At 39.2% G+C, this 143,324-nt stretch overlaps 10 protein-coding genes, 1 long non-coding RNA gene and 3 pseudogenes across 30 annotated transcripts in view; 12 read left to right on the plus strand and 2 right to left on the minus strand.

Annotated features, from left to right (window-relative positions):
- Positions 1–2,749, minus strand: part of LOC121982436 (serine/arginine-rich splicing factor RSZ21-like) — a 5,236-nt gene extending 2,487 nt beyond the window's left edge. For 4 of the 5 annotated variants that reach the window (XR_006112098.1, XR_006112097.1, XM_042535487.1 and 1 more), the window contains exons 1-3: positions 2,624–2,749; positions 1,641–1,750; positions 681–769 (exon numbers count right to left, since the gene is read on the minus strand). Coding sequence is in view for 3 of the 5 variants with exons in the window: in XM_042535487.1 (XP_042391421.1) it covers positions 681–769; positions 1,641–1,729 (178 nt within the window). In the remaining 2 variants the exon portion in view is untranslated. Of the gene's footprint in view, positions 1–680; positions 770–1,315; positions 1,614–1,640; positions 1,751–2,623 lie in introns of those variants that run through there. The other variant, XM_042535488.1, reaches the window with a different exon arrangement.
- Positions 2,750–11,694: 8,945 nt separating this feature from the next.
- On the plus strand, positions 11,695–15,816 carry LOC121982438 (potassium transporter 6-like). Its single transcript, XM_042535489.1, has 9 exons — positions 11,695–12,470; positions 12,554–13,058; positions 13,135–13,188; positions 13,363–13,623; positions 13,710–13,762; positions 13,836–13,959; positions 14,040–14,294; positions 14,461–14,867; positions 15,029–15,816. Exons 1-9 carry the CDS (start codon positions 12,423–12,425, stop codon positions 15,656–15,658), a joined length of 2,337 nt encoding a protein of 778 aa, XP_042391423.1. The 5' UTR covers positions 11,695–12,422; the 3' UTR covers positions 15,659–15,816.
- Positions 15,817–16,422: 606 nt separating this feature from the next.
- On the plus strand, positions 16,423–19,599 carry LOC121982439 (serine/threonine-protein kinase D6PK-like). Of its 2 annotated transcripts, XM_042535490.1 has the most exons (4): positions 16,423–16,609; positions 16,703–17,099; positions 17,264–18,272; positions 18,599–19,599. In XM_042535490.1, exons 3-4 carry the CDS (start codon positions 17,374–17,376, stop codon positions 19,440–19,442), a joined length of 1,743 nt encoding a protein of 580 aa, XP_042391424.1. In that variant the 5' UTR covers positions 16,423–16,609; positions 16,703–17,099; positions 17,264–17,373; the 3' UTR covers positions 19,443–19,599. The 2 variants fall into 2 exon arrangements, with proteins under 2 accessions (XP_042391424.1, XP_042391425.1); XM_042535491.1 differs by lacking the exon at positions 16,703–17,099.
- A 229-nt stretch (positions 19,600–19,828) lies between these two features.
- On the minus strand, positions 19,829–22,023 carry LOC121982440 (protein NOI4-like). 12 transcript variants are annotated; one of them, XR_006112102.1, is made up of 5 exons: positions 21,825–22,023; positions 20,600–20,668; positions 20,464–20,491; positions 20,172–20,360; positions 19,829–20,094 (listed from the first exon to the last, which is right to left on the minus strand). XR_006112102.1 is itself a non-coding variant. In XM_042535494.1 (4 exons), exons 2-4 carry the CDS (start codon positions 20,473–20,475, stop codon positions 20,056–20,058), a joined length of 240 nt encoding a protein of 79 aa, XP_042391428.1. In that variant the 5' UTR covers positions 20,476–20,491; positions 21,825–22,023; the 3' UTR covers positions 19,829–20,055. The 12 variants fall into 12 exon arrangements, 6 of the variants coding, with proteins under 6 accessions (XP_042391428.1, XP_042391429.1, XP_042391427.1 ...); XR_006112104.1 differs by having other exon boundaries at positions 20,172–20,363; XR_006112105.1 differs by having other exon boundaries at positions 20,460–20,491.
- Positions 22,024–31,159: 9,136 nt separating this feature from the next.
- Positions 31,160–36,737, plus strand: LOC121982442 (glucose-1-phosphate adenylyltransferase small subunit 1, chloroplastic-like). The gene is made up of 9 exons (XM_042535498.1): positions 31,160–31,530; positions 32,462–32,758; positions 32,992–33,261; positions 33,411–33,590; positions 34,097–34,200; positions 34,320–34,431; positions 35,060–35,158; positions 35,254–35,373; positions 36,485–36,737. Exons 1-9 carry the CDS (start codon positions 31,249–31,251, stop codon positions 36,599–36,601), a joined length of 1,581 nt encoding a protein of 526 aa, XP_042391432.1. The 5' UTR covers positions 31,160–31,248; the 3' UTR covers positions 36,602–36,737.
- Positions 36,738–47,235: 10,498 nt separating this feature from the next.
- Positions 47,236–54,855, plus strand: LOC121980180 (annotated as a pseudogene).
- On the plus strand, positions 54,181–54,698 carry LOC121983390. The gene is made up of 2 exons (XR_006112475.1): positions 54,181–54,299; positions 54,376–54,698. It is a non-coding gene; the product is annotated as an uncharacterized LOC121983390 (long non-coding RNA).
- A 2,207-nt stretch (positions 54,856–57,062) lies between the features above and the next one.
- On the plus strand, positions 57,063–58,896 carry LOC121980181 (protein FAR1-RELATED SEQUENCE 5-like). Its single transcript, XM_042532139.1, has 5 exons — positions 57,063–57,147; positions 57,445–57,499; positions 57,816–57,997; positions 58,142–58,516; positions 58,580–58,896. Exons 1-5 carry the CDS (start codon positions 57,063–57,065, stop codon positions 58,894–58,896), a joined length of 1,014 nt encoding a protein of 337 aa, XP_042388073.1.
- Positions 58,897–59,598: 702 nt separating this feature from the next.
- LOC121980182 lies at positions 59,599–60,407 on the plus strand. The gene is made up of 3 exons (XM_042532140.1): positions 59,599–60,051; positions 60,146–60,250; positions 60,366–60,407. Exons 1-3 carry the CDS (start codon positions 59,599–59,601, stop codon positions 60,405–60,407), a joined length of 600 nt encoding a protein of 199 aa, XP_042388074.1.
- Positions 60,408–62,022: 1,615 nt separating this feature from the next.
- LOC121980183 (protein LATERAL ORGAN BOUNDARIES-like) lies at positions 62,023–62,667 on the plus strand. Its single transcript, XM_042532141.1, has one exon. The coding sequence runs from the start codon at positions 62,023–62,025 to the stop codon at positions 62,665–62,667; it is 645 nt and encodes a 214-aa protein (XP_042388075.1).
- Positions 62,668–100,977: 38,310 nt separating this feature from the next.
- On the plus strand, positions 100,978–107,293 carry LOC121980184 (annotated as a pseudogene).
- Positions 107,294–112,208: 4,915 nt separating this feature from the next.
- LOC121980185 lies at positions 112,209–113,800 on the plus strand (annotated as a pseudogene).
- Positions 113,801–124,329: 10,529 nt separating this feature from the next.
- Positions 124,330–126,193, plus strand: LOC121983391 (aspartyl protease family protein At5g10770-like). Of its 2 annotated transcripts, none has more exons than XM_042536325.1 (2): positions 124,330–124,502; positions 124,852–126,193. In XM_042536325.1, the coding sequence occupies exons 1-2, from the start codon at positions 124,343–124,345 to the stop codon at positions 126,099–126,101; spliced, it is 1,410 nt and encodes a 469-aa protein (XP_042392259.1). In that variant the 5' UTR covers positions 124,330–124,342; the 3' UTR covers positions 126,102–126,193. The 2 variants fall into 2 exon arrangements, with proteins under 2 accessions (XP_042392259.1, XP_042392260.1); XM_042536326.1 differs by having other exon boundaries at positions 124,858–126,193.
- A 9,750-nt stretch (positions 126,194–135,943) lies between these two features.
- LOC121983392 (aspartyl protease family protein At5g10770-like) lies at positions 135,944–138,126 on the plus strand. Of its 3 annotated transcripts, none has more exons than XM_042536328.1 (2): positions 135,944–136,105; positions 136,785–138,126. In XM_042536328.1, exons 1-2 carry the CDS (start codon positions 135,946–135,948, stop codon positions 138,038–138,040), a joined length of 1,416 nt encoding a protein of 471 aa, XP_042392262.1. In that variant the 5' UTR covers positions 135,944–135,945; the 3' UTR covers positions 138,041–138,126. The 3 variants fall into 3 exon arrangements, with proteins under 3 accessions (XP_042392262.1, XP_042392263.1, XP_042392264.1); XM_042536329.1 differs by having other exon boundaries at positions 136,797–138,126; XM_042536330.1 differs by having other exon boundaries at positions 136,800–138,126.
- Positions 138,127–143,324: the final 5,198 nt, after the last annotated feature.

Below are 143,324 nucleotides of genomic sequence, written 5' to 3' on the forward strand. Positions count from 1 at the left end.
ATACAATTGGCACAAAGGAGTACATCCATAAAAGTTCTTTATGAAAGGTAACCACATTAAAAACAATCAAAATTTAAAAACAGAAAAAAAAAAAAAAAAAAGACAAGCACTATCAACCTCTTCCCAATTGAACTCTAACAACACTGAAAAGATGTGTTCTATGCATCACTAATGACATCTTATGTACATATATAGATACATAAAGACCAACATTTGACTCCTCTTATAGTATTCCTGCTTAATTGCCCACGGAATTGCCACAGAAAGACAGGTGAAAGAGAGACTTTGAAAGAAGAATACTTCAATGACTCACAATAACTGGTGTATATGTAGGCTTTGCATTGAAAATTTAATAAATAAAATAATAAAAAAAATTGAATTACTGTCAATAAGGGAGAGCCATCACCAAAATAACCAATTTCATCTCTACTAAAAATAGTACAAAAATACTAGAGCATGATTCATGACAGAATTAAGAACTCAACAAGTTTACATATTGAAACAGCATTTTCATCATTGTGACTGAAAGTTAAATCATTTACTTTTTTATAATTCTCAAAAAGGGAGAAGATAAACTTACATGAGAGCAATATGTAATAAAAAAAAACAAGCATTCAATTCTTGTGTAAATCTACTCAGACGAGTTAACAAATTCATTAAGTTAAAAAGACAAATTTTACCATCTAAATCATGAATGGCATCTAATGCATCTCTTCGATCATCAAATTCAACAAAGCCATAACCAGGTGGCCTTCGAGCAACCCAAACACTGCACAGGTTCAAACAATAGTTTTTCGAATATAACATTACATTTTGAACCCAGTAAGAGAGAATGACAACCCATCCTATGCACTTCAAGGACATGCGCATGGGGAATAAACTGACAGTTCCAGATAAATTCTACTACTGACTAGATAAACATAATCCACATACTAAGTCCATGACATTTACATCCACATTATCTGGAGCAGTGAATACATAAGACAGCAACAAAGACAAGAACATCAAATTCAGACATTAGCATTGATAAACATAAATAAATTTGAAAGCAGTTTTTTATATAGTCAATAAAGGGAGAAATATTTATGCATTTTTAAGAATATGAGAAAATGATGTTTTAATTTCACAGCTTAAAGAAAATGCAAAAGATAACTGACAACTATAGTCATCATTTACTTGAGTTTGTTCAGTTTCATACAATATCTCTGTTGAATTTGTTTTGTGGTTTCACATTGCAATGGAATGTTTAAGAGATAACTGACAACATGAACATGATGCAGAATAACACCATCAACAGGTTCTGATATTGAATTACCGCGGCCCCATGAGCATAGTTGAGGTGGTAAGTGGATGGAGGTTTGCCACTTGAGGTCAAGGGGTCGAATCTCAGGGTTGGCGGGGCATAAATCTCTACACCCCATGTAACTCACCCCTGCATCCACTTGCCTCCTCAGTCCCCGTGATTTACCTCCTCCGTGTTAGTCCGGGGGCGAGCTGGCGGGGATGCTGGGGGCGAGCGCTTCGCCTTTTGCCACTTGATATTGTATTACCGCATACCAATGAAAAACCCCAACTATCGCATATAAATTTCAAAAGGCACTATCAGGCAAAAAACAATGTCCATTTCAACGGTAGTATACCTTCGAAGAACACCAAATGTTCTGAATTCATCTTCCAGATCTTTTTCTGTGGTTCGTGAGTCCAAATTTCCAACATAAACCCGAGACATTTTGTATCAGAATTTGTCAACCTGATTAACATAAGTTTAAGTGAGACAGACATGTTGCTATCCAAATATACAGACTCAAATTTACAAGCACACACATTGGCTTAAGCCCAAAACTTGACCAATTGGGCATCAGAAGATCCTAATTGATAACAAATTTGAAATGGCAATAGGATGGAAGGTTACTGAACAATATGCAGTTGCCGAGTGAAATTTAGTAAAATCCACACTCCAGGTTACATTCTTAGCTTTTTCTTTTTGGAAAACAAGGACCATTTTAAGAAAACCTACCTAAATACCACAGCTACCTGGATTTTCTAGAACATGAAAAACTGAAAAAAAAAATTCAAAATCAAGTAAACATTTTAAGAAGGCAAATTCTAACGTAATCTTGCCAAAACTTATGATAATGCATCCTAGTAAAATTTCCACCCATGAATTAGCTCCAGTCCAACTATTTCATAGCATATTTCCTTTAGATGAAATACTATATCCTCGAAATCCCTATTAATGGTATGTTGCCTTTAGAGAAGCAACTCCTCTCGACAAACAATTATGAGATATCACAATATTTCCATTATAGATAAACGAATAGGATCTCCCATTCGCAAAAAACAGAAGAACAAAGACTATAAACCATTAATTTATCTCGTACTTTTGGCAAATTTCTCTTACAGAGAACTTTCGACATAACGATTGTGTGGATCAGTGCCGAAGAAAAGTCACTCCTTTGAAGCCCCAGTCAATCAACTTTTACATCGCACAAACAAAAACCAAAACTTTATCTCGGCGTTACTAATTACCAGTTCAAAGCAAACGAATTTCAAGGCCAACAAAAAGAGACGGGGGAGAGGGAAAAAACGAAGGTGAAAGCCTAGACAAAGAAATCGAATTTACCTCGTTCGCCTTCGGAGCCGATTCGAACGATCTCGGCTGCCGCAGCGCAGCGGGTTTAGGGTTTGGTCGAGATCGATCGATAGAGAGAAAACGTGGATATCCCAATCGGCTCCTAATATGGGCTTCAAACGAAATGGGCCTCCGGCCCATCTCATTTTGCTCATGTTACGTGGCAGCCCTTTGAAGGCGATTTCCCAAATTTTGAACCTTATGGGACTACTTCGAAAAATTAAGCCAGCGGGATTAGCACGAGTCTAATCAAGGTTGCGTCATCATCACTAACATGTAAACTTATTCTAAAATAATACTAATTTAAATTTAAAAGAGTCCTCTGTGTTTTTGAGAGTCTTCCAGCTCCCACTCTAACGTGGCTCCACTTTTTTATTTTTTATTTTTTATTTTTTTATTATTAAAATAAATTTATTTTATAATATTTGTAAGGAAAAAAATATAATGTAAGCCCTTGCACAATGGCAAACAAATTAGTCATTGTGCAACAATTTTCATATTATTTTTTTTTTATTTAAAAAATAATTTATAAATTTAATACATCTTCAATTCTTATTTTTTTTCATTTATTATATCATTCTCTTACTCTCTATTTTTTTTTCTTTCTCTATTTGTATTCAAAATGAATAAAAATTTCAATACTTCATTTATAAATGAGTTAAATTTTTAAAATATGAAAGAAAATAAATCTTCTCAAAATACTTTTATTCCTCTAAATATCCAATATCCTCATTTTTTCTCTCATACATAATACTATCTAAATTTTTAAAATATTTCATATGTTCTACAATATCCTTGTTTTCAAAAAAATTAGATGAATCCAAGTAACGTCGCCCCAGCTTCATTTAGTATGTATCCATCCTAAGATTGGTTAGCTATGGACAGTCAATTTCGAATACTTTCTTTGTCTCACGTATTTTCTCTTTCTCAACCATCCGCCATTCTTTTGAATGAATCAAGAAGGGTATCTATCAACAACAAAGAACATATGTTCTAGCAACTCAGTGACCACCACACTCATCACAAGAAAAACGTGAAGTTGAACCAAGGAAAGATAGATTCGAAATGAAGATTTTGAATACATGCTCCTTGCAAAGTCATGCCAACTATTAGCACCAACGCAGTCATTAGTAATGACTAGAATGATCAAGCGTTTTGGAAACATATTGCTAATCACTATAATAAATATCGGCCTACTGAAACATTAACAAGAAGCTATTAGCGGCTAAAATCACATTAGCGTCGATGGTAAATGAATTTTTTACAACTTATAATAATTTTTATACTCATCGTAAAAACAGTTGGAGTAACAAGAATATGTTAAAGAACACACTGAATATGTGAAAAACCAATAACAATAATGACTTCAAGTATATATATATGCGGAGGATTCTCAGATTGTATGAAAAATATGCTCTACAATCAATTGCTCATTACTCTAGCAAGAAGGCAGGGACATCCGAATCAGGTGGAACACTTCAACATCAAATCTAAATACGAGTATTGATATGGATGACTCTGAAGTCCATATTCGTCTGATAGGACAAAAGACAATGAAGAGAAAGGACAAATTCAAAGTTAGAGAGGGTGACACAATACATAAAGAATAACAAGATATTAAAGAATATCAAATATAAAAAATGATTTTATGGAAAGTTAAGATCTTTGATAAAAATTATGAAATTTTTATAAATGATATAGAGGACACTATAACAACATTTTATATATATATATATTATTAATATTAGTAATTTATGAATTTAAATTTTATAAAAATTTAATTATATATAAGGTAAAATAAGGGATTGTTGAGAGGATTTTTTTTATAATAAAAATATATAAAATTCTTTACTTTTGATATGACATGTATGTAAGGGCATCCATAACGACGTTAATGCTGTTAAAAGTTAATTTGTATTTCCAATTAAGATAACTCTTGTCTTTTCAGTTTTCTATGAGTCTAGATAATAGTGTTAATCAGTCATTGGAATTGTATTAAGCAATTAAGATAGGGTCTAGAACAATCTGATGATTAGTATAAAGATATGTGCTTTGTACTGACTGAAGTGTTGGAAAAAAAGGCATCCTAAATAAATCAAAGATCTGTTTCCCCTCTAGCCTTCATTTTCGTATACTACTCTTCATTATCTCCAACAAATTTGGTATCAGAGCCAATGGCCTCTTCAAATCCTTTAACCTTCTTCACTTATTCTCCTAGTCAAATACCCATATTCGAAGGAGAACATTACGAGTATTGGAGCTCCCAAATGGAGACCATCTTCATTTCCCAAGATTTGTGGGATGTGGTGAAACAAGAATTCGAAACACTCGCGGAAGAAGAAACCGAGAAGCAGTTGAAGGAGAATATAAAGAAGAATGCTACAGCCTTGCGAATTATTCAACAGGGGGTAAGTAAATCAATTTACCCTAGAATTTTCGGCATGAAGAGCGCCCAAGAAGCATGGGACGTTCTGAAGAAGGAATTCAAAGGGGCTGATAAAGTGATCTCAATTAAGTTGCAAAATTATTGGAGAAATTTTGACAACTTATCGATGAAAGAAAATGAATCTGTTAAAGATTTTTCTTCGAGGGTGGCTGAGATTGTCAACCAAATCAAGGGCTGCGGTGATACAATATCCGAGAAGAAAGTAGTGGAAAGAATTCTCAGATCATTACCGCAAAAATTCGAGCATATCGTTGCCGTGATCGAGGAGACGAAGGATAAATCCCAGCTATCTCGGTACGAGTTGTTCAGCTCTTTGGAGGCACATGAAGGCAGAGTCAATGACTATACGAATCAGCCACTCGAGCAAGTTTTTCAAGTAAAGGCCAACCTCGGGGAAAAGAAATCTGATCCGAGACAAGAAGAAAGAGGGTTTTCATCTTCCTACAGAGGATCATCAAGTAGAAGACGAGGAGGCTCAGGTCAAAATCATGGCCGAGGATATGGAAGGAAGCCATCATTGGATGTGCAGAGATCTGGGACAGAGTGCCAGATCTGCAAAAAGCCATGGCATGAATCAAAAAGTTGTTGGCATCGCTGTACTAGGTGCAAAATTTCCAATCATTCGAAGCGGGATTGTTGGTTTAAGGAGAAAGCTGAAGCCGCAGATGCTAAGGCGAATTTTGCGAAGGAAAATGATGTTGAAAAATTATTTGATTCATCTATGGATTCCGAGCACAGTTACAAGGAAACGTGGTTTCTTGACAGCGGGTGCAGCCACCACATAACCGGAAATCATGATTCTTTCGCTATGCTGGATGATAAATTTTTCACGCAAGTGGAGCTTGGTGACAGCAAGCGTGTAAGCATCGAAGGGCAAGGAGTTGTTGCTGTCTTCACAGAAGGAGGTAATAAAAAACATATTCATGATGTCTATTATTCTTCAAAGATCACCCATAACTTGTTGAGTGTTGGGCAAATAATGAAGGATGGTTATAAGTTGATTTTTGATAATGATCGTTGTGATATCATCAATAAGAAGAACAATTTGAGAGTAGCTGCTGTGAAAATGAATGCAAATGGTTTATTTCCATTCGAGACATGGAAGTTGCAGACATATGCTCTCAAATGTAGAGACCTTGATGAATCCTATCTTTGGCATTTAAGGTATGGACACTTAAACTTTAAGAGCTTGCAGCTTTTGGAGCAAAAGGGAATGGTCACTGGTCTTCCTACAATCCATTCAAAAGATCGAGTTTGTGAAGGCTGTATATATGGAAAGATGCATCGATTTCCATTTCCAAAGACAGCATGGAGAGCTCGAAGTCCATTAGAGCTTGTCCATGCTGATATATGCGGCCCAATTCGAAGTGCTTCACTCGGTAACAAGCAGTACTTTCTTTTTGTTGACGATTTTACAAGAATGATATGGACTTATTTTCTCGATAGAAAGTCTGATGCTTTCAGCACCTTCTTACATTTCAAAGCCCTTGTTGAGAATCAAAGTGGATGCTCGATTAAGGCTCTTTGAATAGATCGTGGAGGAGAGTTTATATACAAACCTTTTCTCAAATATTGCAAGGAGAACGGGATTCTACGACAACTTACTGTGCGGCACACTCCTCAGCAAAACGGAGTCGCGGAGAGGAAAAATCGAACGATTGAAGAAATGGCTCGCAGCATGCTCAAGGGAAAAGGACTTCCTAACAAATTTTGGGCTGAGGCTGTGAATACGACAGTGTATATTCTAAATCGTTCTCCAACAAAGGCTGTTCAGAATAGGACTCCGTTCGAGGCATGGTATAATTGAAAGCCAGTTGTAAATCAGCTCAAGGTTTTTGGGTGCGTCGCCTATGCTCGTATGTTGCCACAGAACAGGGAGAAGTTTGATGAAAAAGGAGAAAATTGATTTTTATTGGCTATAGTGATGAGTCCAAGGGGTATCGTCTTTATAACCCAAAAACTAATCAGTTAGTTCTCTCAAGAGATGTAATTTTTGACGAATTAGCTGTGTGGAATTGGGACGATAATGATTCACAAGTGCCTGTATTATCGGATGGAGCTGGAACAATTCCATTTGTTGATGTTGCTGGACCAACTGTGGGGACACAAAGCAGGATGGAAGGTGAAAGTTTGAGCACAGAAGGAGAAAGTTCCAGTACTACTGCGCTAACTGATGACTCAGAATCAGATTCCCCTCAAAGGTATTGCTCTTTATCTGACATATATTCAGAAACTAATTTGGCTTTGTTTGCTGGAGAACCACAGAATTATGTTGAAGCTACAGATCAAGAAGTGTGGAGAAAAGCCATGAATGAAGAGATTAAAAGCATTGAGAAAAATCAAACTTGGGATTTGGTTGATTTGCCAGCAGGAAAGGATGCAATCGGATTGAAATGGATATTCAAGACGAAGTATAATGAAGATGGAAGCATTCAGAAGCACAAGGCCAGAGTAGTCGCAAAAGGCTACTCACAGCAGCCGGGGATTGACTTCAATGAGACCTTCGCACCGGTCGCTCGCATGGAGACGATAAGAATTGTTCTCGCTTTGGCAGCTCAGTTGGAGATGAAAGTTTACCAACTTGACATCAAGTCGGCCTTCTTGAATGGAGAATTAGAAGAAGAAGTTTATGTATTCCAGCCTGAAGGATATGTCGTGAAAGGGAAGGAAGAAAAAGTGTACCGGCTTCGAAAGGCTCTTTATGGGTTAAAACAAGCCCCTCGAGCTTGGTACAGCAAGATTGATTCCCATTTTTAGCATTTCAGTCTTCAGCCCAGCCCAAACGAGCCCTCCCTCTATGTGAAAGTCGGAGAAAAAGGGAATTTTTTAATCGTTTGTCTTTACGTCGATGATGTGATTTATGCAGGAACCGATATAAAGATGGTTGAAGATTTTAAATTGGCCATGATGAAAAAGTTCGAGATGTCTGATCTTGGACTTATGAGGTACTTTCTTGGTTTTCAAGTCAAGCAATCAAGCGGCGAGATTTTCATTTCACAAGAAAAGTATGTGGAGGATCTCTTGAAGAAGTTTCAGATGTTGTCTTGCAAACCCGTGCCCACGCCAATGGCACTTAATGAGAAGTTACAGCAAGAAGATGACAGCGAAATGGCAGATGAGAAGCTTTATCGAAGCTTAGTGGGATCCTTGATTTATCTCACAAACACAAGGCCCGATATTGTTCAGCCTGTAAGTGTACTCTCGAGGTTTATGAGCAAGCCAAGCAAGGTTCATTATGCTGCTGCAAAGAGAGTGCTCAGATTCTTGCAAGGAACAATGAAACATGGGTTGAGATATGTAAAAGAATTGAACAATGATTTGGTCGGTTTTACGGATAGTGATTGGGCCGGCTCCCTCGAAGATAGGAGGAGTACCTCAGCATATCTTTTCTGTCTCGGATCAAAGGTGATTTCATGGAGCTCAAGGAAGCAAAATACAGTAGCTTTATCATCTGCAGAGGCTGAATATTCTGCAACAACAAGTGCAGCTTGTGAAGCAGTTTGGCTTAGGCGAATTATGGTTGATCTGCAACAGAAACATACGTGCTCGACTACTATTTTCTGTGACAACATGTCCGCAATTGCAATGACAAAGAATCCAGTTTTTCACGCCCGAAGTAAGCATATTGAGTTGCGTCATCATTTCATTCGAGATTTGGTGAACAAAAGGGAAATTCACTTGGAGTTCATCGGGACTAATGAGCAGCCTGCAGATGTTCTTACAAAGCCCGTGTCATTGGAAAAGCTTGAGAAGTTTAAAGACAAAATGAAAATCACAAATTAAGGGGGAGTGTTAAAAGTTAATTTGTATTTCCAATTAAGATAACTCTTGTCTTTTCAGTTTTCTATGAGTCTAGATAATAGTGTTAATCAGTCATTGGAATTGTATTAAGGAATTAAGATAGGGTCTAGAACAATCTGATGATTAGTATAAAGATATGTGCTTTGTACTGACTGAAGTGTTGGAAAAAAAGGCATCCTAAATAAATCAAAGATCCGTTTCCCCTCTAGCCTTCATTTTCGTATACTAGTCTTCATTATTTCCAACAAATGCATGATGCATTAACATCGACGTAGACATTTTTTTTGTACTGTAGCATTATATTTGAACGTGTTAATGCTACATATTAAAAAAAATAAAAAATAAGTATTAACGTATTTCACGTTAAAAGCATTGCAGATGCTCTAATAATGGTGTTTATAAAAAGTGTTGTTTCATTTATTATAAAAGAACATTTCGACTTAGTGACGGATCCAGACAAAAAAGAAATAGAATGCTTAAAGAAGAGAGCTGGAGCTTGTTTTACTTCTCGCTGCCCCTCAACATACTGATGAAATTTTCCGAGAGTACTAAGGGGGTGCTCAAATACACCCTCGCTTTCCCCTAGATCCGTCACTGTTTCGACTCACGTCACTCACCCACCAAAGTATATTTTACTTTCTAAAAATATATTTATTTTTTATATTGTCACAATAACTATAAAGATGCTAACTATTGTACAATTATAACAATTGTAAATGCTATATAATCATGCAGATCTTGTAATTGATATATAATTGTAGCATCTCTGCTAACTATATATTATAAAAGCTACGGGATTGATGGATGTTTATTAAAATAAAATATTAATAAAGTATTAGATATGATTTATAATTATTATAATATAATTTTTATCAATCTTAACTTAGTTAAATAATTATTAATTATGATATTATGAAAATTTTCCATCGACTATGATAAATTAGAAATTATTTGATATCCTGTAATTACACGATTGTCCATCGATATAAATATTATTAGTATGGATAAAAATTAAAATATTACTATAATATAATATTGAAATGTTTATATTGTAATTACTATGTATTATAATTATTAAAATATAATATTATTAGTATTTATCAGACTAATAAACTATAACTGCCAAAAAGTAAAAATAGTTTTGAATTGTGTGGAATAGGATGCTTTTCTCATAATAAATGAAAGGGGATATTTTCTTTTCGCCCAATTAATTATTCATTAAATTGCATTGGCAAATCATCCCTTTATTGATACTTTCTAATTCTTTTATTTTTATTTTAAAAAAAGAAGAGATTAAATTTATAAAACAATGCGTGATGATGCTACATCCACATCAAACCTAATCTTATCGGCTATATCTAATTAGTCCTAATTTAAAATTAGATTAAATTTATGCATGAAAATTGGAGGAACAAGCTAATTAATTAATCACTTAGATTATATTAATTTATTACAATTAATTTAATAAATTGAACTAATGCTCGATATAAATAATAAAATTAAATATTGTGCTAGATTTGTAGGCGTTGAGTTGGAGTGATGCGAGTGGTCGGTTGTGGGCACCACAAAAACATGTCCTTTGCCGCTTTGCAAATCGAATATTTAAAAACGAGGCCAATTGGTAAAGTTAAGGGTGAAATGAAAAATGTAGAAGTTCTTTGAGGCCATTTTGCCAATTTTCAAAGCCTAGCTAAGGATATTTCCATTTGTAAAGAAAACTGTAGGGGTTAGGATGGAAATTTCTTGAATTTAGAGTCTCGATGAGTAATTATTATCTCTTGGCTTCGACAATTTTTTAATGGGATGAAGACAAGTTTGACATATGCTCAACGTATAATTCTAAATATAATAAAATTTATTAATTTCAGGTCAAACATTATACAAAATAATCCCTTTTTACTAAAATTTATCTTTTGATTTTTTTCCTGATTGGAACAATGAAATAAACGAAAATAATTTCATGAAAAAGAATAATTCTATAAAAAATCAATGTGCCATATTATTTTGCATTTTAAAAAATATTTTTATTCCAATATAATTGTAAAATTTTTGATTAAAACTACTACAATGTGGAATAAAATTGCTCTAATTTAATCAAAATTTCTACCCATAAAGTATTATTATATCAAAAAAAAAATTCCAACTTAGCCAAAAGTATTATAACATGATCAAAATCACTCCAATAATGTTATAGTAATTTTAATTAAAATTATTATAATATGAAATAATTTGATCATAGTAGTTCTAATCAAAACTACTACAATAATTTGATATATATTTTTTTAATATGGAGTGTCCTTTCACAACAAGGGAAATAAAAAAGTAACCTTTCATTATTTTTTTTTTGGCCCCAAACAATTACCAATCTCATGAAAACTTCATGAAATTTGAGCACATTAATGAGACCAATCAATCACTAGACCCCTCCCATTTTTGCTCTTCAAGTTGTTGCCCCATTGAGAATTTGGACCACTGAGATTATTTGGGTAGCTTTGAATGTGATATTTCATCCACATTATTGCACTCCAATTCACTCACAAAGACAAATGTGTGTTTCTATGTGTTCTACACTTGTAAAAGTCACCATAAGTACAATACATATTTTAGCATTGTGCTTTTACAAATATACTACAATAGTAAAATATTGAGAGAATTAAATTTTCAATTTTAAATGGGATGGATATGGTGCTTTTAGATAGCTGATTAATTTTAAAGATGAACAATTGGATGCTGTAAAATTTTTTCATCAGCCATCTCAGTAAATCCAACAAGTACAGATAGGTTTTGATGGACTATCAGATGAATTGAACCCCACGCATATCGAACCTTGATCTTGCCATCTAGATCTCTATAGAACTTTAGTTCCACCACCTTATCAACTTGATGCTCCATCAAAGCTACAAGCTTTTAAAGGACAGCACCTTCCTGCTCGCTTTCTTCCTCCTCTAAACTGCAATTTGCTTCCTCCCATGGCCACCTTTTTGAGCTCCTTTTCTTCTCCGACTCTTGCAGTGCTGCTTTTTCGCATCCTCATACAGCTCAACCGCCCTCAGCCCAAAAAGAACAAAAGCAAGGGGAAGGAGAGAGAGAGAGATGGTACCACCACCACAACACAAGCATGACACTATGACAGTGTGACACACCAACCCCACCTTCTAAATATCTTCCAATGGCTATCTGCTTCTTCTCTCTCGGTCTGTAACTGAAACCACAGCTTCTGCTCCTTCTCCCATCGACCTCACCTACTCTGTTTAATTAAGCTCCATCGCACTCGCTCGCAATATTCTAATGTTGGCCTTTTCCGCTGTTTGGCCTAACTCTCTTCTCCATATCGAGCTTCCCTAGGTGCTCGCTCTCCTACTCGTTTGACCTCTTCGCTAGAGAAGAAGCAGACGAGTTCCTCGTCTTCCGACTCGAGTATTGACGAGCTAAAAATGCAATCTTGGGAGTGAGTTTGTGAGTTCTTCGCTTGCTTTTCCTCTCTACTGAAGCTAAAGTTGTTGCCTTTGTAATGAGCTCGGTGTGTGCTTGACCTCTTCGAACATGGATCTCGAACGCGGCGGCGGTGAGGGTTTCCCTAGTGCGGAGAAGGTATTCTTGTATGGTTTTACTTGGAGGGAAGGTAAAAAGATTCAATTTTTTTGGCGTCTTGTTTGATGAATCTGGTGTGGCAGAAGAAGGATTCATGGCGGGCGGTGGTTACATTGGCGTACCAGAGTCTGGGAGTGGTCTACGGCGACCTGAGCACGTCGCCGCTGTACGTGTACAAGAACACCTTCGCGGAGGACATCGAGCACTCGGAGACGAACGAGGAGATCTACGGCGTGCTTTCCTTCGTCTTCTGGACCCTCACGCTCGTCCCCCTCCTCAAGTACGTCTTCATCGTGCTCCGCGCTGACGACAATGGCGAAGGCGGCACCTTTGCGCTCTACTCCCTCCTCTGCCGCCACGCCCGCGTCGGATTCCTGCCCAACGGCCAGCTCGCCGACGAGGAGCTCTCCACGTACAAGAAGACGGACGGCGGGGACGCCGCCCCGCCCTCGGGCGGCGCCGCGGCGGCCTCTAGAGTAAAGAGGCTGCTCGAGAAGCACCAGGTACTGCAGCTCTTGCTGCTGATCCTTGCTCTGATCGGGACTTGCATGGTAATTGGCGACGGCGTGCTTACACCGGCAATTTCTGGTAAATTTCCTGGGCACTCTTCCCCAATTTTTAGGGTTCTTCGCCAATCTCTGACTGGAAAGTGGCATCTTTGCAGTCTTCTCTGCTATTTCAGGTCTTGAGCTGTCCATGTCCAGGGAACAACACAAGTGTAAGCCAAATCTCACCATTATTATGAACCCTAAATCTTCTTTGTCTTGTGCAATTACTTCGCATCCTGATTAGCAGAACACATTTGGAAATAATTGCATAAGATTCTACAATTAACTTCAATTCTACATAAGAACTCCTTTGTGATCATTTCATATCACTCATCAATCTGCAGATGTTGAAGTTCCCATTGCTTGTGCCATATTAGTTGCTTTGTTTGCTCTGCAACATTACGGCACACATCGGGTTGCCTTCCTATTTGCGCCGATCGTGGTTACTTGGCTCGTTTGCATCAGTGCGATCGGTGTTTACAACATTTTTCATTGGAACCCACATGTGTATCAAGCACTTTCTCCCTATTACATGTACAAATTCCTGAAGAAAACTCAAAGAGGCGGTTGGATGTCTTTGGGTGGAATACTATTGTGCATAACAGGTTTGTAAACTAATTACAAATCTTCCGATACGCTTTATCATCGTATTACATGGATCACATTCAATTTTTTTCCATTGCTCTTGCAGGTTCTGAAGCTATGTATGCTGATTTGGGACATTTTTCTCAGCTATCGATACAGGTGAGGATCAAATGAATGATGGATAGATATATTCACTGGTTCTCTCTAATGAGTATAATACTGGTTTTTGCAGATTGCTTTTACTTCCATGATTTATCCCTCCTTGATCCTTGCATACATGGGACAAGCTGCTTATCTATCGAAACATCATTTTATAGAAAGTGACTACCGTATCGGGTTCTATGTATCCGTTCCAGGTACTGATAATATGCCCGAATGAATTATCTGCTAATGTTGTTGATGTTGGTACTCTGAACTTGACAAACTATTTTGTTAGAGAAAATAAGGTGGCCAGTTCTGGCAATCGCCATATTGGCGGCTGTTGTCGGAAGCCAAGCTGTTATCACTGGCACTTTCTCGATCGTCAAGCAGTGCTCAGCATTGAGCTGTTTCCCTAGGGTGAAGATCGTTCATACTTCATCGAAAGTACATGGACAAATATACATTCCTGAAATAAATTGGATGTTGATGACATTGTGCCTCGCTGTTACTGTCGGTTTCAGAGATACAAAGCGCATGGGCAATGCATCAGGTATGCTACGAGATCAGGATTTCTCGAGTTCCATCTCGTGCTTGAACTTTCACTAATCCATTTGTGTAGACGATGTGTATCGGTTTCGAGTTCAAGTGCATTTTTGTGACCAGAGATAACTTCTTTTGGTCTTTGGTGTTTCTGATGACTTATGCTTTCTTGACAGGGTTGGCTGTTATTACTGTCATGTTGGTTACGACCTGTTTGATGTCGCTTGTGATAGTTCTATGTTGGCATAAGAGCATCTTCTTCGCGGTATGTTTCATCCTCTTCTTTGGATCGATTGAGGCATTATACTTCTCTGCGTCCCTCATCAAGTTCTTGGAAGGAGCTTGGGTGCCAATTGCCCTCTCATTCATCTTCATGATAATTATGTATGTATGGCACTACGGCACACTCAAAAAGTACGAATTCGACATCCAAAATAAGGTCTCGATCGACTGGCTCATCGGTCTCAGCCCTAACCTCGGAATTGTTCGTGTGAGAGGCATTGGCCTCATCCACACTGAACTTGTGTCGGGAATTCCAGCCATCTTTTCTCACTTTGTCACCAACCTCCCTGCATTTCACCAGGTGAGCTATGCTTTGTATGGTATAACAACTACTTTTTTCTACTGAATTGTTCATTTGAAGTGAAAGTTTACAATGTGTTTTAACTTGCCATGCTTGTGTAACCTATTGCAAACTTGTTCTTAGCTCGTTGGTATTCTCATCTTACACTTGTGATACCGCAGGTCCTCGTGTTCCTATGCATCAAGTCTGTCCCAGTGCCGTATGTTCGACCAGAGGAACGGTTCCTCGTGGGAAGAATTGGCCCAAAAGAATACAGGGTGTACCGATGCATCGCGCGGTATGGCTACCGTGATGTGCACAAGGATGACATCGAGTTCGAGAAGGATTTAGTGTGCAGCATTGCTGAGTTCATCCGGTCCAGTGTTTCTCATGCCGGTGGAACACAAGAACAACCCGAAAAGGACAACGATAGAATGGCAGTGGTTGGAGCAGGACTAGGACTATGCGAAGAAGAGGTGGACCTAGACGACGCGGCTGGCCCTTCAAGCTCAAGGGAGATACAATCACCGGTCGCGAGAAAGAAGAAGGTGAGGTTTGTTTTACCCGAGAGCCCGCATTTGGACTCCGACGAAAGGGAAGAACTGCAGGAGCTGATGGAAGCAAGGGAAGCCGGGATGGCATTCATTCTGGGGCATGCCGAGGTGAAGGCAAAGAGCGGGTCGGGTTTGATCAAGAGATTTGTGATCGATATCGGGTATGATTTCTTGAGGAGGAATTGTAGGGGACCTGCCTACGCAGTGAGCATTCCTCATGCATCGACTTTGGAAGTGGGGATGGTTTACAGTGTTTGAATTCTCGACGACAATGTACATCGATCTCGTTAGTGTAAATTAGCATAGGTATTCAGTTCCCTTTTCGTGTTGTTACTTTCGATAGATTTTTTGGTATTACAGTGACAATTTCAAGAAGTTATGAACCCGAAATGAAGTCTAAACATTTATTGTGACGATGATCTACTTAGGACATGATCAATTTCGAACGAAGTATGGCTTGCTAATTGATGGCAATAGGTGAAACCGTCACTGTAACGAACAACTTCATACACTCTGGAAGAGATAAATTAAATCTTAATTGAGCGGCCTTTCTAGATAAAGTGGTTAGAAGATACAAAGTATGTTTCTTGAAGGTGCAAAGGCCCCATCACATTTGGTGCTCTTATAGTTTGTTTGGTAATGAAGGAATCCACTCCTAAAGGCTTGAGACCAGGAGACATGAATCACTATTGCTCAAGGCCTATAAATAGTATGCTTAATCTAACCACTAGATTCTATGGTAAAAATTATAAAACTTTGCTACAATGTATATATCAAAAACTATTTATTAATATGAATAGATTTATTAAACTGGATTAAAATCATTTAAATATGTTTGAAATCATCTTAAAAATTATTGTAAGAACTATTTAGTTGTTGTCACACTTTCTTGTAATAGTTATAACTGCTACAATAATTTTATGATGATTTTAACTTTTTATAAATGATGTCAAAAAACCAAAATATTTATATGTTTTTTTTTTGTGTTTTAAAAAATATAAATTGCCAAATAAATAACTCGATCATTAAATTCACAGTAGCGAGGCAAAAAAGGTTGGAGAAGTTCTCCGTGTTTTGTTCTAATGAATGATTACTGAAGAGGAGCGAGGCAGCGAGAGGCGATCCTTGGACGACGACGTTGTAGTTGGAAGCAAGCGGCGCCCGTGATCCATCGGAAGATGGCCTAAATCTGCGATCTTTGGATGCGAGGTAACGCTTTACCCACTTCCGCTAACTCCATCAGTTTGTTTCCCCAATTATTCTTGTCCTTACTCTTGCGTATGGCGCTTGGATCTGCGCTAGGTCGAGGGATGGGAGATCTCCGGGAAATTAGCTTCGATCTGGCCCAGGGAAGTGACACTAAGGACTGAATTTTGGATTTTATTGTTGTCGCTTCTGAAAAAAAAGGGGTTTTTTTTTGGGGGGATAGGATTTTTAATTTGCTCCCCGGACTTAAATCGTGATTTATTCCTTTTGGAGTTGTAAAAACTGCTTCCCTGCGAAGTAATCGCCTCGTTATCTTTGCGATTCTTGATGAATTGCCTGCTTAATTAGTTCCTTTCGAATATCTATTTTACTATGATGTGAAGCATCTCCCACAGCATTTGATTTGAGATTTAACTACCCATGAGAAAGAAAACAGAAAATGTGGAATCCTAATTCAAGTATATTATACTTTCAGTTGCTTCCTGGTGATTTGGTATGTTCTTATTTATCAGTTCCTCTATTTGCTTTTGAAGTTGGTCATCTTTTATTTGTTCATATCATTATATGGTTCATATACTTGTTCTTCTGTTTGGTTTTCATATTGATGCAAATGTCTTTAGCGCCTCTTACATTGATGTTTCTTTTATTATCTGGCAGAGTTCCCTCTAGATTATCTACTAATGGGTGAAGCTGAAGAGACTAATGGGATATAAACAGCAGATAAGGCAACAAATTTTACTACATTGAGAATTCAGGTGTTTCTATTGATGGATTCAAAAGCAGCGTCGAAGCCCTTTTTGAAACAACAAAGCAATCAAATCAGTGGCCAAGTTGTTGAAAAATCTTCCTTGCAGTTGCCTGCTCCAAGCAGGTTCGTATTTGATACATCAAGATTGTCACAATTATCTGTGACACAGAGCATTCCGGAGCACAAACTTGCGGAATTTATCGAGCATGAAAGTTTGAGTCAGCAAGAGAAAGTGCCTGCTAACTTTTCAATCCAGCAGGGTGATAGTGTTGAGCTGCTTCAGCCAAATGGGGCAGTGAAGTTGGAGATTATGGAATGCGATGGAAAGATCTCGGAGCAGGACAGTGAGAAAGGTTGTTCATCTTGTGCTAAAGTTAGTGATGGCACTGGTGGTCCAGCAAAGACCAGTGGCAGTGCAAAAATAAGTGACCGAACCGATAGCGGCAAAAGTAGTATGTGCAGAGCTAGTACAAGCAGTGAAGTTAGCGATGATAGCACTTGTAACAGCATAAGCAGAAGCATTAGCAAGCCTCACAAAGCAAATGATTTGAGATGGGAAGCAATTCAGTCTATTAGGGCTAAAGATGGGGTTGTTGGTTTGAACCATTTCAGGCTACTGAAGAAGTTGGGTTGTGGGGACATAGGCAGTGTTTATTTGTCGAAGTTGAGTGGAATCAAGTGTTATTTCGCAATGAAGGTCATGGATAAAGTATCTTTAGCAAGTCGTAAGAAGTTGCTCCGAGCCCAGACTGAAAGGGAGATATTGCAATGCCTAGATCACCCATTCCTTCCGACGCTGTATACTCATTTTGAGACCGACAAGTTCTCCTGTTTGGTAATGGAGTTTTGTCCCGGAGGGGATCTGCACACTCTTCGACAGAAGCAACCTGGAAAGTATTTCTCAGAGGAAGCAGCCAAGTAGGTATCTAGTCCTTAATCTCAAGTTATTCATGCTTCTAGGCACCATTTGCATGAGTTAGTAATAGTTTTTTCGTATGCTTTTTTACTACTTGGCTTAGAAGTTTGTCTGATAGCTAGTTTATCCTATCATTGACAATTGAAGTCTTGAAATCCTCTGCAATTGTAGTTAAACTTGCTTCTGGATTAACTTTTCTAAATCCTCATTTTCAACTCCATTCAGATATATCGAATTGGATTCATTACATTTATCAAGTATATTCTGGTATGTTCATGTTAAACCTAAGCAAGTTTCTTATGATTTTTGTGGGATTCTACAAACACAGATTTTATGTGTCTGAGGTCCTCCTTGCTCTAGAATACATGCACATGTTGGGTATTATCTACCGGGATCTGAAGCCAGAGAATGTCCTTGTACGAGAAGACGGCCACATCATGCTCTCGGACTTTGACCTTTCTCTTCATTGTGCTGTTAGCCCCACCCTTATCAAGCCGTCCAACATCTCTGAGTCCTCCAGACATAACAACCCTGTCTACTGTGCTCAACCTGCTTGTATCGAGCCATCCTGTGTCCAGCCTTCGTGTGTTGCTCTCTCCCCTCGACTATTTTCCTCAAAGTCCAAGAAGGTGCAGAAGCAGAAACTTGAGATCGGAAACCAATCAAACACACTCCCTGAGCTCCTTGCGGAGCCTACAGATGCCAAATCCATGTCATTTGTCGGTACCCATGAGTACTTGGCTCCGGAGATCATTAAGGGCGAAGGGCATGGCAGCGCTGTAGATTGGTGGACATTGGGCATATTCCTCTATGAACTTTTGTTTGGCCGGACACCCTTCAAGGGGTCAGGCAACCGAGCCACATTGTTTAACGTGGTCGGGCAACCACTGCGGTTCACTGAGTACCCAATTGTTAGCTTTGCTGCAAGAGACCTTATTAGGGGATTGCTCGTCAAGGAACCACAACACCGTCTTGCTTACAAACGCGGTGCTACGGAGATAAAGCAGCATCCCTTCTTCGAGGGCATCAACTGGGCCTTGATAAGGTGTGCAAGCCCTCCGGAGATACCGAAAACCTTTGAGATTGGTCAGACACTCCAAGATTCTGTATCGTCGGCGAGCCAAAAGGACATTCCGACATCCAATAAGTACCTGGAGTTTGATGTATTCTAATGGATTTCCTGTTTGAAGCAAAATGTAGAGTCTCCGATGGCCTTGTTGATCTTAGCATTGTCTTTGCATTGCTAGTGTTGTTTCAAATTTAAGTATAATGCGGTATCGAAATGTATCTTTGGGTGGTTTCTAATGATCAAGTGGAGCAATTTTCAAATTCCTTAGATTTTCCGTGGGAAGACAACAAATTTTCTTATGACAGTTTTAGAGATAAACATATTCTTCATTCTAAGGAAAAGGATGAGAAGAGGTATCCTTCACCAAGAAAACTTCACCGTGCAACAATACTTTGACTCAGTTGAAGAAGTTTATGTAATATCAACAAAGAAATTGGATGCAATATAACTAAAGACATTATCATAAATGGATTAAAACAAGACATCAAGAGCCCATGAAATGTATAATCTTACTGAAACCAAAATCAAATACAATTACTAACGAGTTTTAGTAGATGTTCCTACACATCGAAAAGAAACCATAACACCGATCTTACTTCATCGTCTCAAGCTTTCCTCCGTTCATGTGCACTCGGGTGCAATGGCTAACTCTTCCTGTCATCTGAAAATGTGGCAAGCCAATCTGTAAACTTTGAGATCATCAGCACCCATGTTTCCTAATGGGCTGATGTATGCATGCAACAGAACCATTTCTTCTGTGGTAGCAAAGAAAGAATGGTATTAACACAAGGGATTCAATTCATATAGGAGCAGAGTATGAGCATGCACATACAGGAGGTTTGGAAGCAGAAATTCCTGGTTTTAGAGCTTCTTCCTCCTTCCCAGGAGAGTCGGTTTCGCGTATGTTGCCACCCATTTTCTTCTCGTCGCGGGCTTTGTTGAAGATCACAGTGAAACCTTCAGCCGAGGCAGGGTCATTGACATCCCACTCACCAAACTTTGGCAAAGGGCAGCCTTTTTCCTGCTAGAATTTAGGGCATGTTTGTAAGTAGTGAAGCAAGTTGAAGTTCTTAGCATCCAGTCAAATTTAAAAAGGTTGATATCTAAATCTCTCACATACTTACAGTATGGTTCATTTCTTCATGATGGAAACTGTCATACACAATAGAGGGATGTGAAGTTTGAATTTCAGCAAAATAGGGTGGGCAATAGAAATCAATTAAGTGTCAGACAAACTCAAAATCTTATCTAAAAATACACCTATTTTCAGATAAAAAGGATGATATGTGCAGGCCACTTGCATAACAGTTATTTTGAAGGCATAGTCCTCTGCATGTCGACTCAAATAACATAAGGTCAGATACTTGATAGCTAATCATGCAATAGATAAAAAGGGTTAAGATACAGATACATGATCAGGAATTAGCAACAATCTAACACATGTATTTCATAGGACAATGAAAATCTTCCCAACCCATAGTCCATCAATTTGAAGAAAAATAATTTACAGGCAATTCACTAGAAGATTTTAATTCTATCAACTAACCTTGCAAGTTTACCTGCATAGAAAAAAATTAACAATCCATGGCGAAATTAAGGAATAAAAGTTAAATATGCAAAATATTTATGAGAATGTAACTATATGGTGATCATAGTCTCGAGACAAAACAAGACATAATTAAAGTACTCAAAGAGTATGAGGTTATAACAAGAAGTTTGGCCAACCAACTTCTAATCCAGAACATTATAAGAGTATTGGAAGTCAAGGGACCAAAGTACTAGATAATATTGAAGAATGATTCTGATAATTTGACACTGCCAACGTGCCACATATATGAATTGACTCTAATGCAGTGATAAGGAAATATGTTGATTAACATAATCACAGAAGCTTGAATTCTAGCAATTTTCATCTAAAGCAAAATGGGAAATCAAAGACTCCATGGAAGTACAAACAGCTTAAGAACCATACTGACCTACTAGATATCGTAGATATGCCTTAGTTGATTAAATGGCATTTGAGAGACATGAAAAAGAGTAAGGCCCTAGAAGAACAGCGAAAAAGAAGCACTTTTTACAAATTTTACACTTGATTGATCGATAAAACGCAGATTAATAGTTTCAAAAAGGAAAAAGGTCCTGCATTTTGTACCATCCAAGCATACAGAAAACCTCTGAGCTCCAGTGGACTAATCCATACCCATACCCATTTCCACACAAGAAGTCAAAGAAGCAATAAAGTTAGAACTGAGCGTGCCCTAGATCACCAAAAAAAACTAGCAAATAATCAGGAAACAAGAAAGCAGACATGAGCAGGGGAGCTAAACAGATCAACACACATCTACTCCACTTGCTCATTCTCAAATGTAAACCACAGCCAGCCCCAACAAGATCAACCCCATCCCAGCACAACCAAATCGAATCAAAAATTCCTCAAACAAAAACCCGGGGAGTAAAAGGGCCGAGGTAAGGGATTGCGACTCACCGACATCATCAACTCCTCGTTCAGAGAGGGAGAGAGGGAGAGGGGAGAGGGTAGGGCTTGTAAGCAGGGTTTGGAAGGGACTGGCGAAGAGGAGCTCCCTATATACGTAGAAGACGAAGTACATGTGAGTTGTCTGCCGCCGGCCCGCCGTCAATTTGAACCGGAGTACCGGACCAGACCGGTTCCGTCTTGCTGTGTGCTTCGGGGGAAAGGAAGAGAAACGGAGGGAGATTGTGCATTGCCTAATTATTTTTAGGCAGATTTTCCAATGGCACCCCTGATTTTTATTTTATTTTTTATTTCACTTTCTACATTTTTTGTTTTTGCCTGATTATTTTTTATAGGCAAAATAAATTCCAAATAAAAAAATTATAAATTGAATTGTGTAAATTACAATTTCCAAATGAAGTTTATCTTAATTTATTATTGGGTGAAAATATCATTTATTTTCATTATCGTTAAAAGGATATCTACGTTGAAAACATAATAAAAGAGTGTCCAAATTATCATTTTCTACCTTATTGATTCAAGACAAGACTAATATAATATAAAGAAATTTTAATCAAAATTATTATAATATGAAATAGTTTTAGCTAAAAATATTATAATATAGGACAATTTTAATTACAATTATTCTAAATAATTTTTGTAATCAAAATTACTCTAATAATATTATAACTATTTTACCGTGTTAAAATAACTGATCAAAATATTTTTTTTAAATTAATGTTAAAGTATTTTTTTTAACTAACTTTAGAATAATTTTAAATAAAATTATTGCAAATCAATATGCCCTTTCTTATTTGCACTCTGTTTGTACTATAATTATAGTGAGTCGATCATCACTTAACAATTGTTTAATAATTATTATAATCATTTATGATTTATGTGTATGTATTTTCTGAGGAGATTGATGATACAAAACAACTTAAGATAAATGATATCAATTTTTACTGCAATAATTATTATAATCATGGTTAAGAGTCGATCACGGTTGGGACTTTCGAATCGTAAAAGTCACTTTTTACGTTGCGGAAATCTCGAAGTCTTGTCACATATTCGTGCGAAAATATATAAAATAAATCATGTACATGTTTCTAATATAGATCTACCTTAGATCTATATGAATAAGAAGCGTTACCCTTGTTGCGAAACCCTTCGCTTATCTCGCTCGTGTTGGAACCCCAAGGTTATTTTGGTGTGATCAACAAGTTAAATTAGGTCATGTGTGTTTCTAACCTTGTGTCTAAGTGTGCAGGAGCTTAGGAACACAGGTAGTCGAGCGGAAGACGCAGCTAGCGAGAAGGACGACAGTCCGAGGGACGAGGTGCTGCGGAAGAGTACCCCAGTGGACGAGAAGGAAGCGTGCGGTGGTTCCGAGGGACGAAAGCCGGAGCGGAAGATTGCTCGGGGAGCAAGAGACGCAGCTAGCGAGAAAGACGGCACGCGGTGCGTCTGAGGGACGAGAAAGAAACACGCGGCGATTCCGAGGGACGAGAAGCCGGAGGGAAGCCCGCTCGAGAAGACCGGAAGTTGGGTTCGGGTGAGCCCTTTTCCGGATGGCAGAAATACCCAAGTGAGCGGATCCGGAGGAGAAGAACCGGACCGAGGCGGGACTGAACCAGAGAAGAGGTCCCGGACGAAAAAGTCAACGACTGTTGACTTTGGGCTCCGGGGCGCCCGGACCCAGTATTTTCACCAGATCGAGTCAAAACTCGATCTGAACGTTGGGGGATAAAATTTATCCCCCCCAGGGCGCCCGGAACCCTTCCAGGCGCCCCGACCAAGGCTATAAATATAGCCTTGGTCCAGAAGCTTTTCATGAATTCAGAACTCACGCATTTCTTTCAAACACTTGTACGCTTTCTGTAGTTAGCTTCTGTTGTGCGCTTCAACTTTGTAAGAGGCTTCTCCGCCTGAAGGAGAAATTCTAGTGCGATCATCTTTCTTGGATCAACAACTTCCCCGGTTGTAACCAAGTCAAAACCTGGTGCCTCGTTTTCTGTTCTGATCTTAGTTTATTGCTTTGATTATTCTACAAGTGTCAGTTTAAGAGTTCGAGGAGGGTTGGTTTGTGTTTTGATTTTTGCAGGGCTATTCAACCCCCCCCCCCTTCTAGCCGGCCTAACGGTCCTACAAGTGGTATAAGAGCCGAGGCGCTTCAGGAGGACTAACCGTCGAACGAAGCAACGTCATGGCCGGACCAAGCATCCATCCACCGAAATACGAAGGGGACTTCTCTACGTGGAAAAAACTAATGCAGGTATTTCTTACAACAGATATTGAACTATTTTTAACAATGAAATTTGGCTTTGAAGCTCCAGAGGACAAGGAAATAGATAAATGGACAAAAAAGGAGCAGGCTGACTTCGTGGCGAACGGCAAAGCAGAGTACCATCTGCTAAGCGTTCTTCCGCCTCAAGAAGTCAACATGATCGGTAAATACAACTCCGCAAAGGAACTTTGGAAGAAGTTCCTCGAGCTGCACGAAGGTACGTCCGAAGCCAAACTCGCTAGATGAGATCTGCTTCGCAATCAGCTCACTAGCCTGTGACTTGGGGAAGACGAGACAGTCGCACATCTGCACTCCAGAATAAAAGAAATCATCACCGGACTCACGAATCTCGGAGAAAAGGTAAGTAACCGAGATTCGCTCAGGTACACCTTAAATTCATTTCCAAGAAATTCAAAATGGGCATCACTAGTAGATGCTTTTTACATTTCGAAGGACTTAGAAAAAATTTCATTAGAAGATTTTTTTTCAACATTTGAAGTGCATGAGACAAGATGTGCAGGAATGAAGGAGCCCAAGAACAACGTCGCCCTCAAAGCTTCGAGAGACGAACCTGAGTCGGAATCTTCTCTCGACGACGAGGAAATGGTAATGATGGTAAGAAGATTCAAAAAACTTTGTAAATCCAGATCTACTAACCATCCGCAGGGGAAGAAGAAAAGGACGATCCGCTGCTACCATTGCGACAAAGAAGGGCACGTCAAGGACAATTGCCCCAAGCTGAAGAGCAAGAACAAGGAAAAGGGTAAGAAGCCTATCCAAAAGCGAAAAGCCCTAAAGGCGACGTGGGATGATACGTCGTCGGAGTCGGAAGTCGAGGCATTCTCCGGACTTGCTCTAATGGCAAGTCATCAAGACGACGACTGTGAGTCAAGCTCTTCCGAAATGAGCATCGAGAGCATCGATGAAGGGGGAGCTTCGTCAGAAGAAAGCAGCAGTTCAGGGGGAGACACGGAAAACGAACTCGATAAGGTAAGTCAGGTACGTTCTCTTCCTCCCGATAAACTTTATAAATTTGTTAAGTTATTAACTAAAGACTACTGTAAATTAGAAAAAGAAATAAAAAATTTAAAAATAATTTTAGCTAAGTCTTGCCCTCTAGAAGAATTAGATAAATCAAAATTGGAAAATGAAAAATTGAAACTTGAAAATAATGATTTGAAAATTCAAGTAGATAATTTGAAAAACCATGCATGTTCATCTAAAACCAATGTTAGAAGATTTAATAATTTAAATTGGTACTTTAAATATCATCCTGGACAAATTAGGAACATTTCAAGAAAATATATTCCTAAAAATGTTTTAGTTAATCCAGTAGGTTGGAACCTATATTGGGTTCCTAAATCATGCTTAAACTAAATTTTAAAATTAAAATTAGCGCTTTAAGTGAGAAAATTAAACAAAGAATTTCTTTATGAGGCTTTGTCAAGGAAGTGGTTGTTGCTCCAATAACCAAGAAGGCCTAGTGCCTCGCCACGACCTGGAAGCCAAAATATTGAAATTAATGTTTAATTAACTTACTAATGAAATATTAATACAAGAATTAATTAGTGCTTTAAAAAGGGTTATTCAAAATATTTTATTTCAATTTAGAAATTTACTTATTTAGAAATTTTTAATTGACTAAGTCATTTATGTGCTTAAAAATTCTCAAAAATTATTCTTTCTTAAGTTAAAAGATTTTCTGAAATTAGAAATTTATGCTCAAATTTCTTAGAAATTTTTTTCCAAAGTCAGATTTTTTTTTTTTAAAAAAAAAAACTTTACTTAGAATTTTTTTTTAAGTTAGAAATATTTCTCAAAATAATTCTTGCAAAAACTTAAATTTGTTTTTATGAATTTCGTCTAAATATTTTTTCAAACTTAGATTGTTTCTCTTGGAACCCCATTTTTTTTGTGATCAAAGGGGGAGAAGGGAAAGTATAAGTCTAGGGGGAGGTAGATAGATTGAATTTTTTTGTCTATCTTTTTTACTGAGGTAGATAGAGTTATTTTTTTTCTATCTTTTTGTACTTAAATTGCAAATTAAGTTAAGTTACTTAATTTTATTTAAAGTCTATTTTACCCTAGCTTAACTTGGGTTGATCACACCAAAAAGGGGGAGATTGTTGGAATCTCAAGGTTGTTTTGGTGTGATCAACAAGTTAAGTTAGGTCCTGTGTGTTTCTAACATTGTGTCTAAGTGTGCAGGAGCTTAGGAACACAGGTAGTCGAGCGGAAGACGCAGCTAGCGAGAAGGACGACAGTCCGAGGGACGAGGTGCTACGGAAGAGTACCCCAGTGGACGAGAAGGAAGCGTGCGGTGGTTCCGAGGGACGAAAGCCGGAGCGGAAGATTGCTCGGGGAGCAAGAGACGCAGGTAGCGAGAAGGACGGCACGCGGTGCGTTTGAGGGACGAAGACTGCGGATGAGTACGCCGGCGGACGAGAAGGAAACACGCGGCGATTCTGAGGGACGAGAAGCCGGAGGGAAGCCCGCTCGAGAAGACCGGAAGTTGGGTTCGGGTGAGCCCTTTTCCGGATGGCAGAGATCACCCAAGTGAGCGGATCCGGAGGAGAAGAACCGGACCGAGGCGGGACTGAACCAGAGAAGAGGTCCCGGACGAAAAAGTCAACGGCTGTTGACTTTGGGCTCCGGGGCGCCCGGAGCAGCCCGGGGCGCCCGGAACCCTTCCGGGCGCCCGAACCCAGTATTTTCACCAGATCGAGTCAAAACTCGATCTGAACGTTGGGGGATAAAATTTATCCCCCCAGGGCGCCCGGAACCCTTCCAGGCGCCCCGACCAAGGCTATAAATATAGCCTTGGTCCAGAAGCTTTTCATGAATTCAGAACTCACGCATTTCTTTCAAACACTTGTACGCTTTCTGTAGTTAGCTTCTGTTGTGCGCTTCAACTTTGTAAGAGGCTTCTCCGCCTGAAGGAGAAATTCTAGTGCGATCATCTTTCTTGGATTAACAACCTCCCCGGTTGTAACCAAGTCAAAACCTGGTGCCTTGTTTTCTGTTTTGATCTTAGTTTATTGCTTTGATTATTCTACAAGTGACAGTTTAAGAGTTCGAGGAGGGTTGGTTTGTGTTTTGATTTTTGCAGGGCTATTCAATCCCCCCTTCTAGCCGGCCTAACGATCCTACAGCTCGTCCAAAAGGTTGCCAGATCTCGAGAGTGTCAAGCGCACACTCCTCTATACGTATCCACACGGACAATAGGTGGAGAAAAACCACTTAGAGTGTGCTAGCACTCTTGGATGGCTCGGCAATGAAGGAGAGGGAGAGAACTAAAGAAAGAAAGAATAATGATGATACATTAATTATGAAAAATCATAATAAAATTAGCTTAAGTATTTTCATCTAATGAAAATACTTAATGCTCAATAACTCCATTAATGAGCCTCATTAATGAGTCTTAATGAGTATTTAATAAATATTCATTCTTCATTAAATGATCGTTTAAAAACTCCTCTTCTCTTCATAATTTGAATCGAAATCTGAATCTAATATTCAAATTGAATTCATAATTCAATGAATGTTATCATTTATCATTGAATTCATAATTCAATGAATGTTATCATTTATCATTGAATTCAAAATTCAATGAATATCATCATTAATCCTCACTTGAGTCTAACTCAAGTCTAACTCAATCGAGTCTTACTCAATTAATCTAATTTGGATTACTCTTAATCCAATTTGGTCCATCACATGAACCTAATCCTCTTGGTCCATCATATGAACCTATACTCCATCTAACTGCCCTTTGTGTGTGACCCTATAGGTTCTTGTAATGTTGGCAATGCTCCTATATCCATTTAGAAACATAAGCAATGATCGGTATCTAGCAACACATCATTACTACCCAAGTTACAAGAATGTTGAGATCCAACATCACCATTGTGACTACTAATTGTGACTCTCACAATATGTGACAATGTCCTTCTATCCTTGACATCTAGATTGATCAATTGAGACATAGACCATGTCATTCTCTAATCAATCTATGTCTTGAACTCCATGTAGACTCACTCTAAACAAATGAGCTCAATATCTCATATTGACTCATTTGGACATGACCATGCACTTAGTGGTTTCACTCTATCAAGAATCATGATGTCACTCTCGTCATATAGGAGGGATAGATCTCATCTACATCACTCACATCCCTCTGCATAATTTGTTATATACCCAGTAATCGCCTTTATAGTCCACCCAGTTACGGGTGACGTTTGACAAAGCCAAAGTATACAACTCCTTATGTAAGGAACCATGGTGACTTCATCTCCAAGGACTGATAGTTATACTAATAGTCACATGAGAAAATATATGATATTCATATAACGATCCATGATACTTTCTCATGGCGGGTCATTCAGTATACATTCTCCAATGCATACAATGTGCCAACTTGATATTTCTATATCCATGACTTGTGAGATCAAGTCATCGAGTTGACCTACATGCTAGTCTCATCGCATTAATATTGTCCCTGAATGTTAATACTTGACTAGGAATGATTAAGAGTAGTATTCTCTATATTATCTCACTATCAATTCAACCAATTGATTGATATAGATAATAACATTCTACTCAAGGACGTTATTATACTTAGTTATTTGACACCAATACAAGTAAGTATAATAACCATAAAGAAATACCTTTATTAATATATAAGAATATGATACATCGAGTCCATACAACAATTATCATATGATTGACTCTAGGACTCTAACTAACAATCACTACTTAGTCCTTATTTAATTATGATGAGTTAATGCTTTCTGGGTAAGGGTACAGTAGCAAGACACATTTTTCATTTTTAATTTTTCAGACATCTAAAATCATCTATAGCGAAAAATATTTAGAAGGGATATTTGTTTACATATACATCATCTCAAATCAGACATAGAGTTATGCTCGATGATTTCCCTTTCTTTATTTTTTAACAAAAAAAAATAAAAGAATATATTTAATGGTGAAATTTAGTCTATTTGAGAGTGGAATATTTAATAGATGAGCTCATACATATTTGGTTTTGTGGGATATTTGATTGTGGGATTTGAGATCTTTAAGTAATGAGATATTTGATTGATAATGTGAATGTGAGGACCATAAATATTTAGGAGAAATATTGAATATTAGTGTGGATGCTCTAAGGATCAAAAATTTCGATGAATTAACTAATGACTTTTTCTTAATGGGCAGATGACCTAAGAACGTTAAGCTTGCTATGAACGATTCTTATCCTGGTGGTAGGTGAAAAATTTATGTGGAACTATATTAGTTGCTCTAGGATTAGTTGGTGTAAGTTGGATGCCTGATTCCAACAAAATTTTTTTTAATGATAAATTAGTTAGCCCTTATAGGTTGACGCAGTTGATGCTTGCATGAGTAGTTGCTCTAATAAATATTGAGGTCAATGATCAACTAGTGTAAAATATCTTGTTGGGTGTTTGATCTCCCCCATGCAAAGGGTTGCCATGCTAGAGCAAATGTTTCCCGTAATTTACCCTCTTCTATAGTGTGGGCAACTCTAGAGGGACTGCTAAGGTGACGACTTCACTTTTTGCTCAAACTATGATCAATTAGTTGCCCCAGGCTAAAGTATAGTGGTTAGACCTTTTAAATGATTAACGAGACATCTAAGAGTCGAATTATAGTTATGATACACTATAGGAATTTTTTTTCCAGTGGGATGATAACTCTAAGAACGTTAATTGCTTGGATGAGCCTCTACTAGCATTTCTCGATTTATTTTAATGACGTATGGAAAAAATTTCATAAGGCTAAGTTAGTCATCGATAAAATTAATTGGTTCAGGATGAACGCTGATGACATACTTAACACATGCAAGTTGGATGGAAAGTGGTGTTTCCGATGGCGAATGGATGAGTAACGCGTAAGAACCTGCTCTCGGGAGGGGAACAATAACTAGAAATGGTTGCTAATACCTTGTAGGCTAAGGAGCAAAAGGAGGAATCCACCTGGGGAGGGACTTACGTTTGATTAATTAGTTGGTGAGGTAATAGCTTACCAAGGCGATGACAGTAGTTGAACTACTCCGAGAGAATGATCAACTAAATATTTAGATTACAAAAAAAATTATGATAAATGAGTTGCCTCGGACTACAATACAACGACAAAGAGTTTCTTGCCTACGGATTAACTTTTTCCAGTGGGAAGATAATTTTGAGATGCTAGCTGTGGAGCGACACATTATTTACACTTTGATTTATTTTGTTAGTAACCTTATGACAAGTTAGTTTATATTGGCAACTGCAAACACCCAGAGGTACATTTGGCAGAAAATAAATATTATTTTTTTAAAATAAATTCTTCTGCATATATTAATAATTAAGTTTTTTTTAATAAAAGGAATAGAAATATAAGTCAAAGAAGAACTTGAGCCTGCCTTTTGCTCTATTTTGAGAACCAGCATGACAGAATCCATAACATATTACAGAAGAGAGAATGAAATTCATTTTAAACTAAAATGATATAAATATATGATTTTAATATAATAGACTGATTTTAATGATTTTGTTTAATATTTTTTAAAAAATAATTATGTAATTTTAAAAAATAAAACTGATTTATAAATTAAAATAAGACTATAAAAACCGATTCCAGTACAAAACCCAACCGCAACCCAGCAAGAGCACCTCCACGTATTACTCTCAGGCCGCGCAATAGTCCTGGCGGGCCCCACCCCCACGCGATCCTCGCTCCTCCGCCTGCCTATTACGCTAACGGCTCTTATCCTGCCACGTGTCAACGCAGTCCAACTCGGCAACTCCTCTCCCCGAGATCGGTCACGTGATCGCCGCGCCGCGGCATCGGATCCCATGCTTCCGCTCCGGGTTGTCTAATTAATCAACTAATCTCGCCTCCTTGAGGACACGTGTACGGTTCTAGTGTCGTGATGCGTGGATAAAGAGATAATCAACGCTCCAAATTCCCGCATTAATGTATTAGAGTGAGATATGACTAATTAGTGTGCTGATTAGAGATATTTAAGATAACAACGGCAGTTAACTGCAAGCAGCGGCACGAGGTTAGTGATAAGAACGGCTCGTTTCTTCGAGGGAGAAGACTGAGCTCATTGAGGCCATTCGTTTGCTTGCAAAGCCAGCGGTGGATATGCCGGCGATCGGGATTGCGATGAACTCTGCACTGATTCTCCCTAATGATGCCGATCGGAGATCTCCGCCGACGCCCTTCCTCGGATCGTCGAGTTCGCGTAGTCTCTCCTCTTTCTTCTATGTATCCGGTTGCCATCAAATGGACCTCCTCCGCAAGGCGGTGGCTGGGGCGGGGAGGAGGAAGGAGTGCTTCGGAGTGAGGAGCCCGATCGTCGTCTCCCCCAAGGCGGTCTCCGACTCCCAGAGCTCGCAGACGTGCCTCGACCCTGATGCCAGCCGGGTGAGTGTTACTTCTTTCCGATGATCTCAAGATTCTGTTGTCTTTTTCTTCTTAATAGATTTTGAAAACGAACTTGGTGTCATACTCTCCTGAATCGTAGTGTAGACTTGTCGAAATATTTAATGGATTCTATACTGGAGCTCTATTTTCCCCTTCGATCTTCGTAGAAGTTGATGGTGTCTTGAAATTCTTTCTATGGTATTGGCTGCTGAACTTTCATAGGAAGCATATCATTTACTTCCATGAGAAGAAATTGGTACATTCAAGAACTACTTTTCCGTAAAGCCTTTTTTGACAAGATATTTACATTTTTTGGGGGGAGGGCTTCAAGATTTGGTGATATATTGTGAGGCTATGCTTCATTTTCAACCGGTATGGCTTTGGATTAACCTGCAACTAAGGACTCAGTACAGTTTAGTTCAGTATGGAACCTACAAATTAAACTCTAGAGGAGAAATTTCATATTCAGAAAAATATTTTCAGAGGGATATAATTCGATGGAATGTGTAACCATTGGAACTTCTAATAGAATTAACTTCAGTAGTCTTCATACTAAAAGAGTGAATTTGGGTTCAGATTGTATGACCCATGCTCTATAAGAAACTAACCCGAGGAATTACTTGAGACAATATGTTGGTGTTCTTGATTTGTAGAGAAATTCATGCAGAGTGTATTTTCAAACGAAGGTATTATAAAGAAATTTGTGATGATATGATTTGTCCTGAACCACATAGTACTAGTCAGAGCAATTGATCTTCTTGTATCAATTTGCACGAATATGATCTCATGCCTATCTTCATGGAAGGATTATTCACAAAAATTAATTGCTTGCTTTTGCCTTACTTCCATGCGCAATCTTGTTTTGAAATGGCGATGGTTGATAATGGTAATGATAAAGCTTTAGTTAATCTACTTTCTTTTCTCTGTGTAGAGTGTTCTAGGGATTATACTTGGGGGAGGTGCTGGGACACGCTTGTATCCTTTGACAAAGAAGAGGGCTAAACCGGCAGTACCTTTGGGTGCTAACTATCGGCTTATTGATATTCCTGTCAGCAATTGCTTGAACAGTAATATTTCCAAGATTTATGTTCTCACACAATTCAATTCTGCATCTCTCAACCGTCATCTTTCACGAGCCTATGCAAGTAACATGGGTGGGTACAAGAATGAAGGTTTTGTTGAAGTCCTTGCTGCACAACAGAGTCCAGAGAACCCTAACTGGTTTCAGGTACACCTATGAGCTATAAGTGCTTCTATCCCATTTTAGGCTTAATTGTAATAAGGAGTAGATTTTCCTGCAATCTCATTCAATTATTTACTTGAATTTCAAGGTCACATTTTCTGCTAACCTTTATATCTGTTCCTGGCTGAGCTTCATGATGACATTAAAAAAAAACTGTTGTATATGTTGAGCTTCGTTTTTATGTGGTCACTGTATCCTTTTCATCTACATGCACACAGGGTACTGCAGATGCAGTTAGGCAGTATTTGTGGCTCTTTGAGGAGCACAACGTCATGGAGTTTCTAATACTTGCTGGAGATCATTTGTACCGGATGGACTATGAGAAATTCATTCAAGCGCATAGAGAAACAAATGCTGATATTACTGTGGCTGCATTGCCAATGGATGAAAAGCGTGCAACCGCTTTTGGTCTGATGAAGATTGATGAAGAAGGGAGAATAACAAAATTTGCAGAGAAGCCAAAAGGACAACAGCTAGAGTCAATGAAGGTATAAATTCTTTACTAGTTTTAACATATTTGTGAATATGCCCCTTTTTTTTAGCAGTTGCCATTCATAACTTATAAAATATTGGTTGGTCAGCATTCATCAATGTTTCCTTAAGCCACAATGATCTTGTTCTACCCATTTCTTCTCAGGTTGATACCACTATTCTTGGCCTGGATGATGAAAGAGCAAAAGAGTTGCCTTTTATTGCAAGTATGGGTATCTATGTCATCAACAAGGACATAATGATGCAATTACTTCGGGACAAATTTCCAGCGGCAAATGACTTTGGGAGTGAAGTTATCCCAGGCGCAACTAATATTGGGTTGAGGGTATGCCTGACATCTTAATCTGTTGATTTGTTTCCCTGTAATTTGTTTTTGTTGAAGAAAACAAAATTATTTATAAGAAAGATTAAGAAGTTCTTGTCCTTGAGATATTAGTTTATTTCATAGGCGCATATACTATTATTTTCTTTAGATGACTGGATGTAGTGGTCTGCAGACAATAAAGATGCCATTTACCTAGTTGTAATTCCTTTAATAATGGTGAAGATTGGCCATAGCGTGCTAAAAGTTTTCTTATGCTATGTGTTTGTCTATTTTTTTTTTTACCATTTTATACAGTGCAGTGTCAGAGCTTTTAAACTTTCTTACAATACAAATGATGTCAGTGTATTTATTCTTTGCATTTTATAATATATTACTAATCAATACTGGAAACTCATGGTTCATGCCAAAATGTTTATGATAGATTGAGACAGAAAATTCCTTGTTCTGCATAATCATCTTCTTTGTTGTTTGAAGCTGTAATTCGACTCTTTTATTATGATTAATAGGTACAAGCTTATTTATATGATGGTTACTGGGAGGACATTGGTACAATCGAGGCATTTTACAATGCAAACCTTGGAATAACCAAAAGACCAATACCGGATTTCAGGTAGATAACTTAAAAGAAACTAGTAAGATAATTTTTCCCCTTATTGATATGTATGTCATCCTTTCAAAAGTTCCTATATTTACCTGTGATATCTTCTTAAATCTGACTTGTTTGTTCAGCTTTTATGATCGTTCTGCGCCAATCTATACACAACCTCGGTATTTACCACCTTCAAAGATGCTTGATGCTGATGTGATTGACAGCGTTATTGGCGAGGGATGTGTGATCAAAGTAAGTGCATTACAAGATAATTTCAACATCATTATTTATTGACATTTATGTAACACTAATAGTTTTTAAATTTTTGGTATAAGAGAATTGCCTTATACTTTATCTTTAGTTGATTCTACCAGAACAATCCATGTATTACTTAACTAATAGTACTTCTATGGCCTTAGGTTTATGTTGTCTCAAATAAGATGGGGGTATTAAGTAATAGATTTGTCTTATTGGAAATTTTTATGGGTATATTACTTCCTGCTTTATGGGTAATAGATTTGAAGTGAAGATGATTTCATCCATTCTTTGATGATACGCTCAGGATTGCCCAAGCCTATTCTGATATGTTTGATACGAGTGTTTAGGCATGACTATCTATATATCGTAACAGAAGATGCTAAATAACATCTATTATTTGAGAATCAGCATGTTTAATCACCATTCCTGCTTCCATATCTTTCTTGTTTAACTTTGCTCGACTCCACATGCTTAACTTCTTCAACACTTTGGCATGCCCAATAACTAATTTGATGCATACCTTTGGATTGTGCCTTCATACATGACAAAGGATTTTGCTGAATCACAATCTTCTAATTAATTGGAGTTTGAAGGAGTATTGTAACTTTTTTTCCTTTTGCAGAACTGCAAGATCCAACATTCTGTAATTGGACTTCGTTCTTGCATTTCTGAAGGTGCAATCATAGAAGATACGTTACTGATGGGAGCAGACTACTATGAGGTAATCTACAAACATAAAACTGAACCAATTAACTTGTGCTTCAAATATAGATTTTCTTGTTTCCTTGACCTCATATTGTTTGCTACATTTTGTAGACTGATGCTGATAAGAGGCTATTAGCTTTGAAAGGAAGTGTTCCTATGGGCATTGGGAAAAACTCCCATGTCAAAAGAGCTATCATAGACAAGAATGCTCGTATTGGAGATAACGTAAAGGTAAGCTACTCCAAATATTTGTTATTGCTTCTATGCATTTGTTGGAAATTTGGGATTACTTTCAATTTTATTTCTCTAAATATACAAGACCTACAAAACCTTTTTCATATTACTGCATATTTTTTCTTGGCCTCTTGTTTCTGAACGTAGGATTACGCTTTTTTTTCAAGAAAATAGAACTTTTAACTGTGTAAGGTGAGATTAAAATCTTCCTTGATCAGTAGTTTGCCGAGTAGATGCTTCTCTTTATGTATAATAAGATATCGTCCAACAAGGAATGAGTAAGCTATGGAACATCGAACTGAGTTTACTTTTGTGAAAGGTTTGGAGGGGGGAGGGACTTTCCCTGCTTCCTTTCCCCTTCTATCTTTTCATTCAAGTAATCTCACACTAAAAAAGGAAATAAATTGCTTTAGATCAATTTCATTGCCCTTCATAGTTCATCTATTGTGCAAAATTTTCTGTAGAAATTACTTATTAAACGCCTCCAAAATTTATTGCTTGTTTACAAAGCTTCCTTTAGTTACTGATTTGGTCTAGGAGTACATGAAGTTGAACTAAAGAATTTTTAGCTAAAGGTTGAGTTTTAATGTTTAGTGGTGACATTATTATTAGAAGGGGGTTTAACTTTGTTGCTCTTGCCTTAAATTACGAATGTGTGGATTCTTGAGAACCCCAGAGTGGGTGGAGCTTTAGAAGGTTTTTTTTTTTTTTGAAAATCTCCCCTTTTATAGTTACGAGTAATTAAAAATATATATGTATATATTCTTGCGCTTGTATAGTTAGCTAAAATTTGATTTCCTGCTGCTAAGATTTGATGAGAAATCATTAAGTTAGAGATAAGCAATTTTTAGTTATACACAAGCATAGTAAGTTAGATTTGAAGAGCTTTTCGCCAAAGGCCATGGATTTGGATTCATATAAAGACACTAATAGAAAAAGTTTAACCTCCTTGCTCCCGCTCCCTAATCAAGGAGTTTGAATTCATTTCTTGATGAAGACTAATAGAATTTACATAATTTTATCCATTATGCTCTTATAAATTAGGACTATAATCTAAAAGTCTTAATGACACTCTTTTTCTTTTTTTCTTTTACTTTTAAAAAATCAGATCATCAACAGTGAGAATGTGCAAGAAGCAGCGAGGGAAACTGAAGGATTCTTTATCAAAAGCGGCATAGTGACTGTGATAAAAGATGCATTAGTCCCCAGTGGAACTGTCATATAGATCTCACCTCACCTATTAATTCTATCAATCTTAAGCAACTTAGTATTCTTGTTTACTTCTGTTGCGTATTTTTCAACTCTTGTCCAACTCCTATCCCCATTGTTTAACTGCTTAATGTCAACAGTTAGTCTAAAAGGAATGAGAATCGGGTCACACAAAAGTAGGCTCTGTTCGAGACACCCACTTAAATTAAATAAAAATATTTAACTAAATTACTTTAAGATCTATAATATTAGCCCTTACTTTCTCCATACGAATAATAGTAGCACTTAAATACGAATAATTTGACATGTATGGCATTGATAGAGATCTTTGCTTACTCGCCAGATAGAATTCCCAACGAATAATATTAGCACTTACTTTCTTCATACGAATAATATTAGCCATTGATCGAGATCTTTGATTACTCGGTCATAGAATTCCCAACAAATAATACCGACACTTACTTTCTCCATATGAAGAATTTCTTCGTTCAACGCATGATGAACATGAATTGATGGTTAACTCATTTTTTTTGGGGGCCTATTTAGCCTATTTATCAATAGTGTTATAAATGAATCAAACTTTTACAAGTAAATTTAGTATTCAGTTTGATAAAAATTTATTTAATTATAATCATTTAATGCATACAAGATCAATTAAATAAGTAAACTTAAATAACTCGTTAAAATAAATAAAGTTTGTGATTGTGAATTATGTTAATCAATTAATTATTATTCAATAACCAATCAAATAAGATTAAAAATGTGAATACTTCAAATGATTAAATAATCTTGAATTGAGAACTCGATAATATATAAACAAATAAACTTCACGCCAAGTTAAAAAAACTCAATTCGTAAGAAAAATAGCAAGTCAAGCGTGAACAACCCTTTTAATAATTTGATTCATTTTAAATTCAATTTAGTTTGACTTAATTATCTTATTAAACAAACTTAAACACTACAAAATTTGATTCAGTTGGACCCATTTACAATCCTATTTATCGAATAAACTGATTGATTGAACACGAGCAGCCTAGTCTTGCATCTCTTTCTCTATACATATGGCTTATGCGGTACCACAACATTCAACTTTCAACTTTGTAGTATAGTAAGAATATGGCTCCTCATTTCTCTTCTTTTTCGTTACCATTATTGATATTCCTATTAGGTTTTATACTTTACAAAGTTGATGGAACAGATCAAATAGTAAGTGCTCAATCGTTTGTGAGTCTACTTATATATTGTTATTATTATATGTTTATATAGTTGATAAAAATTAGCCATATGTGTATACTAATCTTTACTCGAACCAGTACTTTAAAATATCCCTAAATTATAAATGAGTTAAACTGTATGCCAAAGCTTGTCTAATTATTAGAGATTTAAATTGAAAGGAAATTAATAATAATAATTTCATTTCCATAGTTTTGTTGGCTTTTCTAAAATGACCATATGACCACCGTTAGTTCCGTCAATGTTTTTTATCCATTGTCAAACAGCATGATTGTGTGAGCGTTAAGTGAAATTGACTTGAGCACGCTTGATGTTTTGAAGTGGGGCATGTTAAATATCGATATTAGTTATTTTAAGATGTTATACTAGTATTGAATTTGCAATATTTTTAATTAGTATTGAAACAAAATAATTATAACGTCATATGAGGAAACCCTACTTTCATCGACGTTATAGGAGAGGTAATCATTCATCTATCTAGACGGATTGCCTCAAGCAAGAAAGAAGATCATTATAAAAATATTAGAATTTTTCCTCATTAAAAAAATAAAACACTAGTATAAAATACGAATCTCGTCCTTAATAAATTTTACCTAAAATTTATAATAAATTCGTTTTGAGAATTTAACGGTATTTGGATATTAAAAAAATACTTTTAAAAATAAAAAAAAAGTAAGAAGTGGCGGAAAACACGGGATCGGTTGATCTAATTAATTAAGCGTGATATAATAATTAAATCAACACATTGAGAAACCCTCGTTATATAAATCAACCCATCCACTTTCTTCCGCCATTCTCCGTCTCCACTCACTTTGCCGCCCTTCCATCTTTCGGCGCCAGAAGAAGCAGAAAGGAGGGATATCGAAGATGGATTCAAAGGTTTACGAGGCCGCCTATCGTCCCCCTTCTCCACCTATTCCTGTTCATCCGCCGCTGCCGCTGCCCGTTTCAACGCCGCCTCCGCCTTTGTCGTCGTTGCCTTCCTTCCCAATGACTGTCTCTGTCGTGGATGGTCATTCGCCGTATTCCTCCTCCTACGAATCTGTGTCGTCCAAAGCCTGCGCCGCTTGTAGATTCCGTCGCCAGAAGTGCAACGGCGACTGCCTTCTCGCCCCGTTTTTCCCTGCGGCAGACGAAAGTAGGTTCCAAAAGGCTCACCGTCTGTTCGGCGTCAGCAAGATGAAGAAGATCCTGGAGCCCCTCCTCCCCCGTCAACGCGCCGTCGCCATGGCGACCATGATTTACGAGTCAGAGGTCCACGCCGCCAGTCCGGACACAGGATGCCTCGACATCATCCTCTATTTGCACAGTCAGATCGAGCGAAGAGCCGCTCATCTCGACCACCTCCGACGGAATCTTTCGCTCCCTTCTCCTACGCCCGCTTTAGGCACTGTCATCGCTGGAAACGGTGAAATAATCATTCCACCTACTACTACCGGCAATCTCAAGCGCCGTTGCCAGGATCTTCCGGAGAATGATCAGAAGAAGCAGAGGATTGGCTGATTTTACCATTTGATTATTATTTTGTTCGTTATGTACTCTGTGACTGTTGTATACATTCGTTTGATCTTTACGGTGATTAATTGATTGATTGATTGATTTATTCTTGTTATTTGTGATTGTTTACGGAGATTGATTCCTTCTTTATTCACTAATAGCATGCAGTTTGAGAAAAGCCAATTAGCAATTAGTCTTCTATTGCCTGTGTTAGTTAAAATCTGAATTTAAGTGTAGGAAATGCTTTGGTTTCGTTCTACACTCAGTTCGGTTCTATAGAAGATGTGGCTGATGTCTTGGAGAGAATGCCATGGTTTAGTTGAATCTGCTGTTCAGGTTTTTGATCAAATGCCTGACAGGAATTGTGTGACTTATAATGCTCTTTTAGCTGGTTTTTGTCATAATAGAGAAGGTTCTCGTACTCAGCAGTCCTTGCATTATGTGGTACCTTAGGTTTTGCAGAATGGGGCAGCAAATTCACTGTGTCATTGTTAAGTCCGGTGTATTATCTGATCTAGAAGTTGGGAATGCTCTGTTCAGTATGTATGCCAAGTGTGGGAACTTGGAAGATTCCATTACTCTCTTTAGCCAAATGCCTCAGCATGACATTGTGTCAAGTGGAATCATAGTAATGTTTGTGTGTATAGAACTGAGAATTGGCCCTGCCTTTTAACACCATTGTAGGTGTCAAGTGGCAGCAACATGAACCAAAGAGTAAGTAACATTACATCCAAAAGGCCACCAACTTCTTGAACCATAGCTGTTCTTTTATTCATTTACCATAAAATAAGCTCTAGTGCATAGTTAGCTCAAGTATGTTTCTTCACAACAGCCAGAAGTTACAAAGAACAGTAACTTCCGAGCATCTTATGGGTGGAAGAGCTATCGAGCATCTTATGGGTCATCAAAAGCGGCATAGTGACTGTGATAAAAGATGCATTAGTCCCCAGTGGAACTGTCATATAGATCTCACTTCATCTTATTTGATTACTGTGCACCGACGGCAATGGAATGAATGGTTTCCTTCCCTTGAGCTGTGATAAATTTACCCGAGACAGTAGAAACGTTGAAGAAGAAGAAGAAGAAGAAGAAGAAGAGGAGGAGGAGGAGGAGGAGGAGCCCGCGAGGCCGCGAGGGCCCAACAATTTGATATGTGTAACGATATGATTCCCGGGCAAAAAGTAGCCACATCACATGGGATTGCTCTTTAAATACGCACCCTTTTCCGGAAATCTAAGCACCTCCACCACCAGGGCTGCATGCCTCGACCTTGGATTTTGATATGCTGCTTTCGTGGAGAGCGATCGAGAGGCGCGATCTTGATGGGTTTTCTCTGGTCAATTTTGGATTTTTAAGATTCAAGTTCGACCTTTTTCGTTCTTTTTTGGGTCAAGCCGATTGAGGGTTTAACTAGGGTCAACTGGGATCGAGCGAGTACGCAGTGTTCTGTTCTTGCTCCAACAATCGCTTTCCTAAAAAGTGTTCCTTTGATTTGAAAAGATTGAAGGAAGTGGCGTACTGTGAACAATCTGTTCGTGTTTTTCGTCGTCTTGTTTAAATTTCCAATCTTTTTGATCGTTCAAAGTCGCGCAGCAGCGGAGCAGGGGACGAGAAGATTTCAGTACCAAGCCCTCGGTCTGTTCGTCGTTTTTTCTCTTTTTGAAAGAAAACTATCTCTGTTTTCTCTGTTGAATCCCTCTTTTTCTCCCTGTTTGAAGCTTTCGTGGCATCAAGGGTTTGGCGAACGCTATGCTGAGGAAGAAATCGGTGAAAACAAGCCCTAATGTCCGATCCCCACTCTTCCAATAGCAGCTGCTGCAACAAGTCCAGAGCTTTCTCAATCTTCTCCTCTCCAAGGCTCTTTGTGTTGGTAATATATTTAAAGCAATATAAATAGTATTATATTTGCACAAAAAATAACATGCAATAGACAGATAAATAAAGAAATCGAGTTTAGAATATAGTTATCCAGTTGAAGCGTCGGCACGCCGACTGTCCTTAGAGAATTTATTTTCGCCTCACGGTGCAAAGGCTCCCTGGCAAAATTCCCCCAAGATCCGACAACCGCTCGTCTTGTCCGTAGGTGCACTCCAAAACGGACGCGACACTCGGACCCAACCTCAGATCGCCGAAAGACCAAGCCTCAGGACACAACAAAGGCGCAGAAAGACTCGAACTCGAAAAGAAAAACAGAGGAGGTACTGTGCAGAATGTATCGCACAGAGAAGGGAGAAGAAGGAAGATTGAGTGAAGAATAGAGACACTACTTGTCCCCTTTTATTCACTCTGAGGAGGTACGAAGCACTGCTTCGCTAGCGAGGAAACGCGTCCGCGTCTCCTCACACGCGGTGTTGCGTCCGCGTCTCCTCTCGCGCGGTGTTGCGTCCGTTCCTTACGCGGAACAAAAACCAAACTCTGGTTTGGTTCGAACCAACCGAACCGGAAACCAAACTGGTTTGGTTCAAACTGAACCAAACTAGCAAAAACAGACCGGGCCGCCCGTGAGCGCAAGGCCCACGGGCTGGGCATTTGCACCCCCCCTAACGCGCGTACGTGACGCCCGGTTTATGGATTTCCGGCTCGAACCCCCCAAATCCACTCGATTTGGGCTTGGCCCGCGCATGCGTGTAGGTCCCCTTATCATTGCTAAGCAAGGATGGAAGAGCTTCCTATATAAGCCCTTCCAAGCTTCTCCACTTAGCAATGTGAGACTAAAAACACTACCAAAAAATACTTTGAATTTAATACAAAATTCAACAATCCCCCACAAATTCAAATCATTTCGGTTTAAAAGATAAAATATGTCCTGATGCTAGGTTGCAATGAGATTTTAGTGAAAATACCTTCCGGTTTGAATTTTCACCTGAGTACACCAATCTTATTCACATAGGTTTGAAGTGAACTAGGTCTTGAACTTAAACCTTTTTTATATGTGAAGTCAATTGGTAACAACTCATCACGGGCGACGGTTGAATCCTTCTGGGTTGGTGCATTACGGCCATGCCACCGAATCTTGTTTCATAAGTGCTAAGGAGAGTTGCCTAGACCCCCCACACTGCGGCCACACAGTTACACTTACATAGGTGAGTTCTCCAAGGATGTACTGCGAGCATCCTGTCAATAAGACCTTGAACTCATTAAGAGCCTCCAAGCTCATCCTTACTAGCAGTCAAACATCTATCCAGGGAAGAGACTATGAGATTACATCTCAATCAATTTGATGCTTACGGTTCACCCTTATAACTTGTTTATACCACATTGAACCTACTTCTTGGGATCTCCAATCAAATAGGTTGGGTTGCCGTTATAGATGAAACCAGGATAGACCTCAGTCCCATTCCCTTACTGGATCTCTTGCTTTTCTCAGAATCAAGTCCTTTTGTGAGTGGATAAGCAATATTGTCTTTTGAACTTACGAAGTCCAATGATACCACTCCAAGAGACACTAGCTCACGAATAGACTTCAATCTTATTCGTACATGTCTCTTCTGTTTCTGGTTATACTTGGAGCTTCTAATCTGAGCTAATGTTGTTTGATTATCACAGTGTACTGAAATAGAAGGTATTGCCTTTACCATCAAGGGAATTTCTGAAAGAAGACCCTTAAGCCAATCAGCTTCAGTTACTGTGGTATCTAAAGCACACAATTCTGTCTCAGATGTAGAACGAGATATAATCGTCTGTTTAACATACCTCCAAGCAACTGCACCGCCTCCAAATGTAAAGACATAACCAATAACGCCTTTACACTCAGCAGTGTCTGCTATCCAACTGGCATCACTATATCCCTCCAGGACTGCAGGGAATCTCTCATACCACAAACCCAAGGATATAGTACCTTTCAGGTATCTGAGTACTCTGTCTAATGCATCCCAATGCGTTCTGTCCGGACAGCTAGTAAACCTGCTCAATTTCGTTATAGCAAAAGAAATATCAGGTCTAGAACAATTAGCTAAATACATTAGACTACCTATTATTTGTGAGTATCTTAATTGAGACACTGCCACACCACTATTATTCTTATGGAGAGTTTTTGAAGGGTCATATGGTGTGACAACAGATTTAACTTGGCTATAACCATATTTCTCTAATACTCTCTCAACATAGAGTGACTGAGAAATTGTTATTCCATCAGTTGAACGAGTCAACTTCAGCCCTAAAATCATATCAGCACAACCCATATCCTTCATATCAAACTTACCACTTAAGAGGGCCTTAGTCTTATTAATAATAGAAAGGTTAGTTCCAAATAGTAGAATATCATCTACATATAAACATAGGATAATACAATTATCACCTTTCATTTTAGCATACACACATTTATCAGAGTCATTTACTTCAAAGCCAAACGATAGCATAGCTCTATCAAATTTTTCGTACCATTGCTTTGGGGCTTGCTTCAAACCGTAAAGAGATTTGACTAATCTACAGACTTTATTCTCATTTCTAGAGACTATATATCCCTCAGGCTGATCCATATATATCTCTTCTTCTAGATCTCCATTTAGGAATGCCGTTTTGACATCCATTTGATGGACCTCAAGATGATATATGGATGCTAATGCGATTAACACTCGGATTGTAGTAATTCTGGTAACAGGAGAATAAGTGTCAAAATAGTCAATCCCTTCTTTTTGTTTGAATCCCTTAGCAACTAGGCGGACTTTGAATTTATCTACTGACCCATCAGGCTTTAATTTCCTCTTAAACACTCATTTACATTCTATAGTGGTACACCCAGGAGGTAAATCTACCAACTCCCAAGTGACATTAGAGATAATAGAGTCCATTTCACTTTTAATGACCTCTTTCCAGTGTTTAGCTTCAGGAGAAGCCATAGCATCTCTATATGTCACATGATCACCTTCTATATTATAGGTGATAAAGTCCTGGCCTAAATCCGTAGACACACGTTGCCTCTTGCTCCTTCTTGGTTCTGTATACTCACTAGATTCATCTAGTCTAGAGTGACTTGAGGAAGGTGTACCCACTACGGATAGTGGGGCCTCTACGGAAGAAGGCTCATTTCTAGTAGGAATACTAGATTGAGGTGTTCTCGTCTTCATAGGAAATATATCCTCAAAAAATGTAGCATCGCGAAGTTCTACAATAGTATTTGTATCTATTCCAAGAATTTCTGATTTAATAATCAGGAACCTATATGCAATACTATTTTGAGCATAACCCAAGAAGATACCATCTACGGTCTTTGGACCAAGTTTTTTCCTTCTGTGTTCAGGTACTAGTACTTTTGCCAGGCACCCCCACACTTTAAGGTATTTCAAACTTATCCTTCGGCCTTTCCAAAGCTCATATGTGGTTTTATCCCTTGACTTCATTGGGACTCTATTTAGCACATGACATGCAGTGTATAGAGCTTCCCCCCACATAAAGTTGGGTAACGCAGAACTGCCTAACATGGAATTAATCATATCTTCAAGGGTTCGATTTTTCAGTTCTGCAATACCGTTGGATAGAGAACTATATGGAGCAGTTACCTCATGGATTATACCTGTATCTTGACAAAATTTTTGAAACAGGTTCGAGGTAAATTCTCCACGCCTATCAGACCTTAACCTCTTAATAGTTTTATCGGTTTGATTCTCAGCTTCAGATTTAAAAATTATAAATTTATCTAAAGCTTCATCCTTGGTTTTTAGCAAATAAACATAACAATAACGAGAGTGGTCATCAATGAAGGTAATGAAATACCTTTTATGGTCTCTCGTTATTACACCGTTAAACTCACAACAGTCAGTATGAATCAATTCTAAAATATCAGAATTTCTATCAACTGATTTGAAGGGTTTACGGGGTTGTTTATATTGCACACAAATTTCATATTTTTTCTTATCATTTATAGCATGCTTAGGGATCATGTCAAGATTCATCATCCTTTTTACGGTATTAAAATTGACATGTCCTAATCTGTCATGCCACATATCATAAGACTCAATGTTATATGAACAACCAATATTAGAAGTTTTATTTAAAGTAGCATTTTCTACATTGAGTTTAAATAAACCTTCATTAAGGTAACCTTTTCCAATAAAGGTTCCTAAATGTAATATTACAACTTTATTACATTTGAAGTTCAACTCATAACCAGCACGAACTAACTTTGATCCGCTAATCAAATTCCGACGGACTGTTGGAACATGATGCACCTCATGCAGTAACAGGACTTTTCCAGAAGTGAACCTCAGGTCAACTTGTCCTATACCAAACACCCTGGCTGCAGAATGGTTTCCCATGGTCACGGAAGTGCCTTCAATTACCTGATAAGTAAGGAAGGCAGAGCGATCAGCACAACAGTGTACATTAGCACCTGTATCAACTAACTATTCATTGGGTTGATAGATCAAGTTTAGTTCAGGTTTGAAGATAACAAACCTATCGCTGGTGTCGTTACTAGCAGTTACGACATTTACTTGTGCCTTGGTATTGCTTTGGTTTTTCTCTTTGTCCTTTCGCTTAGGGCAGAATTTGACATAATGTCCAACCTGTCCACATGCCTAGCAAGGCTTAGGTTTGGTTCCAGTTTTCTTTTGAACCTTTGGGTTGGGTTTCATCTTGTTTTTCATTTTCTGATTTTTGAATTTCTTCTTGTCAGATGAGACTACTACATTCGCCTTTGGAATAAAATCCATAGGCATTCTTGTATCATCATTTTTATGTTGCTTCCGATGTTCTTCTTCGATATTTAAGGCAATCATTAAATCTTCTAGAGAGATTTTACCTCTCCGATGTTTAAGAGTCATGTCAAAATCTTCCCAACTCGGAGGTAATTTTTCGATGATAGACAAGACCTGAAATTTTTCAGGTAATGGCATATCTCCTTCAGCAAGACCATGAATTTGAACTTAGAATTCATGTGTCTGCTCAACCACAGATTTGCCTTCAACCATTTTGAAGTTCAGGAATTTTGCCACAGTATACTTTTCTAAACCAGAATCTTCGGAGTTGTATTTTTTATCCAAAGATTTCCACAGCTCTTTAGCTGAAGAGGTTGAGCAGTATACATCAAATAGTGCGTCTGAGAGGGCAGACAGGATTCTCCCATGGCAGAGATAATCCCTTTGCTTAAACCTCTCTAGGGCAGCACTACGGGCAAGTTCCTCTTCATTAGGTGAAGGAGGGTCTGTTTCTATAACGGAGAATAACCCTAGCGTAGTAAGCCAAAATTTCATCCGTTGTTGCCAACGTCTGAAGTTTTGCCCGTAAAATTTCTCGGGTCTAGCACTAGCCTCATCAGATCCTATTACCCTATCATTCATCATGTCTATTGATACAGGCAATAAATTCTCTAAGAATGTTAGTAATATATTTAAAGCAATATAAACAGTATTATATTTGCACAAAAAATAGCATGCAATAGACAGATAAATAAAGAAGTCGGGTTTAGAATATAGTTATCCAGTTGAAGCGTCGGCACGCCGACTGTCCTTAGAGAATTTATTGCCGCCTCACGGTGCAAAGGCTCCCCGGCAAAATTCCCCCAAGATCCGACAACCGCTCGTCTTGTCCGTAGGTGCACTCCAAAACGGACGCGACACTCTGGTTTGGTTCGAACCAACCGAACCGGAAACCAAACTGGTTTGGTTCAGTCAAAAATAGACCAGGCCGCCCGTGAGCGCAAGGCCCACGGGCTGGGGATTTGCGTTAATCGCATACGTGACGCCCGGTTTATGGATTTCCGGCTCGAACCCCCCAAATCCACTCGATTTGAGTTTGGCCCGCGCATGCGTATAGGTCCCCTTATCATTGCTAAGCAAGGATGGAAGGGCTTCCTATATAAGCCCTTCCAAGCTTCTCCACTTAGCAATGTGGGACTAAAAACACTACCAAAAAATACTTTGAATTTAATACAAAATTCAACACTTTGTGGGTGGGTGTCTCCTCAAGTAGCTCCTCGGACTCACTCCGAGGCCACCATGAGCCCGACCTCCATACTCGAGACCAAGAGCTTGTCCTCGATTGGGCGCCAGCTCCTCTCCGATGCTACCAAATCCAGTGGCACAGAGAGCAAACTACATGCTCGATCATTTGGCAACACTGACGCCGTCGGGCTCAGCATCATCGACGCTCTCAATGAGGAGAAATCTACCAAAGCTTTCCCCAATTCGGAGAGCAGAAGGGTGGTGTTTGGGTCGCTTCTCAAGGTCCAAATTCCTTCCCTTTGCCCCGGCTCAATGTCGCCGGTCGGATCCCCGATAGAGTTTGGCATCAAGAACAAAGAATCCCAACTAGCTCTGCTCTCCCCTGCCGAGAGTTCTCTAGGCTTGGAGATGACGACTTCTTCTTCTTGCAGGGTCTTTGCCAGGAGCATCTCTATGAGTGAGATGTGTTGGGCGTTACACTGGCAGACGAAAGGGTTCGTCCCTTTCGCTGCTGCAAACGCCAGGGAGACGAAGGGGCGTCCTTTCCCCTTCGTCTTCCTCAGCCTTCTTATAAGAGGCGTCCAAGGCAATCAGAGGGATTAGAGAGCTTCTGGCGATCGGAGGTGCACAGAAGAGTAGTGGAGGTGATCGTGTGAGCAAAGGGAGAACATCCGTAGGGACGGGATTTGGTTTGTGGAAGAGTTCGAGAAGGTTCCGTGTGGTGATCTTCTCGGCGACAACAGCAGCAATGTCTCCGGCGGTTCATCAACAACTTCATCGACCGGCGTTTTTGGTTGCGGTTCTTCGGGAGATCAATGTGAGTGTTTATGGTTTCCGCATTATTATTTTAATTACTTCGTTTTAGTGTTCATGCTCTCAAAACTACCAACAATGGTATCAGAGCAAAGTTAGATTTGAAGGCATGGAAAAGGAAGGACTCCATTGCTAAGGGCATATTGATTAGTTCAATGGTGGATGACCTGGTATTTGAGTATGAGCCATTACCATCGGCTCATGTAGTCTGGGTAGCCCTTAGAGAGAAGTACAGTGGAGTCAGTCTGAGTAAGCTTCGTCAGCTAACTATCAAGTTTGATAGTTGTAAGAAGCGCTCGAATGTTACCATGGCCCAACATCTCAGGGAGATGGGTAACATGATTCGAGAGCTGAAGACTGCAGGTTATACGTTGACCGATGAACAACAGGTTCAGGCAGTTATCCGTTCCCTTCATGATTCTTGGGAAACGATGAAACATAACCTGACCCATAGTGAGAGTATCAAGACTTTCACTGATGTCTCACGCCATGTGGAACTTGAGGCGGAGAGGATTGAATCCGCAAGGATTTCGGGTCAAGCTTTTGTAGCGGAAGGTTCTGGTTCCAAGAATAAGAACAAGTGGTTCAAGAAAGGAAAGGGGAAAGGAAAGGAGGTTAATGCTGGTGCTGCGAAAAACCAAATCAAGAAGAAAGGAAAGAAAAATGGACAAAAACCTAGGAGCAAGTTGACCTGCTTCAACTGTGGCAAGAAGGGCCATTTTGCTCGGGATTGTACTGAGCCTAAAAAGGTAGATCCATTTTTGTCTTCTTTCCATGAGCAATATGTTGCAAGTACAGTGTTGTTAGCTGATTCGTATCCTTTGTGGATTGTAGATTCAGGAGCAACGAACCACGTAGCTCGTGATCGAGCTACATATGTGGAGTACCGTCGGGTACCAGCTGGCAACAAATGGATATATGTAGGAAACAATGCAAGAATTGAAGTTAAAGGAATTGACACTTGCAAGCTCAACCTACGTGGTGGAGGCACCTTGTTTCTACATGATGTTCTGTACGCTCCTGAGATTCGACGGAATTTGGTTTCCGTTATTTGTCTTCTTGATTTAGGTTACAATGTAAATTTTTATAGCCGTTGTGTGGAACTTCGAATTAACTCTGTGTCAATTGGATATGGTTATGTAACAAATGGTTTTATGGTTCTTGATGTAGAACCAAATAATAATAGTTGTTTTTCAAACATTGCTCTTACTAGTAATGCTGATGTTAATGATGAAATTTGGCATGCTAGATTGGGACATATAGGACAAGAACGAATGAATAGATTAGCTAAGGAGGGCCTCTTAGGCACTCATGCTAAGATTAACTTGTCTATATGTGAGCATTGTCTTGCCAGAAAGACGACTAGGAAACCATTTGGTAAGGCTATTAGGGCTGAATCACCATTGCAATTAATTCATTCGGATATTTGTGCTCCAATGAATGTGAAGGCTAGAAATGAGAGTTCTTATTTCATTACATTTATCGATGACTTCACACGTTTTGGTCATGTATATTTGATTTCTCACAAATCTGAAGCATTGGATTGCTTTATTCGTTACTTCAACGAAGTTGAGAATCAATTGGAACGTAAGGTTAAAACCTTGCGCACTGACCGTGGAGGAGAATATTTGTCTGATCAGTTCAAGACAATGTGTAATGAGAAAGGGATTATTAGACAGCTAACTGTCCCTGGAACTCCACAGCAAAATGAGGTTGCTGAAAGAAAAAATAAGACTTTTCTTGAAATGGTTAGGTCTATGATGGCGCAGGCTAATTTGCCAATCTCCTATTGGGGAGATGCATTATTAGTTGCGGCCTATATACTTAACAAAGTGCCTTCAAAGTCAGTTCCATCTACCCAACATGAACGTTGGACAGGCAGAAAGTCGGATTTGAGTAATCTGAGACCGTGGGGGTCAGCTGCCTATGTTCATGATAAGACTCACGAATATGAAAAATTAGGACCCAGAGGTAAGAAGTGTATCTTTATAAGGTACTATGAGACTTCTAAGGGGTTATGTTTTTATTGGTGAGCGACAAGATGGAACCATCTCTGAGATAGAGTCAAGAGATGCTACTTTTCTAGAAACTGAGTTCCCAACACGAGGTGAAGTTGATAAGACAATTCCTCTATATGAGATAGAGGAGGAGGATAATGTTCCTTTATCAACAAATCAGGAGATGCCTGAATCTAGTCAACCGAGTGGGAGTAATTTGCCACTGAATGAGTCAGTTTCTCAACAGTCTAACCTTCGAAGAAGTGGTCGTCAGATTATTCCTCGGAAAAGGTTTAATATTGAGAATGAGGCATTGATGGTTCTCCCAGTTGATGATGAGGAACCTCGAACAGTTGAGGAAGCTTTGAGAAGCTCAGTTAGAAAAGAATGGAAAATTGCAATGGATGAAGAAATGAAGTCAATGAGGAAGAATCAAGTTTGGGATTTAGTCGATCTTTCTCCAGGCCGAAGGGCTATTGGGAATAAGTGGATTCTCAAAGTAAAGAGGAAAGCAGATGGATCGATTAATCGATACAAAGCTCGATTAGTTGCAAAAGGATATACCCAAATGGAGGGTATTGACTTTGAAGAGACATTCTCTCCAGTTGTAAAGTTTGTGTCAATACGTGTCATCCTAGCTATAGTAGCACACTATGACATGGAATTACATCAGATGGATGTAAAAACGGCTTTCCTTAATGGTAATCTTGATGAAGAAATCTATATGGTACAACCAGAAGGTTATGTTGCTGAAGGCCAAGAGAAAAGAATATGTAGACTTCGGAAGTCTATATATGGGCTAAAGCAAGCGTCAAGACAATGGAACATAAGATTTAATGAAGTAATATTATCTTATGGTTTCGAAATGATCAATGAGGATCATTGTGTTTACCTAAGAAAGGAAAAAGGAAAGCTTGTCATTTTATCATTATATGTTGATGATATGCTAATAGCTGGAAGTGACATAAAGTGTGTGATAGAAGTCAAAAGTTGACTTTCATCACAATTTGACATAATAGATATGGGAGAAGCAGAGTACATCTTAGGAGTGAAGATCGTTAGAGACCGATCAAAGAGGCTTTTGGGTTTGTCTCAAGAAGCTTATATCACTAAGATGCTGCAACACTTTAATATGTCAGATTGCAACATTGAACAGACGCTTATTGCGAAAGGTACTATCTTGAGCAAAAGTATGTATCCCAAGACTCCTGAGGAAATAGCCGAAATGAAGAAGAAACCATATGCCAGTGCTATTGGTAGTTTGATGTACACTATGTTGTGTACTCGTCCCGATATAAGCTATGCTGTTGGCTTAGTTAGTCGTTTCCAGTCAAACCCAGGATCGAGACACTGGAAAGCGGTGAAGAGGATATTCAGATATCTTAAAGGAACAGCTGATTATTGCCTCTGTTTCCAAGGATCAGATATGAGCCTGAGTGGCTACTCAGATGCAGATTGGGCAGGGGACCTTGATGACAAAAAATCCACATCTGACTATGTCTTCTTGCTGAATGATGGCGCCATCTCATGGAATAGCAAGAAGTAGGCTTGTGTAGCCTTGTCGACAATGGAAGCTGAATATGTGGCTTGTGCAGCGGCTGTGCAAGAGGCTGTCTGGCTAAGAAGGTTCCTGAAGCATCTGAGGATTATTGAGGATAGTGAGAGTTCTGTTACTATGTACTGTGACAATCAAGCTGCGATAGCTTTTTCCAAGGATCCCAAATATCACAGCAAAGGCAAGCATATAGAAATTAAGTATAATTTTGTAAGGGATATTGTTGACAAGAAAAAGATTATTCTTGAGTACATCCCTACACGAAATATGCTTGCTGATCCTTTTACTAAGCCATTGACTAAAGAGTCATTTCATGGGCATATGAAGTCTTTGGGACTTCGAAGAATGTAACTAATTGTAAAGACATTTTGATAAATAAAAATGCCATGATTTATTCAGTGTATATGTGTTGGTTACATTCGAATAAAAGTCTCGATAAGCATGTTGGCAGATTGAGATTGGTCCACTCACATGGGCAATCATCTCTATTTGTTAAGTATGAATAGAGGTAAGACCGTTACTTATGGAACAGCTTTCGTAGCTGTGAATAGAGACATACCCATAAGTTAAGGTCGCCTTGATATTAGTGTCAAGATGAGATCATTTGTGTAATGATTGGAGTAAATGCACCCACCATTTACTGAATCTGCTTGAAGACAGATTAGAATTCATATGTTGAATTCAGGATTAGACATTGGGAATGTCTAGATCGAAATCTGTACGATGTTAAATTTGGGAAAAACATGCGCTCTTTTTGGTAAAGAGAATAACATCGTAGCATGTGATTCATACCACATGTGCTATGGCGACAAGAACGGTTGTAGGAGAATGGATCCCTGCTTCTCTACTATGTGAGACCCTTGAGATTATAAGTTAATCTCGATTTTACCCTAAGTGACTATTTAGCTGTCTACTTGAAGTTCTGATCAGTGTCTGCTACTTTAGCATGTTTCCTATTGGCTATGGATAATTCGGTCTATGGAGCATAACTAGGAAAGCAACTGATTAGAGTGAATGGATTCTAGCTAAAAAGGAAGATTAAGATTGATTTACATCTGCGACATTTATTCACTGGTACCGGTTACATTTTTAGTTCAGTACATAAAATGTAATTGTGAATAATTTGTTTGATTGGAGGTGTTGAACATGCTCTTGACATATGGTCAATATGAGGGATTAGAGATGTTCATGATGATGTAAATAATTTAATCTGGGGTAAAGGCAAGCCATTTATGTCTATGATTTGTTCTATGGGCATTTATGTCTCTGATTTGTTCTATGGAGCAGCTAAGTAAGGTGTGACAATCTTCTTAGTAATTAAATGCTCACTGTGCTTGCTGTCGCACGAACCATTTTCCCTAATGTATGGAATGGATGTTCTGATCTGGTCTTTGTGACTTGATTCTCAGAAAGTCTGTGTGACTTATTTGGTCTTTGTGACTAAATTTTGCTCTGGTCTTCGTGACTTGATCCTCATAAAGTGTTCGTGAGTTATTTGGTCTTTGTGACTAAATTTTGCTCTGGTCTTCGTGACTTGATCCTCATAAAGTCTTCGTGAGTTATTTGGTCTTTGTGACTAAATTTTGCTCTGGTCTTCGTGACTTAATCCTCATAAAGTCTTCGTGACTTATTTGGTCTTTGTGACTAATTTCGCTCCGGTCTTCGTGACTTGATCACCTTGTAGTCTATGTGACTAACATGGTCTATGTGACCATATGGATTGACTTGGACGAGTGGGAGATGTTGGGCGTTACACTTGGCAGACGAAAGGGTTCGTCCCTTTCGCTGCTGCAAACGCCAGGGAGACGAAGGGGCGTCCTTTCCCCTTCGTCTTCCTCAGCCTTCTTATAAGAGGCGTCCAAGGCAATCAGAGGGATTAGAGAGATTCTGGCGATCGGAGGTGCACAGAAGAGCAGTGGAGGTGATCGTGTGAGCAAAGGGAGAACATCCGTAGGGACGGGATTTGGTTTGTGGAAGAGTTCGAGAAGGTTCCGTGTGGTGATCTTCTCGGCGACAGCAGCAGTAACGTCTTCAGCGGTTCATCAACAACTTCATCGACCGGCGTTTTTGGTTGCGGTTCTTCGAGAGATCAATGTGAGTGTTTATGGTTTCCGCATTATTATTTTAATTACTTCGTTTTAGTTTTCATGCTCTCAAAACTACAACAAGATGAAACTCTCGGAGGACTACACTTGTGTGATATCTCATGGTCCAAATCCAAGAACCACTCACATTTTTGACAATTGTATAGTGGAGAGCTGTGGGGATGGGTTCACTGCTTCCATCGAAACCAACAGCTCTACACCGACTGATCGCGGAGGCCATCTTAGCAATGATTTCTTCATTTCTTGAGCTTCTGCTATGCATGCAAGAAGGATCTTGGGCAAGGGAATGACACCTTCATATACAGGTTTGCATGCTCTCCTATTGCAGCTTAAACTTACATTTATATTAGATTATAGATTCAAATCTTGTAAAAAATTCTTCTCTTTAGGTACTATGTTTTTATTATAGCTTTTAGAAAATACATATAGAAGCTTAAAGCTTCTAAATGGCAGGCAATCTGATTAATTTTAACATGATTTCAAGCACCTGTTATCAGTTCAAGATTCGCCTTTAAAAAATAACCTATAGTTGTTTGTGTTGTGACCATTACCAAGTCCTTTTCTCCTTCAGTTAGGCGACAATCAGGCATTGATTGACTCAATATTGCTGAGGTTTAATCATTCCTCTGGAGAGGTAGGTTTTCGTTCCTTGTCTCATTTAGCAGACAATATTCCACTGGTTATTGTTATTATGTTGGAACCACGTTCAGGATTCCATTCACCAGGTCCTGTCTATGCCATTGTTACTGGGACCTCATGTCCTCGGTGTTCACTGCTGAGGTCCCCCAATGGCTGCTTTCGTGATCCATGAAAAGTCGAATCAATCTGATGTCTTCATGCCCTCAAGTTAGGGTTACTTCACCTGGATTTGCTTGGGAAAATGACCTACCATGTGTCCCCTCTACTGGAGAATTTCTTACTATGGTTTTAAAAAATGATTCTTACATTATGTAACAACAATTAAAACAGTGATTCAGTAACATTCAGTAGTCGAACTCAGATAGATAAAAAGACTTGCGGTGCTTGAATTTCATTGATTTAGTATGTTTCCTTCATATTGTTATATGTAATACCAGACATTTGTTTTATCTCTTCTCTTTCAGAGGTGAGAAAGCATCCTGCAGCAGTGAGTGCCACAAGAAGGAAGAGTCATTAGTCGAGATATAATTTGCCCACAATTTAGTTGAGCTGATCTAAAGTGTGCTGTAATTCTTTCAGCGGCGATGGATTCTGATCCTACACGATGAAGCTGATCTAAAGTGTGCTGTAGCCTTTTTGTTAAAATTTTGCTTTCAGGCGTGATTCATAGGTGAGATTTTATGGACTCCACGACAAGCTCACTTATAGATGAGGTTTTATGGACTCCATCTGTTATACAGATGAGATCCATAGACTATTGAGTGATAAGATCCGGTAATGACAATAATGGCAAGAACATTGACTATTGAGTGATAAGACGTTTATGGACTATGGTCCAGAGGATCTGGACTGCATTAACCTTATTTGCCAAATAGAATCTCACAAACGTCTTATCACTCAATAGTCAATGTTCTTGCCATTATTTCCATTACACCGTAACTTAGAGGCGATTCATAGGTGTAGTTAAAGCCCATGTATTCAAGTATTTTTATTCTTCATTTACCTAAGGTGGTCGGTCCGGTTCCACGGAAGTTTTCCATTGGCTATTGGATAAATTTAGGAAGCACAGATGGGTCACATGGATGACCCCAACACCATGAGTGTTTTGAGCGTCACACATTTATATGTGCTATATGTGAATCAAACCTTCGTTGCTTGGGAACACATCCATCTGCTTATCATCGCATTACGTCATGTGGAAATTGAACTCCTATTTTTTAAATTGGTACTAGGTACTCAACTCATGCTGATTAACCCGGTTAATTCTCAACTTGGATTGTAATTGATTCATAGAGGCAAAAAGTGTTTCGCTCCCCCATGCCTCCGCTAGCTTATCTCTAAGCTAACATGGAAGAGGCAAAACACAAGTGACTACTAGTCTTGGGTAGTTGAATATCATATAAGGAAAGATAGATATCCGATTATTACCCAAGATTTAATTTTCAAATCTCATAACGATAATACTATCCTCTGCAAGTCAACTATCTATTCCAAGATGACTGGGTATAATTGTAGATATACTATTTCAAAGTCTATTGAAACTTAAATTCAAAGATTACATATGAGACCTTCAGAAATAATGTTTTACTTTCCATCATCAATTTTGAGTTGAAATGATCGATCAACATATTTTTGTCAAATCTAAAATCTAAGATTTAGTCGAGCCGGTAACTATGGCAATGTGGTCGATTTAATTTGTAAGCATAAATTATAAGACTTGAAATGAACCCTTGAATACTTTCAATTGTTAGTTGAGTAAAATTAATTTATCAAATATTTTAAATAAAACCATTTAGGACGTTAATTTAAACTAAAAAAATGAACTTTTTAGAGAGTCAAAAATATATGAATCATATCTCATTAAAATAATAAAATTTCACTTTCAATTATTTTTTTTAAAAAAAGAAAGACTAAAAATTAATTTAATTAAATAGCGTTGCAAAAGTTATATAATGGTCTAAAATAGTGTAGTTTTTAAAAAATTATGCAGTATCACTCACGTAAATTTAATTACACTTTTATCTATCTAAAGTACTAAAGTTTAATGTTTATTTTTAAAAAGTCTTTTTTTTTAAAAAAAATATATGGTTTCGCTTTTATAAAATATATATCTAGTTCTTATTCACATTATATACTAAAATTTTACAAAAAAACTTATAATAAATTAGGTTTTGTGGAGACAATAGTTTTGAAAATAAAATCTGAAGAATATATTTCTACAGCGGTAATTAAGGATAATCGCATAGAATGAGTGGAAAATACGATGCTTAACTATAATTAATAATATAATTAATCCTACACTTAAATCAACACCTAAGCAATAAGCCACTTTCTCCGCAGCTCAAATCTTCTGTCCCGAGAATGCGCCTGTCCCTCTGTCCCACGCAGAAAACGACAAGATTGTCTCGTGAGAAACACGTGACGCAGAGAAGCTGGGAGGAGTCTGATCGGTCTGTGGACCGATCAGCCTATGGGTGGATCGGTCCACAGACCGATCCCCCTCTCGCAGAAAACGACAAGGTTGTTTCAGAAAAATTAACTTTTGCCGCGAAAACCTCTTCAGCGAAAACCTCTTCGCGACTTTTCCCTCTGCCCTAACCTTCCTGTGCCCTAACCTTCCTCACGAGACAACCTTCCGCCTCCCGACAACCTTCCGCTGTCCCTCTGAAGCCCCGCCGGTGCGAAATCCCAACGTCTTCCAACTGTCGACGGCAACAGTGATCCCAACGAGGCGTCGCCCTTCTCCTTCCAACCTTCGATGCGAATCCTTCCCACCTTCGACAGACAGGTGCAGGCAACACCCCGCCGAACCAGTTCGAAGATCCTGCTAAGTCGCCTTTCAGGTATAAAGGCTCTAGCAAATTCAAATGCATTGCTTCAGTTCTTTACCCGATTTATGGCACGTTAACGCTGAAATCTGTGTTCTTTATTTGTGATGCGTTTCTGTATCTGTTTCTTGTGCCAATTACTTCCTTCATATGCTGATCGTATAAGGCAGTTTCAAGTTCTCTGGCATTAATGCAACAGTTTCTCTCATATCACATATCCAGTGCATCCATTTCTTAATAAAGACTAAGGGATCACTTGTGAATTTTCAAGATTTAAGTGTAAAACGAAATAGCTTTTTGTTTCTGTTTAAGGAATTCAATTTGCACTTAATCTTGCTGTTTTTGTTTATTGTGCCAATTTGCACTTGTGCTAATTCCTTGGTCAAAAAATATGATCTGTAGGAGATCATATGCTTCTGAGTTGCCAATTTCTGTGCCAATTTGCACAGAAATATGATCTGTAATTTTTGTGCCAATTTGTACAGAAATATGATCTGTAATTTTTGTGCCAATTTGCACAGAAATATGATTGGTTCTAGCCAGTGTTTTCTTGACATGATGGCCCTACAATATGATATGTGTAACCATTATCTATAACCATTTTGTCATCACATTGTAGAATTTGTATTGTGAAATGTGTAAAAAAATATATACATCTCTTGATTGTTTTTTTTTTTGTTCAGGATTAAAGTAATTATCATGGACTTGTCGTTGGTTGAATCTACGAGTTGTCGTAGGTTAAATTTTGATGTAAACGAAGATTGTCGGGATAATGAGTTTGATGTTATTGATGAGGGTACAGACTCTACCATGTTATTGATGAATTCTGACACATCTATCATAGAAGAATTGATGCCAAAAATCGGTATGGAATTTAAGACGGAAGAGGATGCCTATCAATTTTATTTGAAATATGCTAAACAAGTTGGATTTGGCATAAGAAGGAGTAAAAGCCACAATGATAAATCGGGTAAATTAATTGACAGGATTTTTTGTTGTTGTGCACAAGGAAAAAGGGGAAAAGACAAACGAGATGTTTATGTGAAATCTCATCGTCCTGAAACAAGGTTTGGTTGTGAGGCTAAAATGAAGATTAGTTGTCGAAAAAATGGCAAATTGAGTGTGGAGCAATTTGTTAAAGAGCATAATCATTATCTTTCAAGTCCAAACAAAACTCATCTCTACAGAAGTCATAGAAATATTTCTTCTTCTGCTGCAATACAAATTGAGATGGCAAGTGATGTGGGAATCCCCCCAAAAGCATCTCATGATCTTATGGTGAAACAAGTTGGTGGGAGGGATAATTTAGGTTTTATTCCGCAAGATTACAACAACTACTTGCGATCCAAAAGAACAAGAAATATTAGAGTTGGTGATACAGGAGGTGTATTGGAATATTTGCAGAAAATGCAATTTGATGATCCTAATTTTTTTTATGCTATTCAAGTTGATGAAGATGATTTGATAACTAATATTTTTTGGTGTGATGCTAAGATGAGAGCTGATTATGGCAATTTTGGAGATGTTGTTTGCTTTGACACAACATACAGGAAGAACAATGAAGGTCGTCCAATTGCGTTGTTTGTGGGTGTTAATCATCATAAGCAGTCCATAATTTTTGGTGCAGCTTTATTATATGATGAAACATCTTTGACATTCGAGTGGTTGTTTGATACATTTACTAAAGCTATGTGTGAAAAAAAACCAATAACTATTCTTACAGATCAAGATGCAGCAATGGCAAAGGCTTTGACTTCCAAATGACCTGAAACACATCATCGTTTGTGTATTTGGCACATTTATCAGAATGCGGCAATACATTTGAGTGAAATTTTTTCTGAGTTCAAAGAGTTTACTAAAGATTTTGCCTCGTGTATATATGATTTTGATGAAGAAGAAGATTTTATTTTAGCTTGGAACATGATGTTGAACAAGTATGCACTTGAAGATAATGATTGGTTGAGACGTATGTTTTGCATAAAAGAAAAATGGGCTTTAGTATATGGACGACATATGTTTTGTGCAGATATGACTACAACCCAAAGAAGTGAGAGCATGAATAGTATTCTGAAAAGATATGTCTCTTATCAACACAAGTTTTTAGACTTTTTCAATCACTTCCAAAGGTTGCTTAATGATCGTCGATATGAGGAGTTAAAAGCTGATTTTAGATCACATACAAGTGTTCCATGTCTATTGTATCCAATTGAAATTTTAAAGCATGCATGTTCTATTTATACTCCTGAGGCATATAAGTGTTTTGAACAAGAGTGGTACAAATCTCATGATTCTATTATACACATTTATGAGGATGTTGGATCACATACAAAATACAAAGTTACTTCTCACAAAAAGAGTTACCATCATATAGTTACACTTGATTCATGGGGTCAAAAGATCGAGTGTAGCTGTAGAAAATATGATTTTGCTGGGATTTTGTGTTCTCATATTTTGAAAGTATTTACGATGAAAAATATCATGAAAATCCCAAGTGAGTATGTATTGAAAAGGTGGACACGGAAAGCAAAAGGTGGATACTCTGGAGTTATTGAACTTGTTGCAGACAAAGGTAGTTTGGATCCAAAAACTTGCAACAGTATGCGATATAAAGAATTGAGTGGATTATATGTTCAACTGGTTACCAAGGCAGCAGAGAGGGAAGATACTTACAAGGTTGTTAAAGATGGTTTGTTGAGTATGTTTCAGATGGTGGATGAGAGGTTACAAGTTAATGAACCAACTTCCCAACACTCTATTGAAAGAGAGTTTGAAAGTGGCGAAGGAAACTCTCTTGGAGTCAAAGGAATTAAAACAAAGAAGAAACCGGTTTCAGGTAAGAGATTGAAAAGTGGCTTAGATAAGATTTCAAAGAAAAGAAAAGCGGCGAGGAAAAACAATCAAACTTCAACAATTCTTAAGGTTTCACCTCTTTTCTTATTAAAGTGTTGTTTATTTGTTGTCATTTCATTTGAAAAAATATATAGAATTAAATCATTATATTTTTGTATACCAGGCTAGAGAAGATCATTATGAAAGTACAAGTTGCATGGCTAGTGTTGAAGGTTTGAGTATGGCCGAAACTCAATTTCAACCACTTTTGTCAACGCAACTATCTCAGGTTAACTCTGATATTGGTTATTTTCAAACAAATGACTCGGAATGATGGTAAGAAACTAACTCTTATAATGGATATTTGTATCTTTGTACCAGAATCTTTTTGGAAACTATCTCAGGCTTTAGTGCTGTTAACTATACCAGAATCTTTGTATCTTTGAACATACCACAATCTTGATATCACTAATATAACTAAAGTATTGTTGGTTGCTAACTCTTTTCCCTTGCATTGCAGTTTCTACAGCGGGTTTTCAGCATAGATACAATTGTGAAACCTCTTCCTCCTGCTATGCAATATAACGTCTCCAGGAATTTGAGTTTTTTTACTCGGATCTTTACAAAATTTTGGGGTAAGTCTTTGGTATGGTTAATTTATTAAAAGTGTATGATTATACAGATCAACTTCTGTAGCTGTTAGCTAACTCTAGATTCTTGGTAACCTGATCCAGCCATGGCGAGGTTTGCTTAGTTAGGCTTTGGTGGACTGATCTAGTGTGTGATAATCAAATGGAGATTTCATAAGGCGCTGCCTGGCAGATTTATTGCAATGTGGACTGATCTTTTGTCTTTAAATAGCATCAGAAAATTTATTGCAATGAGAAAATTTATTTCTTTTGTCTTTCTTTTCATGAGCCGCTGGCTGGTAGATTTATTGCAATGAGAAGTTAGCATTGATGATGAACTTTGGAGTTTAACACTGTAACGCTGAAAAAGGCAAAATTGAGGATTAATATGGGAGTTGTTTCTTAATTTTGAAGAGCTGTTTCTTAATATGGGAGGCTTAATTGCAACGATGGCAAATCTTATTTTTTTAAAATAAAGTTTTTTCTTAATTTTGAAGAGTTGTTAAAACAATTTATTTTATGATTTATTTTTTTAAAAAAATCATTATTGTTGTATGGGTTTGGTGAATTTAAATTGGGCTTTAGATAAAAAACAAAAAATAAAGTTCACTGTCCGAAATCTATGCACCAAAATTCATGCCTTGCTTCACAAAATTCATATACAATTTTCTTAGTCTAAAGGCAGCAAAAGTGAAGCAGGTAAAATCAAGATTTAGGAGAGTTTTGAGTCCAGTTAATGCATCATAACTGCATAAACCTTGATCCAAAACTAACACAAGGTCATTGGATCGGTCTGTTGACCGATCCAGTGATACTCTGGTTATCTGGATCGGTCGGCAGACCGATCCAGTGATACGGTAGTCACCTGATCGGTCTCGTGACCGATCAGTGACCACACAGAAAGTCTCTTTGGGTTATCTGATCGGTTTGGGGACCGATCAGTAACCACACAGAAGCATTCTGTGGGTTATCTGATCGGTCTACAGACCGATCAGAAAGAAGTGATCAGAAGACGCTGGGACTCAAAGTGAGAGGGGGGATCGGTCTGTGGACCGATCCACCCATAGGCTGATCGGTCCACAGACCGATCAGACTCCTTCCAGACCGATCAGAAGCTGGGACTCAAAGCGAGAGGGGATCGGTCTGTGGACCGATCCACCTATAGGCTGATCGGTCCACAGACCGATCAGACTCCTTCCAGACCGATCAGGATGAGTCCTGATCGGTCTGGATCGGTATATTTTTTAAATCCATCGCCGAAGAGGTTTTCGCCGAAGTTAATTTTTCTCTGCGTCACGTGTTTCTCACGAGACAATCTTGTCGTTTTCTGCGTGGGACAGAGGGACAGGCGCATTCTCGGGACAGAAGATTTGAGCTGCTTTCTCCGCCGTCTGTGTCAACTTTCTCCCATTCTATCTTTCGGCGGCAAAAGATGGATTCAAGGGTTTCTGCCGTCAATCGCCCCTCTTATCCACCTCCGCTGCTGCCGCCACTGACAACGCCGCCTCCTTCCTTCCCAACGACTTCTGAAGTTCTGGCTTCTGTGCCGCCGCCATATTCCTCCTCCTACGCCGGCTACGAGACTACCGAAGTCCTGGTTTCTGTACCGCCGCCATATTCCCCCTCCTACGCCGACGACGAATCCGCGTCCAAAGCCTGTGCAGCTTGCAGATTTCGTCGCCAGAAGTGCAAGGGCGACTGCCTTCTCGCCCCGTTTTTCCCTGCGGCAGACGAAAGTAGATTCCAAAAGGCTCACCGTCTGTTCGGCGTCAGCAAGATGAAGAAGATCTTGGAGTCCCTCCTCCCCCATCAACGCGCAGTCGCCATGGCGACCATGATTTACGAGTCAGAGGTCCACGCCGCCAGTTCGGACACAGGATGTCTCGACATCATCCTCCAATTGCATAGTCAGATCGAGCGAAGAGCCGCTCATCTCGACCACCTCCGACGACATCTTCCGCTCGTCCCTTCTCCTACGCCCGCTTTGGGCACTGTCATCACCGGAGACGGTGAAATAATCACTCCTACTACTGGCAATCTCAAGCGCCATTGTCAGGATCTTCCGGAGAATGATTAGAAGAAGCAGAGGAGACGATGAGGCAATTAATTATCACGTCGGAGAAGAACATCCTAGCTAGTGACATGACTGACAGAGCGTAGATTGATTGATTGATTTGTTCTTGTGATTTGTGATTGTTGTAGACATTCATTCGATGTTTATGGAGATTGACTCGTTCTTTGTTCAATAACATTAGCATGCAGGTTGAGAAAAGCCAATTAGCAATTAGTCTTCTGTTCTGTTTATAGATTGTATAATTTTAAGGATTTGCTATTTGCAATGGTTTGTAAAAATATATTGTTAATTGTGTTTGTTAAAATCTGAATTGTAGATTTGGAATTAAAATCTAAGTATTGTAATGGGTTTTAAAATTTTGGAAATATTACGATAGATTTAGATTTTCTATAAAATGAAAAAAAAACTAATGGATGTACGATAAAGGGGAGCTCACCTATCACGGGTCAATTAATACGGTATTGGTCAAAGTTAAGACGATCAACACCTGGCTTACGGAAAGAGCCTCGGCCAAATGTGACAGGCTGGTTGTCCCGATCGACAAAGGAGTTGCCGAGTGGATCATCCGGCCAGTCAAACAAATGGACATCATGGACCGGTCGGACGAATGGACAACCTGTAGCTGGTTGTTACGGTCGGTAGGGAGACGAGTTGCTCGAACCGCTAGTCTGGTAGGAAAACAAACCTCTCGGGCCGCCCGTACGACGTAAGAATGACATTACACAGGAGGAGACGAGAAAACAAAAAAGAACACTCCGTCTATCATCATTAAATATGAATAAGCCAAGACCAAGAAAAATACTCCATTTATCATTAATACACAGAATTCAAGACATAAAAGTCTTCCTCTTGCAATTAATATCATTAAATAGGAGCAGAAAAACGATCACAGAAAAGGTATAAAAGGGTACGCTAGGTACGAGGAAAGACAAGATTTATCATTTTCTTGATTACCCATTCTTTTCCTGATTTTGACTTGAGCATCGGATGGCCAACGTTAGGGACCCTTCTCTGGTTTGGTTTTGTTTTGCAAGATTGAAGTCTTCATCCCGTCAGTGATCACCCCATCCCCGACTTTCCAGTTTTCTTCATTCGGTCAGGATCAATTTGGCACCGCCCATGGGAACATAGCCTGTATTCGAATAAGAAGATGGAAGATGTTGGACGACTCACAACAGTGATGCTGACGCAAGAGAATCTTGATGCACCGATACAAGATCCAGTGACGAAGATATTAGAATAATAGTAACAGGCGTTGGCCGATCGACCAACGCATGAGCCTGCTGCCTCTGCAGCAGGTCGACAGGCTGAAAGAGAAAGAGAAGATCGAGCGGATCAACTTTCCGCTCGGGAGACAAATAGGACATCGATCGGCTCCTATGGGGATGCTCGTAATACGCCAGTCCCCTTCAACCGAGCGATATCATGGGCTCCCCTAGAAGAAAGAGGCCGAGCGAATAAAGACCGGGGTGTTGGTCCTCCGTGGTTATTTTGATGTGATCAACCAAGTTAGGTTAGGTCCTGTTTGATTTTGATCCCTGTGTCTAAGTGTGCAGGAGCTTAGGAGCCCAGGAAGTCGAGTGGAAGACGCAGCTAGCGAGAAGGACGACAAGGGAAGGGAGCCGACGAGCTCGATGCGTCCGAAGGACGAAAGAGTTGCGGAAGAGTACACAGGTGGACGAGAAGAACGTGCACGACGTTCGAGGGACGAGAAGTCGGAGCGGAAGCCTGTTCGAGGAGAAGGTCAGAAATTGGGTTCGGGTGAGCCCTATTTCAGTTGGCCAAAATCACCCAAGCGATCGAAGATTCGGAAGAAGAACAAGAGTCAAAAGGAACTGGAAAAGTAAGCTGAAGGCACCCTCAACAAAGTGTTGGAGATGCCTCCGTTGCCTACAGGCTTGAGGGCGCCCTCCACATTGTCTAGGGCGCCCTTAAGGCCTTGAGGGAGTCCTCCACATTGTCCAGGGCGCGCTCAAGGCTATTGAGGGCGCCTTCGACCCAGTCTACTTGATCGTTTCACATTCGGATAAAGTTTTATCCACATGCTATGTTGGAGGCTGTTAGGACCTTCGGACGCGACTAGAGAGGGGGGGTGTGAATAGCCGACCCCAAAATCACGTTTCTTCCTACAATTTGAGTTAGCGCAGCGGAAATAAAAAGTAGAAACGAAAATGGAGAAGATCAAACCTCAAACGCGACGATATAACGAGGTTCGGAGATGATACTCCTACTCCTCGGCGTGTCCGTAAGGTGGACGAATCCTATCAATCCGTCGGTGGATGAGACCCCGGAAAATCGGCTAATAAAAACTCCTTCTGGGTGGAGAAACCTCGCCACAATCTCTCTTGCAACAACAAGATCAGAGTACAAAGATACAAAGAAGCCAAGAACAATATGAATGTAAAAACACTAGTTTGCTTGCCTTCTCGTCGACTGTTGAAGAAGCAACAACTTCACGGATGCCAACCATAGCAGCAATTGATCTGTTGGAAACCCAGCCGAGGGAAGCTCACACGAAGCTTCAGCAGTGGAGAGCTCAACAAAGTTCAGATCGCAGGAGCAAGAAGAACAACAAGTTCCAACTTTACTGTAGAGGCCTTCAACCTCGATTTATAACCTGAACCTGTGAAGAAGACAAAGAAGACACAGAAATCTAGCCGTTGTGACTCAACGGCTAGGCTTGGACCGATCAGGCTCCACCTTGATCGGTCCAGGGCTGATCTGATCGGTCAGGGGACCGATCAGGCCCTACGCTGATCGGTCCCCTGACCGATCCCAACTCTCACAGAGAGTTGGTTGTGATCCCTGATCGGTCTGTGGACCGATCAGGCCCTAGGCTGATCGGTCCACAGACCGATCCCCTCTCCTTTCTCCGAAGACCGAACGCTACTGTTTGGTTACTGATCGGTCATCAGACCGATCATATAACCCACAGAGAGCTACTGTGTGGTTACTGATCGGTCACGAGATCGATCATATCACTGGATCGGTCCACAGACAGATCCAGACAACCAAAGTATCACTGGATCGGTCAACAGACCGATCCAATGCCTCTGTCAGTTTTAGAGCTTCCCAGCCCTAAACCCTAACGTCTTCCTGGTCCAGAGAACGAGCTACCGAGCCCTCTCTGACCTAATCCGGAGAACGAGCTACCGAGCCCTCTCCGACTTCCACGTCCGGTCCAGAGAACGAGCTACCGAGCCCTCTCTGACCTAGTCCGAGCGAGCTACAGGCCCTCTCCAACCGTGGGTCCGGAGAGCGAGCTCAGGCCCTTTCGGCCTAGTCCGGAGCGAGCTGAGCCCTCTCCAGCTTTGTCGATCCGGAGCGAGCTACCGAGCCCTCTCGACCTAGTGCGGAGGCGTGCTGAGCCCTCTCCGACTCCATCCGGTCCAGAGAACGCTAAGCCCTACGTAGTCCTCAGAACGAGCTACCGAGCCCTCTCCGACCTCCCATGCCAAGCTTCCATACTTGGACTTTTCCCGTGCCAAGCTCCCTGCTTGGACTTTTCCGTGCCAAGTCTCCATACTAGGACTTTTCCCGTGCCAAGCTCCCTGCTTGGACTTTTCCGTGCCAAGTCTCCATACTTGGACTTTTCCCGTGCCAAGCTCCCTGCTTGGACTTTTCCGTGCCAAGTCTCCATACTTGGACTTTTCCCGAATCAGGTCAACCTTGACCAAAGGTTGCACCTACAATCCCCCAAGTTCCTATTCTTGTCAAACATCAAAATATAACTTCTCTATTCTTGTCAAACATCAAAATATACCTCGAGTCAGGTCAACTCGAGTCGAGTCACCCAGGTCAACCTTGACCTAAGGTTGCACCAACAATCTCCCCCTTTTGATGTTTGACAAAAACCATAATTAAGTTAGGTTAACCCGATAACCTAACTTAGGTTTTCCAATAGTTCTCCAATGTTCTTCCTTGAACATTCTCTGAACATTCTCCCCAAACTCCAATGTTCTTCCTTGATCATTCTCTAGACATTCTCCCCCCTTTTGACACACATCAAAAAGAGTGAATCAAGGTCAAGAGTTTCTTCCTAATGAAAATCCCATACCTTTCATTGAAACCCTTAATTTCTCCCTTGATACTAAAGTCAACAATCAACTTAGTGATAATCCCATATCACTCATTCTCAGAAATCTTGACGAGTAAAAACTCCCCCTAAAAGTCAACTCCTCCTTGACCATTGCACCAACAATGTCTTCGAGAGTTTCAACCCTTTAGAAATCTAAAGCACCAACTTCCATAGCTGAAATTTCAGACAACAGTCGAAAATCAGCATTTTGGCACGCTCTGATCGGTCACCAGACAGATCAGGACTTCACTGGATCGGTCACCAGACCGATCCACACTGTCCTGGATCGGTCCAGTGACCGATCCAGACTTCCCTGGACCGATCAGGATCTCCTCTGATCGGTCAATGACTCTCTGATAAGGATTTCTGATTTTTCTCCCGAAATTCAGAAACCCCTAAAAAATTACAGAAAATCCCAAAAATTGTAAAATTTTGAGGATACATTCCTCATAACATATATTATCATGGAAAAATAGTTTTCTATGAAAATAACTCTCATTTTTTAATCTTGATACAAAGTTCGAAAGACTTTGAAATAGCTCAAGGTTAATCCATCTTTGTATCAACTTGCTCAATGATGAATGCTATCACTAGAAAAGATTCATCAAGGATTTTCAAATCAATTTTGAAATGATCTTAAACCATTCAATTTAGGACCACAATCTTAGGGCTAAATGTACATGACTTGTACACAAGTTTTCCCTATGATCCTCAAATTCGAATTAGGCTCATCTAGGTACAAGAACTATGCACCTTGATCCTAACTCATAATCCTAATATCTCACACACATCTAAGGTGTATCAAACACATCCAAGTCAATTTTGATGTGAGATATGGGTTTAGGTTATCTTAAGCTAAGTTCTCATGCATTTTCTAAACAACAATTTGATCTCCATATCAAATTATGTTTCTATCCTTAAATCAAATTAATTGATCATAAATGTAAGAGATGATGACATGACATAAAATAAGATCATAAGTGGAAACATGTGCCAATGTCATGATGTCATGTGATCAAGTATGAAACTTAAATAAGACATGACATATAATTAACCTAAGCATTATCATGACATTTCAAATGATAAGAAAATAAATATGATGTCATGACATGACATATGACAAACAATGTATGGCAAATAACATATAAAGGTATAGAAAATACCTAATTCTAGCCTTAGTTACCATTTTTGATAATTTTGATCATTTTACCATAAATTCTATATTCCTAAGTGTAATAGACCTAAAATCATATACTAAAGATTTTTTAGATCACTATGTGCCAATTAGATTGATCCTAGGAAACTCCTCAAATGTGGTTGGCACATCCTAATCACCTTAGGAATAATTTTGAATTTCATTTTCAAGGCTTGATTACACCTTGAAAATTCCTAAAATGCCACCTTTTGCCATGAGTAGGTTAACTACCTATCCAATTAAGGTTGGCACACCCTAAACCATCTAGCGTGAAAGAATCACGCTCCTAGGAACCCAATACCTATTTGAGCTCATTGGGTTCACTAAATATTCACTAGGGATGACTTCCCTAGCAACCCTCCTAATGACCCTCCTAGGCTTTAAAGCCTTGGTCATTTGGGACTCATCAAGATCAACTCTAGGGGTGACTCCCCTTGTGACCTTGGTGATGGTCTTCTTAGCCCTAGGTCTTGTTCCATAATCGAATGGAACATTATGATAAGCGGGCTTGACCACTTGAGACTTAGGTTTGTGACCCAAACCTCTCATGTCCTTGGGCTTTTATTTTTGACCCTTAGACCCTAGAGTTGACTTCTCCAAATTCTTAAGAGCCTTTTCTAAAGTGTCAAGTCTTGACCTCAAGACTTGATTTTCCTTCTTTAATACCTCAAGCTTTAATTTTTCATTTTTCTTTGAGGTATTCCTAGGCATATGTCTAGTTGTTTTGGGGTTCCTATTTAGGTTTTCCTTAACCTTAGATGAGTTAATTCTAGGGTTGGCATTTCTAGCATTGTCCTTATCTAGGCTAACATGTTTGGCACCTAAGCACATGTATCGGTTTCTATGGTTATCATGCTTATCATTATTGACAATTGCAATAAAACTACTAGCATGTGTCTTATTAGAATTGCAAGAATGTGCCTTAAAGGATACCTTAGGGTTTGCCTTAGCTCTCCCCATAGATGTGCTTGGTCTCTTGTCCTTGTGAGGTTGCCTCCCCCTTGGACATTGACTCCTATAATGCCCCCTTTGCTTGCATTGGAAGCACACCGCGTTCTCTTTGCCCTTGCGTATCGGGACTCCGACTTCCTTGACTTTTGATGCCGGTGGAGTCTTCCTAATCCTCTTTGGACATTTACTTTTGTAATGACCATAATCCCTACACTCAAAGCACATTATATGTAATTTACTTGAAATTAAGTTGCTTGAGTTACCTAGGGTTGAGGATGGATATAAGCTCTCTCCTTCATCCCTTCCGGAGGTAGAGGCTTCTCCTTCTTGCTCCAATCTTGAAGAAGAACTCTCCTCCTCTTCTTCCTTAGATGTTGAGTAACCCTCAACTTCTAATTCCATATCTCCATAATGTGAGCTACTTGGCTCACTTGACTCCTCTTCATGACTTGAATTGGAGCTCTCCTCATGGAACTTAGCCAAGTTATTCCACAACTCCTTAGCATTGTTGTATCTACCTATCTTACACAAGATTTCATTAGGTAATGAAAATTCAAAGATTTTCATTACCTCGTCGTTGATTATGGATTGGTGGATTTGTTCCTTCGTCCACTTCTTCTTCTCGAGAGGTTCTCCTTCTTTATCCACCGGAGGAATAAAACCTACTTGTACACAATTCCAATTTACTAGGTTAGTCATAAGAAAATACTTCATTCTTATCTTCCAATACGCGAAGTCGTCGCGATCGTAGAAGGGTGGAATCGTGACGTCTTTTCCAAGTTGATCCATTCTCTAGCTCGTGCTCCCCCGGGTGTTAATCCGACGAAGAGCGACCTCGCTCTGATACCACTTGTTAGGACCTTCGGACGCGGCTAGAGAGGGGGGGGTGTGAATAGCCGACCCCAAAATCACGTTTCTTCCTACAATTTGAGTTAGCGCAGCGGAAATAAAAAGTAGAAACGAAAATGGAGAAGATCAAATCTCAAACGCGACGATATAACGAGGTTCGGAGATGATACTCCTACTCCTCGACGTGTCCGTAAGGTAGACGAATCCTATCAATCCGTCGGTGGATGAGACCCCGGAAAACCGGCTAATAAAAACTCCTTCTGGGTGGAGAAACCTCGCCACAATCTCTCTTGCAACAACAAGATCAGAGTACAAAGATACAAAGAAGCCAAGAACAATATGAATGTAAAAACACTAGTTTGCTTGCCTTCTCGTCGACTGTTGATGAAGCAGCAACTTCACGGATGCCAACCACAGCAGCAACTGATCTGTTGGAAACCCAGCCGAGGGAAGCTAACACGAAGCTTCAGCAGTGGAGAGCTCAACAAAGCTCAGATCGCAAGAGCAAGAAGAACAACAAGTTCCAACTTTACTGTAGAGGCCTTCAACCTCGATTTATAACCTAAACCTGCGAAGAAGACAAAGAAGACACAGAAATCTAGCCGTTGTGACTCAACGGCTAGGCCTGGACCGATCAGGCTCCACCCTGATCGGTCCAGGGCTGATCTGATCGGTCAGGGGACCGATCAGGCCCTACGCTGATCGGTCCACAGACCGATCCCCTCTCCTTTCTCCGAAGACCGAACGCTACTGTTTGGTTACTGATCGGTCACCAGACCGATCAGATAACCCACAGAGAGCTACTGTGTGGTTACTGATCGGTCACGAGATCGATCATATCACTGGATCGGTCCACAGATCGATCTAGACAGCCAAAGTATCACTGGATCGGTCAACATACCGATCCAATGCCTCTGTTAGTTTTAGAGCTTCCCAGCCCTAAACCCTAACGTCTTCCTGGTCCAGAGAATGAGCTACCGAGCCCTCTCTGACCTAGTCCAGAGAACGAGCTACCGAGCCCTCTCCAAGTTCGTCCGGTTCAGAGAACGAGCTACCGAGCCCTCTCTGACCTAGTCCAGAGAACAAGCTACCGAGCCCTCTCCAACTTCGTCCGGTCCAGAGAACGAGCTACCGAGCCCTCTCTGACCTAGTCTGGAGAATGAGCTACCAAACCCTCTCCGACTCCATCCAGTCCAGAGAACGAGCTACCGAGCCCTCTCTGACCTAGTCCGGAGAACGAGCTACCGAACCCTCTCCGACCTCCCATGCCAAGCTTCCATACTTGGACTTTTCCCGTGCCAAGCTCCCTGCTTGGACTTTTCCGTGCCAAGTCTCCATACTTGGACTTTTCCCGTGCCAAGCTCCCTGCTTGGACTTTTCCGTGCCAAGTCTCCATACTAGGACTTTTCCCGTGCCAAGCTCCCTGCTTGGACTTTTCCGTGCCAAGTCTCCATACTTGGACTTTTCCTGTGCCAAGCTCCCTGCTTGGACTTTTCCGTGCCAAGTCTCCATACTTGGACTTTTCCCGTGCCAAGCTCCCTGCTTGGACTTTTCCGTGCCAAGTCTCCATACTTGGACTTTTCCCGAATCAGGTCAACCTTGACCAAAGGTTGCACCCACAATCCCCCAAGTTCCTATTCTTGTCAAACATCAAAATATAACTTCTCTATTCTTGTCAAACATCAAAATATACCTCGAGTCAGGTCAACTCGAGTCGGGTCACCCAGGTCAACCTTGACCTAAGGTTGCACCAACAGAGGTGTCCTCAACCCCTTTGGAGGCGCCCTTAAGACTCGAGATAGGATTTTCAGGAGCTATATAAAGGCCCCTGGAGCTAGGAATTAAGCATTCAACTCTGTATTCAATTTCTAGCAACATCTGAGCTTTCTTAGTATGTAAAAAGGCTTCTCCGCCTACAATGAAGGAGTCATTTCTAGTGGAGCTGTTCAACCGTCTTGGATTAACAACCACCTAGGTTGTAACCAAATCAAATCCCCGAATCTTCTTTCTTTTCTGTTTCTTTTATTTTATTTGTTATTATTTTATTGTTGCTATTTTAGAGTTGAAACAACGAGGAGGGTATTTTCTTATTGCAGGCAATTCAACCCTCCCCTCTTGTCGGCCTCGCTGCACCAACAACTGGCATCAAAGCTAGACCGTCTCAGAAGGACTGACCGCCGACTGAAGCATCAAGATCAAGACAATGGTCAGTGCAAGTATTCATCCCCCGAAGTTCGACGGAGACTTCGCTACATGAAAACGCCGAAAGGAGGTATTCTTCAAAACAGAATTTGATATTCTTTTAATTATAAAATACGGTTTTGCAGCCCCTAAAGACAAGGAAGAATACAACTGGAGGAAAAAAGAACAAGTTGATTTCGTGGCCAACGGAAAGGTTGAGTTCCATCTGCTCAGCGTTTTGCCGCCCCAGGAGGTAAGTCAGATCGGAAGATACAACTCTGTCAAAGACCTCTGGGAGAAATTCCTGGAGCTCCACGAAGGCACCTCAGAAGTGAAGTTAATAAGGCGCGACATTCTCCGGACTCAGCTTACAAATCTTCGGATGAATAATGGCGAGAAGGTAGCGCAACTTCAAGCAAGAATCAAGGAACTTATAACTTGTAACACTGATAACCATGATTTAGCTATATTATTTTAATTCATAATGCATGCTTTTGATGGTTAATTCATAGCCTAATCTCACATTTACATTACATTTCATAAATTGCATATGATCTTGGACTTAATTGCAATTTAGCTAATTATCATGGTATTTGATGCTAATATTTGATTATCATTTTGTAGGCATCAAAAGGGTCATGGACCCAATCAGATCAGGCCACACTTGGGCTCGAATCTAGGGTTCAACGATGCGATCAAGTTTTGGATCGATTTGGACTGTTCATTGAAGATCGGAGAGATCTGAGCCATCCGTTGAGAATCTGGTCCATCCGACCTAATGAGAAGCAGAGCACATCCGTAGATGAAGATCCATGAAGTTTGATCCAGATCAGAGACGATCCAACCGTTGATCCAGCCCAAATAAATCTGGACCGTCCGATCAGTTTTGAGGAGGTTTAAAAACCCCGAGAAGCTACACTACCCAGGGGGCTCGGCTTCGCGATTTTGAGCTACAGTGCATCGTCTTCTTCGCGCGACGACCGATGCTCCCTTCCACAATTCAGATCCGAGAGCAGATTTTCTTCATCGCCGGCGATTCTTGAGCTCCGGCGATCTTCATCCGAGGTCACAGAGAGTGGTCGAGGGTGTTTCCCAGTCCGCATTGCTTGTTCTGTCCGTCGCAATCCAGCTTGAGGGTGTTTCCCAGATCTGGGGTTCCATCAGCATCGGAGCTCTCGAGGGTGTTTCCCAGAAGCTTCTGATTGCATTTCCGATTGCCATTCCATCAGCGACTCCAGCCGATTTGATCATTCGGTTGAGTGTAGCAAATTCCAGAATTCAGCACTGTTCCTTTGTGCGTTGAGGATTCCAGCTGGTTGTGAGCCCGAAGGATGTTTTCCGGAGGCTATGAACATTCATCTGGATGAGTAGGAAGCTCTAGATTCAAAGGTGGTTGCCCGAAGGATGTTTTCCAGAGGCATCTCTGTTTTTGCAGCAGAATGAAGAAGCTGCCGAAGGATTTGGTTTGTGGAATGTTTAGGGTTTTCGTTTTGTCTTTGATTTGTTTCAAACTTGCTCAGATCGTCAGATCTTATTCATTGCCTTTACAATTTCTCCTTGTTTCAGTTTTGATTTGAATTTACTTTGCAAACCCGTATCTGATGTTATGATTTTGCAATTCTGATTTGTTTGAATCACTAATTAGTTAACTACTAATCTTGTTTAACTACTAATTAGTCAGCTAACTAGTTTGTGTTCTGAATTAGAAGTTCTGGTTCACATTAGTTGCTTAGTGTAGGTTATTTAGTTAGCTAAATTTTGTTCTTTACATGGAATCGATTGTGCTGTGATGGAGTTTAATTGTGAATGCTCAACTGAAGGTTTTTGATGGAGTTCTTCTGTTGAAGGGTACTGTGATTGAGCATTTGAGTTGAATGATTAAATTAAGTGTAATTGAGAATTGGATGATACTTTGATTTTTACAATGATGTTTGAGATTTAGATTTCACTTGTTGCTTGACACTTTTGTTTTGTGAAATGAATATATTTTGGCTATTAGTTGTTTGAAGGTTGAATGCTTTATTGAGTTTATTGAATTCACCTTGATAATGTAAGAGTAGAATTTGGATTGGTTCTAGAGTGTGCACACATTTACTAGTTAACCTTGGAAAAAAAAATACGACTTGGGACTCCTTACTACACGTGTTTCATTTAGTTTAGTTGAGTTTCAATCTTTATTAATTTGGAGCCCCTCGTGACATGCAAAAAGGCCGACACCAAACACCCATGAAATATTTAAGCTATACATATGGGTATTCTCTTTTAGAATAAAAGGGAAATGGAAATAGAACCAAAAAGAAATAAAAAGAAAGAGAAGTTAAGGTTTGAACCATGAACCCCTCATAATAGATAAAGCTAAATTGGTGCATGATAACCACTAGAGTCATGAATGATACATGAATAGAAAAGAATGGAAATTGTAGTTAAAAGTAAGAGTATGATTAAGGAAGGGAGCAAGAGAAAATCAAGTAGTTTTCCTCCTCTTCCTCTTGGTTAAGAAAAGAAGCAAGCAAAAGACAAAGACAAGTTGTCTTTTTCTCCTTCCTTCTTGCTATTTTCGTGGGAATGAAGAGGGTGAGAGAATAGAGGAGTTAAGGGGATGAATTGAGACATTTTTCATCCTCATTGAGAATAAATAGGAATGAGAGAAGAGAAGGGAAAGAAAGTTTGACTACTTCTTTCTCCTTCTTTCTCCTTTTTCGTCCTCCACCGAGACCTAAAGCTCTCCCCTCTCTCATTTCCGAAATCCAAGCTAAGGTTTTCTTCCTAAGAAAACTAATTCACAAGAAGGAGTCCTCAAGATCTACTCCTTACAAGCAAGAGAAGAAAAAGGGAGAACTAGGAAGAGAAGCTTCTTCTTCCTCTTCACAAGAGTACTTTCTTTTAAGAAAAACTAAGCAAGAAGTTGTAAGTATCCCCTCACCTGTGGTACAAGTAGTTCATGTGTTCTTCCATGAGGTTAGATTGCTTAAAAACCTAGGGTTACTTCTTGAAACTTTCGGCCAAGACATGAATAAAAGACTTAGAGAAGTTTAAGACCTAACTAAGCATGCCCACTATGTTCTTATGATATGTACCCTAGGATAGGAGGTTAGTTAATGTTCTTATGCTTGTATGCTTACTTAAAACTTAGATTCATGTTATTAAACTTTCGGCCAAGGTATGAATAAAAGACCTAGGAAAGCTTAAGACCTAAACTAAACATGCTCACTATGTTCTTATGATATGTACCCTATGATAGGAGATTAGTTTGGTGTTCTTATGCTTGTATGTTGCTTAGAACTTAAATTCATGTTCATAAAGCTTTTGGCCATGATGGAAATAAATGCCTAGGAGAGGTTAAAAATTTAGTCTACCATGCTCATGACTTGCTTTATGATATGGTATGAAGAGTACTTAGTGTTTTCACACTTGTATGTTGATTGGAACCTAAATGCATGCCACCTTAGGGAATTAGGGTTTTAGCCATGATAGAAATGAAGGCCTAGAAGTGTTTAAAATTTAAGCTATCTTGCTCATGACTTTCCTTATGAAATGGTATGAAGATTTCTTAGTGTTTCATGCTTGTATGTTGCTTGGAACCTAGATGTATTCCACCTTAGGGTTTTGGCCATGATGGGATTAAAGACCTAGGAGAGCTTTAAAACTTAGTCTAACATGCTCATGACTTTCCTTATGACATGATATGAAGCTAACTTAGGGTTCTCATGCTTGAATGTTGCTTGTAATCTAGATACATGTCTCTTTAGGGTTTAAGGGTTTCGGCCGTGATGAGTTTTAGGGTCTAAGAAAGCTTAAAATCAAATCTAACATGCTCATGATTTTCCTTATGATATGATATGAAGTTAGCTTGATATTCTTATGCTTGTATGTTGTTTAGAACTTAGTTTCATACTCCTCAAGTTTCGGCCATAACCAAGTTAAAAGACCTAGGTGTAGGATCGAAAAGAATTTAGATATCTCCACAATGACATGATATTGTCCACTTTGGGCCTAAGCCCTCATGGTTTTGCTCTTGGGCTCTCCCCAAAAGGCCTCATGCCAATGGAGATATCTTTCTCTTATAAACCCATGATCTTTTCCATGTATTTTCAATATGGGACTATGTTTGCAACCTTGCAACCCCAACACTAGGAAGCTTAGAACCTAAACTAAACATGCTCATGATGTTCTTTGTGGTATATGATATGACATTGGTTTAGGGTTCATATACTTTTATGTTACCTGTAACCTAGATTCATGCTAGGCAAGTTTCAGCCATAACAAGGTTAAAAGACCTAGGAAGCTTAGAACCTAAACTAAACATGCTCATGACGTTCTTTATGATAAGTGTTATGAAGTTGGTTTAGGGTTCATATGCTTTTATGTTGCTTGTAACCTAGGACAATATCTTGTATGTTTCGACCCTCCATGGAATTAGGGTTAGAGACCCAATTATGATTTTACTATGTGTCTCACATGCTATGATATGAATTAGGAGATGCTAGTTAATGTTTTCCATGCATGATTATGTTCCCTATGATATATTATATGCTCATTTATGTATGCTTACGAACCATGCATGATAATGACTCTTATGATGTGTTATATGCTCAAGTATGCATGCTTTATGATATGACAAGTAATATGCTCATTTATGTATGCTTATGAACCATGCATGATAATGACCCTTATGATGTGTTATATGCTCAAGTATACATACTTTATGATATGACAAGTAATATGCTCATTTATGTATGCTTATGAATCATGCATGATGATGACTCTTATGATGTGCTACATGCTCAAGTATGCATGCTTTATGATATGACAAGTAAAGGCTTAAGAGTTGCTTCCCTATTAGTTGGGACTAAGAGCACTCTTCATGATATGACAAAAATATGATATGCTATGTTATGACATGAACCATGATATGCTATTTTACTTTGTATGGCTTGTACCAGGGATGGACTCCTAATCGCCCCTAGGTCGATGGTCTATGAAACGGGCCTAGTAAAAAGGGATGGGCTCCTTAGTACGCCCCTAGGTCGACTGTCGTAGTACAGGCCTAGTTCCCTAGTAGGTTCGGGACTAGCTACCCCGTCCTAGGGATTGCGCGCATTTATATTATGTGATACATAGCTGAGCCCTCATGTTGAGATTATATTTAAGTATTATATGATATGTTTTTAAAAGACATCTTGCACATGACATGACACATGTTTTCAAAAGACATTTGCATATACCTTTATGATACGATATGACATGATGCTCTTTTATGATATGATATGGTATGACCTGATACTCTTTATTTTATGATATGATATGATATGTTATGATGCTCTTTTACATGATATGATATTTAGATGATTATGTCTCCATGCTACATGCTTATGTGATTATGCTATGATATATGGTTTTTGTGAGTAGGAAAGGATCTTACTAAGCCTGTGTGCTTATAGCTTACTTTCCTTGTACCACAAATAAAGGTAAAGGATGGATAAACTAAAGGAGCAGCAGGAGGGGCAAGAGATGTGTGTGGTGGTGGCTCGGCTAAGAAAAAAAAAAGAGACCTGCTTATGTTATTTTATGTTGACATGAACTATGTTTACTTATGTTAATGTTTTGCATGATTACTTAGTACTTATGCATGCTTATGTTAGAAATTGATATCATAACTTCTTAAGTTGAAAATTATGCTCACATGACTATAAATGTGTAGATAATTAATTATTGTGGTTAAAAGAAAAGTAAATTTAAAATATAAAAGAATATAGAAATAAATACTTCCACTGCTTAAGAATAAATTAATATGCATGTATGTATGTTTCCCCTAAGTAACCCCGCCACCCAGTAAGTGGAGGGCGGGCGTTACATAACTCAATTGAACAACCTCGGAAAATTGGTAACAAACCGAGACTCGATCTGGTATGCACTCAACGCCTTCCCAAGAACTCCAGAATAGACGTTCTTAGTAGATGCATACTATATATCTAAGGACTTTGAGGTAAGTACGTTAGAAAATTTATTCTCTACCTTTGAACTTCACGAATCTTGAATTGCAGAATCTAAACAAATAGAGAAGTCAAATCTCAATGTTGCCCCACAAACCGAGATGGACGATCTCGACTCCGAAGCGTCGATCAATGAATCTGAAGCAACGCTATTGGTAAGAAAGTTAAATAAGTTTATTAAGACTAATAAATTTAGATCGCAGTCGAGAAAGCATCAACGCAATAGAAGGACGGTCCAATGCTACAACTGTAACGAGTAAGGGCATATCAATGATGACTGCCCAAAATTAAAGAAAAGGGACAAGGAGAAGTCCCAAAAATCGACGTCCTCTAAATGCAAGAGTCTGAAGGCTACATGGGATGAATCATCATCCTCCGAATCTGAAGTCGAAGCCTTCTCGGGATTATCATTGATGGCCAACCATCAAGTTGAAGAAGATGAGACCAGCTCAGAAATGAGCATAGATGAAGGGGGAGGATTAACAGAAGAAGAAAGCTGCGATGAAGGGGGAGCATCAGAAGTTGAGGTAAGTAAGGTACATGCTCTAACTTCCAAGCAGTCCTTTCAGTTCATTAAAGTGCTTACTAAAAATGTAGTAAAATCAGAAAAAGAAATTGCTGATTTAAAATTACTGGTAGATAATTTAAAATAAGAAAATGATAACTTGAAAATGAAAATTAAAAATCTGAAAACTGATGCATGCTTTTATCCAAACAAATTTCAAAAATCAAAACTTAGAATTTATGGAAAGTTAAATTGGTACATTAGAAAACATCAAGGACAACTTAGAAATTTTTTTAAAAATTATGTACCCCCTAAGTTTTTGATTAATCTAGTAGGAAGGAACTTATACTGGCTCCAAAATCTTTTCTAGATTAAATTTTTGTGAGTTAGCGCTTTTATCAAGAAAAATTAAACAGTTAATTTCTTTATTAGGCTTTGTCTAAGAAAGTGATTGTTACTCCAATAACCAAGAAGGCCTAGTGCCTCGCCACTGCCTGAAAGTCAAAATATTAAAATAAAATATTTAATTAACTTACTGATAAAGCATAAAAATAGAAATTAGATAATGCTTTAGCAAGTTTTTTTAAATATTTTTGAAAATCTCTCAAAAATATTTTGTTTAAATTGCCTAAAGGTTAGACTTCTTTGTTAACTTAGAATTTATTTTGTAAAATTTCTACCCTATTTTTGCTGTGATCAAAGGGGGAGAGATAGGAACAAGTTTAGGAGGAGTTAATATTTTTTGAGCTTTTAAATTTTTTTGTTGTTGCAAATTCTATTTTTGCAATCTTTATGCTTAAAATGTTAGTTTAGTAATTTCTTTAAATTACTACTTGTCTGTTTTTACCCTAACTTGAACTTGGGTCGATGCACATCAAAAATGGAGAGATTGTTGGTCCCCGTGGTTGTTTTGATGTGATCAACGAAGTTAGGTTAGGTCCTGTTTGGTTTTGATCCATGTGTCTAAGTGTGCAGGAGCTTAGGAGCGCAGGAAGTTAAGCGGAAGGCGCAGCTTGCGAGAAGGACGATACGGGAAGGGAGCCGACGGGCTTGGTTCGTCCGAAGGACGAAAGAGCTACGGAAGAATACACCGGTGGACGAGAAGAACATGCACGACGTTCGAGGGACGAGAAGTCGGGGTGAAAGCCTGCTCGGGTGAGTCCTATTTCTGTTGGTCGCAATCACCCAAGCGATCGGAGCTTAGGAAGAAGAAAAGGAGTCAAAAGGAGCTGGAAAAACAAGCTGAAGGCGCCCTCAACGAAGTGTTGGAGGTGCCTCCGCTGCCTACAAGCTTGAGGGCGCCCTCATTGTCTTGAGTGTTGGAGTGTATACTGAAAGCCTAAGCTTTGTAAACATTCATTATGAATAAAGAATCACATTTGGTCTAATTATCTACATTTGTTTGTAGTTGTTCATTTAATTTATATTGTAGATAACATAGTATGTGGTGTCACATACAGAAGATGATGTTATCAGTACCTTATAAATTATAAACAGTAGCTCACGACCAGAATGAAAAGGAATAAACCATTAGAAGGTCGTAGTGTAATTAGGTATTAGTTTATCTTGACTGTATAATTACACTAGTACACTCAGAGTGTATTGAGTAGGACCATTCGAGGTCGTTCCTTTTATACTGACTTTATAAAGGAACAAAGACCTCAGTTATTATGGAAGTGTGTACTCTTAATCCTAATATAATAACAAACACATATATTTGATATTTATTTCTTTAATTTATCAATGGGTGAGATTTAGTTCGATGAATCAATAAACCCGATAAGTTGGGAAATGCTATCACTTATAGTGTGTGTTGTTGATTATAGAAGGAAACTGTGTCCTAGAGATACTAGGTTGATAATGTCCCCAAGAGGAGCTCATAAGGATTGTCATGTTAAACCCTGCAGGTGGACTTAGTCCGACATGACGATAAAGTTGAGTGGTACTACTCTTGGACTTAGACATTAATTAAATGAGTTGTCAATAACTCACTTAATTAGTGGACATTCGATATCTTAAACACAGGAGACTAACACACTCATAATAAGAAGGAGCCCAAAAATGTAATTTGGGATTGGTGCGGTAGTTCAATGATAGTTCTCTAGTGGAATGAATTATCGTTGATAAAATTAAGTTGTGTGTTCGGGGCGAACACGGGATGCTTAATTTTATCGGGAGACCAAAACCAATTCCTCCTCTCGGTCCCTATCGTAGCCTCTTATTTATAGAGTACTATACCCACCTATACCCACCTTCTATACCCACCCAAAGGGGGCCGGCCAAGCTAGTAGGGCCGGCCAAATAAAATTAAAAAAGAAATTTAATTTTAATTTTTATTATTATGTGGAAGATATATTTTAAAGAGAATTAAAATTAAAATATCTCTCTTGTAAAAGATCTACAAAAGATTAAAGAAAGAGATTTGATCTCTTTCCTTATTTGTAGATTGGAAGAGATGTTTTATTTTCTCTTTAAAATTATTCACATGTTAATAAAATTAAAATTATAGATATTTCCTTTTATTAACCATGAAGAGATTTTAAAGAGAAATTTTATTTTTTTTTAATTTCAGGAAACAAATTAGGAAGTTTTAATTGTTGATTAAAACTTGTCCTCTTTTGTATTTCAATGATGTGGCCGGCCATCACAAATTAATTTGGGAAATTTTATTTTATTTCTCTCAATTAAATCATGTCAAGGAAATTAAGAAAAATTTATTGTAATTAAATTTCCTAATTTACCTAGGCCAAGGAATATAAAAGAAGGGGTGAGGTGCCTTCACAAGACACAACATCTATTTTTCCTCTCCCTCTTTTGTTCCTTGGTGTGGCGGCCAACCTCTCCATCTCTTCCTCTTGTGGTGGCCGAACCTACCCTTCTATTGGAGCTCTTGTGGTGGCCGGATACTACTCGGAGAAGAAGAAGAAGAAGGAGAAAGCTAGCATCTCTTGGAGCTTGGTTAGTATTTTGGTTTTCTCCTTGGTGAAGCTTTTCTTTTGTGGCCGAACCTTGCTTGGAGGAGAAGAAGGTGGTTGGTGGTTTCTCATCTTGGAAGATCGTTGCCCACACAACGTCCGAGGTTAGAAGAGGAATACGGTAGAAGATCAAGAGGTTTTCTACAAGGTATAACTAGTAATTTCTATTTCCGCATCATGCTAGTTATTTATGGAAATAATACCAAATACAAGAGGCTTACGTTCTAGTATTTCGAATATATTTTTTCGAAGTTGTGTTCTTTTGTTTCTTTCTTTTCCTTGTGATTTGATTGTTCTCTTTGGTTAACCTAAAGTTATTTTAGGAAATTAAATATTAGCTTTCTATTAAAGGTTTTGTCTAGTCGGTGGTGGTTGCTCCCATATCCAAGAAGGCCATGTGCCTCGCCACGTCAGTACTGGGAACCTTTTATGGAAATTAATATTTAATGGAATTAATAACTTAAGGAGACTTGGGTCGAACGTGTTAAGTTCTGCAGGAGATCCAAGTCAAAACCTAAAAGAACAAATAGATTAAGTTTTGGATCAAACGTGTTAAGTTCCGCAGGAGATCCAAAATTTAATTTAAAAGAACACATGGTAGCTAGGAAAAGGTTCAGACCTTTGTACAAAATTTTTGTACAGTGGAACCTATAGGCTTTCCGAGTAGCAACCAACATTGAGGGCACCCTCCACATTGTCCAGGGCGCCCTCAAGGCCATTAAGGGCGCCCTCGACCTAGTCTACTTAACCATTTCGCATTCGGATAAAGTTTTATCTACATGCTACGCTGGAGGCGCCCTCAATCCCTTTGGATGCACCTTCAAGATTCGAGATAGGATTTCTATGAGCTATATAAAGGTCCATGGAGCTAGGAATTAAGCATTCAACTCTGTATTCAATTTCTAGCAACATCTGAGCTTTCTTAATGTGTAAAAAGACTTCTCCGCCTACAGTGAAGGAGACATTTTTAGTGGAGCTGTTCAACCGTCTTGGATTAACAACCACCTAGGTTGTAACCAAGTCAAATCCCTGAGTCTTCTTTCTTTTCTATTTATTTTATTTTATTTGTTATTATTTTATTGTTGCTAGTTTAGAGTTGAAATAACGAGGAGGGTATTTTCTGATTGCAGGCAATTCACCCCTCCTCTCTTGCCGGCCTCGCTGCATCAACACGGGGATCTCCTTTGGATGAGGCGCGCGTGCAGGAAGCACGAAAGAGAAAAGCGCCAAGGGACTAGTTTAACCATATCAACTGAGCAATCCTCTATTTCTATTGATGTTGGACTTTCGCAAACAACACCCAATGCTACAACCACATTAGTTGTTCCTTCATCAATCGGCCATCCAGATTCGCCAACTATGACTCCAACATTTTCACGGCAAGGTATATGTTCACAGTTGAATTAAATTCTATTAATTATTTAATATTTGTATATTATTTGAATTGGTTCAAGAATTGATACTTTTTTATTTTTTTTATAGGTTGTCATGAACGTTCATCATCCCAGTCATTTAAGGGGCTTTCACATGCGTATCATATAGCAAACGAGACAAGAGGAAGAAAGAAAATTATTGTGGCATTAAAATCAATTTATGGTAGGCCAACGGGCCCTATAGCTAGTATATTTACTATGAGTTTGAGGCATTGGTGCACAATTTCTTACCATTGACACACAGAAGTTTTAAGGAAGTACCAGAGTCAAACAAATTTTGACTAATCCAGCGCATTCAAGTAATATTTTTTAAGATAAGTTATTTGCAATAATTTCCTTTTTAATAAATTATTGAACTAATTATTATTGTTTATCAGTATGTGTTTGGGTTTCAAGGTTGTGATGATGTAGAGGTTTATGTTGGATCGAGAAGCGCTAGAGGGGGGGGGGGGTGAATAGCGCTCGTGGCTATTTTGTACGATTATCGAAAACGTAAGAATTATCGGAGTAATTAAGCAGCGGAATAAAACAAAACAAACACACAGAGACAGGAGGATTTTTACTTCGTTCGGAGCCTTGATCGACTCCTACTCGAAGGCCCGCGATCCTTGATCGCTTCCGGTGGGCAACAACTATAAGCTCGATAAAATGATTACAAGATGAAGTACAAGTAACTGGAAAAACTAGTTATCTGGCGACAACGGTAGAATTTTGAAGCTTGGTCGTCGGAGACTTGTGGCGACACTTAAGGCGTCTTCGGGCACACGTTGAAGAGAAGACTTGGAATTCGTTGGTTTGAAGTGCTGGTTGAAACCCCTTATAAAGGGTGTTCAAGGTGCCTTGAAAGCTATGTCTCCATGCTGCCTGGTCTTCGCGTGGATCAAAGCTGACCTGGTCGAATTTCATCTATTCAAGGCGCCTTATATCCCTCTCAAGGCGCCTTCCAAGGCGCTTTCTGCCTTCTTCAAGGCGCCCCTTGCCCGAGGCGCCTCAAGCTCCATGGGCGCCTCGGACACTTTCATCCGAGGCTTTAGGTTGCTCCTTTGCTCCTGCAAGACACGTTAGTCCCCAAACACTATCCTGCAACACAAAGTTAGCACAATAAACATTATTGAAGAAGTATAGGCAGTCCGGGATGTCTGACTTGGTTTCCAGGAAACCCTAGGTGGGCAGACGCCTCTGTTCCCTCTACGGGGCGTCCTCACCTACTCCACTCGGAGACATACATTGCTCGATCCTCCAGTTGGTGGACTTCTATTGCACTTCTTATGACTTCTGCTGGACATCCGCTTCCCGGCTAGTCCGGTCTTTCACCTGGTTCGACACGAACTTTCACCTAGGGTTACCACCCCTAGGACTTTTGCTGAAGCCATCGACCTGCCAAGACTTTCCGCATGGGGTTACCACCCCTATGACCTAGGGTTACCGCCCCCTAGGGTTTTCCCTTTGCCTAACCGCAGCTAGGACTTTCCTGAAATCCTCAAGTAGACTTGTTAGACTACAAAACATCTTAACTTTGAATTCTTTGCCATTATCAAAACACGAGTTCGATCGTCGGATGCTTCCCGCACCAACAATCTCCCCCTTTTTGATTATGGCAACTCAAATTCAAAGTTAAGTAAATGAACGAATAGATAGACATTTTTAGCACAGGCAAATCTGCTAAGTATAGATGAACAAGGTAACTAAAGCAAGTTTGCCCTATATGCTCCCCCTTAACTTTTGCTCCCCCTTAACTTTTGCCTCCCTAATTTTTTAATTTTAACTTAATTTTTATGTTAACTTGAATTTTATGTTCACATACTTTTGCTACTCTCCCCCTTTGCCATAACTCAAAAATGGGCAATTATAGATATTTGATTGAGTTGTACACAATTAAGGTCAACAGGTTAGCTATGTTCAATAGGGTTTGAAAGTTAAGGTCAATTGGAACTTAGTTTAAGTTTTAGGACAAGGTTATTTATTTATTTAAGTTTAGTTGATCCTTAGGTCCAAGCATAAGTCATGTTCACTAGATTGATTTACTAGGTATCAGAGCCATAAAGAGCAAAACATGCTTAACAAAAAAATGAGTATTCTCTACCAGCTGTCTAACCTTTAGTTACTTGCTGATTGTCTACAGGACAGTAGCTTTCACTAGGTTAGTCAAGTTAAATTATTTTGGTGCAGATAGACTTGACTAGAGCTGGAGAATTTAACTTGATTAATGTTTATTGCATATTTAACGTCCAAACTCATATTGATGCACAGATATAAGCATTCTTGAGTCCAGGCTATACCCTATGCATCTCACGCCGTTCTATGTTTGTCAATCACAATCAAGGTAAACCTAGGTGCTTGTGAGATGCTCTGGCTTAATTCTAGGGGAACATGATATCTAGGGGGAGGGCTTAGGCTAATTCCAGAAAATTTTAAGAATCTAGCAAAATTGGAGTTTTGAAAACTATTTTTCCTAGAATTTGAAAAAAATAATAAAACCTATGCTCAGAAAATATAACACATAAAACTGAGTAATAACATGTCTAATCAATTTAAAACATCCAAGATATACATCAAAAGATGAGTAAGAGAAAGATCACATATGTCAATAATATGTCAAGGCAAGTGAAAAGATAGAATCAAGCAGGTGGATCGTCTGCTGGAGGATCGGCTAGGTGCTGCTCAGGTGACGGATGAGGCTGTCCCTGACGCCGAAGCTCGCCTCGAAGAGATGCGAATCCAGCAGCTATCTCAGATCGCATAGTCCGAAGAAAATGATGACTGTCTAACACAGCTCGTCGCGTCTGTGTGGACTGGATCTCAAGTCGAGTGAGTCTATCCTCGACAGAGAGTGGTGCTGAAGATGACGGCCCGACTGAAGAGGAGGGTCCGACAGAGGTGGAAGGATCTGCGAAAAAGTCCTCTGCCAAGAAATCAGGCCACTCCTCATCTGCATCAGGTGCGCCCTCGGCCTCTGGAGCGGCTGGTGGTGGTCGGCCCTTCCAGGCCAGAATCCCCTCGGCAGTGACCTCTGCCCCTGCTAATCTAAGGCTACGCTGACCGACCTCATCATAAAGGGTAAGTGGAATGAGTACCCCTCTAGTAATGTCAATCATAGAGCTGGAGAATATCTGAGTCAAGACATGACAATAAGGCATATGAACTACTCCAGATGTAACTGTGCTAGATGCAAGGATAATGTTATGAAACATATGGAGGGCTATGTCTATGTCCAGGCGCTGGGTGAGGGCGTACAAAAAGAACGAGTGGGATGGACGCATCATCGAGACATCTCGAGATGATAAGGGTAGTATACATGCTGTCAGGACTCTGTACATAGCATAGTCCTGAACTCGAAGAAGAGTAGATCGGAACTCAGTCAGGCCTAAGGGTCTCTCTTCCCCAAAAAAATGCATGTAAATGTCGTCTAATGTAATGTGGGAATAGGGGGCACCAAAGGGTAAGGTCCTACTCGGATAACATAAAAATGTACACTCGGACTCCCTAATCTCTAGGCTGGTGCGAAGTAGTGATGGAGTGAACTGAAGGTCAGTACCTCCTACTCTGGTGGTATAAGTTCTATCATCAACCTTTTCAAGATTGTGATAGAACTGGGCACATAGGTCTTGGTTGACAGTAGTGGTGCAATCAACCAGTTTATCTAACTGATAGTGGGTTATCATTTGGATAGTAGGTTGACAATATTGGGTTAAAAACTCTCTACCAATATATCTAGGTTTGATTGACTCAAAGGTAAACCTAGAGAAATCTATTCTATGTTGTTCCGAGGGGAATCTCGGGTCCGTGGAAGGGGCCCTTGCTGGTGTGGTATCCACAATACGACGTTTCCTATTTTTGACATTATACACGAAAAATTGCAAAACTAGCAAAGAATGTAGGAAAAAAATACTTTAAGAGGGTTTAGATTGTACCTAGGAGGCATAGCTAGGAATGAAGGGGAAGAAAATGGGTAGAAGGCGCCTTGGTTGGGAGGAATCGCAGAAATGACGGCTTGCGGCAAGACACGAACAGAGACGAAAATGTTTCTGTTCGTGACAAAAAGGAGGTTTTAAGGCGCCTTAAGATCCCTTTAGGGCGCCTTCGGAGGCGCCTTAAGGGTTTCTTAAGGCGCCTTAAGTGGGCAGCGGGAAATTTCCCGTTGTCGCTTGAGGGCGCCTCCTCTTAGATGGAGGCGCCTTCGGAGGCTACGTGTCCCCCTTTTTTTTTTTTTTTAAGAGACATATTCTTTATAGTTTGATTTTGATAAAAACGAAATGGTTTATGAAAATAATTTTGAAATTTAAGTTTTGAAAATAACTTTGAAATTTAAGTTTTTAAAATAATTTTGAAATTCGAGTTTTTAAACTAATTTTGAAATTTAGGTTTTTAAAATAGTTTTGAAATTCGAGTTTTTAAAATAATTTTGAAATTTAAGTTTTTAAAATAGTTTTGAAATTCGAGTTTTTAAAATAATTTTGAAATTTAAGTTTTTAAAATAGTTTTGAAATAATTTTGAAATTTAAGTTTTTAAAATAGTTTTGAAATTCGAGTTTTTAAAATAATTTTGAAATTTAAGTTTTTAAAATAATTTTGAAATTTAAGTTTTTAAAATAGTTTTGAAATAATTTTGAAAATTAAGTTTTTAAAATAGTTTTGAAATTCGAGTTTTTAAAATAATTTTGAAATTTAAGTTTTTAAAATAGTTTTGAAATTTAAGTTTTTAAAATAGTTTTGAAATTCGAGTTTTTAAAATAATTTTGAAATTTAGGTTTTTAAAATAGTTTTGAAATTCGAGTTTTTAAAATAATTTTGAAATTTAAGGGTGCGTTTGGTTTGCACCGTTTTCATTTTCATTTTCTGGAAAACGCGCATTTTCTAGAAAACAGAAAACGACTTTTTGTCATTCTCTGTTTTTCTAGAAAACGATAGTCAATTTTTTAGAAAACGCGTGCGGAAAACGCAAACCAAACACCGTTTTTCAGAAAACGCGCGTTTTCCAGAAAATGAAAATGGAAAACGCGCGTACCAAACGCCCCCTAAGTTTTTAAAATAGTTTTGAAATTCGAGTTTTTAAAATAATTTTGAAATTTAGGTTTTTAAAATAGTTTTGAAATTCAAGTTTTAAAATAGTTTTGAAATTCGAGTTAATTATCAATTTGATTTTAATTACTTAGTCATCTCATCCGATCTAAATTTTCAATCAGGAAATCCTATAATTTTTGTGAGATGAAATATGGTTGAATTTTTAGGGTAAGGTTTAACTTTGTGTTAGATTCTGGTTTAGCTTTGGGTTCAACAGGTAGACATTCTTTGGATAAACTTCTGGGCTATGGTGAGTCACAAGGAGCTCATTAAAGTAACCATGCCTTCGAAGTCTTCCAAATAGTCCTACCCATTGAACTTAATACTAATCCTTGGTCTAACTAGTTAGGATCCATTTAAGGGTAGCTTCGGTCAGTTCCACTTGGCCAAATGCACAAGGTCGAAGTCATATCTTCCTAGACATGCGATGCCCAAGCTTCCCTAACGTACTATCATCCAAAAACTTCACCAGTACTGAGGTTCAAGTTAAACTTATCCCGTTTTAATCTGACCTTAATTACCCTGCCGGGTAATCTATTCTTGTTTTACCCATTCCGGGTAAATTAGGTTCAGTTACCCTGTCGGGTAGTTCAGTTGGAGGTGCCAGCTAGTTTGGATCCTCCATCTATTTTTCAATTTAATTTTGAATTTTTAATTTCGAATTTTGAATTTAGATTTTGTAATTTGAATTTTGGATTTTTAATTTAATTTTAAATTTAGAATTATGTAATTTGAATTTTTAATTTAATTTCGAATTTTGAATTTAGATTTTGTAATTTGAATTTTGAATTTAGATTTTTAAGATCGTTTTCATATTAGTTTTCCCTAGATCATGGCCTCGATACGGTCTGTCGAGGTAGTATATTTGATCCTTCGGAACCCAGTATTGGCCAAGTCCAACTTGATTGATCAATTTGGACTTGGGGACCCATGCTTGGACTGATTTACTACTTTGTTTGTTTATTAGGGATAAATAAGATTTATATTTCTTTTTACTTTTATATCCTAGCCCAGTTCTATTGTAGACGGCTCTTTGTGTCCCAAGAATTAGGTCCAGATTCTTAGATCCTAGAGAGAATTTTTCTAAAGTAATTTTTAAATCTTTTAACTGATTCTTCAGATTTGAATTTTCTTTCTCAAGTTGTTGTACTTGAGTTGAATCTTCAGTTTGAACTTGATCAGGTAAAGATTTTGAGTTAGTTACTCCTTTAAGAATGGTTACTTCTTTTAGAAGTGACTTAATTTTCAAATTTGACTTGGCTAATTTGCGAAGTAAATAATTGACTAAATTATTAAGCCTAGGAATACTTACAGCGGAGTCTGACCCTTCGGAAACGGATGCGGATCCGTGGCTTTGCTCGGAGTCGGCTTCTGACTCGCTCTCGGATTCGATGATCTGGTCCCGGGCCATCAATGCGAGTAAACTTGTTTGGTCGAGTTCGTCGTCTTCGTCCTCCGAAGAAGATTCGTCCCAGGTTGCTTTTAGGGTCTTCTTCCTTCTTTGCTTTTTGGCCTCTTTTTGGTTGGGACAGTTGGCCTTGATATGACCCTTCTGGTTGCACCCGAAACATGTGACTTCGAATTTTACCTTTGAGTTCGATTGGGCCTCCTTAGATTGAACTGCTTTCTTCAGATCTTTCTTGTTGAAGCCCTTCTTCTTCTTGTAGAGTTTCTTTACAAGATTCACAAATTCGCTGGCCAGTTCATCTTCTGAATCTTCTGAATTGAGTTCGTCTTCTGATTCTGATTCAACTTTTCGTTGTCCTCTTGATTCCCGTGTTCGACTCGTTCCTGCAATCAAAGCAATACCTTTCTCGGATGGCTGTGCATTAGTTTGTTCATGGAGTTCAAATTCACTAAATAACTCGTCTAATTTTAAGGACGACAAATCCTTAGAGACTTTGTAGGCATCCACCATTGATGCCCACAATGTACTCCTAGGAAATGAGTTAAGAGCATACCTTATTATATCTCTGTTTTCTACCTTTTGCCTGATTCCATGAAGGGAATTCAGAATATCTTGAATTCGAGCATGTAAAGAACTTGTCGTCTCTCCTTCCTGCATTTTCAAATTGTATAGTTTATTAAGTAACAAATCACGCTTACTTACCTTGGTTTCCGAGGTGCCCTCGTGAAGTTCGATCAGTTTCTCCCATAGTTCCTTTGCGGAGGAGAATGGACCGACTCTGTTGAGCTCTTCTTTGGTCAGACCGCACTGGATGGTGCAGGTGGCTTTGGCGTCGGCTTCCACTTTTTTGATAAATGCGGGCTCCCAGTTCTCACAGGATGTAGGCTTACCGTCTGTACCAGTTGGTAGTTGCAGTCCTGTTTTGACGATCATCCAGGTGTCGAATTGGATTTTTAGATATATCTCCATTCGCCCCTTCCAATATCCGAAGTCTTCTCCGAAAAATAGTGGGGGACGAACGGTGCTATATCCTTCTTGTTGGGCCATTTAGATCTACGAAAACAGAAACAACAAGATCTATTCCAAGACTAAGTCTTGGATTAGTAGTGCGGGAAGAAAAAAAATAACAGGCTCAAGAGGTATTGACCAACTTTAAGCAGAAAATCGATTCATGAAAAGAAATTAGAATATAGCTATGAGGCTAAATTCTAATCGACTTCGAACAAAAAACCACGAAAAAATTTGTCTCGAATAGTGGTTGCACTGATTCAAGATGACCCCGCTCTGATACCAATTGTTGGATCGAGAAGCGCTAGAGGGGGGGGTGAATAGCGCTCGTGGCTATTTTGTACGATTATCGGAAACGTAAGAATTATCGGAGTAATTAAGCAGCGGAATAAAACAAAACAACACACACAGAGACAGGAGGATTTTTACTTCGTTCGGAGCCTTGATCAACTCCTACTCGAAGGCCCCGATCCTTGATCGCTTCCGGTGGGCGACAACTATAAGCTCGATAAAATGATTACAAGATGAAGTACAAGTAACTGGAAAAACTAGTTATACAGACGACAACAGTAGAATTTTAAAGCTTCGGGTCGTCGGAGACTTGTGGCAGCACTTCCAGGCGTCTTTCGGAGCAGCACGTTGAAGAGAGAAGACTTGGAATTCATTGGTTTGAAGTGCTGGTCGAAACCCCCTTATAAAGGGTGTTCAAGGCGCCTTGAAGGCTGTTCAAGGCGCCTCCATGCTGCCTGGTCTTCCGCATGGATCAAAACTGACATGGTCGAATTTCATCCATTCAAGGCGCCTTATATCCCTCTCAAGGCGCCTTCCAAGACGCCTTCTGCCTTCTCCAAGGCGCCTCCAATGGTGCTTCACAGCCAGCTCAGCCTTTGCACCCGAGGCGCCTCCAAGCTCCATGGAGGCGCCTCGGACACTGTTCATCCGAGGCTTTAGGTTGCTCCTTTGCTCCTGCAAGACACGTTAGTCCCCAAACACTATCCTGCAACACAAAGTTAGCACAATAAACATTATTGAAGAAGTATAGACAGTCCCCGGACTGTCCGAGTCTGACTTCGGATTTCCAACCGGAAACCCTAGGTCGACCCGACGCCTACTATTCCCTCTACGAGGAACACGTCCTCACCTACTCCACTCAAGAGATTTACCTGTTGCCAGTCGATCCTCCAGATTGACTGGACTTTTGCTCAGCACTCGATGCTTCCGGACTTTCTGTTGGACATCCGCTTCCCCGGCTAGTCCAGTCTTTCACCTGGTTCGCGACACCAGGACTTTTCACCTAGGGTTACCACCCCCTAGGACTTTTGCCTGAAGCCATAGACCTGCCAAGACTTTCCGCATAGGGTTACCACCCCCTATGACCTAGGGTTACCGCCCCCTAGGGTTTTCCCTTTACCTAACCGCAACTAGGACTTTCCTGAAATCTTCAAGTAGACTTGTTAGACTACAAAACATCTTAACTTTGAATTCTTTGCCATTATCAAAACACGAGTTCGATCGTCGGATGCTTCCCGCACCAACAGTTTATCTTTTGAAGTTGATGAGGAAATCATATTCTACTCAAGTAAGTGAATGGCACCAAAAGTATAACAAATTTCTAACTAGTTGGACTTTAGACCAGAAAAAAAGAAAAGAAGCCAAATAATTTACTATCACATGAAACATGGACATTTTTATGTAATTATTGGGAGTCCGAAGAGTTTAAGGTGATTTATTTTATTTTATTACAATATTTTCAATTTACAATCTTAATTTTATCATATGATAGTTACTAATTATTGGTTGTATTTTTTTATAGAAAATTTCTAAAAAATAGAAGAAATCGTGCAAAGCTTTTGTTTAATCATTAATTATATGTTTGATTCTATATAAATATTTATTATTTTTTTTACTAATGACATGATGTTTATTTTTTTAATAAAATTGCAATGGGCATGATGCAATTGAGGATTGGTGTCGATATTATTGTAGGTCCCTTTGGAGGCCGGCAATAGGGGAGGGGTGAATTACCTTACAAAATAAAACCAAAAATCCTTCTCGGATATTCAACTAACTTAAAAGAACTTGTAATTAAAAAGGCAGAGACTAATTAAAACAGAAAATAGACACAGAGGAATTACTTGGTTTGCAATCAGAGGATTGTTAATCCAAGGCAAAGAAGGCGCACTAATTGATTCTCCTCTGGGCGGAGTAGCCTCTTACAGCGTTGAAAGCACAGAAAGAAATAACACAAATGAAAGCACTGGATTACAAGTAGTTGTTCTTTATTGATCATTGCTTCTGGACCAAGGCTATATTTATAGTCTTGGTCCGGGCGCCTGGAAGGGTTCAGGGCGCCTTGGGGGGATAAATTTTATCCCCCAACAGTCGGATCGAGTCAAAACTCGATCCTGTTGAAAAGTCGATTCCGGGCGCCCGAAAGGGTTCCGGGCGCCCCGGTCGGTTCAGGGCGCCCGGAATGGTTCTGCGCCCGGAATGGTTCCGGGCGCCCGGAATGGTTCCGGGCGCCCGGAGCCCTAAGGTCAACATAGGTTGACTTTTCGACTCCGGTTCAGCTCGTCTCGATCCAGCTCATCTCGGTCCGAGTCTGTTCGCTCCGGCTCCGTTTGCTTGGGTGATCTCGGCCTTCCGGAATAGGGCTCACCCGAACCCATGTTCCGACCTTCTACTCGAGCAGCTTTCCTTCCCGGTTTCTCGTCCCTCGAACGCCGCGCACGTTCTTCTCGTCAACCGGTGTACTCTTCCGCGGTCACCTCGTCCCTCGGACGCACCGAGCCCGTCGGCTCTCTCCCCGTGCCGTCCTTCTCGTTAGCCGCGTCTTCCGCTCGACTTCCTGTGTTCCTAAGCTCCTGCACACTTAGACACAAGGGTTGAACAACGCAGGACCTAGCTTAACTTGTTTGATCACATCAAAACACCTCGGGGTTCCAACAATCTCCCCCTTTTTGATGTGAGTAACCCAAGTTAAGCTAGGGAAAAAACAGATGCAATAAAAATAATTTATTTGCAATTAAGTCCAAAGATATTTCATAAAAAAAAATTTATATACCTCCCCCTAGACTTAACATTTTCTCCCCCTTTGATCACATTAAAAATAGGGGTTCCTTAAACAAGTCTAAGGTAAACAAAATTTTAAGTGAATTTTAAAAAAAAAAAAAAATCTAAGGCAATTAATATTAATTTGTAAGGCAATGTTTCAAAAGAGAATATCTAGTTTAATAAAAAAAAAATTCTAAGTCAATATTCAGAAATTTTTTTTTTAAGTTATTCTTCATAAAAGATTTCTAAGGCAATTTTCAAAGGAAAAATGTATAGGACAGTATTCATAGAAAAATTTCTAAGTCAATTAAAAAAATTTATTTTCCAAATTTTTTTTTAATTATAAATTAATTTTAAATATTTTCTAACACAAATTGAATAACTCTTTTAAAGCATTAGGTAAATTAAATTAATGCTTTTTCAGTTAGTCAATTAAACTTTTCATTTCGATATTTGGCTTCCAGGTCGTGGCGAGGCACTAGGCCTTCTTGGTTATTGGAGCAACAACCACTTCCTTAGCCAAAACCTCATAATGAAATTAGTCGTTTAATTTCCTTGCTGAAAATGCTAAGTTTAAATTTAAATTAAACAGGTTTTTGGAACCCAGTAGAGGTCCCTACCTACAGGGTTAACCAAGTATTTCCTAGGTACATAGGTTTTTGATATATTTCTAATTTGACTTTGATGAAATCTATAATACCAATTTATACCTCTATAATTTCTAAAAGTAGAAATATTTGAACTTTTATATTTTTTCAATCTTTCTATTTCTTCTTTTAGTTTTTCATTTTCAATTTTCAATTTATCAAAATCCTCTATAAGACATGATTTTGCTAAAATTCTTTTTGTTTCAAAATTTTCATCTTTTAATTTGATATTTTCATTTTCTAATTTATACATGGATTTAGTCATTGCTTTAATCCCAGAATAAAGTTGATCAGGGGGTAAAAGGCATACCTCACTTACCATATCGGACTTGAAGCCTGAATCTCCCCCTGCTTCGCTGCCTTCATCTGAGGTCGCTCCCCCTTCATCGATGCTAGGTTCTGATGAGCTTTGCCCTTCGTAACTTGCCATCAGCGCTATCCCAGCATATTCTTGAGCTTCTGATTCGGATGAAGAGGTGTCGTCCCAAGTTGCTTTTAGGTTGTGTTTCTTGGGTGTCTTCATTTTGACCTTCTTGAGTTCTGGGCAGTCTTCCCTCAGGTGTCCCTCCTTCTGACACTGGTAGCACCGTACCTTTCTTCTACCTTTTTGATTCTTGTTATTCTGCATTTTAAATTTATTAGATCTAAAAAACTTTTTAAAGTTTCTTACCATGTACGCTTCTTGATCGTCTTGGTCGACTCGGGTTCATCCTTATTGGTTGCGTTCAGCGATAGTCTTAGTTGTGTCCTTTGATATCTCGCACATCTAGTTTCGTGTAATTCAAGGGTGAAAACAACTCTTCTAAAGTACTTACCTTGGTCTTTTGAGATGTAGTAAGCATCGGCGATTGATGTCCATTCCGGAGGCATTGAGCGCGTAGCGTATAGTGTCCCGGTTTGTTACCGTTTCACCAAGATTTTCAAGACCAGTAACTAGTTCTTTTACCATTGCATGTAGACCGACTACTTTCTCACCTTTCTCCAGACGGATGTTCATCAGTTTGTTACGGAGGATGCCCCTTCTAGCGAGCTTTGCTTCGGACGTGCCTTCGTGGAGTTCCAAGAACTTCTCCCAAAGTTCTTTAGCAGATAAGTAGTTTCCGATGCGGTTGACCTCTTGAGGCGGTAACACGCTCAGCAGGTGATGTTCCGCACGGCTGTTTGCTACCGACTCATTCTGCTCCTTCTTTGTCCAATCACTCTCTTCTTTTTCTTTTCCATCTTTATCTATTGGAGCTACAAAACCATATTTCATAATAAACCGAATTTCAAAATCTGTTTTTAGGAATACCTCCATACGACGCTTCCAGTCTGCGAAGTTCCCCTCGAATTTTGGTGGAACAATGCTTGGTCCGACCATCTTTGTTGCTTCGATCGGTGGTTAGTCCTCCTGAAGCGCCTCACTCTGATACCACTTGTAGGTCCCTTTGGAGGCCGGCAAGAGGGGAGGGGTGAATTGCCCTACAAAATAAAACCAAAAACCCTTCTCGGATATTCAACTAACTTAAAAGAACTTGTAATTAAAAAGGCAGAGACTAATTAAAACAGAAAATAGACACAGAGGAATTACTTGGTTTGCAATAGAGGATTGCTAATCCAAGGCAAAGAAGGCGCACTAATTGATTCTCCTCTGGGCGGAGTAGCCTCTTACAGCGTTGAAAGCACAGAAAGAAATAACACAAATGAAAGCACTGGATTACAAGTAGTTGTTCTTTATTGATCATTGCTTCTGGACCAAGGCTATATTTATAGTCTTGGTCCGGGCGCCTGGAAGGGTTCCGGGCGCCCTGGGGGCGATAAATTTTATCCCCCAACGGTCGGATCGAGTCAAAACTCGATCCTGTTGAAAAGTCAATTCCGGGCGCCCGGAAGGGTTCCGGGCGCCCCGGTCGGTTCCGGGCGCCCAGAGCCCTAAGGTCAACATAGGTTGACTTTTCGACTCCGGTTCAGCTCGTCTCGATCCAGCTCATCTCGGTCCGGGTCTGTTCGCTCCGGCTCCGTTTGCTTGGGTGATCTCGGCCTTTCGGAATAGGGCTCACCCGAACCCATGTTCCGGCCTTCTACTCGAGCAGCCTTCCTTCCCGGTTTCTCGTCCCTCGAACGCCGCGCACGTTCTTCTCGTCCGCCGGTGTACTCTTTCGCGGTCACCTCGTCCCTCGGATGCACCGAGCCCGTCGGCTCTCTCCCCGTGCCGTCCTTCTCGTTAGCCGCGTCTTCCGCTCGACTTTCTGTGTTCCTAAGCTCCTGCACACTTAGACACAAGGGTTGAACAACGCAGAACCTAGCGTAACTTGTTTGATCACATCAAAATACCTCGGGGTTCCAACAATTATTGCACAAAGGAGGTTTGCTTGCACGAGAGCAATAGGTAAGTTATAATTTATAATTATTTTTTTCATATTTGTATTTTATTTTTGGTATGATAAGTTTTTTATATTCATATATATTTGTTTAATAGGAAATGATGATCACCCTCTACAATGACAAGAAAACCTCACTTTTCACAACAATAACAAAAGATTATACTTCTCCATCCATAATCGATGATTTTAAGAATTTATCATTTGAATGCACCAAGAAGTACTTGGTCGCAAATCTTGTTATATTCGAGGATTAGGATTGGGACCCAAATCGCCACCAAAGATATACAAGGCTTCGACATATGCTACTCCTACATCATCTAGTACATAAGTAGAGATGAATGTTATACAAGAGACAATTGTTGCACAAGATGCGCAGATATCTAAACTGAAGGCCCAACAAGTCAAGACATAAAAAATATTACAACAGCTCCTCATGCAACAACAAGATAGTGGATTACTCGAGCAGTCTAAGTCGACTCCTACCCACGAGGAAAAGATTATCTAAATATTTGATGCTTTAGTTAGATATTTTATTATAGCATAATTTTATCAGTTACTTTGTCATTTACTTTCTTCTTCATTTTTAGATAATTTACTAATATGGTAAAATTTATTTTTTTATCAGTTATTTAATTACTGTTTTAAAATTTATCAATTATTATTTTATGGAAACACTTCATAAATTGATAAAAATAATTTTTTAAAATTTAGCAACTAAATGTATTTTGGCTGGTAATGAATTGAAAATATGAACCAAATATAGATTGGTTAAAATTTAGTAACTAAATTTATATTTGGCTGGTATTATTAAAAAATTTACCGACCATTTATTTGACAAAAAATTCTAGCCAAATGTATATTTGACTGGTGTTTAGACAAAAATACCAGTCAAATATACATTTGGCCGTTATTTTTGAAAATGTTTACCGACTATTTGTTTGGCCGGTAATTGTTAACAACCATGGATTATCGGCCGCGAAACATATTTGGCTGGTAATCCATATTACCGACCAAAATATTATGATTATCGGTCATTTTATTTCGCCAGTAAACCCAACTTTTTCTGTAGTGGAAGATATTATGACGAGGTTGTCCAAATTGGCTGAATGCTCCTTTCCTTGCTGAACCACTATGGTTGTCTACAATGGAAAGAACAAGAGTAGTATGAATGGTGGTTCTATGATCCAAGTGTTTAATCCCTTTCACAGACGACCATGGGACATTTATAGGGTTTGAAGCAATATACAACAGTTATCTATGGCGATATAGCGGTATCAGTCCATGGTGCACCTTCTGTCCTCATATTGAGCATTGATTTACATACTAAACCTCTATGCATTTGATTCTGCTGCCTCTTGTAAATGTGTCGTTCTCTCTAATGGTACATCGAGGTATTTTATGTCCACTCAGTTATTATATATCTATTTTGGCAATTATCTGTGGTCAACTGGATGTGCCTTATTTTGGTTGTTTGCATGCTTAAGGCAGTATGTATGGTATTTTTATCTACCAACATATATGTACGTACATTATCAGCTAGGTTTGAAAATATTAATTCATTGTCGCTTTTCAAACGCAGAGATCGAGAGAGCGAGAAGAGAAGGGCTCCAATTGCTGTTGGAGATGTGCTTCTGGACGACACGTTGGCGTGGTTCGATGAGAACGACCAGCTATGTTTCAATGAAATAGAGCATTCGATTAATTTGATATTAATTTTATATAATTTTTTTATTATTATTTTAAATAAATTTAATTAATTCGGTGTTAACTGAAATAACTAATTTGATTAATTCAGTTTTAATAAAATTTTGATTTGATTCAGTTAGCCCACACTAAATCATTAATTTGATTAATTTATGGATCGAATTAACCAAATGCTCACCCCTAAATGGAAGATCTCTAATCCCTAAGAATTAAGGAGCCTCTGACAAAAAGCAATTTTATTGATCAAACAACTTGCACATTCTGTCTTAGTTAACTAGTTGGTTCCTGTTTTCTTTCATGTTTCGTTAATTTTATCATAGTTCTTGCATCTCATGATCAAATAGTTAGGCACTCGTTAAACTGGATGTTCTTTTTTATAATAAAGACAAATGTAGATATATAAAACGTGAAAGAATATAAGTTTTACAATTGTTACACTATGAGTGAGCCCCTAAGCATTTGTATGAAAAATATAAACAATTGTATGACTTAGGCTTGCTTAGCAAATTCACAAGCATCAAGAGTCAAGACCAATATCTTTTTGTTACGAGCTTTATGAGGTGAAAGAAATCGCTTAGCAAGAACTAAGAAAGCCAAGTGACAGCCAATGATGCAGTAGTTATAACTCTTATAGAACAACTCTTATAGAACACCTTCATCAGATGAAGTATCTATTCACACATTTAATTTATTGGTGGAAAAGTCAAGTTACTTGGCAAAGTAAGAAAAACAAAATATCATCACTAGATTAAGTGCAAAATCAAAATATACAACTGTAAGTCAAGGTGTGTTTGAGTTATTATGATGGAATTATTTTCTGCTAGAATTACATATTTATCCACAAAAACTACTTGTTCTCTTTCAAACATCAAAGCTTCTCTCGAGCAATCTAGTCTAATATTATGATAAAAAGATGAATATGTTCGTCTTTAACGTTTCCGTCAATCCGTCCCAAGGTCAAAAATTGTATGGATAAACTTTTTATAGTAACCGATACCACTACCGAAATGACCCCTTATCAGAAACCCTCGAAGAAATTTTTGGATGAACGGTACCACTTAATTGATAAGAGCCTGCGCAGGGAGATGCTCGAACCTGATACCTCAATCAAAAGGTACAACGTCATAACCAGAACACCCCTGATTCAATTGTGCAATCTAGTTCAACATGAAGAATATGGAGCTTTATTACATAAAAAATCCTCTTTGGCACTGCCCGCATCATAAACATTTAACACAATATGATCTGCACGTCACTTAAATCAAGTATGTAAATCCTTCCTGTTTGAAGGCAATGAATTTGATTATGATTTTAGACTGACATTCTGCTGTCGAAAACTGATTGGAGCTCTTTCTTATTTGTGTAAATCTCTTGCAGTAAATGACCCCTTTGTTATGAAGGCGTGGGCAATTACATATCCCGAAAATAATAATGTGAAATTCCTAGCTGACAGCTCTGCAATCTACACTCATGCTCTTGGCTTGGAATTGGATATCGCAGATAAAGGGTTGGGGATCCAGTTGAGAAGATTTGCTCTCCTTGTCGATTACCTCATGGTGAAGATTGCAAACATTGAAGGAGGAGCATTCACCATTTCCGGTGCAGAAGAGATCCTCAAGGCCCTCTAAGATCATTAAGGTCACTTCATTTGTGTGTTTGTACGTCAAGTCTACTAGTTGTGTCACCTTGGCAATGTTTTGTGGTGGTATTCTTCATATGAATCATGACGTTTGACTGATGCAGCTATCACTTAAATAAAGCTCTGTTTTTGAGCAACTGAACTTAAAACACAAGCAAAATTGCTTTTTGCTAGTCATTCTGTTACTCAGGAGCCATCAGTTTTCAAAAGACACTAGCTCTTTGGGCAACTTTTTTTAGGATTGTTTAACTTATTCCGTGGGTTTGAACTGCTTTTGATTTCATCTATGAACTGATCGATGGCTCGTATCTTCTGAGTGGATTGATGGAGCCGAATCAAAGTCGGACCAAGCAAGGATGGCCGACCGGGCCTACAAAGCCGGTTGGATGTGAAAGGCCGATCATACCCTCCGAACGGTTATCTCCTGTAACTTGCAACTGAGATTAAGAGTCAAATACTAAATTACCTGGTTCATTGCTCTTGCCGATCGCCCGTTATGTCCCATCGGACATAATGCGTCTCCCCGATAATAATAAAGCCGAGTGAAGGATAGGTTAGTAACGCCATTCTGTATGATCGAGCTGGTGATATCCGACCGAGTGGCACCCTGTCAGCCTACAGCGGGATCCACATGTATGTCTTATCGTACTCTTTTAGAAGTTTGTGCTGCCGACAACAAAAAAATATCCAACAAACAAATCGTACTTTAAAAGCTTCTAGCCGGTCACATCACAGAGGTTTGCATGTTCATTTAAGGAAAGGTGTCAAAGATATTTTACGACTTATCTTTTCTTAGGAAACTTTGAAAAACATACATACGCTTTGGGATATGTGCACAGACGCTATAGGGACGCTATAAAAGAGGGTCCTCATCTATAGGATGAGGTATGTGATGTTTCACTATTCTACAGTCTCTCTGCTACTGTTCAATGCTATTATTTCCCCCACTTGAACTAAATAATGACTTGAGGGTCGGATGACCAACGCCGGAGACTAATTCCCTAGCCCGACATTAATACTCCCTGTGTTGCAAGACAGCACAGAGTCTTTATCCAAACAACCATAGAGTCACGTTCACAATCAATAATTTTCTTAGCTTTCGGACAGGATAAATCTAAAAATCCATAATTATCTTGAATTTTTGCTATTCTTCAATAAATCATCAAAAAAAATTATTTTATAAAGAATCGATTATTATCTTGATTTTGTATTTTTAAAAAATAGGACCAAATCCATTTTTGACATGCATGTCCATATATACTATAATGGATGTGGAAGAGAAGATCGTGTATACTTCACAAACATGGTGTTCCTCTTCTTCCTCTGCCTTCTTCCTCTTCTCTCCTCCGCCCAACGCTATCCTTCGTCGAATCCCGACTGGAGAAGGCCTACGTGGCACTCCAGGCCTGGAAACACGCCATCACCACCGACCCAAAGAATATCACCGGGACTGGTCTGACCCCCTCGTTTGCAACTACACCGGTGTTTACTGCACAACGACGCTTGACAACCCAAGCCAGATCACCGTCACCGGCATCGACCTCAACCACGGCATCCTCCAAGGCTCCCTCCCCGTAGAGCTCAGCCTCCTCTCCGACCTCGCCCTCCTCCACCTTAACTCCAACGCCTTCCGTGGCACTCTCCCGGGGTCGCTTAAGAATCTGAGGCTCTTGTATGAGCTTGATGTCAGCAACAACCAGCTCGGTGGCGGCTTCCCCTCCGTCATCCTCGAGCTACCCTCGCTCAGGTTCCTCGATATCCGCTTCAATCGCTTATGCGGCGACGTGCCTTCTTGCCTCTTCGATCTCCCCCTCGATGCTCTGTTCCTCAACGACAACCATTTCACCTTCTCCATCTAGGAGAATATCCGGAACTGGTCGGTGTCGGTGCTGGTCTTCGCCCGCAACCAGATCACAAGGACGTACTTGCCCAAGACGATTGGGAACATGCGCAACACTCTACACGAGCTCATCATCATGAGCACCGTGTAGAAATCAATAAATAGAGAAAAGAAATAATATAATGATTTTTGATAATCTTATTACTAAAGTCAATAGACTTATTTATACAAATTATCCAAAATAATAATGGAAAGATTAAATAAGGCATACAATCATCATAATTATAAAGCATAATAATAGAATAGACTTGCAAATATTTTTTTTACTATTTGATTCATGTCGATCTTGACTGTGTGTCAAATATAATAAATCCCAATTGATTGAAATCAATTAGAGATTATTTCCATTATTGTCATTACCCCCCCCCTCGGGAGTGTTTTAACGTTGAGTTTGAGTGCTAACTTGGTGAAACGTTGTCTAGATAATGACTTGGTAAATTTATCAGCAATTTGATCTTCCGTAGAGATATAAGAAACTGAAAGTTGTCGAGTCGCCACATGCTCGCGAACAAAATGAAAATCAATCTCTACATGCTTGGTACGAGCATGAAAAATAGAATTTGCTACAAGATAAGTTACTCCAATATTATCACACCATATTTTAGGCGTAGCAGTTGGGAAAAAAATGTAATTCTGAAACAAGAGATTGTAGCCAAATAATTTTTGATGTTGCGTTAGTGATAACTTTATATTCAGCTTCAGTACTCGAGTGAGAGACTGTAGGTTACTTCTTTGAAAGCCAGGAAATAAGATTTTGTCCAAGAAATATAGCATATCCATTAGTAGAACGTCTATCTTCGGGAGATCCAGCTCAATGTACATCACTGTAGACAATCAACTCTTGTGAAGACTGACGATATAAAAGAAGACCATGTAGAATAGTGACTTTGAGATATCGAAGAATTCTCTTAACACCTTTCCAATGATGTTTAGTAGGAGCATGCATAAATTGACAGGCATGATTCACAGCGAAAGCAATATCGGGACGTGTAATTGTGGCATATTGTAGGGCACCAACAATACTATGATAGATATGGGGGTCAGATATCGAAAAGGAGGATGAGGGTGCAGTAAAACCACACTCAATGATTGGTGTCGAGTTAGGACATGCACCATCCATTTTAACTCGTTGTAGGAGCCCAGTAATGTATTTGCTCTGAGAGAGAAGACAACCTTCAGAATGTGAGAGAACTCTATGCCAAGGAAAAAACGAGCATTGCCAAGATCCCGAATAGGAAACTCTTGACGGAGAAGATGTAGCAAAGTAGTAATGTCGTTTTGATCACTACCAGTTATTAATATATCATCCACATAAATCTGAACAAATATTGAAAATTCCTCATTACATTTGTAGAATAGGGAAGAGTATGTTTATGAGCCAGAAAATCCCTGAGTATAAAGCTAGGTAGATAGACGATGAAACCATGCACGAGGTGCTTGTCGAAGATCATATATAAACTTCTGAAGTTGACACACATGTGTTGAAAGTTGCGGGTGGATGAATCCAGGAGGTTGCTCCATATAAACAGTTTCTTCAAGGTGTCCATGAAGGAAAGCATTGGAAACATCTAATTGGCGTATTGACCAATTAGAGCTTACAACTATAGATAGTAGCAATCGGATAGTTGTAATTTTGACGACTGGACTAAAAGTATCATTAAAGTCAATACCCGACTGTTGATTAAAGCCTTTAGCAACAAGACGAGCTTAGTAACGTTCAATAGAACCATTTGCACGATACTTAATTCGGTAAACTCATTTAGAGCCCACAATATTCATGGATGCGGTACGAGGGACTAAGCTCTAGGTTGCATTACGAATCGGAGCATCAAATTCTGTAGCCATCGCAGCACGCCAATTTAGATCTTTGACTGCCGGTGTAAAACTAGAAGGTTCGACAAAATTTGAAGAAGCAAGAAGAGCATGTGGAAGAGGATAACGAGTGGAAACTGATTGACATTGTGCATAAATATCGCTTAGAGGAAGCATCCGTCGAGGAATATCATCATTGGAGCTACTCGGAGATGAGTGGTCAGACGGACGAGAATCAGAACTAGAGTAGATCTCCTCTAGTCACTGAGTCCACAAGAATTTGTGGAGATGGAGCATGAGAATCAGAACTAGAGAGTGGATCTCCACTAGCCATTGAGTCTTCAGGAATTTGTGGAGATGGAGCAGGACCCAAGATATCATCCCCCCCTGTTCTTTCAATATGTCCAAATGGAGTAATCTGTGGGGATTCTAGTATATTACTTGGTGATATTAAAAATGTACCTCGATTATCTGAAGGAGGATCCGAGGTAGCAACTGCAAATGGAAAAAGAGATTCATCAAAAGTAACAAATCGAGAAATATATATCTGTCCGGTCGAAACATGGAGGCAACAATACCCATGATGCAAATTACTATAATCAAGGAAAACACATTATTGAGAGCGAGGGTTTAACTTGTGTTTAGAGTAAGGTCGTAGCCAAGGATAACATGCGCAACCAAAGATACGAAGGAAGAAGTTATCTGAAGAATAATTATAAAGTTTTTTCAAGGGACACTTGTTTTGAAGTAGTATAGTGGGTAAACGATTGATAAGGTAGACCGCAGTTTGGACGGCATCATCATAAAATTTAAGTGGAACTGAGGCATAATTAAGAAGAGCTAAGGCAGTTTCAACCACATGACGATGTTTTCTTTCAGCGGATCCATTTTGTTCAGGAGTATGGGAGCAAGAAACTCGGTGGAGGATGTCAGAAGAAGTAAGATGATGATGAAGTGCTTGATACTCTCCTCCCCAATCAGAATGAAGGGAGAATATTTTACGATCAAAATAGCTCTCAACATGCTTTGAAAATGACAAAAAATATCAAAGAGATTAGATTTTCTTTTCATAGGAAAAATCCAAGTGAACTTGCTAAAGTTATCAATAAAAATAACATAATAAAGAAAACCCTGATTAGAAAGAATAGGAGTAGGGCCCCATACATCAAAGTGAATAATTTCTAAAGGAAAACTACAGTTGCGAGTAGAGGAAACAAAAGGTAGTTTATGAGATTTCACTTTCATACAAGCTTCACATAAATGAGATGATGATGCTAAAGAAGTTGGTAAACCAAAACGATTAATAATATTCTGAACAAGACGTAGAGACGGATGACCAAGACGTGCATGTCACGAGAATTTATCCGTGTGTTCTCCAACAATGGCTTTGAGAGAGGTGGGTTGAAGATGATAAACACCGTTTTTAGTGTTCCTCTTGGAATAGAATAGTTCCTATTGCAGGATCCTTCACAAGACAATGATTAGGGTGAAATTCAAAAAATACATTATTATCAAGAGCAAACTGATGGACAAAAAGCAAATTTTTAGTAATAGAAGGAACATAAAGAGTGTTGCGCATGCGAAAAGTACGACCATATGAATGAAAGGATGTGTTTCCAATGTGAGCAATTTACAAACCTGAGCCATTACCTATTTGTAGCATGTCGGGTCCATGATAAGCTGAAGCTTCTATAACAATATTATACTCCAGTGTAACATGATGAGTTGCTCCAGAATTCGAATGTCATCCCGGGGTTTCAGGAATTGATGTTGTTGCATTAAGAGGGATGGAGAGTGAAAAAGCTCCAGAATTAGATGATTGTACAAGATTGCCAAGATGAGGGAGAGGGTCGACTTAATGATACAGGTCATTCTCGAAAATTTGAATCATATCTTTTATAACAATTATGAGCATAATGACCATAATTAAAGCAAATTTGACAGCGTCCTTGACCTCGACCTCGACCTCGACCCCGGCCTCGGAAACCTCCAAACTGATTTTTTGACCATATTGGGGAGGAGGCTGATTATGTTGATCAGGTTGTGGAGCCTTGCTAAGCATGTGTGTAGATAAAGATAGAAAATCTGACATCCTTTAAGATTGTATTTATAGAATCCTTTCATGAGAGGATAACATACCATGAATCATTTCAAGTGACACTTGATCCATACGAGTTGTCATGCTAGGAACAAAGTTATCATATTGAGGACCTAAACCTATAAGAACATGCATTAATAGTTCTGGATCAAAGACTGAATGTCCAATTACAGCTAGGTTGTTGGCAATGATCTTGACTGATTGCATATGGTCATTGATGGAGGCATCTTCTCGTTGTACATACTGTAATTATAGATGAAGTTGGAGAGCTCGTGCTTGAGAGTTAGACGCAAAAGAATGATCAAGAGCTTCCCAAACCTGACGCGAAGCGTTGAGCCCAACGAGCATAGTAAGTATAGACTCAGTAATTGATGAATTAACCAAGTCAAGACAAGTTGATCCTTCTTAAACCAAATAGTATAGGATGAATCATCTTTTTGAGGTGGGGATAAACTACCATCAACATGACCAAGTAAATCATGAACACAAAGTAATGGAAGAAATTATAATTTCCATAGTAAATAATTATCATGGTCAAGTTTAACGGAGAAAGAAAAAATTATAGAAATTGAAAAAGAGGTATTTTGTGATGATGGAGAAATTTCAGTAGACTCGAAAGAAGACATTTTTTTCTCTCTCTTTTTTTTTTTCTTTCACAATTTTTTTTTTTTGCTTTTTTCTCTCTGGTTTTTTTTCACGTTTTTTCTGCTTTTTTTATACAGAAAAGACCAAACGAAGAAGGGAAAAAAATATAGTAGAAAATCGAACTAGTAGAGGGAAAAAAAATTACTATTATAGTTATTGAAGTTCCTGAGGTTGCCGCATAATACTGATAAGAAAGGACATTGGTGATGAGACTACAAGATGTTGATGGAGCACATCGATCTTTGGGTTGTTCCAAGTTGCTGTTGTGCTCCAAGATGTTCACGTTGTTGCTGACTAATGCTGTAGAAATCTGGTGCTAGAATTGAGGTGCTGGAAGAGGAATTAAAGAAGGAAGAAGCTAAATTTTGAGGGAAGATAAAGAAAAGGAAGGGATCATGACTCTAATACCATGTAGAAATAAATAAGTAGAAGAAAGAAATAATATAAAACTTTTTAATAATCTTATTACTAAAGTCAATAGGCTTACTTATACAAATTATCCAAAATAATAATGAAAAGATTAAATAAAACATATAATTATAATAATTATAAACATAATAATAGAATAGACTTAGAAATATTATTTTTACTATTTGATTCATGTCGATCTTGATTGTGTGCCAAATATAATAAATCATAATTGATTGAAATCAATTAGAGATTATTTCCATTACTGTCATCAATTAAAAATTATTTTCATTATTGTCACTACACCGGCCTCCGAGCTTGCATCCCGCCGGAGATCGGGCAGCTCACCAAGCTCCGTGTTCTCAACCTTAATCACAACAGTCTCGTCGGGAACCTACCGGAGACCATCGGCGGCATGATGAGTCTGGAGCAGCTGGACATGGCCCACAAAAAGGTCTCCGACGAGATTCCCGACAGGATATATATGTGACCTGTCGCACCTCAAGAACTTCACCTACTCATACAACTACTTCTTCAAGGAACCGGCCCGGTGCCTCAGTATCCGCAGCCACGACGACCGCCAAAACTGCTTCCCGCTCCGGCAGTTGCAGTGTCCGCCCGTGCAGTGCACCACCTTCCTCTCCAAGCCTAACTCCTGCGACTCCAACGGCTGCATTGCCCGCCCACCGCCGTGGTCCCCGCCGGCTTCTGTTCATCCTTAATAAGAATAAGGAGATAGATCCATCGACGACCGATCGTAATATCGTATGCGTGATGGTTGCTCTGTGTATTTGTGCTTGCAATTTCCGCTTAATTTTCTTCTTAAAATTGGAGTTTAAAAGTCAAACCTAATGATGATTTGTGCACTTCAAATGGATTGTTGGATTTGTGTGAGCTTATTCAAACATCTTTCTTTTTCCACTTTGGATAAGATTCTACAGTCAATCATTAGTCTTTGTCGCCTAATTTAAACAAAACAGGAATTGATGACGTGGTGTTCTTCTTGCATGGCCCTACAGCATCAACGGATTACTGAAATGGTCAATCTAATTTTTACTAGACTATTGTTAAGAAATTGAAAATTATTTCGTCAAAATAAAATATAAAATATTATGATGATGGGAAGGGCCCATCCTGTTGTCATAGTGGATGTCAAGGAGATCAAAAGTAGGGCGGTCAACGCATATAAGGCATTGACCGGTCGGGCGAAGTATTCTCCGACCGAGAGAAAGGATCCGATCCACCGTCGCCCTCGACACGGGGAGCATTGAAACACCTGACGCTCAAGGGAGAACGATGTGCATAAGCCGAGCCGAGAAACCACCTCGCTTGGCCGAGCAACAGGCTCAACATCAGTTGAGAACGCGGACAGTGAGGTTACGACCAAGCTGCCAGCACGCTCAACCCAGCGACAGATCACGAGGACAAAGGATTTTCGGCTGAGCGGGCCGACAACATACAGTACACGGGCAGTGGACTTTCAACCGAGCGACTATCCCGCTCGGTCCGACAATAGACAGCACGTGGACAGTGGAATTTTGGCCGAACGGCTATTCCGCTCGACCAAGCGACAGACGCAGCAGGATATCTTTCGACACCCTTTTGGGAGCTAGTGTTGCTGACAGACGACATGATTAGACAGAGGATCGTACGACGGAAGCTTCCACTGTCACTTCAAAGATATGCTTTGCCCGTTAATGTACTGTGTCAGGGACAAGACGCGCGCCCGCCTTGGAAAGTGTGCACGCGCGCTACAGGAGCTCTATATAAAGGGGTCCAAGCATCGGTGAGGGTATATGTTGTATGCGATTTCTACTATTGACTATAGTTATCTCTTGCTCCGCTACTTGCTTCTTCTTCTTCACCGGAGTCTGACTTGAGCGTCGGAGAGTCATTGTCGAAGACCCCTTTCTTGGCTCGGCACTGACGCTGCTTGTGTTGTTGGACCGGAGCGAAGTCTACAGGAGGTTAGCGAGAGCGTTACATCTTCAACATCCATCTCATCGACTTTCAGACAAGATCAATAACTATAAGAATAAATAAAAATAAATAAATATAAAGTAAAAGTAAAGAAGGATACGTTTGGATCTACCTTTAATTTGCTGTTGATAAACAATTTAAAATTCTATAATGTTCAACTCAATATCTATTCCCTTTCTCTTTCAAAAACAATCAAAATTGTGATATGTAAGAAAACGTGGTAGTCCTCAAGATAGAATTGAGTTAGTTAGTACTAGATAAAGTTGTCATAATAGGATAAAAGTTTAAATTTTGATAAAATTGAAGAAAAAAGTTTCTCTCCTTAATTATAATTTTTCGATTTATCTTTTCATATATGATTGTGGGGCTGATTGTATAGGATGTCGGATGATAGATTCTATCTTTTGTTATCATAACAAAACACGATATCTTTATGGTTGATCGATATATGAAAAAATAATAGATTCAACCTTCTTCAATATATATTTTGTTTGTATTGACTTCATCTAATTTAAATGTACTCTTGTATTAGTACGGAATAATAGTAATCTTTTTATGTATTAAATTAAATAGAATATTCAACTTTAATAAATTTGGCAAGTCTATCCTAGTAATCAAGTTTAGTACTGATGTTGCCAGATCTTTATTGAGATAGCGCTATGTATTTGTACCCTGAAACTATTATTAATTTGAGCCATTGTCTTGTATAAGAAAATTATATAAATATGTATGCTATGTGTTTGGAAATTTCCATATCCTTTCCTTGAATAGTGATTTTAATATGTTTGATGAAATCTAAAATTGCCATATTGAAGTTAGGGTAGAAGTATATAATGCACATCTTGTTATTCATGTCTACCTCAATAAGTCCTATAATTGCCTATTCATTGTCTGAGAATCGAGAGTCATAGAGAACTAAAAACACTTTAGCTCCTATATTTTTTCTTGTTAATCCCCTAAGGCCGAACACAATTAGTCCTAAGTGGATATAATTGTGTCTTCACTATAAGAGTGTTCTTGCATACTTTTCACTCATAAGGTTTAATCTTACATCTCTTCCATTTGGAAGATGAAGAGGTTATGTCTTATGATGTCTGTAAAATGTTGTAGAAAAGGATAATATTCCTTGGTTATATAGTCTTCTATGGTTAAGTGAATTTAATTGTTTATTGAAAAAAGTTACTAAATTTCTTTCTATATTTATCAGTTCTTCCAATTGATACATGGATGTACTGTTACGTCTAGTTATAGTATTTATCCATGAGTTTGTATTGGTTTTGTTTGTCATCTCACTGTTCGTGAGAGGCTTGCAAATTATTCAATTTGAGTTCTTGTCAAACTTATTTTGATGAATAAGTTTTAGGTTATCGTCTGGGGATTATGTTTCCAGTGGATAATTTACTTAGGTCTTTTGTTAAGTTATCTGTGCTTTCTCTCCACTCTAGGGCTTTGATTGTCTTTTGTATTTGTGTTTTCACCTGGAGTAGTTTGTTTTCTAGTAGTGTAAGTCTATGGTGTAATGATAATAATAATACTAGTATGATATTGTTTTATTGAATTAGAACTTGATCTCCTAGTTCCGTAACTACTAGTTTACTATACCCATTATCTTGATTTTGGGAATATTGTTTAGAAAATTCGAATGCTTCTTATAGTATGAATTTTCAAAGTTCATTTTGTTCATTTAGGGGGCATTTGGTTCTTTGTTAGGAATAGGAATCGGAATGAGAATCATTGTATTGTGGAATGAGAATGGGTATGAGCATGGATATCACTCATAAAAGCAATGTTTGGTTAGTTGCATATTTTCTTTCGGAATAAATCAAAATTTCCTTTTTTACCCTTAAAGAAAAATAAGAGAAAAGAATTAGATATGAGAGAAAGATGAATGTGAGAGAAAAATATAATGAAAGAGAATGATGAGAGAGAAAGTATGATGAGAGAAAATGTGTGATGAGAAAGAATGAAAAGAGAGAAAGTGTGATGAGAGAAAATGAGAAAAGAGAGTATGATAGGAGAGAGCATGATGAGAGAAAAAATATAATGTGAGAGAAAGTACGATGGGAGAGGATGAAGAGAGAGAAAATGTAATGAGAAAAAAATAAGAAGAGAGAGTGTGATGAGAGAGATTGAGGAGAGAGAAAGTTTGGTGAGAGATAAAGTACGATGAGAGAGAAAGTGTGATGAAAAAAAGAGAACATTGAGTGTGATGTGAGAGATTGAGGAGAGAGAAAATATGATGAGAGAGAAAGTGTGTTGAGGAAAAAAGGAGGGAGTGTGACGAGAGAGATTGATGAGAGCGAAAGTGTAATGAGAAAAAAAGAGAAAAGGGAGTGTGATGAGAGATTGAGGAGAGAGAAAGTATGATGAGAAAAAAAAGAAGGAAGAGAGTACGATGGAAGAGATTGAGGAGAGAGAAAGTATGATAAGAGAGAAAATGTAATGAGAAAAAAGAGGAAAGATAGTGTAATAGGAGATAAAAAAGTGTGTGATAAAATGATGAGAGAGAACAAGGAGAGAGAAGTGATATGAAAGAAAAAATAAATAAATATATTTTGATATTTGATATTAAGGGAGAAAATTTTAGTTTTAGCTCAAGGGTATTTTTGGAATAAGGGAATATTTTGATTGATGAAAATAGGGTAATGACTCATTGAAGGGGAGGTACATGGGAATGAGTTATTATCCAATTTCAAGGATTCATTACCTTATTTGTATTCCTATTCCTATAATCCAAACATTAATAATGACAATCAATGATTCTCATTCTCATTCCCCACTCCTATTTCCCTAAACCAAATGCCCTCTTATATTTTATGTTTTCAAGGATTTTATATATACCTTTTAATTCTTCTTTAAGTTGAGTTTTATGTGATGTAATTAGTTCTTTAACTTGAAGTAAAATAAATTGTTTTGACTGAAGTTCCCAATTCTTATATTTATATTTATGTTCTTCAATAAATTTTGAAAGGCTTAGTAGTAGAAATACTTAGTAAATTTAATTGACTTCTTTTGTTTAAAGAGTCTTACGCGTCTTTTAAGAAGTCTACATTTCTCAGATTTTTTATTATCTGAGTTTATTGAATCAAGTACCATGTGGTTTTTCTAATAATCCTTTGTAGTTGTCATATATATATATATATCTATATATATATATATATATATATATATATATATATATATATATATATATATATATATATAATTGCTTTAAAATTTACAAATATGTATATATAAAACTTCGACTCGGCCAAGTATGTAAGATTCCTCGTCTAATTAGTCCTGCCCCTGCTGTGGTGTGGACTTGACTTGTTCATTTTCTTCTGTTTTCTACTGTTAGTTCAACAGGAAAGAGAATTGGGTGGCGTAGAAGTTGGTCGAGTCCTCCCTTATCATGCCATCGATTGAGATCTCCAACTACTAGCCCGATACAAAGCCCAACTAATAGTATTATATACCACTTACTTTCTCCATAGGAATTAAGAATTTCTTTGTTAGCTGAAACATTCTTCAACTCATTTTATGGGGCTGATTTAGCATATTTATTGAATAAATTGATTGAGCTGAGCATCTTAGCTTAATCTCGCGTTTCTTTCTCTATAAATATGGTTCGTCCAGCACCACAACATTCAACTTTGTGGTGTACGTAGTAAGAATATGGCTCCTCATTTCTCTTCCTTTTCTGCATCACTATTGATATTGCTGTTGGGTTTTATAGTTTACAAAGCTGATGGAACAGTATTCAGTGCTCAGCTTCATGTTGATCTCAAAACTCTCCAGCCCAGTGATTCTTGTTCGCCTTCAGTCAAAGGTTTGTGAGCTCTACTTATACATTGTTACACTTTAAATTATCCCGAAATTATAAATTAGTTAAACTATATGCCAAATGACCCTTAGAATAAGAAAAATTTTATATTGCAAACTATGGAGGGGCGAAGTTGAATATAAGTAAAGTTTGAAGGATTAAAAGTGAAATTTGCTGCAGGAGCAGGAGTCAGCTCCGGGAGCAACTGGACAAGCCTTCGCGTGGTTCACCGGCACGGCCCGTGCTCGCCGTTCGCCGGCCAACAGAAGCCGCTCTCCCATGCTAAAATCCTCGACCTGGACCAAGCCCGCGTTGACGACATCCACCGCCGCGTCTCTCAGCACTCCAAGCCGCTAGCCGACTCCGCCGTTAAACTACCTGCCTCCAGCGGCGAATACCTCGGCATCGGCAACTATGTCGTCACAGTCGGATTCGGCACCCCAAAGAAGGACCAGATCGTGGTCTTCGACACCGGAAGCAGCGTCTCTTGGATCCAGTGCGAGCCCTGCGTCGTGTACTGCTACGAACAAGAAGCTCCCCTGTTCGACCCCTCCCTCTCTTCCACCTACGCCAACATCTCCTGCGCCTCCTCGTTCTGCGACGAGCTCGCCCAGTCCGGATGCTCCGACTCTAACTGCGTCTACTACGTCCAATACGGCGACAGCTCGTCCACCCTCGGCTTCTAAGCGCAGGACACGCTCACTCTCTCCCCCGTTGACAGCATCCCCGGATTCCGCTTCGGATGCGGCCAGAGAAACACGGGTCTTTTTCACGGAAATGACGGGCTCCTCGGCCTAGGCCGCGAAAAGCCGTCCATCGTATCACAGACGTACACCCAGTACGGCGGAGTCTTCTCCTACTGCTTGCCGCTCACCTCCAGCTCCGTCGGCTACCTGGCCTTCGGCAGCTACCCCGCCGGCAATCTCATGCTCACGCCGATGCTCTCCGATCCAAATTTTTACTACCTTGAATTGACAGGCATCAGCGTGGACGGACAACTGCTCTCGGTGCCTCCCTCTATTTTCGCCAACAGCGGAACCTTCATCGACTCCGGCACGGTGATCACACGGCTTCCGGACACGGCATACTCCGCACTCAGGTCAGCCTTCCGGCAGGGAATGACAGCATACAAGTCCGTACCAGGGCCTGGACTACTAGACACGTGCTACGACTTCAGTGGCTCCGGCGGCCAAGCGAACATCCCGACGGTGGCGCTACACCTGGGCGGTGGGGCTACCATCAACCTGAAGGCGGCCGGAATTCTCTACACGGTGAGCTCATCGCAAGTGTGCCTCGCTTTCGCTGGCAATGGAGACGACACCCGCATGGGTATCCTGGGGAATACTCAACAGAAAGGCTTCAATGTGCTCTACGATATCAACAAACGAGTCCTTGGGTTTGGCCCTGGAGGTTGCAGTTAGATTATATTGTATCAAATCCATGTACTAGCTCTAATGGGTATTTAAGGAATAATGACTGGATGATCCAGTGTTATCTAGCAATATTATAAAACTAGCATTCAAGAATGACTCATGAAGTGTCTCCTCGAGTAGATAAAAATAAACTAGCTATTTAATGAGCTTACATATTATTTTACAATATACAAATTTATGTCATTAAAGACAAATGGCATGGACTTAAATATTATTTTATAATACACAAATTTATGTACAAATTCATTGTGAATTTATATTATTTAATATGGATTTAGAATAAAAACAAACTCAAATTTATGTACAAACTCATTAAGTGATTTGATCCTCTCTGAAAATTATAGAGATGATGTATTGGATATGGTGGACTGACTATTGACTGATAGAAAACTTTTCACTCCACGGACTTCCTCTTAATCTTGCACATACAGAGATAAGCCAACAAAACGTCAGCGTCTAAAAACCAAGAGGAGATGCTAGCGAAGGTCATTCGACGTTCAAGTCAATATAGATCCTAACGGATGGATGCAGAACAGCAAAAAATGTGTGCACGAGAATAAGCTTCAGATGTTCAGAGAACGTAACCTCTTGTAACGTACCTTTCCAACGGAAGAGACTCCTCTTGATATATCACCTCTCATAACCTCTGTGATTATGATGTGGTGAAGAATGTCAGAGGTTGTTGGGTAATGGAAAGTGAATAACTTGTGTAATGTTGTCCAGAGGAATCTTCCTTTACCCACATGTATACTTTCTTTGTCGTTTATAATGGATGCTTTGTCGTTTATAGCTTATGCCATTAATAAGACAGTTAGAGGAATATGCTGTCATAAGTGGTCGGTTGATGAGAGATATAACAATCCTTGAAGAAGGTTTAAGAAGAATATCTTTGACACGTGGTTATTTTTCTGACAAGCTGTTAGGATGTTGTTTACTAAATATATCTCGACCGGCTTATAAGGCCGGCCGTCTTAATGTTGTTCTTTGTATAAAGTTGCTTTGTTATGTATATCCTGACTAACCTATAAGGTCGATCGTTTTTATATCTGTTCTCTCATTAAGCTACTCAGTTATGTATTGCATTGTGTTAGCGATCTGTTCGGAAAATAATATGATGCCTTGAGTATGGTGGAGTTCTGTTTGAGAAGCAATATGATGCACTGGGTGTGCTGGAAATCCGTTCAAGAAGTCATATGATAAACTGTGCATTTTGGAAATTCGTTTAGGAGCCGCCATGAATCTAAGTGTCTTAGGCCTGACCGACCTTTTATTTGGTCGGGCATGCATAGAGAGATTTATGAGGATATGTACCTTGAGCCCGATCAGCCTTTCATCTAGCCGGGCATGCATAGAGAGATTTATGAGGCTAAGTGCCTTGAGCTCGGCCAGCCTTTCATCTAGCTGGGCATGCATAGAGAGATTTATAAGGCTACATGACAGGTGGGGAATGCTCTCTTCCCTTGCCTTTGACCGCCATATCATCTTGACTTTGATCGCTACATTGTCCTGTCCTTGACTGCAACGTCATCTTCTGGGTCCGCTCGTTACAACCTGTATCACTCCAAGAAGTTTTTGTGGAAAAAGAATATGAGTTGATATATGCATAATTTATTTTGAAAAAACTTGTTTAACTTTTAAGAGTGTTAGACTTGCATAACTTCTTGGAGTGTTGGACTTGTATAACTTCTGTCTTGAAGAAGAAAGTTTTTGTATAACTTTTAGAAAACTTTGGATTTTGTATAACTTTTTGAGAACTTTGGATTTGTATTATTGTAGAATTGATTTCAAATATTAATAGATATGTATATATGTTAAATAGGATATGATAATATTAATTAGGATGTGTTGAATGTTTACGATGTGTCATTTAGTTTCGTTGTATACAAGTTTATATATGTATTTGTTGTACACAACTTTATATATATTTGATTGGATTAAATTACAGAAACAAATTGGTTCTGGCTAATTTTTTGAGATTTAGGGACACATTTTGTGACGAAAATAATTTATCGCCAAATCATCATAAATTAATGTGTATCGATAATTTTGTGACAAATTATTTTTTATCCTAAAATTTATCCCAGATCTGGGATGAATCCACACGACGAATTTGACAACAAAAATATTATTTATCCTCAATTTTGTCCCTAAATTCGTTGCCAAGTTGGCAATAAGAATTTGGGGACGAAATTTTTTTTGTCGCAGAATTCACCTAAAAAATTTTTATAATTTTTTTTTTATAATATGTTCTAAAATTCATCCCAGAACACTGTATTTTTTTTTGTTTGTAGTGCATGCATGCTTGCCCAAACTAACATCCATTTGAGTCATTTGACTACTAATTGGAAAAGCTAGAAACAAGCGAGAAGGATCGAACACCATGTATAGTACACTAGGCGATCTTAAGACTTACCCGCATTAGTTGAGAGGGATCGAGAGGCTACTTAGATAACGTAGGTAAAAGTAACTCATACCGAGTTACACTGCCATTTCGAGGTCAGGGTTGACGGCCTTCCTCTTCAACTTGTTTTGTGCTGCTGATTTTGTTAATTTGATATCTGTATCCTGCATGTGTAAAATTAAACTTGCTCTCCCTGTTTTAGTGTACTGTAGCCTTCACCTTGTTTGGTTGTTTTGGCCGGATTCATCGCCTAGATGAGCTCGCAAACCCAAACTCAAGTCCAGACCATGAGCTGTATTTCCTAACTCTGACGATGTTTGATCTTTGCTTGAGGCCTGGAGTGGAATAGTTATAGTACTGCTCATGAGAACTTAAAACTCTTCCATCGAGAAGCCAAAATTCATCAGCACGAGAGCTATATCAAAAGGCAGATCATAGAGATAATATAAACTATGCTTTGAACAAATTATTGATAAACAATTGGTAGGAACCAGTTTGGATAATGATTGCATGAAGTTATCCTTCTTACTTGTCTCTAGACATTATCTCTAGTCACATTTTTTTGCTTTTTCTTTTAATGCTTAGTTGTCAATCCCAAATTTGCAGATGAGCGCAGGAAACTGTTTGCTAGCTCCATAGTATTTCATTGACCCCTTGGATCGAATACAATGAGGGCCGGCTGCCACGGCCGTTAGCATGCAGCTAAGTTAGGTTGACTGAATTTCAGTACAAATACAACATAGTATAATGGTTGGATGAAGGAAATATCTTAAAACAAACACTGGATGAAAGTAAGCACATTTCACAGACAAAAAATACACAGAAAAAAAGAAAGAAATATACATTAAAATACTTGTACACAATACTTGTATTGTAAAAGAACCATGAAAACAATACTTGTATTGCAAAAGAACCATTAAAATACTTGTGCACAATACTTGCCTATGTTATTACTTTAAATTATGATATCTATGAATATATATATATATATATATATATATATATATATATATATATATATATATATATATATATATATATATATATATATAATGTGAAACCGTCACATCAGCCGCCCCCTAGAGTCGGTCCCACGGATATAGAGGGAGGTAAATACAGGTACATAGCTGAAAGCGCATAGCCGGGACGCTAACCCCAGGCAATGACACCCCGAGGATCGAACCCTGGACCTTTCGATCATGAAACCATGCGCCCCCAGCTGTGCTACGCCCTGGAAACAATATATATATATATATATATATATATATATATATATATATATATATATATATATATATATATATATATATATATATATATATAGGGGAGACTCTCTCTCTCACATGGATATATAAGGGGTGCAAATCTAGACCCCAAATTACACTGAGCCAAATTGACTCGTATATGAGCACGACCTGTATGCGTGGAATGCCAAATCAATCGAGGTAAAATTTACCTAAGTGAATAAACTAATATTTTACCACGTGTATAATCTTTTGCTCAAATATATAACGGATGAATTAATTGGATTTAATTCAGATCTGTGTTTGGTAACTGAAATTGCCGATGAGTAAATGGCTAGTGAATAAAGACATTAAATGGCTTTTATTCCGCCATTTACTACAATTGAGGGTGAGCACTCCTGTATAAGCAGGCAATGTGTATGAAAAGTAATAGCAAAAGAATTCTTCCATATTCTTCCCAAATTCTCTCACTCAACCATGAATCTACTCAGTTGAACTATTTATGATAGCACTCAGGTATATTCTTCGTTCGTAGTGATTCACTAGTACTTGGTGGCAATCACAGTCTATCACTGTATTTTGGGAAACAAACGACCTGATAGAATCTCGAAGCACATCCAAAGGTGAGGCAAATCTGTTTCGAGAAAACTGCGTTAAACGCATGTCTCAACATCTCAATTTTCATGCAATCGGGAATCTTTCCTGACTTGGCGATTCAGGCGACTCATCCCGACTCAGCTTCCTCTCGAGAACCACCCGACATTCGATCGGCAACTTCTTCTCGACTCTGTGAATCTGATTCCTGACTCGGCGATTGACTCCCAACTCGGTTGCTCACCGCATCGATTCGCATCCTGATTCGGCACTCGGGAGCACTTTGCTTCAGCTCGGAATCCACTTGAGAGAACACATCTCGACTTGGCAGCACTTGGCAGTTGGGTGGCATTCCGACTCCGTGACTCAAACCACCGGAAGCTTGGCAGAATCAACCCCGTTAGCAGTTTGAGATTATCTGCTCAGGCATCTCAACAGATAAGACTGATTTAATCCTATAATTTCAAATTCAGTTATTTTCCCCAGAAATCTCTAGCAACAAGATTGTTCAACAATCTTGAACCAGACTCGTTTCTATTGAGATAGTCATAGAAAGTATTGAGGTGCAATAGGCTCATCACATGAAGGCCCTCTCTGCCCCTATTGGAAACATTCCAATCAATTATGGGGAAAGGCTAGAGAAGTTTACTGGATTGAACTTCAAGAGGTGGTGGCAAAAGATACTCTTCTACTTAATCACACTAACTCCGACTCGATACTTGACTGAGGACCCTCTCAAGCATGCTGAAGATACTGATGTCCATACCATCAGTACAGTGAAGGCATGAACTCATTATGATTTTCTATACTGAAACTAAATCTTCAACTGCCTTGTCGACTCGTTGTATGTTGTGAACAACACAAAAAGAATGGTCAAGGAGTTGTGGGAATTGCTGGATAAGAAGTACAAAATAGAGGATGTGGGAGCCAAGAAATTCATTGTGGGTCGATTCCTGGACTACAAGATGGTTGACTCCAAAACGGTGATAAGCTAAGTCCACGAGCTTCAAGTGATCCTGCATGAGATTCACTCGAAAGGTATAGTTCTGAGTGAAACCTTCGAAATGGCAGATTTTGGTTAGAAGGTTGATTTTACTGAATTTAGCTTGGAAGGTTTAATTTTTTAGATTAAGGTTGATTTAATTTATTTTAGATAGTGTATTTTATTTTTAGGTATGTAGTATTGATTGGTTCTTACTTGCGTGGTTAAGCATGCTTTTGGAACCCAGATTTTGATTTATTTTTTATGTTGATTGACTAAAGATATAAAGGTTTTGTTAATTGAGCTGAACTTGCATCTAAGTCCGAACTTATTGTACACAACTTTTTGTGATACAAGTATCATATCAAGATACTTAGATCTAGTTATGAATTTTTCTTGTAGTTGTTTTAGTTCAAGTATTTCTCCTTTCAATCTGGAGTTGTCCTCCTCAAGTTTTGTGATATGAGTTGGGATTTCAGCTTGAATCGGCTCAATTGTTGAATTCGATTTTAGTTGTTCATTAAGTGTTTTATTTTCTTTGCTTAGTTAGTTTATTTGATCTTCAGATATAGTTAATTTCTAATGTAAACATGCAATTATTTAAAAAAAAACTTTTTACTTAAAGTAGATTGTAGCTCATTGGAACCTTTAGAAACGAGTGTGGACCCGTCTTCCGATTCACTTTTTGATTATGGTCTGTATGCCATCAGCGCAAGATAGTTGGTGTGTTTTGGTTCGTCGTCGTCCGATTCCTCTTCTGACGATTCATCCCAAGTTACCTTAAGGGCTTTCTTCTTCTTAAGATTTGGACAGTCATTCTTGTAGTGTCCCTTCTTGTTGCATTCAAAGCACGTGACATTTGTCTTGTTGGAATTGGAAGTGGAGTTGATCTTCTGCATGTCCTTTTTAGTGAAGTTCTTCTTTCTCCTGGTGAACATCTTTCTTACTAGGTTCATGAGGTGTTCTTCGTCGTCTGAGTCTGGGTCAGACTCATCTTCATGTTTTGGTTTAGATATGAATTTTTCTTTTGGCGTTCCTGTAATAAGAGCAATACCTTTCTCGGGTTTGGCGTTGTCTGTTCGTGCAGTTCTAATTTACAAATGAGTACATCTAATTTTAATTTGGATAGATTCCTTGAGATTTTGTAGGCATCCACAATGGATGCTCACAATACATTTCGAGGGAATGCGTTTAGAGCATACCTTATTAGATGTCAGTTCTCCAACTGATGGTAGATCGTGTGAAGCCTGTTGAGGATGTCTTTTATCCTTACATGCAACTGATTAACGGATTCTCCTTCCTGCATTTTGATGTTAAATAATTTATTTAAGAATAAATCCCTTTTTGTTACCTTTGTGTCATTTATTCCCTCGTGTAGTTCTATGAGCTTATCTCATAGTTCTTTTGCATTTTCGTGTGGGTCGACACAGTTTAATACCTCCTTTGTTAGTCCGTACTAGATTGTGTTGAGGGCCTTAAAGTTGATCTAGGTCTTTTTCTTCATCTCCGGATTCCAATTTTCCATGTTTATCGGAATTCTGGTGTTGTGGTCTACTGGCGCCTTGTATCCTTTGGTGACGTTGAACGACTGGGCGAAGTCAGTTTTCAGGTATTCTTTCATCCACTTTTTCCAATATGGGAAATCGTCTCTGTTGAATAGTGGAGGACGAACAATGTTGTATCCTTCATTTTGGACCATTTATCACTGAAATAGAGAACTAGAGAGGGCACCAAGACTTGGTCTTGGATTAGCAGAGTTTAAGTAAAATAAAAAAGATATCGAGGAACTTGAGTGGTGTTGCACCAACTTCGAGTAAAAAATCGAATGAGAAAGAATTATTATTTGAAGAGGTAAACTGTTACTAATTCAAATATAATACAAAAAACTGAAATCCAAGGAATAAAACAACTCCCCTGGCTTGATTGGTGGTTGCACCAATTCAGAGTAGAAACTACTCTAATACCACTTGTTGGATCGTGGGAGGGGGCGAGTGAATCAGGTTCATCGAAAATCATTAGTTAAACGGAGTTACACTGCGGAAAATATTAAAGAAAAATAATACACAAGGAAAACTCAGTTGGTTTTACTTGGTTCGGAACCTTCGTCGACTCCTACTCGAAGACCCAGGTCCGAGGGACCTATCGATGGGTAATCCACTAAAATGCCTCTTCCGAAACCGCTGAAAGAGGGGATCGAGTACAAAGATAGTCGGAATAAGTGCAACACACTGCACTTGTCCTTTTGCAATAATTAAGTATAAAGATTAATGTTACCAAACACTTTTTCGGAGACGGTCGACTCGAGCTCGGTGTTTAGGCGGCTTCTTAGCGGTAGACGGGCGTAGCAACATCGTGGCAGAGTTGCAGCAAGAAGTTGGAGTAGTTGGAATCTCAATCGGACGGGTAGAAGCTTGTATATGAGTTGTATATAGAAGCTTGGTCGAGATGCCCTTATAAAGGGTGTAGAAGGCGCCTTCCATAGGCTTGAAGGCGTCTTCAATAGGCTTGAAGGCGTCTTTAACCTGAGAAATCTGATCTCGAGTTTGTTACTTCTTATCATCAACGAGTTCTAAACTTTATCCCGTAGACCGAAGGCGCCTTCCATGAACAGTACCAAGGCGCCATCCAATGCTTAAAGGCGCATCAGGTACTGTTCACTCGAGGCTTTTAGTGCTCTTCTTGCCCTGTAAAACGTATTAGTCCAATAAACAAAATAATAACTTGCAAGACAAGTGTTAGCACAATCATCATGAGTAATAATAATTAGCTCCTGTCCTTCCTAGACCAGGAACTAGTTAAAGTCTCAGTTTAGGGATCCAAAATGGACCGACACCTACTGTCCCTTAACCGGGACACGTCCTCACCGAGTCACTCTTTTCCAGTGACTTACCTTTACTTACCAACTTCCAGTCGGTTGACTAGTCTCTTGACCCAACAGGTCTTCATGCCAGTTGTCAGGTCCAGAGATCCAACTGGACTTCTACCGGTTGTCAGGTCCCGGGATCCAACCGGACTTTCTGCCAGATATCACGTCGGCTCTTTGACGTGTCTGGGTTTCGTACCAACTATCTGGTCTCGTGGACCTAGCTGAATTTCAGCCTGATGTCAGGTCATCTAAATCCATCAACTCCTGTACACTTAATTAAATAATTAGATCACAATAACACTTAACCCACTAATTATTTAATTTAAATAGTTAGTTGGAACTACAACAACATCTCACCTCAACTTATTAGTTCTATCAATCTTAAGATATTTAGGGGGCGTTTGGTACGCGCGTTTTCTATTTTTATTTTCTGGAAAACACACGTTTTCTGAAAAACAGTGTTTGGTTTGCGTTTTTCGCGCGCATTTTCTAAAAAAATGGCTATCGTTTTCTAGAAAAATAGAGAATGACAAAAAGTCGTTTTCTGTTTTCTAAAAAACGTGTATTTTTCAGAAAATGAAAATGAAAACGATGTAAACCAAACGCACCTTTAACTTTTTCGTTTACCTATGTGGCGTATTTTTCAAAGAAACGTGATGAGTTGGTGCATGGCGGAGTGGGTACTGGATAAGGGGGAGGGAGACTTGTATAAATCATACTACTAGTATTTCTGTCTTATTAACAATTAGATAGGCTGTTTCAATCAAACATATAAATTGAATTACCAACTCCCTATTTTTTTGTTTCTTTTTTCCTTTCTTCAACTTCTTCCTCATCCCCACGTTGTCCAATGTATTTGCCGCTGTAAAATTCCATATACAATGTAAGGAGGGAAAGCACTATACAACCACACCCAAGGAATTGAAATGGTCCAAGGCCATTTAAGCAGGCTTTCTCTAAGACAAACACAAATGGGGCCCCTTCCCTAAAGGGGCTCCCTTCATCATAAAAGACCTAGGTGATCATTATGGGTATTTAGCATTTGTGTTTGCCTTAGGGAAAGCCTCTGGCTACCCTTAGGTGGTTGTATAGTTGCTTTCCTTGGGGTTGCATATGGTTGTATAGTTGCTTTTACTTGGGGTTGTATATGGTTGTATAGTTGTTTTCCTTAGGGCTGTATTGGGGTTGTATATGGCTGTATAGTTGTTTTCCTTAGGGCTGTATTGGGGTTGTATATGGCTGTATAGTTGTTTTCCTTGGGGTTGTATATGGTTGTATATATAGGTGCTTTCCATGGGGTATACCCAAGGACCATTTAAGCATGCGGCATTTTTTAGGTGGTTGTATAGTTGCTATCCTTGGGGTTGTATAGTGCGTTCCCTTTTTCTACTGTATTTGGAATTTTTTTAATTACTCGTCCGATAAAATTCCCAAAGAATAATATTAGCACTTACATTCTCCATAAGAAGAACTTCTTTGTTCCACTGAAACACGAATTGATGATTCCGACTCTTTTTTTTTTTTTGGCCGAATTCAGCATATTTATTAATAGGGTTATAAATAAATCAAATGCTCGTATATAAATTTAATGTTCGACTTAGTAAGATTTATTTATATTAGTTCAAGATAAATAAATAAATTTAAATAATTCATTAAATTAAATAATTAATATTGAATAACTTATTAAATTAAATAAATAAATTTGAATATATATTTATTCAATTCGTTAATTTTCATGAACAAATATTATGAATTATTCATAAATAATATTCATTGACAATCTTCACAACAGTCTCCCCTCCTCCCCCAACACAAGTAATGGTAACGTGTTTTAGTAGAAAAATATGAGAGTACGAATTGATTCCCAGCTGCAGATGATTTCCTAGTGTGACTCAATGCTGAGAATGTTGACTGTTAGGTATCGAACTACTTGTACTTCTAGATTTAACCATCTCTAAGACTATAGGTGCAAGTCTAGAAATTTGGATTACTAAAAAAAAATAATGTTCATGGATAAATTTTGTGAATTATATTTATCAATAAACTCTTATCACTTTATCAGTAAATAAATAATAAAAATTTAAAATGAATAAACAAGCTTGTGATTCAATAACCAAACAAATAAGATTAAAAATGTACAAATTTCAAACAATCAAATAAATTAAATTAAGAATTTAATAATATTTAAACAACTCAAGCTCAAGTCAAACTTAAACAAAATTCAAACCTGAACAATCATTTTAATAGTTTAATTTATTTTAAGTTCGACTTGATTTGATTCAATTATCTTATTAAATAAATTTAAACATCATAAAACTGAGTTCGTCTCACCTCTGACTTGTTTACAACCCTTTTTATCGAATAAATCGAGTGAACCGAGCAGCTTAGTCTTGCATCTCTTTCTCTATAAATACGGCTTGGTTCGTGCAGCACCCACAACATTCAACTTTGTAGTATAGTAAGAATATGGCTCCTCATTTCTCTCCCTTTTCTTCTTCATTATTGATATTGCTATTAGGTTTTATATTTCACATAGTTGATGGAACAGATCAAATACTAAGTGCTCGTCTTCATGTTGATCTGAAAACTCTCCAGCCCAAAGATTCTTGTTCGCCTTCGGTCAAAGGTTCGTGAGCTCTACTTATATATTGTTATTATTATATGTTTATATAGTTGATAAAAATTAGCCATATGTGTATACTAATCTTTACTCGAACCAGTACTTTAAAATATCCCTAAATTATAAATTAGGTAAAATATATGGCAAAAATGATACAAAAATCAGATATTTAAATTGAAAGGGGAAAATTATAAATTCACTATAACCCTTAGTCCCGAGCAAGGAGAGTAAACCAAAACTTGAACTCATGGACAAGTAAACCATGTTGAGACGAAACAAGAACAAAGGGAAAATATGGAGGGGCGAAGTTAAATTTTAGTAAAGTTTGAAGGATTTACCGTAAACTTTGCCGCAGGAGCAGGAGTGAGCTCCGGTACAAACTGGACAAGCCTTCGCGTGGTTCACCGGCACGGCCCGTGCTCGCCGTTCGCCGGCCAACAGAAGCAGCTATCCCATGCTAAAATACTCGACCTCGACCAAGCCCGCGTTGATGACATCCACCGCCGCGTCTCGGACTCCAAGCCGCTCGCCGCCTCCGACTCCGCCGCCACATTACCGGCCCGCAGCGGCGCATACATCGGCAGCGGCAACTATGTCGTCACCGTCGGTTTTGGCACTCCGAAGAACGACCAGATCGTCATCTTCGACACCGGAAGCAGCATCTCTTGGATCCAGTGCCAGCCCTGCGTGTCCTGCTACGAACAAGAAGCTCCCCTGTTCGACCCCTCCCGCTCTTCCACCTACGCCAACATCTCCTGCGGCTCCTCGTTCTGCGATGAGCTCGGCAATGCCACATGCTCTGACTCCAACTGCATGTACGGCGTCAAGTACCTCGACAACTCGTCCACCTTCGGCTTCTACGCGCAGGACACGCTCACTCTCTCCCCCGTTGACAGCATCCCCGGATTCCGCTTCGGATGTGGCGAGAGAAACATGGGCCTTTTTCACGGAAATGACGGGCTCCTCGGCCTAGGCCCTCTGAAGCTGTCTCTCGTATCACAGACGTACACCCAGTACGGCGGCGTCTTCTCATACTGCTTGCCACTCACCTCCAGCTCCGTCGGCTACCTGGCCTTCGGTAGCTACCCCGACGGCGATCTCCTGTTCACGCCGATGCTCTCCAATGCAAGTCAACCTGCGTTTTACTACCTTGAATTGACAGGCATCAGCGTGGATGGACAACTGCTCTCGGTGCCTCCCTCTATTTTCGCCAACACCGGAACCTTCATCGACTCCGGCACGGTGATCACACGGCTTCCGGCGACGGCATACTCCGCACTCAGGTCAGCCTTCCGGCAGAGAATGACAGCATACAAGTCTGCACCAGAGGCTGAACTGCTAGACACGTGCTACGACTTCAGTGGCTCCGGCGGCCAAGTGAGCATCCCGACGGTGGCGCTACACCTGGGCGGTGACGTTACCATTAACCTGACGATGGCCGGAATTCTCTTCACGGTGAAGTCATCCCAAACGTGCCTCGCGTTTTCTAGCAATGGAGACGACACCCGCATGGGTATCCTGGGGAATACTCAACAGCGAGGCTTCAATGTGCTCTACGATATCAACAAACGAGTCATTGGGTTTGGCCCTGGAGGTTGCAGTTAGATTATATTGTATCAAATCCATGTACTAGCAACGTCATGTCCGATACTACTATATCTAATGGGTATCTTCATCTATAACCATTAATTCCTTCATATGCAACAAGAAGAGATAGAAGATTTCAGATGAAGGTTCAATATAAAACGGAATGGTGTGCACGCCCAAACTAACATCCACTTGACTACTTGGGAAAGCTAGAAACAAGCGAGAAGGATCAAACACCATGGCGCAGCACACTACCACAATGCATTAATTAGTTGAGAGGCTACTTACACGACTACACGAGCAAGATAATGTAGGTAAAAATATGAGCTACACTGCCATTTCGAGGTCAGGTTTGATGGCCTTCCTCTTCAACTTGTTTTGCGCTGCTGATTTTGTTATCTTCATTTCTGTATCTTGTGTAGAACTTGCTCTTCCGGTTTTAGTGTAGTCTTCACCTTGTTTGGTTGTTTTGGATTCATTTTTGATCTTTGCTTGATCCCTGGAGTGGAATAGTGCTCATAAGAACTTGAAGTTCTTCTATCGAGAAGCCAAAAACCATCAGCACGTACAAGAACTATAAGAAAAGGCAGATAGAGATAATCTAAACTATGCTTTGATCAAATTATCGATAGACATTAGATGAAGCAAATATTAGAATTTTAGAATATTTGAATCAATCCAATCGGATAAAGCAAATATCTTAAAACAAACACTGGATGGAATTGAAATAGGCACATTTCACAGGCAAAAATTGTTGTTTCTTTCATAGCATGATACAAAAACGAAATCAAATTATAATCATTCATAGTGATCTCCCGAAGAAATTCCAAAAGAAGACGTTGGTCGACAAAGATACTGCTGCTATCGAAAGTACGATCACGAGTAATCGGAAAGAGCTTCAAGGTTCACGAAACAAATCCCAGAGCCCAGAACGTTCTCTTTCGCTCACACACGATCATCTCACGCTTTTGCTCGTTCTGTCTGATCACCTCCAAACCTTTTTCTCGTTTCTTCACCATACTGATCTTATCTTGGACGTCTTTTATAAGAAGAAAGAGGAAGACGAAAGGGAAAGGAAGCCCCTTCGTCTCCTTGACGTTTGCAGAAAGGGGAGATGAAGGGGAAGCAACGCTCCTTCATCTCCTCTCAACGTCCAACATCTCCCACTCGTCCAAGTTAATCCATAAGGTTATATAGTCACATAGACCATGTCAGTCACGTAGACTACAAGGTGATCATGTTATAATGCCAAAGCCAATATTAATTGGTCACAAAGACCGATTAAGTCATATAGACTATTTGACGATCAGGTCACGAAGACCAGAGCAAAATTAATTAGTCACAAAAACCAAATAAGTCACATAAACTTTACGATGATCAAATCACGAAAACCAGAGCATTAATTAATCATAAAGACTATAGAAGAACATTCATTCCATACATTAGGGAAAATGGTTTGTGCGACAGCAAGCATACTGAGCATTTATTGCTAAGAAGATTGTTACGCCTTACATAGCTGCTCTTTAGAACGAATCAGAGACATCAATGACTTGCCTTTATCCCAGATTAAATTATTTACATCAATATGAACATCTCTAATCCCTCATATTGACTATATGTCAAGAGCATGTTCAACATCTTCAATTAAACAAATTATTCACAATTACATTTTATGTACTAAACTAAAAATGTAACTGGTACCAGTGAATAAATGTCATAGAAGTAAATCAATCTTAATTTTCCTTTTTAGCTAGAATCTATTCATTCTAATAAGTCGTTTTCCTATTTATGCTTCATAGACCGAATCATCCATAGCCAATAGGAAACATGCTAAAGTAGCAGACACTGATCAAAACTTCAAGTAGACAGCTAAATAGTCTCTTAGGGCAAGATTGAGATTAACTGTTGGTTGCTACTCAGAATACCTATCAGTTCCACTGTACAAAAATTTTGTACAAAGGTCTGAACCTTTTCCTAGCTACCATGTGTTCTTTTAAATTAAATTAGGATCGCTTGCGGAACTTAACATGTTTGATCCTAAGTTTAATTTATTTGTTCTTTTAGGTTTAGACTTGGATCTCCTGCGGAACTTAACACGTTTGATCCAAATCACCTAGGTCACAAAGAAAATTAAATATCTTTTTCCAAAATTGGCTTCCAGTATTGCATAGCGAGGCACATGATCTTCTTGGATATGGAAGCAACTACCACCGACTAGACAAAGCCTTTTAAGGAAATTAAATATTTAACCTTCCCATAGTAACCCTAGGTTAACCTCTAAGGACAATCAAATCACAAGGAAAAGAAAAACAAAAGAACACAATTTCGAAAACTAATTCGAAAAACTAGAATCGCATGCCTCTTGTATTTGGTATTTTTACATGGAGATAAAACTAACATGATGCGGAAAACAATATTAGTTATACCTTACTTAGTAGATAATGACCTCTTGATCTTCTACCGTATTCCTCTTCTAATCTCGAACGTTGTGTGGGCAACGATCTTCCGAGACAAGGACCACCTAGCACCTTCTTCTTCTTCCTTCAAGTTTCGGCCAAGCAAGACTTCAAAGGATGAAGATCTTTTTCCACCAATCAAGCTTCAAAGGATGCAAGCTTTCTCTCCTTCTTCTCCAAGCTAGGATTCGGCCACCACTTGATCTCCAAGAGAGAAGAGAGTTTCAGCCACAAGGATGGAGAGAAGAGAAAGGGAAGAACCGACCACACCAAGGAAGAAAAAAGAGGGAGAAAAATAATAAAGGTTGTTCACCTTGAAGGCACCCAAAAACCCCCTCTTTTATAATCCTTAGCTTTGGCAAATAAGGAAATTTAATTACAATAAAATTTCCTTAACTTTCCTTGACATGAATTAATTAAGAAAAATTAAATAAAATTTCCTAATTACCCATGTCATGACCGACCACCTCATGGAAGAACACATAAGACAATTTTCAATCAACCAATTAAAATTCCCTATTTGTCTCCGGAAATTTTAAAAAATAAAATTTCCCTTTAAAATTCCTTCATGGTTGATAAAAAGAAATTTCTATAATTTTAATTTTTCAACATGTGAATAATTTACAAAGAAGAAAAATAAAATATCTTTTCAATCTACAAATAAGGAAAGAAATTTAATCTCTTTTCTTAATCTTTTGTAGAAACTTAAAAGAGATATTTTAATTTTTAATCTCTCCAATAAATTATATCTTCCACATAAGAAAAATTTAAAATTAAAATTCTTTTCTAATTTAATAGGGTCGGCCACCTAAGCTTGGGTTCAAGCTAGGGTCGGCCACCCATGGATCAAGGCTTGGCCGGCCCTAGCTTGGTCCTCAAGCTAGCTTGGCCGGCCCCTACAACATGGGTATGAAGGTGGGTATAGGTGGGTATAGTACTCTATAAATAAGAGGCTACGATAGGGACCGAGAGGAGGAATTGATTTTGGTCTCTCGATAAAATTAAGCATCCCGTGTTCGCCCCGAACACACAACTTAATTTTATCAATAATAATTCATTCCACTAGAGAACTATTATTGAGCTACCGCACCAATCCCAAATTACATTTTTTGGGCTCCTTTTTATTATGAGTGTGTTAGTCTCCCTGCGTTTAAGATGTCGAATGTCCACTAATTAAGTGAGTTACTGACAACTATTTAATTAATATCTTAGTCCAAGAGTAGTACCACTCAACCTTATCGTCATGTCGGACTAAGTCCACCTGCAGGGTTTAACATGACAATCCTTATGAGCTCCTCTTGGGGACATTATCAACCTAGATCACTAGGACACAGTTTCCTTCTATAATCAACAACACACACTATAAGTGATATCATTTCCCAACTTATCGGGCTTATTGATTTATCGAACTAAATCTCACCCATTGATAAATTAAAGAAATAAATATCAAATATATGTGCTTGTTATTATATTAGGATTAAGAGCACACACTTCCATAATAACTGAGGTCTTGTTCCTTTATAAAGTCAGTATAAAAGAAACGACCTCTGATGGTCCTACTCAATACACTCTAAGTGTACTAGTGTAATTATATAGTTAAGATAAACTAATACCTAATTAAACTACGGCCTTCCAATGGTTTGTTCCTTTCCATTTTGGTCGTGAGCTACTATTTATAATTTATAAGGTACTGATAACATTATCTTCTGTATGTGACACCACATACTATGTTATCTACAATATAAATTAATTGAACAACTACAAACAAATGTAGATAATTTGACCAAATGTGATTCTTTATTCAAAATAAATGTCTATAAAAGCTTAGGCTTTTAGTATACACTCTAACAATCTCCCACTTATACTAATGACTGAGCTGCCATATCTGCTGCCATACATCTGATTCTCATCCCCTCCACATACCGATCGAAAGCTTTTGCTGGAAGGGCCTTAGTGAAAGGATCTGCCAGGTTATCTGCTGATGCAATCTTGGCGATGACAACTTCTTCTCGCTTCACGATATCTCGTATCAGGTGGTACTTGCGCTCTATATATTTACTTGCCTTATGGGCTCGTGGTTCCTTCGAGTTTGCAACTGTACCGCTATTATCACAATAAATTGTGATGATTTTGGGCAAACCAGGAATCACATCTAAGTCCATTAGAAAGTTCCTGAGTCATACTGCTTCTTTAGCTGCCTCAGAGGCTGCCACATACTCAGTTTCCATTGTTAAGTCCGAAACGTATTTCTGCTTAACACTCTTCTATGCAATAGCTCTACCTCATAAAGTAAACACATAGCCTGATGTAGACTTACTATTGTCCCTATCCGATTGGAAATCTGAATCCGTGTAACCCACAGGGAGCAAATCGTCTGCTCGGTAAACTAGCATATAATCTCTAGTCCTTCTCAGGTACTTTAATATATGCTTTACCGCAGTCCAATCTCCTTGTCCAGGGTTACTCTGATATCTGCTAATCATGCCCACGGTAAAACAGATATCAGGTCTCGTACACAGCATTGCATACATAAGGCTTCCTACAGCCGAAGCATAAGAAACTCCTTTCATGTCATCTATCTCCTTTGATGTCTTCGGAGACATCTCTTTAGATAGAGCTGCTCCATGCCTAAAAGGTAAGAAACCTTTCTTGGAATTCTGCATGCTAAAACGAGCAAGGATTGTATCTATATATGAAGCTTGGGACAAACACAACATTCTTTTCTTGCGATCCCTTATAACTTTGATCCCAAAAATGTGTGCACAATCTCCTTAGTCCTTCATATCAAATTGTTTTGACAACCATACCCTTACGTCCGATAATACCTTGACATTGTTGCCAATTAACAAAATATCATCTACGTATAGTACAAGAAATACCACCACATTTCCGTTACACTTCTTGTATACACAAGACTCATCCGAACACTGAATAAATCTATATGACTGAATCACTTCATTAAATCGGATGTTCCAAGACTTTGAAGCTTGCTTCAGTCCATAAATGGACCGATTGAGCTTGCACACTAGATGCTCTTTTCCTTTTTCAATGAACCCTTCTGGTTGCTTCATATGGATGTTCTCTTCAAGACTTCCATTAAGGAAAGCTGTCTTGACATCCATTTGCCAAATCTCATAATCTATATGAGCAGCAATGGATAAGAGTATCCGGATAGACTTAAGCATGGCTACCAGTGAAAAGGTCTCCTCATAATCGATTCTCTCTTTCTGAGTGTACCCTTTCGCAACAAGCCTAGCTTTAAAGGTTTCTACCTTCCCGTTTGTCCCTCTTTTCCTTTTGTAGATCCACTTGCATCCGACGGCTTTTACACCATCAAGTGGTTCTACAAGCTCCCAGACCTTATTAGAGTACATAGACTCTATTTCAGAATTCATTGCCTTTTGCCAAGATGCTGTATCTATATCTTGGAGTGCTTCGTCATATGTTCGGGGATCAGGTTCATGTTTACCCGGGATCAAGTCCGAAGACTCTCCCAAAAACATGAATCTCTCAGGTTCCCTCACAACTCTCCCACTACGATGAGGCACCGTCTGTGGTTGTGTATCATGTGTGACACGTGTTGCAGTCTCTTGTGGTACTTCATCTTGTACTGTTGGTACTAAAGTAGACGTGTCCTCTCTAAGTTCTTCTAAAACAATTTTGCTATTGGGCTTGTGATCCATTATATAGTATTCTTCTAAAAACTGGGCATTGGTGCTAACAATGACCTTCTGGTCTTTAGAACTATAAAATAAACCACCTTTCGTTCCTCTGGGATATCCCACAAACACGCGAACTTCTGTACGGGATTCTAACTTATCAGCATCTGGTTTTAGCACATGTGCTGGACTACCCCAAATCCGAATATGTCTTAGACTGGGCTTTCGCCCATTCCACAATTCTGTGGGAGTAGAAGATACTGATTTAGAAGGTACTAAGTTCAGAATGTGCACTGCTGTTTCCAGAGCGTATCCCCAAAACGAATTTGGTAATTCTGAATAACTCATCATCGATCTAACCATTTCCATAAGAGTCATATTCCTTCATTCTGCCACACCATTCTGTTGGGGTGTACCAGGTGCGGTCAATTGGGATTGAATCCCGACCTCTGATAAGTAATTCCTAAATTCTCCTAAGAGGTATTCGCCACCACGATCAGACCGTAGTGTCTTGATACTTTTACTTAGTCGTTTCTCCACATCAGCCTTGTACTCTTTGAACTTAACAAGGCACTCGGACTTGAGGCGCATTAGGTAAATGTATCTGTATCTTGAATAATCGTCTATAAAAGAGACAAAGTATTCAAAACCACCTCTTGCCTGGATAGACATAGGACCACACAAATCAGAATGAGCCAATTCTAAAACTTCTTTGGCTCTATACCCCTTGGCCTTAAAAGGCCTCTTGGTCATTTTACCTTCCAAGCAAGATTCACAAGTTGGAAAATTTTCCATCTCTAATGAACTTAAGGGTCCATCGGCTATAAGCCTTTGAATCCTACTTAGATTAATATGACCAAGCCTTAAATGCCAAAGATACGTTTGGTTCATCTCCGAAAGTTGTTTTCTCTTATTAGAGTTAGAGGATGTGTTATTAATTTCCATGTTTTGCTTTGTGGGAGAAATTGGATTTAAAATGTATAAACTGCCACTTAATGCACCAGAACAGATAATTACTTCATTTCTCTTTATAACTACATTGTTATTAAAGAAAACAGAATATCCATCCAAATACAGTTTAGAAACTGAAATTAAATTCTTTCTAAAACTGGGTACATAAAGATAATTTCTTAAAACCAATTTTCTATTTCTATCAAAAGATAAGTAGACGTCTCCCACTGCAACAGCCGCCACCTTAGTAGCATTACCCATGTAGACGGTTATTTCTCCTTCATATAGTCGTCGGGTTTCCTGGAACCCCTGCAGAGAATTGCAGACATGATCAGTGGCTCCTGTATCTACACACCAGGTGCTGGTAGATAACACCGCTAAACATGTTTCAACAACTAGAGCATGAGATATACCTTTGTTGTTTTGATTCCTACGAGGACAACCCGCCTTCCAATGCCCTGACTGTTTGCAGATGAAGCACTTGCCCTTCGGCTTCTTCACTCCAGCTTTAGGTCCTGTACTCTGAGATTTATTCACCTTCTTTGCTGAGCTAACTTGTTTCTTCTTCTTCTTTCCTTTCGGTTTAGAAGTAGAACCATTTTCAGCATAGTGAATATGAGAATTGTGACGAAACAAACCTTCTACTACCTGAAGTTCTGTTAGTAGTTCCGCCAATGAATATACTCTTTTATTCATATTGTAATTCAGGCGGAATTGCTCAAAACTTCTAGATAGCGTTTGGAGGATCATATCGATCTGGGTTTCCCCATCAATTTCTCTTCCAAGGATTTGTATTTCATTCAGATAAGCCATCATCTTTAGGATATGATTCCTCACAGGAGTACCCTCTTGCATGGTGGTTGTCATTATCTTTCTCATGGCTTCTTGCCTAGAGGCCCGATCCTGGTGACCAAAGAGTTCCTTAAGATTGTTCATAATATCATAAGCTGTTGGTAAATCTTGATGCTGATGTTGCAATACATTCGAAATTGAAGCCAAAATATAACACCGCGCCATCTCATCTGCTTTTACCCATTTCTTATGATATTCAATCTCCTCTTGGGTAGATTCACTAGTGGGTACATCAGGGCAAGGCTCAGTCTGTACAAACTTATAGCTTTTAGCAGTAAGAACAATGTCTAGGTTCCTTTTCCAATCTATGTAGTTATGACCAGTAAGTCTGTTCTCTTTTAGTATGATGGCGAGTGGGTTGAAAGTCATCCTAAGAATCACAAATAACTTTTGATCAGAACTCTAAATTTAGAATAATATTGATTCCTCAAACAATACTATTTTAAATTAACCAACACCTCAAAACACCGTGAATTTTGTATGCCACGATAGTGTGGACGTATACAAATTCAATATTTGTAAAAGGAGGGTGTAACTCATTAATTTTATTATCTTGTCAACCTAACTTTTTGACAAATAAAATTAATAGTTGGTTTCCTTTGGTCACACGAATAATAGCAGTGACTCCGATGGGGAGGATACTATTAGACGTGCCTAAGTGTATAAAACAGTATTTTCAAGTCTCTCCCCTCTTCTAATATTCTTCTTTACGGTTCGATCATCGAGGTCTTCCTTCTGGGTGGCTTCGTTTATCCTTACACAGATTAAATACTCCATCATTAATAGTGATGCCGAATAAATTATCTATCATTAATAATGGAGTAAAATAATCCGTAGCTAATACATGATTTTTATTTATTGCAGTGCATAAACCCGTTAGTTTCTAGCTCTAGCTAGAATTACCAACTGGTGAACTGGTTTAGAGTACAAGCTGAAATATTGATAAATTAAAATTTCTAATTCATGTAATTTTATTCATTCTGATTTGGATGTGCTGATTTTTTTTTTCTTTTTCCTTTCTTCAGCCTCTTCCTCCTCCACACGTTGCCCGATGTGTATTTGCCGCTATAAAATTTCATATACAATATCTAAGATGAGAGAGAAATATATTACTCCAAGGAAAGGAACAACACAACCACCCAAAAAAAAAGTCTACTTCCCTAAGGGCTAAGGCAAACACAAATGTTAAACCCTCTTTGATCAGAGATGTCCTAATTATGGGGGTCCTTCCCCATAAAAACTTAGGTGACCATTAAGGGTATCAACATTAGTGTTTGCCTTAGGAAAAGTCTGACCATTTAAGCAGATTTTCTTGGTTTATAGTTGCTTTCCTTAGGGTTGTATGGTGCTTTCCCTCCTTAAAATTGCATATACAGTATGAGAGAAAGCACTATACAACCTTAGGAAAGCAACTTCACTATGAGAGAAAGTAGTATACAACCTCTAGGAAAGCAACTCAATTTTGAGTTGCTTTCCCAGAGGTTGTATAGTGCTTTCCTTAAAGTTTGTGAATTATATTTATATATAAACTCTTGTCAATAGGATAAATAAATTAAATATATATATATATTGAACTAATAAATTTGTATCAAATAAAGTTAAAAATATAAAAATTTTAAATAACCAAATAAATTTGAATTGAGAACTTAATAATATATAAACAAACTAAACTAAAATTAAACTTAACTAAACTCAAGTTGATAAGAAATAAATTAAATCAAGCTTGAATAATCATTTTAATAATTTAATTTATTTAAGATCAGCTTGATTTGATTACCTTATCAAATAAGTTTGAACATCGTAAACTTTAATTTGACTTGCCTTATCTACAATCATATATATCTAATAAACCGATTGAACCGAGCAGCCTAGTCTCTCATCTCTTTCTCTATAAATATGACTTGTGCAGTACCACAACATTCAACTTTGTGGTGTACTAAGAATATGGCTCCTCGTTTCTCTTCCTTTTCTTCACCATTATGGATATTGCTATTAGGTTTTATACTTTGCAAAGTTGATGGAACAGATCAAACAGTTAGTGCTCATCTTCATGTTGATCTCAAAACTGTCCAGCCCAGAGATTCTTGTTTGCCTTCAGTCAACGGTTTGTGAGCTCTACTTATATATTGTTATTATATATAAAGTTAGTCAATAAAAATTAGCCATGTATTTACTATCTTTACTTGAACCACTTTAAATATCCCTAGATTATAAATTAGTTAAAAATTGTATAATTATTAGAGATTTAAATTGAAAGGAAAAATAATAATTTCACTGACCCTTAGTTCCGTCGGTGTTGTTTTCCATTGTCAAACGAGATGACCATGTGAATGTTAAGTTAAATTGACTGGAGCACGTTGGATGTTACAAAGTCAAACATGTTAAATATCTCTATTAGAGACAACTGTAAAATGTTGTACTCAATTGCATCCACCTTCAATTTTGATTGACTACTATTGAAGCAAAACAATTATAACATCGTCCGAGGAAACCTTGCTTTCGTCGGCTTCATTTCTAGGAGAGAGTAAACATTGATCTCTCTATAGGAATTGCCTCGAGCAAGGAGGCAGACCAAGTAGAGACTTTCTTTAATTTGATGGTTGGAGGAGAGCAATAGATGCGAAAGACAAGCCAAAACTTGAACTAACAACTAAACCATGTTGAGACGAAACAAGAACAAAGGGAAAAATTATTATATTTCAATATATATATATATATATATATTATATTTCAAACTATGGAAGGGCGAAGTGAAATTTTAGTAAAGTTTGAAGGATTTACAGTGAAATTTGCAGCAGGAGGGAGCTCCGGTCGCAACTGGACAAGCCTTCGCGTGGTTCACCGGCACGGCCCATGCTCGCCGTTCGCCGGCCAACAGAAGCAGCTATCGCATGCTAAAATCCTCGACCTGGACCAAGCCCGCGTTGATGACATCCACCGCATCGTCTCTCACTACAAGCCGCTCGCCACCTCCGACTCCGCCACCACATTACCGGCCCGCAGCGGCGCATACATCGGCAGCGGCAACTATGTCGTCACCGTCGGTTTTGGCACTCCGAAGAAGGATCAGACCGTCATCTTCGACACCGGAAGCAGCGTCTCTTGGATCCAGTGCCGGCCCTGCGTGTCCTGCTACGAACAAGAAGCTCCCCTGTTCGACCCCTCCCTCTCTTCCACCTACGCCAACATCCCCTGCGCCTCCTCGTTCTGCGATGAGCTCGGCAATCCCACATGCTCCGCCTCCAACTGCATGTACGGCGTCAACTACCTCGACAACTCGTCCACCTTCGGCTTCTACGTGCAGGACACACTCACGCTCTCCGCCGACAGCATCCCCGGATTCCGCTTCGGATGCGGCGACAATAACACGGGCCTTTTTCACGGAAATGACGGGCTCCTTGGCCTAGGCCGCGACAAACCGTCCATCGTATCACAGACGTACACCAAGTACGGCGGCGTCTTCTCATACTGCTTGCCACTCACCTCCAGCTCCGTCGGCTACCTTGCCTTCGGTAGCTACCCCGCCGGCAATCTCATGCTCACGCCGATGCTCTCCAATCCAAGTGACCCTAGGTTTTACTACCTTGCATTGACAGGCATCAGCGTGGATGGACAACTGCTCTCGGTGCCTCCCTCTATTTTCAACAACAGCGGAACCGTCATCGACTCCGGCACGGTGATCACACGGCTTCCGGACACGGCATACTCCGCACTCAGGTCAGCCTTCCGGCAGGGAATGACAGCGTATAAGCGTGTACCAGGGTATGAACTGCTAGACACGTGCTACGACTTCAGTGGCTCCGACGGCAAAGGGAACATCCCGAGTGTGGCCCTACACCTGGGCGGTGGGGTTACCATCAACCTGGGGAAGGCCAGAGTTCTCTACACGCTGAGCTCATCCCAAACGTGTCTCGCGTTTGCTAGCAATGGAGACGACAGCAGCGTAGGTATCCTGGGGAATACTCAACAGAAAGGCTTCAATGTGCTGTACGATATCAACAAACGAGTCATTGGGTTTGGCCCTGGAGGTTGCAGTTAGATTATATTGTATCAAATCCATGTACTGGCAACGTTATGTATGTCTAAATCTAATGGGTATTTAAGGAATAATGACTGGATGATCCAGTGTTAACTAGCATTATATAGTCCGTAAATTGTTAAAGCTTCCATAAAAGCTAGACTAAGCAATAAAGTACCTTGTATCTTACCCTCTGCTTCCTGATTGTCTCGCAATACCTTCTACAGCTTGGCCTACAGTAGTACCTTGACCAACTCCGGGTCCAATAGAAGCAAACCCCACGACCAATCCAGCAGCAATAACGGAAGCGGCAGAAATCAGTGGATTCATGATAAGTTCCTCACACAAAACAAAAAAGAAAAAATGTAACTAGCATTCAAGAATGACTCATGAAGCGTGTTCTCGAGGCCATAAAAATTTTATAGAGCTCTTCATCTATAACCATTAATTCCTTCATATGCAACCAGAAGAGATAGATGATTTCAGATGAAGGTTCAATATAAAAGGGAATGGTGTGCACGCCCAAACTAACATCCACTTGACTACTTGGGAAAGCTAGAAACAAGCGAGAATTAAGGATCTAACACCATGCTGCAGCACACTACCACAATGCATTAGTTGAGAGGGGTAGAGAGGCTACTTACACGAGCAATATAATGTAGGTAAAAATATGAGCTACACTGCCATTTCGAGGTCAGGTTTGATGGCCTTCCTCTTCAACTTGTTTTTCGCTGTCGATTTTGTTATCTTTGATCCTGTCCGGAAACTGAGTCGGACAGAGGTGGCCGGGTTGTGCTGTCTTCGGTGTTGACGGAAAGTCGCGGAGACGCCGAGTCGATCTGGCACCTGCGGAAAGGGCTCCCACGGGCGGATGACGAGGGGTGATGACGGGGACGACCAGGCGAAAGCTATGCACTTACTCAGACAAGCACCCAAGTCGTTAGATACCAGAAATCAGGGAAAAAGTCTCCAGGTCAGGCCCTCCGACGCTCAAGTCAGGTACTTTTTTCCCAGAAGCACAGTAAAAAGGACGAAAAGTAAAAAACGAGAGTGTAATGACGAGTGAGCATACTTGCGTAAGGACGAAACCTCCCTTTTTATACTGCTATAGGTGTTTCTGGAGTCTGACGAGTGTCAGAGAATGTCGGGTGCCAGGCTTTGTCGGACGGTGATTGACACGGGGCATCCTTCTATAGGTCGAAGGAGGAATCAAGGGGCAACAAGTCCTAGGCCGTTAGTATATTCCCTGACACACTGTGATTGTTCTCTGACGAGTGGTTACGATTCCCTTTTTTGATTGTCGTGTAGTGCACGACCTCCTAAGTCCATTACCCCTGGGCTGGGTCTTCGTACCTACCGACCCCGACCTGAGGACACCTACCTGTAGCTAACCTGTATTTGCCTCTTCATAAATCCAAACCTACATATCCAGCCATGTCTTGCATGTCCTGTCCTATGAACTGCTGACCTGCCTTGCTCTGTAAGTCATAACCGGTACGCCTATCTGTACGCCTGAGTCAAATTCCGTCTGTCCCGACCTGTACGACTTAGTTTGTTTCCGTGTGGGCTCCGACTTGTAGCTAACCTGTATTTGCCTCTTCGTAAATCCATACCTGCATATCCGGCCCTGTCTTGTGCGTCCTGTCCTGCGAACTCCTGACCTGCCTTGCTTCGTAAATCATGACTTGTACGCCTACCTATATGCTTGAGTCTAATTCCGTCTGTCTCGTCCTGTATGACTTAGCTTGATTACGCCTGCCATGAGTTGTACGATTTAGTCTGCTTCCATCTGACCTATACGATTTAGTCCGATTCGTATACCTCGATCTGTACACCTTGATTTGTATTTCCCAACCTGTACATCCTGGTTCTTATATTCCGACCTGTACGCTCTGATCTGTATACTGCTCTGCGAGCCTGAAGTCGCTTATCCTAACCTATACGTCCTGATTTGTATATCCGACCTGTGTTCCGATTCGCATACCTCGACCTGTGTTCTCTGACCTATATTTCCGGCCCGTATGTCATGGTTCATATATCCTGACCTGTGTGCCTTAGTTCATGTCCGCTTATTTTGACCTGTACGTCTCTGCATATCCCGACCTGTACGCTTTGATCCACGTGTCTTGTGCCGTAAGGCTAGAAGTCCTGACCTGTAATCCTTTGTTTGCATATCCCGACCTGTACGCTTTGGTCCACGTGCCCTATTCCGCAAGACTAGATGTCCTGACCTGTAATCCTTGGTTTGCACATCCCGACCTGTACGCTTTGGTCCACGTGTCCTATGTCGCAAGGCTAGAAGTCTTGATCTGTAATCCTTTGTTTGCATATCCCGACCTATACGCTTTGGCCGGTACTTCTTTGTATATTCCGATTCGTATATCCTGACCTGCACGCACGGATCCGCATATTCCAACCTGTATGTCCTCCGTAGGGCTGTAAACGAGCCGAGTCGAGCCACGCTTTGGGGTGTTCAAGCTTGTTTGATAAGGTAACCGAGCCGAGCTTAAAATGAACCAAGCTTTTGAAATGAGTGTTCAAGCTTGGCTTGGTTTATTTTTTATGAGCTTGAGCTTGTTTGAAGCTTGGCTTGAGCTTGGTTCGTTTAGATGTTATCAAGCTCTCAATTCAAGCTTGGCTTGAGCTTGGTTCGAGCTTGGCTTGAGCTTGGTTCGAGCTTGGTTCGTTTAGATGTTATCGAGCTTTCAATTCAAGCTTGTTTGATTGTTTGAAACTTTTAGTTATTTGATTGGTTATTGAGCTTGGAAATTTAAATTTATTTATTTATTTTATTTTATTTTATTATTTATTTAGCATATTGAAAAGAGTTTTACTAATGAATATGGTTCGTGAACATTGTTCACGAACGTTGTTCACGAACGTTGTTCACGAACGTTAACGAGCTGAACACATATGTGTTCAAGCTTGTTTGTTTAGCTTAACGAGCTGTTCAAGTTTGTTTGTTTAATCAATCTTGTGTATATTGAACGAACATAAACAAGCTCTTACCAAGCCGAACACCAAGCTTGTTCACGAACGCTTGGTTCATTTACAGCCCTAGTCCTCCGCATACCCAACCTGTACGTTCTTCACATATTCCAACCTATACGTTCTTCACATATTCCACCCTGTACGTTCCCGACTTGTATGTACTAATCCGCATATTCCAACCTATACGTCCTCTGCATATCCAGCCTGTACATCCTTCACATACTCCAACATGTACGTTCCCAACCTGTATGTACTGATCCGTATATCCCAACCTGTACGTCCTTCGCATATCCAACTTGTACGTCCTAACTCCTATACCTTCATCTGTACATCCTGGTTCGTCCAAACTCTTACCATATAGGCCCGACCCCTGGATGCCGCTTATGCCCGCCCGAGGTCGCCCTGTAATCCGAGCCTTTGACCTCCACACAGGCCCGACTCTTGACCGCTATGTAGGCGGACTTTTGACTATTACGTAGGCTCAACTGTACTGACCGCCACGGGGGCTTGACCTCGGACCGCCACGGGGGCTTGACCTCTGACCGCCATGGGGGCTTGACCTCTAACTGCCCTGTGAGCTTGACTCCCGACCACATCATCTATCCGACCCCACGATCATGCACCGTATCAATCTTCATTTCTATTTCTTGTGTAGAACTTGCTCTTCCGGTTTTAGTGTAGCCTTCACCTTGTTTGGTTGTTTTGGATTTATGTTTGATCTTTGCTTGATCCCTGGAGTGAAATAGTGCTCATAAGAACTTGAAATTCTTCTATCGAGAAGCCAAAAACCATCAGCACGTACAAGAACTATAAGAAAAGGCAGATAGAGATAAAATGATCTACTTCTGTAGAAATATTGTTCATGTCAGGATTTGTGCCAGAATGATCTACTTGACCTTTGCGATGGAATCCATTAGTTGCATCATGTGTGTCATTGGATTTCACCTTTACTTCTTTTCGCTCCCTGCTGGCAGAAATCTGGATTAAGCATAAAATGTTAGTCACCGACTGATAAATATCTAGATTTGAATCTTTTTAATGTTACTTAGTTGATAGAGCTCAATATCAAGTTTAGCTCTTCCCTTAACTATCCCTTATCTTTTTTTTTTTCTCTCTCTCTTTGTTTATCTAGTTTCCTTTTTTCGAATCTAGTTTTATCTCTATCGTAACATTTCTTCTTTTATCTCCATTAGTAGATCAGAATTTCTCGCTTCTAATTACATAAACAACCGTCAAGTGGATAAAACTGAATATGTAACAAGTGTAGATGGATAGCACATGATTATATGTCAACATTAAGAAACTAGCTACAACTGGAACATATATGAATGAGAGCACCATCAAACCTTAAGCACACTTTAGTTGTCTTGTGAAAGGATTCCATTTTGTCTAGAGGTCGAAACTCGACGTATCCGAGCATGACTTTCCCTATGCCTTGCCACATGCACTAATGGTTAGTAATCATCTGTGATTTTCCTCTTCCGTGTTGACCTAGGGACGAATTAGCGAGGGTGTTGGGGCGAACGAATCATCGAAGCCAAACTTTCTCGTCCTCGCAATTCTCCTAGCTGAAGCTCTCCCTCGCCGCGACAACTACGAGCCCTCTCTCAAAGTCGCCCTACATCGGTGAGACAAGGCTCTCTCTTCCGTTGTTGATTTCCCCGTTGTGCCCAACCCTCCCTCGTCACGACGAAGCTCCTTTGTCGTTGCCAGTAACGCTCATGCCTTTTATTTTCTTGTTAATCATGTTTTATTTCTGCATAAATTGGCAGCTTCTGCTTCATTCATTTTTAGGTCTTAATCGGCTCTTTTCTTTCAATTGATCACAGTAATCGATTTTCATCATATTAATCCAGTTATTGTCATGTGACCAAAAGGTCATGGGTTTGAATCCTGGAAACAACTGTTAGGATCCTTCGTACGGCTAGAGAGGGGGTGTGAATAGCCGACCCCAATCGATCGTTTCTTTCTACAATGTCGAGTTAGCGCAGCGGAAATAAAACAATAGAAGCGACAAAGAAAGAAATCAAACCTCAAACTCGATGGATGTAACGAGGTTCGGAGATGAACTCCTACTCCTCGGCGTGTCCGTGAGGTGGACGAGCCCTATCAATCCGTCGGTGGATGAGTCCCCGGAGAACCGGCTAATAATATACTCCTTGTGGGTGGAGAAACCTCACCACAAAGTCTCTTGCAACAGCAAGATAAGTGTACAAGAAATACAGCAAGAAGCAAGAGCAATATGAATGTAAAAACAAACGCTAGCTTGCCTTCGACTGGTTTCCGTTGACGAAGCAGCAACTTCACGGAAGAG

This window comes from Zingiber officinale, chromosome 5A (assembly GCF_018446385.1).
Source record: "Zingiber officinale cultivar Zhangliang chromosome 5A, Zo_v1.1, whole genome shotgun sequence".
NCBI lineage: Eukaryota > Viridiplantae > Streptophyta > Magnoliopsida > Zingiberales > Zingiberaceae > Zingiber > Zingiber officinale.

Excerpts from the sequence above, each read along its gene's own strand:
- LOC121982438 (XM_042535489.1), top strand. The coding sequence starts at position 12,423 with ATGGATCTCGAACGCGGCGGCGGTGAGGGTTTCCCTAGTGCGGAGAAG. Across the intron at positions 13,059-13,134 it reads GCTTACACCGGCAATTTCTG|TCTTCTCTGCTATTTCAGGT; the intron begins GTAAATTTCCTG and ends GCATCTTTGCAG. Across the intron at positions 13,763-13,835 it reads TTTCTCAGCTATCGATACAG|ATTGCTTTTACTTCCATGAT; the intron begins GTGAGGATCAAA and ends TGGTTTTTGCAG.
- LOC121982439 (XM_042535490.1), top strand. The coding sequence starts at position 17,374 with ATGGATTCAAAAGCAGCGTCGAAGCCCTTTTTGAAACAACAAAGCAAT. Across the intron at positions 18,273-18,598 it reads TTCTCAGAGGAAGCAGCCAA|ATTTTATGTGTCTGAGGTCC; the intron begins GTAGGTATCTAG and ends CTACAAACACAG.
- LOC121982440 (XM_042535492.1), bottom strand. The coding sequence starts at position 20,718 with ATGATTAGCTATCAAGTATCTGACCTTATGTTATTTGAGTCGACATGC. Across the intron at positions 20,364-20,463 it reads ATGAAGAAATGAACCATACT|CAGGAAAAAGGCTGCCCTTT; the intron begins GTAAGTATGTGA and ends CCTAAATTCTAG. Across the intron at positions 20,095-20,171 it reads TTTCTGCTTCCAAACCTCCT|AAGAAATGGTTCTGTTGCAT; the intron begins GTATGTGCATGC and ends TTGCTACCACAG.
- LOC121982442 (XM_042535498.1), top strand. The coding sequence starts at position 31,249 with ATGCCGGCGATCGGGATTGCGATGAACTCTGCACTGATTCTCCCTAAT. Across the intron at positions 32,759-32,991 it reads AGAACCCTAACTGGTTTCAG|GGTACTGCAGATGCAGTTAG; the intron begins GTACACCTATGA and ends ACATGCACACAG. Across the intron at positions 34,201-34,319 it reads AGACCAATACCGGATTTCAG|CTTTTATGATCGTTCTGCGC; the intron begins GTAGATAACTTA and ends TTGTTTGTTCAG.
- LOC121980181 (XM_042532139.1), top strand. The coding sequence starts at position 57,063 with ATGCGAATCCTTCCCACCTTCGACAGACAGGTGCAGGCAACACCCCGC. Across the intron at positions 57,998-58,141 it reads AGAATTGATGCCAAAAATCG|GAAAAAGGGGAAAAGACAAA; the intron begins GTATGGAATTTA and ends GTTGTGCACAAG. Across the intron at positions 58,517-58,579 it reads TAGAGTTGGTGATACAGGAG|TTGATGAAGATGATTTGATA; the intron begins GTGTATTGGAAT and ends ATGCTATTCAAG.
- LOC121980182 (XM_042532140.1), top strand. The coding sequence starts at position 59,599 with ATGAAAAATATCATGAAAATCCCAAGTGAGTATGTATTGAAAAGGTGG. Across the intron at positions 60,052-60,145 it reads AAACTTCAACAATTCTTAAG|GCTAGAGAAGATCATTATGA; the intron begins GTTTCACCTCTT and ends TTTGTATACCAG. Across the intron at positions 60,251-60,365 it reads TGTCAACGCAACTATCTCAG|GCTTTAGTGCTGTTAACTAT; the intron begins GTTAACTCTGAT and ends AAACTATCTCAG.
- LOC121980183 (XM_042532141.1), top strand. The coding sequence starts at position 62,023 with ATGGATTCAAGGGTTTCTGCCGTCAATCGCCCCTCTTATCCACCTCCG.
- LOC121983391 (XM_042536325.1), top strand. The coding sequence starts at position 124,343 with ATGGCTCCTCATTTCTCTCCCTTTTCTTCTTCATTATTGATATTGCTA. Across the intron at positions 124,503-124,851 it reads TTGTTCGCCTTCGGTCAAAG|GAGCAGGAGTGAGCTCCGGT; the intron begins GTTCGTGAGCTC and ends ACTTTGCCGCAG.
- LOC121983392 (XM_042536328.1), top strand. The coding sequence starts at position 135,946 with ATGGCTCCTCGTTTCTCTTCCTTTTCTTCACCATTATGGATATTGCTA. Across the intron at positions 136,106-136,784 it reads TTGTTTGCCTTCAGTCAACG|TGAAATTTGCAGCAGGAGGG; the intron begins GTTTGTGAGCTC and ends AAGGATTTACAG.